This window comes from Muscardinus avellanarius (assembly GCF_963383645.1).
Source record: "Muscardinus avellanarius genome assembly, chromosome: X".
Lineage (NCBI taxonomy): Eukaryota > Metazoa > Chordata > Mammalia > Rodentia > Gliridae > Muscardinus > Muscardinus avellanarius.
The window spans coordinates 116,253,298-116,397,476 of record NC_137792.1 but is presented as its reverse complement, the minus strand read 5'-3'; the positions used below and the strand labels follow the sequence as shown (position 1 = coordinate 116,397,476).

Here is a 144,179-nt window from a genome sequence, read left to right as displayed (position 1 = left end):
TGATACACAGGTCCAGGAAACTTATAGAACTCCCTTTAGACAGGATCGGAGAAGAGGATCCCCACGCCACATAATTGTCAAAATGACCAATGTGGAAGCCAAGCAGAGAATCTTAAAGGCAACAAAAGCAAAGGGCCAAGTGACATTCAGAGGCAAACCAATTAGAATCACTCCAGACTTCCCAAACCAAGTCATGAGAGCCAGAAGGGCTTGGAGTAATATATTCCAAACTCTGAAAGAAAACAACTTCCAGCCAAAAATTTCCTACCCAGCAAAACTTTCTATCAAATTAGATGGAGAAATAAGAAGCTTCCATGACAAACAGAACCTGAAGGAATTTATGTCTTCAAAACCAGCACTAGAGAAAATACTCAAAGAGATTAACTACAAAGAAGAAATAGGTAACACACACCAGAACCAGAGAAACAAGATTTTCCATCCAACAGTCAACTAAGATTGGTTATCTGTGGAGATTCATTACTTATGTTAGTCTTTTACCTATCTCTAAATGGTATTGTTTGCCTTTATTGTTGTTAATTTTTAGGATTTCTAGTTGGAATATTAATATACCTTCAGATATAGCATTTGGAAATATTTTATCCCATTCTATTAGTAACTGTTAACTCTGTTTACATTGTCTTTGGATATACAATATTTTTTTTTACTTTTTAGGGAGTTTGTATACTCTTCTGTTGCCTGTGCCATTGAAATCATATCCAAGAAGTCACTGCCAATTTCAATGTTGTGAGGTTTTATGACCCAGATTTTCTCCTAAAAGTTTATAGTCTTAAGATTTATATTTAGGTCTTTTATATATTTTGAGTTAATATTTGTATATGGGATTAGGTAAGGGTCCAATTTTATTCTTTTCCATGTAATTATTATGTTTCAACAATATTTAGTTAAAAGATTATTATTTCCACCACCAAATGTTCGTGGAAACCCTGTCAAAAATAACTTGACAATATAGGGAAGAATTTAGCTCTAGGCTTTTATTTAACTCCAAGGGTTTATATATCTGCCTTTAGAATAGTACTACACTGTTTCAATTATTGTAGCTTTATATGGTTTGAAATCAGAAAATATATATCTTCTAGCTTTGTTCTTTTTCAAGATCATTCTGGGTATCTAGAATCCATATTCCATATTAGGATAGATTTTTTTCTGAAAAATAAATATATAAATATATGATAGTTTCACCTAAAAAAATAGAAAAAAATATTCTCTGGTAAGAAAGAAAGTAAAAAGAAATATTGAAATGTTATCTTTAAGTCATCAAAAGCTTGGTATCAGACAAATGAAAATGTTATGTGAGATTATCATTTTTAATTGAGGATAAATTGCTATAATACTTGATGTCAACCACTAAGCCAAGCATGGGAGGGAGGGATGGGGAGAGAATGGGGTGGGGATCAGGTGGGGGCTGACTGGGCGATGTGTGCATGTATGTCTACAAAAGTTTGTATCCCACTATGATGTATGAATACAGTGCACCAATAAAAAAAATAAAAATAAAATAAAATAAAAAAATAAAATAAAATAAAACAGGCATTTATGGGTAGGCCCAACAATGCAATTACGTTATCTTTTGTAATTATCTACTATTTTCAGTCAACATTCTTGTTGTTGTGACCCAAAATATTTAATAACCACAACTTAAGACTATGTTAGGCTTGGTCAAGTCTGCAGAGTTCAGGGCATGATGGTGAGAAGCAGAGATAATAAGATTTCCTCTGATCTTAGATCATGGAGGATGGAAGCCAAGAGAGCAAAAGACTAATGGAATTATTTACATGTATATTTACATAGATTTTTATATATTTACATATATATGTAACACAAGGGACATAAATACTAACAATACGGAGATAAAAACGGATTATAAGAAAATGTTATGAACAACTGTATGCCAATGTAAATACATATATATTTAAATATATATATGTAAATAATGAGGGGACCACACCCCAACATAACTGCTTTGTCTATACCATGATGTCTGAGGGGCATTCTAAATCCAAACCATAACACCTACATTATTACTTTTACTAATGTTCTTTTTCTTGGGGGCAGGTATTTGAAATGCAAGCCTAATAGGGTAACTTCTCTCAGTTTTGTTTTTGTGGCAACGTCATTTTGCCTTTACTTTTAATTTTAATACTTTTATTGTGCATAATAATCTCACATCAGAATGTAGTTCACAGTGACAGTGACATACATACACACAGCAAGTGGTGGGCTTTCCCTCGGTTCCCTCCCCATGCCCCCTTTCCCCATACAGGGTATTGAGATTGATACTGGAATTCTCACATGTGTACATAAGGTCAGTGGAAGTGAGTTTTCACTAATTCTCCCTCTCCGCCCACCATTCCCCTAGACCACCTCCCTCTATTCAGTGGACTTTATCCTCTATTTCCTAAAGTTCTCTTATATTCCAATTACTTCCTACCTTCTGTATATGAGTGAAAGCATATGACCCTTCACTTTCTGTGAATGGTTCATTTTACTTCATATAATGTTGTCCAGGTCCTTCTATTTTCTTTCAAATGACATAATTTTGTTTTTCTTTATTGCTGAATAAATTTTCATTCGTTTTTACGAGGTGGTTTTGACAGATATGATATTTTTATCTATTCTTTCCTTCCACATGCTTTTTTAGTTTAATTAGTTTAATAGTAATTATGGTTTACAGTGTTATAATTTAATATTTTATACACTATGTAATGATCAAATCAGGGCTTTTAGCATTTCCATGTTCTTAGCAGTTTTTTAAATTTGTGATTAGCACATAACAATTGTATATATTTATGAGACACAGTGAGATATCACAATACACGTATTAGATGTATACTGATCAAATCATTGGAATGAACATTTCCATCTTTTTATTACTTGATGTTTAGGGCCTTTGAATTCCTTCCTTCTAGTTACCCTTAAAATGTATAATTATTTTTAAATATTGATATTAAATATTAATGATTATTGTTATTATTGTGAGCTATAGTTACTCAATTATACCACAGAACACTAGAATTTATTACTGCTATCTCTGACTTGGTACCTATTATTTAACCTCTCCCTCTTCCAAATTTTGAATGCATCAAGAGAAAGACAACTTATCATGTACAAATAAATACCAATAAGTTATAGAGATTTCTCTTCAAAAACAGTGGAGGCTAGAAAGCAATGACACAACATATGTAAAATTTTGAAAAAAAATTGGAAGTAAAAAGAGAAAAATAGTTTTAAAAATATCTTCCAAGCTACAATCTTATACAGAATTGCTAATATTACATAATCCTTTCAAGGATGAAGTGTCTCAACTAAAATTGTCTCATTTAATTAGCAAACCTGATCTTAAAACATTATAACTTTTTCTTAAAATTTATTTGTGATGCTCTTTCTTGTCACTTTAGAAGAAGATGTGGGATGACCAAGAGCATAGACTTCTTCCTTATTTCCCAGATTTGCTAGCTGATGGCATGATTAGCATATATAGCTTAGCCTCGGCTCCAATTTCTTAGGCTGCACTGTGAGGCTCAAAATATCTCCTGCTTTATAATTTTTGTTTTGATACCACCTGTTTTATATCACTTGTTTTGAAGATCTGTGGAGTTTTAATATACTAAAACGTTTATAAAATACTACGTACCAAACAAATGGAAATAATGGTTGTAATAATCCTAAATTGACTTTTTCATGATAACAAAGCCTGGATATTTTATAAAGCATATGTTTTTCATCAAGATTTTTATGTTTATGTTTTTAACTCTTTGCTTACCTCTTCTCTATTTTTCCCTGTCTCAAATTATGCTTTTAGTTGAACCAGGCCTTAGCTTTAAGTTTCTAAATCTTCTAATCTAGAAATCTGATCTTTAAAGAAACAGATGCCAAAACCTAAAGATACCTTTGTAACTTCAACAAAATGGCATTATCTCTATTCATTTTAAAAGAATAATTCATCAAGATAGGCATTATACTCTCTTAGAAAACATATTATAATTAGGGTCAATGAGTTCTAGCCTCAGAGATTTTGATTTAGTATGTATGGAGTAGGATCCAAAAAAAGTTTTATTTAAAAGAAAAGCTCTTGCAGTTATCTCAATAATTAGTTCAGGTCTGGGAACTCACTCCTTTACCATCATTTTTTTCCACAGAATTTTAGTATCTGTTTTTGTTTATAGTATAATAAATTTCCTTTCATCAATCAACAAGCATATTAAGAGTATATTCTCTATGGTATTGGCTTATATTCATAGGTAATCAGCCATTACAATTATTTGAAATATATTTTAAAAATGATTACCTTTAGAAATAAAACTATGAATGTAGATGCAGAAAGATAACTGACTACTTACTGGGCAACATTTTGTTTTAGATGTAGCAGTCACTGAAAACATGAAGACCATCTTATTACAGTCTTTACCAAATAAAGATTACTCATCTGAATGACAGAAACATTGCTAGATAATCAGTATTACATAGAAAATATTTATGGCAGAAAAATGAAAAGAAACTATAAAAACTACAAAACTCCCCATAGAATACCAAAATCTCCGATGCTTCTGAAATCTACCATAAAGCAAAAAATTACTTAAAGTTATGGTTGCTTATAAATTCAATTAAGTATGAAAATGAGTACAAAATACCTACAATTTCATCCTTTAGGAAATTTAATAGATATAAGTGGAATTTCATTTCCATTTATTCTGCCCAATGACTCAATTGTGAAAAAACACATGAAGTATTGTTTCTAGTAGGTCTTAATGCTATCCCTTTCAAGTTTAAAATAAAAATCACATTGGGATTTTCACGTGTTCAAAAGTTTGTCTAATCACTGTAGAATAGTATGGGTTTTGGGTTATCTGTTGAGAACCTCATCAGAAGTCTCATGGTTACTGTTGTAATCCTTAGAGGCAGCTTTATTATATACTGGGAGTCTTTCTATTGATTCTATCAACAGAGTCTTAATGTGAACATATTATCTGCCCCATAACTCTGTATGGAACATAGCTTTAAGTCCCCTTGGAATTATTGTGCATAGACATGTGATATGGAAACTCCATAACCAAAACCAACCAGGATCACTCTTCAGGAAATCTCAACACCAGGCTGAAACGCAGTTGGATACATGCAGCTGAAGAGCTTGTCAATTTTCCTCAAAGGAACACCATATCCTCAGTCACTCATATTCATAGTCAAATCTTCATTATTCAGTGTGACAGGAACTTGAACAGGAGAGAAAATAGCTTTGTTGAAATGATGTTCTATCCCTGTTCTCAGTGGATTCTTTGAAAATTTCAAACACAAAGTGACAGAAATGGGATGGTACATCCATAACTTAGACTGGCTGTTCTGGTGATTCTTCATTTAGTTTTTTGGGTTCTAATTCAAAATATTTAATATAATAACAAATCACAAAGTCACCTAGCATTTTCATAGTCGTCTTAAATACCTTTGACTACTTTACAGTTTGGATGTACGCTTAAAAATTGTTTTCTAATAGGTGGACCTCCTTTGCCTTTTTCTACAAAACAACAGAGTACTGATAGAGGGACATTCTAATTGAAATGCAATCCATATAGAAGTGATACAAAAAGTACTGAACACTGTGGTTGGTAACAGGATCTACTCTGAAACTCTTCTTTCATTTAATTTCATCCTAGGCCAATGTGCAAATGGCATTTTGTCAGTCCCTGAGCTGTATTAAAATATCTGCAAAGCCATAAACTGTATCTTTTACCACCTCTGTCCTTAAAATTAAGGAACTTCTGAACATTCTGGATATACCACCTTTGTACCAATTGAACTGATGGCATCCTGAAAAGATTATTTGAAAAAGGTTTTTATTTATTTTTGTCAGATTTGTCAGTCCTTCTGTCTTGTCACAGAAGCATAAATGAGATCTTTTTAAAAGCATTCATCAATATGAAATTCAGAAACTGCTCATGGAGAGAACTGCAATATGTATACATACATTTTCACTTGCCCTGGAAGGCTGTGTTCAGATGCTGGGCCAGAGCTAGAGCCAGAGTCAAAGATAAAATTGCCTATCATACTGGTGGGCTGTACAAACCCTGGAACCCAGGCCTTCCAAGGTAGTTATGTGAAACAGACTTATCTTCAGTGTTGTTCTTCATTCTGATTTTTCAAATTTACTATTGAGCTTTATAAAATATTTTTTATTTCGGCTAGTAAAATTTAACCCCAAAATTTACATTTCTAAAATATTATATTTTTCTTAAGATAATATTATCATGCGTTCATTTAAATCTTTAATCATAGTTTATTTTTTTGTTTGCAGTACTGGGGATGGAACCCAGGGGCATTCTACCTCCAAACTATTTTTTATTCTTTATTTTGAAACAGGGTCTCACTGAGTTTCAAAGGGCCTCACTAAGTAGCTGAGGCTGTCCGTGAACCATGATCCTCCTGTCTCAGCCTCCCAAATGCTGGGATTACAAGCATGCACCACCACACCCGGCTTATATAGGTTTTTAAGCACATTCATAATACCTGCTTTGAACCCATTACCTGGTAAATACACTATCTGGACGCCTTCAAAGTCAGTTGCCTGGTTTGTTTTATTATTTATATGATTGGGTTGGTTACACATTTCTGTTCTTTTAACTTTGTTGTTTTTTTATGAAAACGAGACATTTCAGATAATATACTCAGCAACTCTAGATTCTGATTCCAAGCTCAAGAACTGTTCATTTATTTGGTTTTGTGTTTTCTGTACCAATTTCTTGACTGCAATGTAGAGACTGACCTGGCTCATTTGTCCTTTACCTTTCTTTTAATTTGGCTACTTAGATATAACCATTGTGTCAACATAAGCTACTTACTGGCCATTGTTGTGATTAAGTCATCTTGGCCAATTAGATTTTTTACCCATTTATGATTATATAAATAAAATATCATTTTTCATAGAATTTTACAACATACTAAAATACTTATTATCTGCAGTTTAGGAAGTCCACTTTTAGTATATGCTGTCTATCATTTATTTTCTGAGTGCTTCTTAAATTTTAACGTGCACAACTAGAGATTTTGTCGAAATTCTCACGTCCCTTTTTTTTTGGACTAGAGGATGAACCCAAGAGGCACTCTATCTCTAAAATACACCCCTAACCTTATTTCGTTTTTTTTTTTGTTGTTGTTGTTTTTTAAACAGGGTCTAAGTTGCTGAAAGACCTTGCTAAGTTCCCGAGGCTGGAATCAAACATATAATCCTTCTGTCTCAGCCTCCCAAGTACTGGGATTATAGGCCTGCACCACCACACCCAGCAACACTCTGCCTTTTAAACTCTCTACCCAAATTCTTCCAGTCTTTAAGGACTTAATTCAACTTTCATCTCCATCGAGAAGCCATCCCTTAGCTTCATAGTTCTTATTTATTCTTTTCTTTTTTCTGACCTTCTAAAGATTTAATGCTTATACTCATGGTATATAAACTCTACCTGCATATATGCCATTTATATGCATTGACTAAATATTTACCTTTTTATTCTTCCTTTTTCTGAAATATAATTATTATTTCCTGACTCCAACTAGGAAATAACCTGTGGGAGGACCTGTATTCTTTCCAATGACCTCTTCGTTGCTTTCCTAAGTATACTATCATAAATATGTGATATATTTATTAATAAATTCATTAAGTAAATCTACTACCTGATGAGTGTTTAAATGACTGTATTTGTATTGGCATTATGATTATTTTGCTCATTAATTAAAATAAGAGCCTCATAAATTCCCCAGATTATTGGATGAGTAAGAACAAATAGAAATCACCTCTTTTTATACAGATGCTAGCAGGAAACACACATGCCTGAAGAAGTAGTGAACCAGAGTTCTTAACCATACCCTTTATTCATATTGGAATTGTTATGATGTTTATGTAATATTTTAAAAGCCATCACATATTAAAAATAGCTAATTAAATATATATGATGTCTGATCATATTTCAACTCTTTAAATATGGTTGGTTGTTATTAACTTGACATGCAGTTTGATGAAGGGAGAAGAGGAATATCCAGAAAAGAAAAAGTCAGAGACAAAATTTTGTTAACCTCCTTGGAGTTATATATTAATTACTATTGATAAACATATTGGCAGCAATCATGATGAAAATATTAGTGAGAAGAAGTTAAGAAAACCTCCCATAATAATACAGAAAGTAACAAAACTAGGATAAGATTTTTCTCTAGACTGTAAAATTATTCCAGCAGGTAGGTAAAATCCTGGTCAATTTGTAAAAAAAATTAAGATAATTGATCATAGATTAAAGGAATACTGAAAAAATTGTCGGTGTACAATTCTTATTTATTTATTTATTTATTTTATATTTGTTCAATTTTGGTATTGAGGATTGAAGCCAGAGGAATTATATCTCTGAACTATGAGCTATCCCTTTTTATTTTTATAATTTTTCTGGGTTGTTGTAATCATACATCATTATGACATTCAAAGTGACACAAACATACATACACACATCATTTTGTGTATTCTCTTTATTAGTGAGATTGGCAGTGAAACCTTCATAAATAAAAATTAAACTGTTCCTTTCCTGAGGCCTCATTTATTCCTCTTTTTACCTTGTCAGTCTATGTCTCATAACTGAGGATTTTTTGCCAATTTATTGATTTTAATTCTACCTTAGAGTTATGTACAAAGGCATGAGTATCCTCCAAAGACAACTATCTTATCTTGTAAGAAAATGTGGCTGGTCATGGTAGCATACACCTGTAAAACAGTACTGTGGAGGCAGAGACAGGAGGATCAAAGGTTAAAGGGCAGCCTCAGCAACTTAGCAAAGCCCTCAACAACCTAGCAAGACTCTTTCAAATTTAAAAAAAAATTAAAAATGACTGAGGGTATAGTTTGAAGGAAGAATATCACTGTGTTCAATCCCTAGTACCAAGATGGGGAAAAAAGAAAGAAGAACAAAAAAGGAAAGGCAAGGAAAATATAGAGTTTTTGAGTCTGATTATAAAGCAATTATGATCTTTTATATGACTTTAAATATGTAATTAGGACTAGAAGTATAGTTCAGTGGCATAGTGTTTGCTTAGCATTTGTAATGCTCTAGTTACAATGGCCAAGACTGCAAAACAAAACCACAAACAAAGCCAGATAACCAGTCCAAACATGTAAAAAGAGAAAGTGTTGCCTGTCCTTGGGATTTCATCTATACATGTTTCAATTCCTGTACAACAAATTCTTTTTAATCTGAGTCCATACCTTTAAAATAAAGTATAATAACTTTTCATACTCACTGAACCAGTATCTCCAGACTGAAGTTTGTGGATCATCTCCAAAAAACCAACACCGCCAGAAGAAGCCTTCATGATGATATATAACAGATATTTCATCATACTCTCTCACATCTTCGTCATACTGTGAAATAAAATATTGACATTTAAAATTCATGTTCCACAAATAAAGTGTCATTTTTCAAAGAATTTTAGAGCATACTAAAATACTAATTATCTGCAGCTTAGGATGTTCACCTTTAGTATATGCTATCAGTTACTTTCTGAGCGTTCTTAAATTTTAATGTGCACAACTAGAGATTTTGTTGAAATTCACATTTTGATTCATTACTTCTTAACAGTGCCTAAAATTTTGCATTTTAAATAGTTTCTATGTGAGACCATTACTGCAAATTTGTGGACAGCAATTTGAGTAGCAAAATCGATATTGCTCCAAAATAAGAAGTGCAAAAATGTATATTTTTAACTGTGTTGCTGTGTAGACAGGTGATCGTTATTTTTATTATTGTGTTTAAATTTTTATATTAATACATCTTAAATATAAATAAATTAAATGAAAAATAAGAGCAGGATATTTGCCTTACAGTATACCCAATATATGTCTTTGGCCATCTAATTATCAGCAATTTAATTGAAGACATATTTCACATATAAATGAACTTTATTAATATACAAAAGAGCCTATTGACTTTAGGCAAGGTGACTAAAGTATCAATGCTCTAAAATTATATTAGTTAATTCATTGCCTCATGAATATACATGTTAATATACACTAAAACTTTTATTTTTATTAAATGTTATATGTTTTTTCTGCATGTCCCCTAGGGAACATTTATATAGCTATTGGTACAAAAGCCCATAGTATAGTCTTTTTCTGTGATCACAGGTAACTTACTTAAGCTTCATATTTAGATTAGTCAAACTGGAAAAAATGTCTCTGAAAAAAATACATTGAAAAATATGGCAGCCAAGGTATGTCCATTGTTTTTCTATCAAAGTAATGTTATTAGGAAGTTGAGACTTCGATAATTAAGCATTATTTATTGGAAAGGATAAGGCAAGATAGACTAGGAGAAACTAAACTAAAAGACATATTTGAAGAAAATTAATTTTATTATTTATTACTATTATAATTATAAATGATATTTGTACTTGATTATTTATTAGAATTATTTAAAAAGATCAATTGAATGGTTAGGATAATTTTTTTAATGAAAACAAGTGTTTTTAAATATTTTTGGGAGCCGGGCATAATGGAGCATGCTTGTAATCCCAGCATTCAGGAGGCTGAGACCGGAGGATCACGGTTCGCGGACAGCCTCAGCTACTTAGTGAGGCCCTCTGCAACCCAGTGAGACACTTTTCAAAATAAAAAATAAAAAATAGGGCAGGGGGTCTAGCTCAGAGGTTGAATGCCCCTGGGTTCCATCCCCCAGACCTGCAAAAATAAATAAATAAATAAATAAATAAATAAATATTTTTGGGAGAATTAAACAGATATTTTTGTATATTATATAATTATGATTTGTGAGCCTGTATGTAATATTTTAATTGCTAAAGCTATAAAAGAATTATTTCAAATGCTCAAAACTTAAGTTCAGTTCAAAATGATTTATGTTATTGGCAACTGGAAGATTGTGACTATTTTATATAATAATATATTTAATCATTGTAGACCTAGCTCTCAATACTTCTCCAAGTCTTTTGGTTAAATAACAATAACTTCTCCAAATTTCAGTTTCTATAGGTAAATAATTTTTATATAATATAGAGCATGTTTAAGATAAAATACTATAAGTATACATTACTAGGCCCATAATTATTGATTCAAACTTTCTGAGCAGTGAAGGGTAGGAAACTACACTTGCAAAATTATAATTTTTTTCCAGGTAATTAATTCTATAGTATACAGTAGTTCAAGAACCCCTGAGCAAACACCTTTGAATGGCTGTGTAATATGACAGGAGAATGTGGGTGGGACTATCTAAACAACATGACATAAAAAATCTACTGAATATAAATACTACTCTCTCTCTCTCTCTCTCTCTCTCTCTCTCTCTCTCTCTCTCTCTCTCTCTCCTCTACTCTATTTACTCTTTCTTTTCAAAACTGTATTACATGCGGAGTATAAGCAATATCTAATAAGTAAAACATCATGGTCTCATGTTTTTCTTTCTTCCTCAAAATAACTGTAGCATTAACTTCTCGTCTTATGTAATTCTATAATAGAAAACAGATATAAGTGCACTAAGTTCTAATAATTTGAGGTTTTTACTCCTTAATTTTTCATTTATAGGAAATAATATTCTAAGTATTATTCTCAAAATCAAGCAGTACACAAAGGTTCAAGAATAATTATCACCATCATCAATAATGTTTCTTATTCCTTTATCATTCCTTTATCATTTGACAGAAAGATATCCCTTTAGACAATATTTCTCTGCAAGGATTACTGCAGCATTAATTTATATTTTGATCTCTTTAGAAAGTAAATAATCATAGAAGTGGTAACATTTTAAAACTAACCCAACACTGATGTGCGTGTTAGTTTGCCAGAAATTTAGCCTGCAATAGGCGAATGCATTAACTACTTAGGAACTGCAGAAATGGAAGCCCCTCTGAAAGGGAGAACAGCATACAAAAAAAAAAAAAACTGACAGCATGTAAAGAAACTGCAGTCAAACTCTAAATTTCCTGAGAATAAAGACTTCAGCATTTCCATACTCCTCAGAGCAATCCAGAGAATTTTTGTTTAAGCTGTCTCTTCTTCTGTAATATGAACTTTTTCTTAAGAGGAGCAATAGTTATTCTTTAGAGGAGAGTTACTTCAAAGTGTAGATATGTTTGTCTGTATGAAAAAATGCGATAAAAATAAGAATTTTTTGCTAACGGACAAGGAATATTGTTTTGCAACATTATTATGTTGGAGTGTATTGACACTGAAGTGTGAGGAAAGGTTGACATTCAAAAGAGAACTTTTTTCATAAATACCATTCCTTATTGAAATGAAGTTATGACAAAACAAAAGCAAAAGTTATTTTCAGCAGATCTGAAGAAAAGGTTTTTTGTGAGAGTTCATCTATAAAAATGTAACATCTCAAGTTTATTTAATAATTGGATGAAATATTTGCTTTTGTTTTACCCTTCATGTCTCTACATATGCTCAAACATTTTGAAGTATTAAATAACTAAAAATCATATCAAAAACATTTTGCAAACTAATAATACAGGTTAACATATTTTAGTGTGAGAATAACATTCCTGGCTTATAAACCTCCAATCATATTCATTCAAGCTATATGCTTTACTTTCCATTTATATACTAGTTTTTTTGTGATGCTCCACCTTTATTCATATTGACAATCTATAATCTATAAATCAACTTTCAGTACTAAATTTAAAAAGAAACTTTACTAAAATTAAAACCCAAGGAATCATAGAACAACCATATCAATTTTCAAAAACAGCTTTGCTTTTATGAACAATTATTCAAAATTCCATACTTTAAAAAAATACATTTAAATTCTGTTTACCTCTTCTTCAATGTCCAACACTCCACTGTTAGAATCAAAACTCTCACAGGTCTCTGTTGCAAGTAACCAATATTCTGTTCCAAATGCTATCAGAAACAAAATAATACCAATAGCCCCAATAATTCCTGCTATGAGAGCAGCAATTCCAATCTTCATGATAGAACTGGTAGATTAGTTGCTAAAACTGCATGCAAAAGAAGCACTGAAATGACCAGTTGCTAGAGCACAGCCTGTGGGTCTCAACAGAAGACACTATTTTAAGACTAGGATTAACATCTTTTTTGCAACTGGTCTAGGTTTCACTAGGCTGTGGAAGAAGAGCTATTAAAGGCAGATGACCTGGTTCAATTAAGCCATTGGGCTATCTACAACAAACATGCTCCAAACTTCCTTCCTACAAAAAAAGCCCCCTGTTCTAACACTTCTCTCTCTCTTTTACACACACACACACACACACACACACACACACACACACACACGCATACATACACACACACACATTTCAAGAAGTATCTTTAGAAAACAGAAAGAGGAAATGTGGTATTAGTTTTTGTCTTACATGTGAGCATACTTAATGATATGTATGATGTATGTAGCTATCCAGGGTGAAGATCACAGATTATCATGATTATTCTTCAGTAAGATGCAATAACTATTATTTGTAAATAATAATATGGAAAACCATTCATCAAACAGTAGTAAACACAGTATTTATAAACTACTTTGAAGATTCAACAGAGAGGCTGTAAGCATGGCTTTCTACAAATTACATAAAAATTTAAATAGTGGCAATTTAAAAAGAGACCAATAACTATTTCTCCAGTCATAAGAAGTATGCTATAATTTATACAAGAATTAGGCTAGACTGGAACCAATGAAGATATGTATTCTGACAATCATGATTTAGGTTACTTTTTAAGTACATTTAATGAGGTGGAATTTCATAGAAAGCCAATGAGATCAGAGGTTTCTTGTTTTAATGATTGTGGAAAAATGAGTAGTAGTATATTGTTGCATTAAAATATAATAATGTTTATAGTTAGCTTGAGTTTGAATTTCACTTATTCTATTTATTAGTTCGTACCCTTGAACAATTCTCTAAACTTCAGTTGCTATAGCATTAAAATAATAATAGTAGCAATACCTAGCTCATACATTTTTGTCGATAAGATATCATACACATAAAGCATATAATTTCTGGCACATCACAATCAAAAATACATACTTTTGAGCATCTTCTTTGGAAACAGTTTCATGTGAAACTTTTATATGTAAAAAGAACAATACATGACTGTCCTTATGGAAACTATTACTGGTTAAGAAAAAAAAGTTGCACACATGGGTCAAATAAAAATGATATAAGACATAAATTCAGTACTCAAATTATTACTAGGGAGAAAAATAGTTTGTCTCATGTTTTCTATTTATTAAACACTGTGCGCTCCTTTATGGAGAGTGGAATTATTATATAAGACTTAGTAATTCTTAACATTTTCAAGGAGTAGTTTAAAGAAAAAGAAGAGAGATGAGGAAGACAGAATGAGAGAAAGAGAGAAAACAGAGAAATGTGATATATGGTTCAAAGAACATTATAGTGGCTCAGAGAACAAGGTCAGTGAAGGATTTAGACAGGTGGCAGGAATACGGGTGACAGGTGGAAGGACTGGGAGTGGCAGTCCCAGGAATATAGACTTTGTCTAACTGCCTTTAAGATCTTTCTACCCAGCCTGGATCCCTCATATCATATAAAGCAAAGAATGCAAACTTTCTCCCAAAACTTCAGCCTGGTCAGATAGATACTTTGTTCTTTAAATGAATGAAAGACAGCTGAAAAAGCCACATAAAGAAGAGAAACCAAATGTCTTTAATTTGGCAAAATTCCTGATGGTGTCAAGCCAAGAAAACAAGTTGGGATAAGACATTGGTGCTTGTTTTTGAAGGAGGTTATCACTGTCCGCAATAAATAAAAGATTATAATCAACTTTAATGCTGAGATTATCTACAAGGTTTAAGTACCCCTAAATAAGGCTAATATACAGAGGATCATAGATCAACAATGGACTAGAATCATATGTAGGTGCATTTGTGCTTCCAAATAAAAATTACTTCTCAGCTTTTATAAAAATAATATATATCAATGAAAAATAGATGAAAAATAAAAAAGAAATAAATACCAGAACCAAAGAAGGGGGAAGTTCAACTAGATGGGAAAATAAGGAGAATATAATATTATATAAAAGGGAAATATAACACAAAACGACAGAAAAATGATTTTTAATTATAACATTAAATTTCAAATGTCTAAACTCCCCAATTAAAAGGCATACATTGGCAATGTAGATAAAATAACATAATCCAACTATATGCTGCTTGCAAGAAACTCACTTTACAGGTAAAGATATTCACAGAGTAAAGATAAAAGAGTAGAAAATATTTTATGCAAATGTTGAATGAAAACAAGCAGGGTGTGGCAACCCTCACATCAAAAAAAGCAGACTTTCAGCCAAAGCTTATCAAAAAAACAAAATGTGTCACTTCTTACTAATAAAAGAAATAATCCATCAAGAATATGTAATGATAGTAAACATTATAACACAAATGTTGGGTGCACCCACTTTTATAAAACAACTCTTTAGGACATTAGGTCTAAAGTATATCCCCAATAAAACAATATTGTAAAATTTCAACACACTTCTCACAATACTAGATTGATCTTCCAGATGAGATCAGTAAAGACTTTTCAGGCCTAAAAAGCACTATAAGCCAAATAGACCTAATAGATATAAACAGAATATTCAAATCAACACCAAATGAATACCTGTTTTTTGTAGCTTGCTTAGAGAAATTTTACATACTATATCATATTCTGGGACAAAAATCAAGGACAAGCAAGTTATTTTTTTAAAATGTAACTCTGTATCTTTTTCAGATTATAATGGAATGAAAGTAGAAATCAGTAACCATAAGACTGACAGCATCTGAAGACATATTCTCTCTGCCCATGAAAGTTTTTCCAAAATAGGCTGTATTCAAGGCCATAAATTTAATACTAGAAAGTTTAACAAATGCAATAAAATTCTGTGCATCTTTTCTTCAGATCATAATGAATGAAAGAAGAAAGTAACAACAAGAACCCCCAAAAGAATTAAATGAATACATGGAAATCTAATGAAACACTTTTGAATGAACACTGGATAAAAAAATTATATATTACTATAATTAAATAAAAAGAGCCAAAACATACAAAAATTCTGAGACACTTTGAAGGTGGTTTTAAGAGAAAAAATTATAGCACTAGTGTCCATGTAAGAAAAACAAGAAGGCATCAAAACATCTCGAGGCTCTCAAAAAAACAGAAAAAAAAAGACTAATACCAAAGCCAGTAAAAGGCAGAAAATAAAGCAGAAATGAATAAAATAGAGAACAAAAATCAACAAAACAAAACGTGGGTTCTTTGAAAATATAAACAAGATTGATAAACGCTTAGCCAAGTTAACCAAAAGAAAAACAGGATTAATTCAAATTCTAAAAAAAGAAATTAAAAAGGAGAAATCAAAACACACAGTGGCAAAATCCAAAGATCCATCAGAAACTATTTTGAAAGGTTTTACTCCCATAAAATAAAAAACATAGAAGAAATTGGCAGATTTATAGACACATACAACCTACCTAAACTGAACCAAGAGGATATATAGAGACATTGAACCAAAGAATACCAAGCAAAGAGATAGAAACAGAAATAAACCATCCAGCAAGGAAAATTCCAGGTCCAGACAGATTCTAATGTAAATTCTATAGTTAGTGGGATTGCAAATTAGTGCAACCACTTTTGAAAACAGTATGGAGAATCCTCAGAAGAATGGGAATAAATCTACCATATAATCCAGCAATACCACTTCTGGGTATCTACCCAAAAGAAAGGAATCCAAACTACCAAACTAATGCACATATATCTATGCTTATAGCTGTTGTCTAGGTGTAGAACCAGCCAAGATGTCCATCAACAGATAGATTTAAAAACTGTGTGATATGTACATAATGGAATTTTATTGAGCCATAAAGAAAAACACAATTACATCGTTTACAGGGAAATGGATGGAACTGGAGGACATTATTCTAAGTGAGATTATTAGTCAGTCACAAAAAGTAAGGAATAGGATGCTATTCCCAATCTGCAAAAGCTAGGGAGAAATGAGTCATAGGAGGAACTCTAGATGAAGAAGGAGATTCTACAGATGAGCAAATAAGGCGACCTGAGGGGATGAGAGGAGGGAAACACTCTAATGCACATGATGTACTTTAACAAACATATCAAAGTCAATCACTAAGCCAAGAATAAGAAGAAGGGAAGGGGAGGGAATGGGGCGGGAATTGGGTAAGAGCTAATTGGTGATATGTGCATGTCTCCACCATCTTGAATCCAATTAAGATGTATGACTACAATGCACCAATAAAATTTTTTTAAATCTCTCTCTTTTTTTTTTTTTTTTGGTGGTACTGGAAATTGAACCTATGGGTATTCTAACTCCGATCTCTAACCCCAGCCATATTTTTTATTTTTTCTTTTCAAAGAGGGTCTCATTAAGTTCTGGAAGGCTTCACCAAGTAGTTAAGGCTGGCCAAGAACCTGTGATTCTTCTATCTCAGCCTCCCAAGTCCTGGGATTACAAGTGTGCACTAACATGCCCAGCTGTAAATAAAATCTTTATCAAGCAACTAAATTTAATTCCTCAAATTTATTCCATGAAATAGAAAAAAATGAAATTTTTCTAAAATCCTTTTATGAAGCAAGTATCACCTTAATACCACAACCAAATAAAGATATCTCAAGAAAAAAATTACAGATCAATATTCTTGATTACCATGAGTGCAACTATTCTAAACAAAATAGTAGTAATTTTCAGTCAAAATCATATTAAGAAAACTGTACACCATAAACATGTTGGTTTTATTCCAGGGATGTAAGGATGGTTCGATATATGCAAATGAATACATATTAATCACCACACAATTAGAACAAAGGGCAAAAAACATGATCATCTCAATGAATGGTGAAAGAGCATTTGACAAAATCCAACAGTCATTCATAGAAAAAGAAGAAACTTACTTCAACATCATTAAGACAATATACAATAAGCCCAAACCCACCATCATATTGAATGGGGAAAATTGAAATTTTTTTTTTAAATCAGGAACAAAACAAGGATGCCTTTTCCATTTGTGACTCTAGCCAGAACAATAGGGCAAGAAAATGAAAATTTTAAAACACAAATAGGAAAAGAATAACTTAAATTATTTCTATTTGCAGGTGACAAGATCCTATATTGAGAACTCACAGTAAACTCAACCATAAGGCTTCTAGAGCTCATTAACAAATTCAGAAAATTATTAGAATACAAAATCATTCTACAAAAATAAGTTTTTTTGTATTCTATCAATCCACTGAAAAATAATTAGAAAGCAATTCATTTCGCAACAATCTCAAACACAGATACATAGACCAATGGAACAGAATAGAAGACTCAGAAACAAATTTGCACACTTAGAACCAATTGATTTTTGACAAAGAGGCCAAAAACATACAGTGTAAAAAAGATAGGCTCTTCAACAAATGGTGTTGGAAAAATTGGTTAACCATATGTGAAAAATGGAAATAAACCCCACTTTTTCACCTTGTACAAGAGTCAATTCAAGATGAATCAAAGGCTTGAAAATCAGACTAGAGACCTTGCAGCTCCTTGAAGAGGCCATAGGCCCAACACTTTTTGCCAACTATTCCTCTGATAGAGAACTAATATCTAGAATATACAGAGAACTCAAGAAACGCAGTGTTAAGAAAACAAATAACCAAGCCGGGCGTGGTGGCACACACTTGTAATCCAAGCATTCGGGAGGCTGAGACCTGGAAGATCATGGTTCGCAGACAACCTCAGCTACTTAGTGAGGCCCTCTGCAACTCAGTGAGACCCGGTTTCAAAATAAAGAATAAAAAATAGGGCAGGGGGTATAGCTCAGAGGTAGAATGCCCCTGGGTTCCATCCCCAGACCCACAAAAAAAATCATAAAATGAGCAAGTTAACTAGACACTTCATAAAAGAAGAAATGCAAATGCCCAATAAATGTATTAAAAATGCTCAACATCATTAGCAATCAAAGACATGCAAATCAAAAATACCCTGAGATTTCACCTAATTCCAACTAAAATGGCAAAATGTCCTTTGATGAACAGAATTTTTAAGTTAATCCAGTCAGCTGTGTTTTCTTACAATTATATTAAAATTTATGCATTTTGTCAAATAACTAGATCCTCTAAATTTTTCTCTTTTTATTCCCATCTCAATTGCCACCCATCCACATTTTTATTACTCCCCACATTTTAATTTATGTCTCCTTTTCTCCCTACACTCTTTATTACTTCTCCCTATTTTATTTTTCATTTAATCTCCCAATTCAAATTAATCTATAATTATTAATTTATAACCTTTTCAACCTATTTCACAATATTTTAGTCATTTCCCCTTGAAGAGTATAAAGGTAAATATCATGAATAATTATTTTTTATGAAGCTCTTGAAAACTTACTTAATTTTTAAGCCCTAAACACAGGCATACGTTTTCCCTTCCCAGTCCCAGAGATAGCTAATTATTACCTAACAAAACAAGGCAAAAATCAATGAATGCTGTAAAAACGTTCAAAGTTAATAAGAAGTTATTTTTCCCTAGAAACTTTTTATGACTCAACTTCCATTGGATTTGTTCATGCCGTCACTGGATAGGGAGATCTTCAGATCTGAAGGCTCCATGTTCCAGATGTCCCTGGCATATTCCTTGAAAGGTCTGGTCACTGGAGAACTTCCCTGAGGCAGCTATGTTTTTGAGCACCATCGAGTTCCAGGCTTTTGGATTCATGTACAGCTGACTGACTTTTTCTTGATATTTGCCATATGCTTCATAGTCTGCAAAGACTTTAAACCTGTCATGATAAAATAGCATGTTGATGATGTCTTTGAAGAGGTCAGGCTGCTTGTGAGAAAAGAAGCCATTGTCTATCTGATCAGTGACCAGCTTCAGCTCTGGAATGGCCTCATAATATTCTTTTGCCTCATACCCTTTCTTTTCCAGAGCAGCCACATCATCTACCCTCATGCCAAAGTTGAACAGGTTCTCCTCCCCGGCTTCCTCTGCCATTTCCACATTGGCCCCGTCCATGGTCCCGAAGGTCAGGGCCCCATTCAGCATGAACTTCATGTTGCCCGTCCCCGAGGCTTCAGTGCCTGCAGTGGAAATCTACTCTGACAGATCTGTGGCTGGAATGACCTTTTCAGCAAGAGACACTCTGTAGTTCTCAAGGAAGATGACTTTCTACTTGCTGCCAACCACAGGGTCATTGTTCACCTCTGCCACGGAGGTGATCAGCTTGATGATCATTTTGGCCATGTGATATCCCGGGGCAGCTTTACCACCGATTACAACTGTCCTTCTTCTTAGGGTCTTTCTTAATGCGGTTGTACAAGGTGATCACGTGCAGGCAGTTCAAGAGCTGCCGCTTATACTCATGAATCCTCTTAACCTGGACGTCAAACATGGAGGAAGGGTTGATCTTCACCTTGTATTCCTTCTCCAGGTACTGTGAGATCTTCAGCTTATTCTCCTGCTTCACGTTGGCTATCTCCCGGAAGAAGACTTCATCTCCCAGGAAGAGGTACAGCTTCATCAGCTGGCTCAAGTCTTTCACGTAGTCTTCCCCAATTTTCTCTGCTATCAGTTCTGTCAGACCCGGGTTGAAGAGCAAGAGCCAGCGCCTTGGAGTGATCCCATTGGTTTTATTCTGAAACTTGTCTGGTTCTAGATCACTGAAATCCTTAAATACTTTGGTCTTCACGATGTCTGAATGGATCTTAGCCACGCCATTCACAGCATGGCTGCCCACGATGCAGAGATGGGCCATGTTGATCCTTTTGCCTCCATCCTCTTCCACCAGAGACATCCTTCTCAGACGGTCCACATCTTTAGGAAACAAGGCCACAATTCTATCTAAATGCTTCTGATTGATCTCATAAATTATTTCCAAATGTCAAAGAAGCAACTTTCCCACCAGCTCCACCGGCCAGCGCTCCAGGGCTTCTGGGAGCACTGTGTGGTTAGTGTAGGCGGAAGTCTTGCGGGTGATCTCCCACGCCTTGGACCAGGGTAATTTTTCAATATCCACAAAAATCCTCATCAGCTCAGGGATGGAGAATACAGGGTGGGTGTCGTTCAGCTGGATGGCCACCTGGTCTGGAAAGGTGTCAAACACGGTTCCTGTGCGGCCAACAGATCCAGGCTTTGAGGCTTTGAATCGTCGGAGGACATCCTGCAAGGTCGCAGCCACCACAAAGTACTCCTGCTTCAGTCTGAGCTCCTTCCCTTCAAAAAAATTATCATTGGGATAGAGCACCCGAGAGATGTTCTCAGCCAAGTTTCGGTCTAGCACAGCCTGAATGTAGTCTCCAACATTGAAGTCTTGGAGGTTAAAGTCATTCGGTGCCTGTTCAGACCAAAGGCGCATGTTGTTAACGGTGTTGTTCATATATCCAGGCACGGGGGTGTCATACGGCAGGGCCAGGACCACCTGGGTGTCTATCCACTTGGTCCCCGTCTCAGTGTGCTCTATTTTCCCATAGAAGTGCACAGGTAGCATGAATGCCGGGCGGGCACTTCTCCCAAGAGTTCCCGTGCCTCAGCCAGTCATCTGCCTCTTCTACCTACCATCCATCTTGGATCTTCTGATGGAAGATTCCATATTCATACCGGATGCCATATCCATAGGCCGCAAGGCCCAGGGTCGCCATTGAGTCCAAGAAGCAGGCAGCAAGCTTCCCAAGACCAACACTGCCAAGTCTGGCATCTTCTTCAATTTCTTCTAACTCCTCTATATCCAGTCCAAGCTGGTAAATGGCCTCGTCACAGGCATTTTGCAGGCCAAGGTTGATCATGGTGTTCTGCAGCGCCCAGCCCATGTAAAATTCCAGGGAAAGGTAATACACTCTTTTGGGGTTCTTGTCATAGTAGTGCGGATCCAGCACCCCACCAGGTGGTCCCGCACAGTGTGCGCCAGCGCGAAGAAGTAGTCCCGGGGGCTGGCCACGTTGCGGTCCTTGACAAGCGTGAAGTGCAGGTGCCGGTTGAAGCCCTTATTCAGCTCAGACATGTTCTCCACGCCCACGATGCCGCAGATGCTGATCTGCTGCTTCTCATGGTCGGTCAGGGGCTTCGCCATGGCTGCTGCCTGACGGACTGCGGGACGTGGCGGAGGGTGGCAGGCCTGGGGCCATGAATAATTATTTTATAGTGTATGTTTGATCTTACGCTACTATTGTTATTTGAAGGCACAATTTCTTTTAAGAGATGCTGAAGGTTGTAATGAACATCTTGATTGTGCTTTTTTTTTTTTTTACATAACTGGGGATTGAACCCAGGGGCATTCTGTCTCTGAGCTACAACCCCAGGGTGTATTTTTTGTTCTTAATTTTGACACATGGTCTCATTAAGTTGCAGAGTGCCTCTTCCCAAACGCTCTTCCAAGTTTCTTCCCTTGTACATACCTACTCTCTTCTCTCTATCCTTCTCCTTTCATTTTTTTCTCTCTTCTTCTCTCTTCTTGTCTTATATTAATTCCATTTCATACCAAAAATTCTACATTGGTTACTAGAATACTACTATATTTTCACAATCTCTAATCTCTAGCATATACTACCTTACCTAACTCATACTCTCATTCTAGTCAAGCCTATCTGAGGCTTGATCCTCTTCTTCCATTTACAACTTCACTTCCCTCCTCATGCAACCTTCACTGTTGAATATAATACAACTTGCCCTTGGATATACCAGCTGACACCACAAGACAGAGAAATCTATGAAAGCAACAGATATAAACTTCTTAAATCATGAGAAAGAGGAATAACAAGAAAGCAATGAGCTCCCACAACACCACAATAACAGAACCTGACAACATAGAATTGCAGAGATCTCCAGAAGGTCAAATCAGGAATGTAACTATAGAATTAATACAGGACTTTCAAAAATAATGTAGAAAGAGTCTGAAAGAACTAAAGCATGCAATCAATGAAGTGAAGGCATCAATTGACACTATAAACAATTGATTAGACCACATGGAGAATAGAATCTCGCTCCTAGAAGTTGACCACTCCAAAAATGAATTCATAGTATATAACTTAGAAAAGAACACTTTGACAGCATGAATTGGACATTGAAGAAATATGGGCTCATTTTAAAAACAGCTAACCTAAGAATAATTAGCATAGAGAAGGGAAAAGAAGGTGAAACCAAAGGGATCAACATTCTTTTCAAACAAGTAATATCAGAAAATTTTCCAAACATAACCCTAGAGGTCTATTATACACAAGTACAGTAAATTTATAGAACCGTCTTTAGAAAAGATCAGAGAAAAGGTTCACCACACCACATAATAGTCAAACTGACTAATGTAGAAGCCAAAGAGAGAATCTTAAAGGCAACAAAAACAAAAGACTAATGACATTCAGAGGCAAACCAATTAGAATCAAGTTTCTTGATTCTAATTGGGAATCCAGACTTCCCAAACCAAGTCATGAAATACAGAAGGGCCTGGAGTAGGACTTTTCAAACTCTTAAAAAAAACAATTTGCAGCCAAAAATTTCCTACCCAGCAAAACTATCTCTCAAATTAGAAGGGGAAATAAAAATCTTCCACAACAAACAGAAGCTGATGGAATTTATGTCTTCCAAGCCAGCACTAGAAAAAATACTCAAAGAGATTAACTGCAAAGAAGAAATAAGTAATACATGCCAGAACCAGAGAAAGAAAATTTTTCATCCAGCAAACAACTAAGCAAAGAAGAACAAACACTAACTCAAACAGAATTTAAATCACAATATGTTAGGAGTTAAAAGTCATTTCTCAATAATCACACTGAAAGTAAATGGCCTAAACTCCCCAATAAAAAGAAAGAAAGTGAAAAAAAATGGATTAAAAACCAGAATCCATCTATCTGCTGCCTCTAAGAAACACACCTTACAAGTAAAGATAGTAACAAACTTAAGGTAAAGGGCAGGAGCAAGGTAATCCATGCCAACAGAGCTCAAAGACAAATAGGAGTAGCAACTATTATATGAGACAAGTTAGACTTCAAACCTACGCTTATGAGAAGAGACAAAGCAAGTTAATTTTTACTGGTGAAAAGAATAATTCAGAAAGAGGAAACAATGATAGTCAACATTTATGGCCCAAACATAGGTGCAACGACTTTCATAAAACAAACTGAATAGGACAGAAAACTTTTAAATTCATATTTTCAAACAGTATCATATATATTTCAAAGTCTCTAACCAGAGCTTTTTCTAATACTTTGTTTTATATTTCTCTGTGTGTGTTGTGTGTGTTCTAACCTATCCTTCTTAATTTCTTATTGCTATATCTCCCTATTTATGTTACCACATCAGCATTATCAGCATTAGAAGAGAATGAGGTGTTAAATGGTGAAGAGCTAAATAAGTGATGTGTGCGTGTATTCCTCTACTATCTTTCCCTCATTCAGATGTATGACTACAATGCACCAATTAAAATAAAAGTAGGATATCACTGGAACTAAAGGGTTGAACATACTGAATTTCCAAACTTCCATGAAGACGGATTTGATCAGTAAGCATTCTACCCTATTTTACCTCAATTCCTTCTTTAAAATAATAAAAGCTTCCTATAAATGTTTCTTTTTTTCCTTTTTTCTTGCATCACTATTGCAAAAGTGCCCTGGGAAGGCAGTGCACATACTCCAGCAATGGAAAATGTTTTGTCTTGTTTCTCCCAGCTTTTTCTAATCACATGGTGGGATGGTTTGCACATGGCTCCTCACAAATAAATCTTTACAAGGTGGAGGCCAGAAGTTATTAGGAGGCTCCAGATTTAATACTGCAGAATGAACAGTTATTTATTAGCTTTTTGGAAGATTTAGAATCAGCCACAGTAAAAAAAATATGTTCTTTATCTGACAACTACTACATTTAAAAAATATTAAAGTTGCTTTATGAGAAAGAATTTCTCCAATTTGCACATTATCAGAATTATTTTTGCCAGTGAAATAAATTTTAGTATCCTGTTTAAGATTCTTTAGTATAGGCTGTGTTACATGAGAGAAGGGGGTACTATATGATGTATCACATTCATAAGCTGAAAACTGCACTTTAAAAGAATGAGTACCCTGTCACCCTTCTCTGTTGTCAGTTCATACTCAGATATACTGGATTTCTATTAGTTTTATACACTGTCTCTTTTCCAATACTTTACAATAAATTTATTTTCTGTATTTTTATGTAAACATTTATCCTTACTTATAATAAAAATTAACATTCACTCAAAATAATTCACCTGGTGCAAACCTACATTTATATACCAGTGTTACAATTACTAGATAAAAGTTTTCCTGGCTCTTTACTGATTCTCTTAATTATTTTTAATTTCAAAATCTTTACTTATGATTCTTTCTACATTTTTCTGTATTTTCATTATATCGTTTCTTTATAATTATTGGATTCTATATAAAGAACAACTTTGAAGGCTTTATATTGAAAACTGTAACAGAATTTTGCAATGCATATGTGTGTGTTTTTGTGTGTGTGTGTGTGTGTGTGTGTGTGTGTGTGTGTGTGTGTGTGTGTGTGTTACTGGGGATTAAACACAGGTCATTATACCTCTGAGCTACACCCCCTGCTTATTTAAATTTTTTGGTTTGAAACAGGGCAACAGATTTTTAATTGTTTACAATTCACAACCAGTGAATCTAGTTGTGATCTTCTCCCCTAAGAGAAGGCTTAAATGTGCAAAGGAAAATGAGAAAAAATAAAAACAAAGAGGAGAAAAGAAAAAAAAGGAAAGAAATAATAAGTAAAAGCAAGGAAAAGAAAAAATGTCCATAGGGTAATCTTTTTGAACTGCTTACCAGAATAAAACTATTAAAATGTATTTCCATGAAACCATGCAATGTACAATGACAGCATGAAACTATGTTTTAAACATTTTAAAGGAATAAAACTCTGCAAAGAATTCATTATCCACGCTCAAGCCCAAGTATTTAATAGTTTTCCATTCAACCATAGAGTTTCAAGACCACCAACAATGGGATTTTAACAAAAACAAACGAAGGAACAGAGTTGAATCTGTTATTTGGAATTGTATTGAAGCCAAAAAGCAACTAGAAAATGCTTCATGAAGTTGTTATCCTGATCATAGTATTTTGAAATAAATTATCGGTTTTCCTATCCACCATAATTTTTGGAAGGTTAAGTGTGAGACCAAATATAACATTTGAACACTATGTCTAGAAAAAAAAATATGTTTTGGAGATTCCACAGTAGTACATTTTAGATACCCAGGAAACATGTATATAATTGTGTGTTTGTGCATGAAAATGCAGGTAATCTTTTTATGAAAAAGAACTCAAGCATTTTGAAATAAAAAGTATATAGAGAAATTTGGTAGAGCCATTGATATATTGAAAACCTTAAATTGGCAAAAAAAATAATACCAAAGATCATTGTAAGGAAAGATTATAAACTTTAGTTGATGACCAACATATATTAGTTCATATTTAATTGTGAAAAAAATCAGATAGTTTTAATGGTAACTTATTAATTGAGATGTATCTCAAAATTAAAATGCCAGAAATGTCCTTTTAAGTCTTATTTTATGTGAATATATAATTTGTCTTATATTTAAGTGTATTTTCATTTATTTAAAAAAAATCTATTTAAATTCCTAAGAGTTTAACAGGCAAAAATTGTGGTTCAGGAAGATAATATGACTTAGTCAATGTAAGATAACAAGCAATTACAAATTTTTATTTAAGATTCACTTCTTGCCTGGCATTCCTTCCATCATTCCTGAGTCTCTCTAATTAATATGAGGAAACAGAACACTTGTGATTTCCATGTAAGAATAGTTGTTATGCAATAATATATTTAATCAATATTATCTACTCACATAATAACTACATGCTGAATGCCATAAGTGGTTTAAATTGGTAGATGCCAATTTAGGTATTGAAAACAGAATTAAGTACAATGCTGAAAGAAAACACACCATCTAATCCAATCTTGTTTTCTTGCTTTGCCATTATCCTGAAGTTGAATCTATTGTTTCTGCTCCTCTGAGCTTTTGTTTAACCATATCCCATGCAAAAATATTAAATGACTTGATATCTGCCTTATTACATCCATTCCCTTAAAGTAAAACTAGAAGTCATTTTTTTCTGGTGATATTTTTCTTCTAAATAATATATCTATCATTTCTCACATCCCTGGCTGTTTGGACTATATCCCTCTTATGGCATTTATATTTTGCACTGAAAAAAATCTCCATATAGCTTTATATATTAATGAACTACAATCTATAAGAGAGTTTGTAAATCATTCAGATAACCCTAGCAGTTACTACAATCCCTGATATAGTATGTACTCAGTGGTATCTTTTATTTATTTATTTATTTATTTATTTATTTTATTTTTTTGGTGGTACTGGAGGTGGAACCCAGAGGCTTTCTACCTCCGAGCTATACTTCCAGACCCATTTTATATTTTATTTGGAAACAGGGTCTCACTGTGTTGCTGAGAGCCTCACTAAGTAGCTGAGGCTGGCTTTGAACCTACGTGATCCTCCTGTCTCAGCCTCCCAAGTGCGGGGATTAGAAGCGTGCACCATCATGCCCGGCTTCAATGGTATCTTTTTCTAATCTCATAATTATTTCCCTTAAAGTGCATTTTTAAATAATTATTTTAAATTTTTATCTTTAACTGGGCATGGTGGCACATACTTGTAATTCCAGTACATTGGGGGGCTGAGACAGGAGGATCACATAGGTTCGAACCAGCCTCAGCTACTGAGTGAGGGTCTCAGCAACACAGTGAGACACTGTTTCCAAATAAAGTATAAAAGTTCTGGGAGTGTATCCTAGAGGTAGAAAGCCCCTGGGTTCCATCCCAGTACCACACAAAAAATATTTGGATGTATATCCTTCTTCTTTGCCTTAGAAGTATTTTAAGTAATGGAAGACATTCACCATATACCCTCATAACATATATAAATCATCTATGAAAACTCAGAAAATAATTTTGACAAGCAGAAAGCCATACTACGCTATTTGGGTCATAAGGGGCACTACATGACAAAGTAATTTTTTATTTTGCAATTATTTTTCTTGATTTTCTTTCAAATGTCATGAAAATACATAGATAGATGATAGATAGATGATAGATAGATAGATAGATAGATAGATAGATAGATAGATAGATAGATAGATGATAGATATAGAGTTGTGGAAATATCTATAGATAGATATATAGATAGATGATAGATAGATGATAGATATCTACAGGTACTGTTTTCATGTTTGCTCATTGACTTCTTTCTGCTCAGTCAACCAAATATTTTTGTATTCAAAACACACCTTTAAAAGTGGAAAATTGAAATTAAATGTATGAGATGTAAAACATATTATTCCGATGAGGGAAAGTTTTTCATGTAATTTGAAATATGTGATAAGCACCCAGATAAAAGTATTTCTGAGATACATAAAATTTTAATTTCTAATAATCAGTGTTGTATACCTGAGCACATGGAAAGAAAAGAAAAACACCATAAAATCCATTAAGTTTATCATTTTGTGCCTATTGAATCCAACAGTTTTTGTACTGAGAATTAAACCCAGGGTTATCTTACCTGTAAGCTACTTTATTTTTGTTTTGAAACAGAGTCTCACTAGGTTGCTGAAAGTCTATGTTTCTGAGGCTGATCTGTAAACAGCAATGTCCTGTCTCAGCCACTCAAGTACTGGGGTTACAGGCATATGCCACCACACCTAACTTCAACTTCTTTTTTGATAATTTTATTGGGCCCCCCAAAACAGTTAAAGTAATACTATGTTCATATATAAAGTCATTAATACCAATCTCAATAATAGGTATGGGGAGGGGATGGAGCAGTGTGACATACAAAGAGAAACACACCAAGTGATGTATGCATGTATTTTTCTACTCTGAACTTCATTATGATGTATAATTACAATAAACCAATAAATTATATTGGAATAATAATAATTTGATTACCACATTGTAATCGTACATGACAGTGAGATTCATAGTACGTGACAGTGAGATTCATATATGCACGTAACATTTGGTCCCTTTCCTTCCCCCATACAATTCCTTTCTCTTCCCTCCTTCTTCCGCTGAACCCTTTCCAATACTCTCGTTATCTCTCCTTATTTTTATGAGATTGTGTTTCCTTTTTTCTTCTCTCTAGCTTCCACATATGAGAGAAAACATGCAGCCCTTGATTTTTTTTACTCTGGCTGATCTTTTTTACCATGATGCTCTCCAGTTTCATCCATTTCCTGAAGATTACATTTTTTCTTATTTATGGCTGAGTAAAACTCCATTGGGTATATATGCCACATTGTATTTGTCCATTCTTCTGTTAATAGACAACTAGGTTGGTTCTATAACTTAACCATTGTTATTGTTTCTATGACCATGAGTATACATGTATCACTGTAGTATTCTGACTTTGATTCTCTTTTTGTGTGTGTAGTACTGGGGATCAAACCCAGGGGCATTCTATCTCTGAGCTACATCCTCCCACTATCTTTTATTTTAATTTTGAAACAGGATCTTTGTAAGTTATTGAGGGCATCACAATGTTGCTAAGGATAACCTTAAATCTGAAAATGTTGTTTTAACCTTTGGAGTACTGAGAGTATTGGCATGCTCCACCATGCCCAGCAACTTTCATTTTATTGAAAAGATACTGATGAGTGGCAGAGCTGTGTCAAGTAGTGGTCCCATTCCTAAGCTTTTGAGTAACCTTTGTACTGCTCTCATATTGGTTGTATTATTTTACAATCCTAGTAACAGTGTATAACAGTTTCTTTTCACTCACACTCTTTCCAGAATGTATTATTGTTTATATTCTTAGTGATTGCCATTCTAACTGGAGTGAAATGGAATCTCAGTGTAGTTTTTATTTGTATTTTCCTGATTGCTAAAGGACGTTAAACACTTTTGTAATTTATTTGCTGGTTATTTGTATTATTTTCTTTGCCATCCCATTGATTGATTCTTGTCTCTATTTCCTGAGCTTTGTGGGTTATATTGAGTAAGTCTCTGCTGTTGTATGCTTTCTTCTAAAAATTACAAAGTTCTGGTCTAACTTCTAGGTATTTGATACATTTTTATTTTACTATTGTGTAGTATGAGAGACTGGTATTCAGTTTCACTGAGAGGTGTAGTTTTAGTAAATTCTCATAGAAATAAAAGGTAATAAAATAATTCAAATGTGAATAGGCTGGGTGAGTTTTAAGAATTTGGATAATTTACCAAAAATATACTAAAGATAACTCAAATGTGAATGGGCTGGGTGAGTTTTAAGAATTTGGATAATCTACCAAAAATATGCATCTTCTTAAACCTCACCAAACCTCTGTACTTTTTGCTTACCTTTCAAGTCTATGAGAATTTTCTAACACTACATATCTTAATCATGTCCTCAAACATTGGCATAATAAAGGTGAGTTCTTTATCACATCAAAACCTGAGATTTAAACATCAAGCAAAAATAAAACAAAAAGATGCATATACTTTTGAGCATTGGCACAAGGTTTATATTGTAAAAGTACAGTAACATTACATCCAACCAATTAATACAAATGTGTACTTTAACTTAAAAACTGTTCACAAAGAGCAGCACAGTGTAATATTATTACGTGGAAACTAGATTTAATAGACACTATTGTAGAATGTAGGCTCACTTGAAAATAAAATAGAGAAAGGATCTTATCAAAGTAGTGTAGTTACTTCTTGATTATACACAAAGAAACATTTAAATGAGTGAAAATTGCAGTTGTAGTGTGCTCTTTCAAAATATTTTGTGTCAACTAATTTTTCTATACATTAATGTGGCACTGATAATAGCAGCATGCTACTGATGATAATAAATATATAAATTATAACATCACAGCAAGATCAGAAATATGTCTATCATGTTACTGTATAAGCCAATCTAAAATCTTCACTCCCTAGGGTCAATCAGAAACGTTCTGCATTCCAGTATTAAACATCAATCTCTTAATGCTAAAACAAATTTTACATTTCAACGGGATTTTTTCAGTCTTTTATTTTTTTAATTTGTGCATAATTGAAAGTTGTACTAGAAAATGCAGTGAAGCCACAAAACCATCATGTTTACCTCCCCTTTGTATCTATTTATTCTTTTTCAAGACCATAAATGTATGTCAAGCATGTTTTCCAGTGCCTGACATTAACCAAGGACTGGATGCACAATCAGGTAATTAGTACTATTTTAATATTTTTTATATACAGCAAGCAAAACATTTTGTTATACTGACTCTCCAGCATACTTTACAGCAAGTGATTCTAGGATCCATCAATAAAATGAAGCCATACACAAATATACAATGTAGTAAAAAAAAAAAAGACTAACTTGCATTTGTTTCTCTGCTTTAATGTTAGTGACTGAATTCACCCATTTACTCTTCTTCAGTAAAACCACTACAATATGTATTTTTTTTACAAAAGTAATCAACTAACAATGAATAAGTGAAAATATTTCCATTAAAAATATAATCGGTTAAGTGAAAAGTTCTCCATCCTCTTTATTCCTTCTATACTTTTATTGGCAGCTCATAATGATAGTGGCATACATGCACACAGCGCTTTATGAGTTTTCCCACAGCTCCTTCCTCACTCCATCCATTCCCCATACAAGGTAAAGTTATTGGTATTAATATTTTCACACATGTACATAACGTCACTGGAAGTGTTTCCTTCATTGATTTTCCCTTTCCCCCTCCTTATTTCCCCAAAACCTCCTTTTCTTCACTGAAGTTTCTTCTCTATTATCTGAAGTCCCTCTTATATCCCAATTACTCCTTAGCTTCATATATGACAGAAAACTCTGTGACTGGCTAATCTCAATTAATATAATGTTCTCCAGGTCCATCCATTTTTCTGTAAATGACATAATTTGTAGTCTGTATGACATGGAATATAGTGATTTCTTATGGATTAGAAAGATTTAAATATAAAGCATTAGGGAAAGAACGACATGGATCCAGACTAGATGGGGGGGAAAGGTTATTAGAATACAATACTACTTTATACAGAGGCTTCATGTGTTTCCTAATTTTAATAATAAGGAAAATACCTCTTGTTATACTTAATATTAAAGGCAATTAATGTGTATATTTTAGTGTATGCAATTTTTAAATTTTGTAATTATTAAATTTAAGATATATTTTCTCTACATGCCCTTTAAACACTGACATAGCTTTTGTAATATGTATCTATGGCGATAGCAACAGTAATGTGACTAGTGAAGATAAAATGGAGCTGGAAAAAATATGAAGTGTTCCAGTGCTGGAGAGGATGTGTGGAAATAGGAAGCCTTATACACTGTTGGTGAGACTGTAAATTAGTACAACCACTGTGGAAATTAGCATGAAGGTTCCTCAAAACACTAGAAATGGAACCACCATATGAGTCCTCAGTATTTTTCCAAAAGAACTGAAGTTAGGATATTATAGTGATAACATGTATACCATGTTCATGGCAGCACAATTCACAATAGCAAAATTATAAAACCAATCCAGGTGTCCATCGACAGATAAATGGATGAAGAAAATGTGGCATATATACACAATAGAATTCTACTCAGCCATCAAAAACACACTTATGTATTTTGCAGAAAAATGAATGAAACTAGAAATATGATGCCAAATGACATCAGCCAGTCTTAGGAAGCAAACAATTGTATGTTTTCTTTCATATGTGGAAACTAGGGAAAAAACAGGAAATATAAAGAACTTTAAACAGTTTGGAGAGACCCTGGGAGAACCTATTGGATTGATAATAAAACAGAGATGTTTTAATGAATATTGTAATATATATAACACAGAAAAATAAAATGGCCAAAAGTCAGGTTGAAAATTAGACTTGAGACATTCCAAAAATGTACCTACCATTTTCAAGGTAAATATTCAGAGACAATTAAATTTACTATATCCATTCGTGTACAGATTAAGCCATAATTTTTACTTCTCTCATTGTTTTTGGAGTTCTAAAATTTCTCTTCGTTTATAAGTCAAATATTTTCATTGTTTTCTTTGCTGTCATAGAATAAGAATTCTATGTTTATATCATAATGCTTATAACTTCTGCAAATTATTTTTCCTTCAATTCTGTCATCATTTTCTCTTGTGCTTAATTTACAAGCTTTTGTTTTTTGTTTGTTTTCTTTCTTCTGGGTTGCCACTCTTTGATTATATGTTTTAACTGTGAATATTTAAAATTACTTTAGAAGTACAATGATGAGCAAAATAAAGTTCTTAAACTGGTATGTAAGCAAGATGTCTTTATCTTTGGCACCTTCCTATTTTGTGTGGAAACTTTATTCAGCACTTTTCAAACAATAAAATTTAACTTATTTGGTATTAATTTTAGCTTATTTCACAAACAAGCATAACTTATTTTGTTAGTACATTATTGTTATATAGAAAATATCTAGCAGAGTGTCCAGTACATAGATTCAGCAAATATTTACTGTAACAGTAACTGGTTGTTACTCATGGTACTGGTAGTTCCATGAGATAACAAACACCAGGTTTGGCCTTTATAATCTTTGATCTTGATATTTCTCATCTTCATTGATGAATTCCACACTGCTCTGCTTCAGAGAAGTAATATAACATTCTGACTTTGAGCGACTGCATTTCACACCAGAAGAAGCTATGAAATCACCTGCTAGAAAGTGGAGAAATTTAAGTAGTAAAGACTACCAGAATTATTTATACTATATAGCCGGGCGTGACAGCGCATGCTTGTAGTCCACGCGTTTGGAGGCTGAGACAGGAGGATCACACTGGTTCGAAACCAGCCTCTACTACTTAGTGAGGCTCTCAGCAACTTAGTGAGATCCTGTTTCCAAATAAAATATAAACTAGGTCTGGGAGTATAGCCCAGAGGTAGAAAGCCCCTGGGTCCTACCCCCAGTACCACCAAAAAATATATTAATACTAAGACTATAACTGAAATAAAATAAAGAAGGAAAATGTTGAGTTTTATTTGATTATCCATATATCTGCTGTCTTGTTCTATACACATGTACTCATGAACTGGGGCAAGGAAATAAAAAATGAAAAATAATTTTCTTAAAAATTATAAATTCAAAGAAACTTCGTAATTAACCAGTATGTCAATAAACTTTCCTCTTCCATTCCAATGTACACTTCTTATATTTCTACCTGTACATCTTCCTGTTTTCTAGAAGGTTCTGGTAGATACATTTTTTAGAATGCAATTTGAGTTCAAGATAACAATCACATTTGTCATGAAATAAAATTACAAATAGTTTTCAAAGGAGCTATTTAAAAAGCCAGGCAGTCACAATCCAGAAAAAAATAATTTTGATGTTTATGGAATTTACATGTCAGTGTTTTTTGTAAAACTGAAATACATTATTCCTCAGGAATTGTTAATTGTAGTACTAATAGTCCATGGCAACTAATAAAGTCTGTATTTTAGAAAACCATACTGTAAATACTCATTTATTCTTTCTTTGAAAACATAATATAGATAATAAGCTATTATAGAAAGGAAATCTTGACTACCTGAATAAGATTATAACTTCTTCCCTTTTAAGGATATAAATGAAGCAAATGATATGCCTTTTACTTGTCATATATTATATGTCCATTTATTTCTGTAGGGAATAAAATGTATTATAGACTAAAAATTCAAATGGAAATGATGTCAATACATAAAACTCCCCAAAATTATCCTTTGAATGTTGAAGATGAGAAAATCCTGCAGAGCAGTATAATACCTTATCCTATATCTTTTGCTCTGCGGGTGTCCTCTTCAATCTTAACATAATCAAAAGTATAGAATTTTCTTCCAATAATATGTCAAGAAGCACAAATGCAAAAAAAAAAAACTGTCAAGAAGGTAAAACTTTCTAAGCCTTCTTATAAAGAGTGTGAAAAAGCCAACTTGATGGGTCACCATTTGCTTTTTGTTCCCTCTTATTTAATTGTTTAGAAAGAAAATAGATAGTGGTGAATATTATAAGGCATTTATTTTAAAATTCCCCGTGTGTGTGAAATTTCTAATGTGAAAATAACAGATGTACAGCAGTTAAAGAAACACAGAAAGATTTTTTGTGTGTGTGTGGTACTGGGGTTCCTGGAAGCCCTTCTACCTCCGGGCTACACTTCCAACCTATTTTTTATATTTTTATTTGCAAGCAGGGTCTCTTAAGCCTGCACGCCTGGCTTCGAACCTGCGCGATCCTCCTGTCTCCGCCTCCCAAGCGCGGGGATTACAAGCGTGCGCCACCACGCCCGGCCAGAAAGAATATTTTAAAGATAAAAGTGGCCAGCTATGGTGGCCCACACTTGTAATCCCAGCACTTGGGAGGCTGAGACATGAGGACTGTGCAGGTTCAAAGCCAGCCTCAGCTACTTATTGAGGCCCTCAGCAATTTAGTGAGACCCTGTTTTCAAATAAAATATAAAAAAATAGGTATGGGAGTATAGCCCAAAGGTCGAAGGCCCCTAGGTTCCATCCCCAGTACAAAAAAAATTTTTTTAATAAAATTGTGATGGTGCCTTAACTGTAATCCTATTACTTGCAAGGGTGAGACAGTTCAAAGCGAGAGCATGGTTTCGTAGGAAGACATGTTTTGAAATAAAAAAATAGGGATGGGGATGTAGTTCAGAGGTAATATGCCCTTGGTTTAATCCCCAGTACCACAAAAATAAACAATTAAATAAAGATAGAAGGCGCCTGGCGTGGTGACGCACATTTATAATCCCCGCGCTTGGGAGGTGGAGACAGGAGGATGGCACAGGTTCGAAGCCAGCCGCGCTGGTTTAAGAGACCCTGTTTCCAAATAAAAAAGTATAAAACAGATGTCTGGCAGTGTAGCCCAGAGGTAGTAGAAGGCCTTCCAGGAACCCCAGTACCACCACCAGAAAAAAAGATAAAAGGCAACTCAAAGAAAGAAACAATCACTTGACTAACCAATCTACAATATTCATGCCTTGTCACTTTAAGAAGAAACAATGTAGGTATAAACAAAAAGCGAATAAAGGGGAAAAATTATTTTAGTATTGAAGATAAACCATTACAATATCAGTGAACACAAATCCAACTTATGCCTCAGACTTTTTCCAAATATAAAGGAAATGGCAATCCCTGGCATTTGAATAAGTGATTAACATTACAGAGGACAGGGAAGAATTTCAAACTTATTCTCAAATCCTGTTAATTAATGAAAGCCAGGTCACATAATATTTAAGCTGTTATTTTGATGAGTTATATTTTGTTAACTATGTTGACCACACTGTAAAAAACAAATACAAAACAAAGACTCTTTTAACTCTTAAAGGAGAAAAAAATGGTAGTTTGTGTGAGCACATTTAGTGTTAAGAAATGAATATTAATGGTAAGGAACTTTTCTTCCATTCATCAGTGTGTCACGCACATGTAGATTCCATCATCTTCTTTACAAAGTCACTGTGATGAAACTGCCTCAGTAGTAATGGTTTTGCATGACATTCAAAATTTTCTACCCAATTAATTACCCTTATGAAAAAAGCCTTACAACAGTACTCATAGTTATAGGAATTAAAACCCACCAATTAGATAAAGGCATGTTTTACCTGCTATTGTGGAGTAACTATGAACTGAGAAAGCAAAGAATGAATAAGACTAAAAGATCTATACTGGACAAAGTGTATGATTATAAATTCAATTAACTTAGCTGCTTGAACTAACATAAGGAGATAAGTCAGTAAAACATGTGTATAATTCTCAGCCAAATTGGAATGAGCACACAAAAATAGGACAACAGTAGAATAAGTTAAGCATAAAAAGAGCCAGCATAAAGTCACCATGGGCAGGACCAATGTTCGTTTATCATCACAAAGGTTATAGAAATGTAATGAATTTGATTATCTTAGTCAAAGAATTTTGGGAGGAAACACCTTGAAGTTGCTAATGTTTTAATAAAAACATGATTGAGAACTGCTAAATAGTTTTAGAATCTTCTTCAGGGACAAAAATTAAAATCATCAACAAAATATATCTTCTAGCTTACCTATAATACTACTATGTATACTTATTAATTTACACAGCTGAAATATATTATTGAAAATTGACTTTTAATTTATATGTATAGTACCTTTAATACTCATAATTTTTTAAAAAATCATTTAATATTTTCACCAACTAATCTGATAGTTTTTGAGAGTATTAAATATTTAAATAAATGCTCAAGCCAGGCGTGGTAAAGCACACTTATGATCCCAGTACCTGGGAGGCTAACACAGGAGGATTGCAGGTTCAAGAACAGCCTCAGCAAAGTATCAATGCTCTCATCAACCAAGCTTGACCCTATTTTGAAACAAAACAAAGGGCCAGGAGTGTACTTCAAAGGTAGAATTCTCTTGGGTGGAATCCTTAGTCCCAAACAAAAAATAGGTCATTTGTTGAAGTAAATGACAAGAAGTAAAAATGTGCACCTGAACATACTACACATTAATGTGATGGGGATATGCAGATATCGTTGCTATAGAGATAATTTGGGGGGAAAATGTCTGTAGTTATACTATGGGAACTTACTAGTTAATGACTGACATCTTTTAGCCTTTTTCTCAGAATCACCATGTGATGAAGAAAAAATATATCTCTAGAAAGAAAAGAAACAGTGAATTATTTTACTCAAAAACAGATAACACAATTGTTAATAATGCTTAAAATTTATTAGAACAAGTTTGTGTTTCACTAGCATTTTCATTACTTATTTATAAATTATCATGCCAATGCAAATTGAAAATATTATATATTGAAATTACCAAAATTGTATTATAAATGTCCAGAAATAAGCTCTAAATAGTTTATTTTTTATTCTGTGAAAGCATTTCTGAATTTCATACAAATGAATTAGTAATTTTGATGTATGGGAAGTTCAAAATGAAAATATTATTTTACTAAACTAAATGTATTTAGTTTAATTCTAAGCAAAACAAGAGGTAGAAAAACACATTTTACTCGAATGAACTTTTGCTGGAAGCATTCACTCAGTTTCATATTTCATGATCCTTGTAACACATATGTTTTTAGAAGCAAACTAATCATTAGCAATAATATGTTATAATTTTAAAAGCACTTTCATATCAAATTTTAATATTTTCTCTTCTTTGCAGTACTGGAGACAGAACCCAGGGGCATTCTACCTCTGAGCTACACCCCCAGCCCTATATTTATTCTTTATTTTGAAACAGGGTCTCACTGAGTTACAAAGGGCCTCACTAAGTAACTGAGGCTGTCCAAGAACCATGATCCTTCGGTCTGGTTCGAAGCCAGCCGCACTGGCTTAAGAGACCCTATTTCCAAATAAAAAATATATAAAAATAGGTCTGTGAGTGTAACCTGGAGGTAGAAGGGTTTCCAGGAACCCCAGTACCACCAAATATATATATATATATATATATATATATATATATACTTTATTATATTTTTTATTTCTTCTTTTGCACTGTCACCACTACTTTGCATTCTGTTTTCATAGTTATCTGCTCTTTAACTGTTTAAACAGTTTGTAATCTGAAAGTGCATTATGAAGCCAATCATCATGCTAAATAATTGCCCATGAGGTTCTTTATAACTGTATTGGTATTTAGAAAGCACCAATTTCTTCTTCTTTTCCAGGTTAACTAAACCTGAATTTGACACGAGTAAATAGGAACTTCTTAAAAGCTATAAAAGTACTTCAATAGATTAGTAAGAAAAAAATTGCATAAATCATAACTAAATATTGAAAAATGTATTATAATTTCCCTGTAAGGTATTTTAATAAGGAAAACCTAAGGAAAAATGAAAAAATAAGAATGGAAAGAGGTAGTGAGAGAAAAATAAGTAAAGAAAAAGAAAGGGAGAGAGAGATACAGATCCACTGCAGCATTTTGTACAATCATCAAAAAGAGTGTTTGATATAAAACTGAAATAGTTATTTTCTATATATCACTAAAAATAGTAATATATAATCTACTAAGAGCCAAGTGTGTTTGTTACTTATTCTTGCCTGGACTAGTTACAGTAAAATGGCCACCAACTGAGAACTTTAGAATCTAACATAATTTACATTCATTATTTCACTACAGAGTTGCATGGTAAATCATTTATATTATTTTCTTTGTAACCACTATGACCACGGAGTCATTGGATATCTACACAAATAGTTAGAAAGAAGATATATTGGAAATTGTTATAGCTACTGTAAAACATGCCAAAGATCGATAGTAGTTTATGAGTACTATATAGGTTGCTATCATCAGCATCATACATTTTTCCTAAGATAAACAGTATTTATTGGGTCTGAGTAAGAGTAAAGAAGAAAGATTTGCAGGAATTAAGCAAATAACACTTGAGAATGGTGAAGGTACTACAAATGGAATAATATAAAATTCTAGTATGTTTCAGAGCAATATCTGATTTAGAATACTAGAAAAGAAAATGACATAAAACACTATTGTGATATCAGAACAAAGAAGTAAATTAGTGTAACTTTGTAATCATAAGACTTTCTTTTGTTTTATTGGGTAAAAGGGCTGAATATAAGAGTTACTTGAACTTCAGATTAATAAGTAGCCTAAAACAAAAAAGTAGGAATCTAAAATACTCCAGCGAGACATAGTGGCATGTGTCTAAAATCACACTGTTTGGGAGTCTGAGATAGAAGAATTTCAAGTTTGAAGCTAGTCTCTGTAACTTAGCAAGTTCTATTTAAAAATAAAAATGCCTGGGATGCAATACAGTGGTAGAGGGACCTTGGGGTCCATCCCCATTATCAACAATAATAATAATTTAAAAATAAAGAAATATTCTAGAATGATGCCAATATCAAATATAATAAGTAAATAAATGTGCTCATTGTTGTAAATATAAAATTAATGACAGGAAACACATGAATCCAAAATGTCAATAACCTTTAATTTTTTTCAAGTAACCATGGAAAATGTCTTAAGTAAGAGAATAATTCATAGCATATGGTTAATTGCTTGAATATGCAGTTTGCCTCTTTTCAGATCAGAGTTCAGACAGTTACTTGCTACTTCCTCTCCCACATCCAGCTGGTGTTGGCTTTTGCCCAGTGGTGTCATAGAGGGAAGTTGCAAACATTAGTTCAGGAATAAATTCTTGAGCCAATGAAATATTGAATCAGAGATCATTTTCAGACTAATGGGAATCAATGTTTTAAAAGTACCCAAAATTTTATTACTGTAGTAGAAATAATATTATGCAAATAATGCAATATCATGTGTATGAGTGTAGTGTGTGTGTGTGCAGGGGTGTGGATGTAGATGTGGGGATAAAAGAGAGAGAAAACATATTGAGGACAAAGGTTTTAAGATTACAGTATATTACATTATCTTAAGGTTGTGGATTATTCAATAACTACAAAATTTTCTAAATATATTATTATAAAACTATGCTCATGTTAAGACAACCCGTAAAAAATGAAAATAAATTAGAACATTGAAATAAACTATATAAAATAATTTAAATCATTTGTGATCAGTTGGTTAACATGAATAATTTTATCTTCATACTTTTTGTTATCTAAATTACTCAAGTATACATTCTTTGCAATAATAAAATATACTTTATTAGGCAGTATTAGCATCTATGATAATATGGACATAAAGGAGAGCAATGAAGATGGATATGCTGGGTATATATAAAGATGCAATGATGATATTTGTATTGAAAGGTTAACCTGGAAAGGGCCAAAAAGAACTTTATCTGGGTATGTTAGTGTGTAGAAAAGTGTCCTTTATTTGGCATTCTTAAAAGGAGTTAAACTTCAAATCATACCTCTTTCAACTCTTCAAAGAAAACCCATAACTGGTAGATGCCACAATTACATGGGACTCCCATATTCCAGGTTTATTCCCAACTCACACGCGACATTCCTTTGGCTTTTGACTCCTCACTTATGTTGCATACTTATTAATTCATTGAATATCTTATATGTGTTAATCACAGAATAAGACAACAAGGATGAGTTAGAAACTTACACATTCTTTGCCTTGAAATTGCTTATAAAATTATTTAAAGAATCTGTAATCAGTTGGTTAAACTTGGATAATTTTACACTTTTTATCTATTGTCTACATTTTATTCAATCATGAATTATCCTTGCAATAATAAAACACATTTTATTGGTCAGCATTAGCATCTACTAAGACATGGACATAGAGAATCTAATATAACACACACACACACACACACACACACACACACAGAAACACATAATTCCAGCATAATTATATATACATACATAGTTGAATTATAAATCTGATAAGTATTGCAAAGGAAAATAATAAGATGATTTCACAAAAAAAGAAGTATTTAACTTAGTCTTTGAATTAGTGAAGAGTTCACTGAGGAAGACAGTTTTAGCTTATCAGAAGATTTTAATAAGTTGATTAGCCAGTTGTAGTGGTGCATGCTTGTAAGCCAGTACTTGGGAGGCTAAGACAGTATCACAGGTTCGTGGTCAGCCTCAACTATTTGTGAGGCTCACAACTTAGTGAGACTCTGTTTCAAAATAAATAATAAAATATAGGGCTGGGAGTGCATCTCAGAGGTAGAATGTCCCTATGTTCGATCTCCAGTACCACAAAATAAAAAAAAATTAAATTGATTAGACTCAGGTAAGAAGATGTTGCCAGGCCATGGTAATAGCAAGTACAAATATTTGAGTAATGGCAAAGCAAAGTACAAAGCAGGGTATGTGTTAAAAGCAGAAAAAGGAGAATATGGTTGGACCTCAGCAGGTAAATGTGAGAGTAATGCAAAATAGTGTATACGATGTGGTAGGTAGGAATCAAATCATGTTAACCTTGTTTAAAGACTGTTGTCCTGGAGGCAGATAAAGATGGTAGCTGAGCAACTTCCTCCATCAAAAACTCGCCACAGAAGCATAAAGAAATCAAACAACAACAAATGCTGGCGAGGATGTGGGGAAAGAGGAACTCTTTTACACTGTTGGTGGGAATGCAAACTAGTTCAGCCACTATGGAGATCTGTGTGGAGATTCCTAAGAAAGGTGGGAATAGATCCACCATATGATCCAGCTTTACCACTCCTGGGTATCTTTCCAAAGGGGTTGAATTCAGAGAAATGCAGCAACATATGCATACCTATGTTCATAGCAGCACAATTTGTAATAGCCAACATATGGAACCAACCCAGACCTCCATCAACAGATGAATGGATAGCAAAACTCTGGGAAATACACACAATGGAATTCTATTCAGCCATAAAGAAGAACAAAATTATATCATTTGCAAGAAGATGGAAAGCCCTGGAGAACATTATGTTAAGTGAGATCAGCCAAGCACAGAAGGAGAAGGTACATATGTTTCCTCTAATATGCCCAAACTAGGAAACACAGAGGATACCAGTGGGACACCAGATAATGGAGGGGAAATATCAGCAAAGTTTGAATGGAAAGATAGGAGAGGAGGAAGGCTGATCTTGATTAATGAGGGTCTACATCTGAACATGTGTAAAATTATGAATATGACGTGGTTAACCTGGACAACCATTGGTGGGAGGGGGGAAGGGAAAACGGGGGTGGGGGGGAGAGGGCACCAAATATAGTGTAAATGTATACTATTTGTGTTCAATAAAAAATTGTTAAAAGAAAAAATAATAAAAGAATCAGAAGTGGTAAAAAAAAATACTCACCACAGACACACCAACTTGAAGCTATTCTCAGAACAAACGACCATCACGGGATCTAAGGAAATCAGGTGAAAGACTGTCTGCTTGTAGTATAGCAATATGCAAAGAAACACTGAAGAAGGCAGGCAGGAAGGAGTTTCCTGCATCACCACTCACCCAACACTGACCCAATGTCAAGCAGAGCAGCACTAAGAGAGATGCCTCCCATGTGGAGAAGAGAATATTAAGTACAAAATTTAGACTTGAAACCCAGTTCAGGCCAACCATGGTGAAACACAGAGTTGGACAAAGACCCATAACAACAAATGCTGGTGAGGATGTAGGGAAAGAGGAACTCTTTTACACTGTTGGTGGGAGGGTAAAATAGTTCAGCTGCTATGAAGATCAGTGTGGAGATTTTTTTGAAAGCGGAGAATGGATCCACCATATGATCCAGCTCTACCACTTCTGGGTATCGTTCCAAAGAGGTTGAAATCAGAGAACTACAGTAACATCTGAATACCCATGTTCATAGCAGCACAATTCATTCATAATAGCCAAAATATGGAACCAGCCTAGTTCTACATCAACAGATGAATAGATTGAAAAATTATGGAACAGACATAACTGGAATAAGACTGCACCACACACATCTCTGTGATTCAAATTAAATGATACAGTGAGACAAAGGAGAAAGAGAGAAGGCGAGCAGGAACAATGGTTAAGTTGGATTTTTTACTCATTCTTCCATGCAGTGGGTTTATACTTCTACCTAAGGAAGAGATGGGAGAAGGAATTTGACATTCTATCTTGGGAAGAAATTATATTATTGCAATATGCCAAAGTCCTCCCACCACTCCATGCCTTTCATTGCATTTACCAGAAATAATCCTGTGTCATGTTTATTTGTCAAGCATTAATGCAGCATCTATGATATTCACACCCTGCTCTTAAGGTTTTATTATTGTTAATGACTTTAGACTTCAAACCACCCTGTGAAGTAAGTGCAATGTTTTCATCCCAACCCAAGACAATTTCTTTGCTCTAAATTTCTGAGCATTTGAAAGAGATTTGGTTCCTGTGGGTTGTATTAATATTTAACATAATAAAGATACAAACTATACAATTAAAAAAGAAAAATTATGGGAAATACACACAAAGGAATTCTACTGAGCAATACAGAAGAAAAAAATCATGTCATTCCCAAAAAAGATGGAAAGACCTGGAGAACATTATGTTAAGTGAGATCAGCCAAGCACAGAAAGAGAAGGGATATATGTTTTCTCTAATATGCCCAAACTAGGGAGTATTAGGACCAGATCATGGAAGGTAAACCTCAGCAAAGCTAGAAAGGAAGAATAGGAGAGGAAAAAAGTTGAGTTTGATTAAGTGGAGAAGGCTACATTCAAATATATGTAAAAGTGTGAATGTAGCATGGTCAACCTGGACACTCATTGTTGGGGGAGAGAGGAAGCAGGGGGAGGGCACCAAGCACTGTGTGAATGTATGCCATTTTCAATATAATCCACATAAAATAATATAATATAAAATTAAATAAATAAAAATAAAAACTAGAAAAACAACCTAATGGTACCTCTCAAGGTCCTAGAAAAACAGGAACAAATCAACCCCAAGTCCAATAGAAGGCACAAAATAATAAAAACTAGAACAAAAATAATTAAGATACATAATAAAAACTATAAAAATCAATCAAACAAAAAGTGAGTTACTTGAGAAAATAAGCAAGATTCACAAACCCTTTGCTAACTTAACCCAAATAAAGGGAAAAACAATCCAAATAAATGGAATAAGAGACAAAAAAGGGGGTTATTACCATGGAGACTGCAAAATTCTAAGTGAAATTGAGGAAATACTTTGAAAATTTATACTCCAGAAATTGGAAAACCTAGATGAAATGGACAAATTTCTAAATCCATACAACATTCCTAAATTTAACTAAGAGGACATAGAAATCCTTAACAGACCAATGTGAAACAATATTGAAGCAGCGATAAAAAGCATCTCAACAAAGAAAATCCACTTACTGATGATTCTCAGATGAATTCTACAAAACCTTCAACCATAAATGATATGCCACAAAAATAATTATTAATTAGTAAAATAATCACAGCTTAATAAATTAAATAAGACAACCCAGGATGTAAAAGAACATTTTAATAAATAAATTCTAAATATAATTCTTAAAAAAGAAACAGAGCTCAAAAGACTCTACACTAGCAAAACAAACAGCCCAACCAAGAAATGGGCAAATGAACTAAATAGACACTTCCCAAAAGAAGAGATACAAAGGGCTAATAGATACATGAAAAGATGTTCTACATCATTGGCCATCAGGGAGATGCAAATCAAAACTACACTGAGATTCCATCTAACCCCAGTCAGAGTGGCAAGCATAAAGAAATCAAATAACAACAAATGCTGGCAAGGATATGGGAAAAAGGAACTCTTTTACACTGTTGATGGGAGTGCAAACTAGTTCAGCCACTATGGAGATCTGTGTGGAGATTCCTAAGAAAGCTAGGAATAGATCCAACCATATGATCCAGCTCTACCACTCCTGGGTATCTTTCCAAAAGGGTTGAATTCAGAGAACTATAGCAACATATGCATATCTATGTTCGTAGCAGCACAATTCGTAATAGCCAAAATATGGAACCAACCCAGGTCCCCATCAACAAATGAATGGATTGCAAAACTCTGGGAAATACACACAATGGAATTCTACTCAGCCATAAAGAAGAACAAAATCATATCATTTGCAAGAAGATGGAAAGCCCTGGAGAACATTATGTTAAGTGAGATCAGCCAAGCACAGAAGGAGAAGGTACATATGTTTCCTATAATATGCCTAAACTAGGGAACCTAGAGGATACCAGTGGGACTCCAGATAATGGAGGGGAAATATCAGCAAAGCTAGAATGGAAATATAGAGGAGGAGGAAGGCTGAACTTGATTAACGAAGGTCCACATCCAAATATGTATAAAATTATGAATATGGCATGGTTACCCTGGACAATCATTGTTGGGAGGGGGGAAGGGAAAACAGGGGCGAGAGGGGGAAGCAGGCATCAAGTATAGTTTAAATGTATACCATTTATGTTCAATAAAAAATTTAAATAAATAAATAAATAAATATTCTGACTAAAAAAAAAAAAGAAAGAAAGAAAGAAACAGAAATCCAGGCCTGGTGGCACATGTTTGTAATCCCCGCACTTGGGAGGCTGAGACAGGAGGATTGCATGGGTTCAAAGCCAGCCTCAGCTACTTAGTGAGGTTCTCAGCAATTTAGTGAGACCCTGTTTCCAAATAAAATTTAAAATAGGTCTGGGAGTATAGCCCAGAAGTAGAAAGCCCCTTAATTTCATCCCCAGTACCACAAAAAAAGAAACAGAAATATTAGAAATGAAAAATCTATAAATGTCAAGTAAAAATCTCTGTAGACAGCCTTAGCAAAACATTATATCAAGAGTAATAATGAATATTAGAGTTTAAAGATATGGTAATTGAACTAGCACATTCAGACAGCAATAAAAATCAAGAGTGAAGAAAACATTCAGGATTTATGAAATAGAGTTGAGAACAAATTTATAAACTACATGTGCAAATGAAGAAACATAGGTATAGGCTAAAGGCATAGAAATTCTAATCAGTAAAATAACAGCAGTGAATTTTCAGAATCTTTATAATAATATAGACATACAGGTACTGGAGACATTTAAAAAAAACAAATATAGCCGGGCGTGGTGGCGCATGCTTATAATCCCCGCGCTTGGGAGGCTGAGACAGGAGGATCGCACAGGTTCAAAGCCAGCCTCAGCTACTTAGTGAGGCTCTCAGCAACTTAGTGACAACCTGTTTCCAAATAAAGTATAAAATAGGTCTGGGAGTATAGCACAGAGGTAGAAAAGTCCCTGCGTTCCACCCCCAGTACCACAAAAAAATTAAAAAATATATAAAAAATATAAAAAACCAAATAGACATGACAAGAAAAATAACCTCTCCATGACATATTATAAACTGCTAAATATATAGAACAAAAGATATTAAAGTTGCAAAAAAACAACAGAAAATCACTTAGAAAGGCAATCACATCAGAATAATAATGAACTTAAGGGAGAGATAGATTCTACTACAAATATAGATGGTGACTTTAATACTTGATTCACACCAATATATAGAGAAAATTACAACAAATAAATATCAGGCCAGGTATGGTGGCACAGCTGGATATGGTAGCCCATGCCTGTAATTTCAGGACCTGGGAGATGGGACAGGTGAATTTCATGTTAAAAGACAGCCTCAGCATTTTATTGAGACCCTCAGAAACATGGCAAAGACCTGTCTCAAGTTTTTAAAAAATTAAAAATATGTCTGGGAGTGTATCTCAGAGGTAGAATGCTCCTGAGTGTAATCCCTAGTACCAAATAAAATAAAATAAAATAAAATATAAATAAATAAATATATCAGAATAAAATTATACTAGAAACCAAATGTGCTTAATAGTCTTTTACAGAATATTACATCCAACAGCTGCACAAAATCATTATTTAAATTGTTAAAAAAAATGCCTGCACTTGAAATTTTATGTTCTTGTTTGCTTCAGCAGTATATATGTTCTTGATTATATAGTCAACCACATTATTTACATATGAGCTATATGTTCCTTAATTTATTCTTCATCTGATTAAAATATTTTGTAATTCAGTTTAAAAAGCAAATAAATAAAATTGGTTATATAAATGATTAATTCTATTTATTTAAAAATGAACTCAGGGAAATTTTTGATACTTTATTTGAATAATTGTATTAATTTCCTAATAAAGATGCTATTTAACTAAGAAAAAAATTATTTTCTTGATCAAATGAAACTTTCTCTAAAATAGGTCATATTTTAGGCCAGAAAGGAAATTTTAACACATGTAAGTAAATTAAAATAAATTCTTACATTTTCATAGATTGTAATGGGTTGAAATTAGAAACCAACTGCAAGAAAAACTGTAGAAATTATATAAGCAAATTAACAAACAGAATTATTATAATAACAAAATTGTTTTATATATTTTTTCTTAGATTTAACTATTTTACTTCTTTTTTAAATATAATTTTATTGGTACATTGTAGTCTTACATCATATTATACTTCAGAGTAATAGGAACATATAAAATAAAATACACTCTTAGATAAATAGGTCATTGAAGAAATCAGGTAAAATTTAAAATTTCCTGAATCAAAAAAATTAAAATACAAACCAGCAAAACCTAAGGAACATAGAGAAAGCAGCTATAAGAAAAAAGTTTGTAGCAACAAATAGTTACATTAGAAAATCAAAGAAATCTCAAACAACCTAACATTGCAGCACAAGCTCTTAGGAAAACAAAATCAAACCTAAGTCACAATCAGTAGAAGGAAAGTAATAAAGATAAGAATGAAAACAAATAAAATAGAGAATAAAAGAACTATAAAAAGAATCAAGGAAGTCAGGCTTGGTGACACATGCTTGTAATCTCAGTACTTGATAGGCTGAGACAGGAGGATTCCAGGATCACAGGGAACCTCAGCAACTTGTTGAGGCCCTCAGCAATTTAGTGAGACTTTGTTGCAAAATAAAGACTAAATTAGAGCTGGGATATAGCTCAGAGGTAGAATGCCTCTGGGTTCAATCCTCAGTAACACACACACACACACACACACACACACACACACACACAGAGTCAATGAGACATAGAGTTGCTTCATTGAAAACACAAGCAAAATTAAGATACCCTTACCAAGACAGAAAAAGGACAGACCAAATAAATAAATTTATATATTAAAATGAGTATATTAAAACAGATACCATTTAGAGATGATTACAAGGGAATATTTTGATTATGGTAATACATTAAAATTTTAGAAGAAATGGGCAAATCTTTGGACAAATATGATATACACATAGTGAACCAAGAGAATATAAACTCTGAAATATATAGAAATCAGTGAGATTCGAGCAGTAATAACTCTCACAACAAAGAAAAACCAAGGACTGGATAGATTCACAGCTGTATCTTTCAGACTTTTAAAGAAGAACTATCTGGGTGTGGTGGTGCACACTTGTAATCTCAGTATTTGAGGGCCGGAGACAGAAGGATCACAGGTTTACTGCTAGCCTTAGCAATCTACTGATACTCTTCACAAGTTAGTAAAAGACCTGTTTCTAACCATATACAAAAAAAATGAAAATAAACCCCATATTAGAGAGAAAAATAGGAGGGAAACCACCCTACACAAGAGTCAATTCAGAGTAGATCAAAGACTTGGAGATCAGACCAGAGACCTTGCAGCTCCTTGAAAGAGGGCATGGGTCCAACACTTCAGCCCATAGACACAGGTTAAAACTTTCTCAATGAGACACCAAAGGCACAAGAATCTGAAAGGAGGATTTATGTGGGAGTGCATTAGACTGAAGAGCTTCTGTTCAGCAAAGGAAATTGTCAAGAACCTCAATCGAGAGCCAACAGAATGGGAGAAGATTTTTGCCATCTACACCTCCGATAGAGGACTAATATCTAGAATATACAGAGAACTCAAGAAACTCAACACTAAGAAAACAAAGCATCCAATAACAAAATGGGCAAGTGAACTACATAGACACTTCACAAAAGAAGAAATTCAAATGGCCAATAAATGCATGAAAAAATGCTCAACATCACTGGCAATCAGAGAGATGCAAATCAAAACTACCCTGAGATTTCACCTAACTCCAACTAGAATGGCAATCATTCAAAACACAACAACAGATACTGGCGAGGATGTGGAGAAGTGGGAACTCTAAGACATTGTTGATGGGATGGCAAATTAGTGCAACCTCTTTGGAAAACAGTATGGAGAATCCTCAGAAGAATGGGAACAAATCTTCCATTTGATCCAGCAATACCACTGTTGGGTATCTACCCAAAAGAAAAGAAACCAAACTACCAAACTAATGCATGTGTATCTATGTTCATAGCTGCACAACTCACCACAGCCAAACTATGGAACCAGCCAAGATGTCCATCAACAGATGAATGGATTACAAAACTGTGGGATATGTACACAATGGAATTTTACTCAGCCATTAAAAAAAACTCAATTACATCATTTTCAGAGAAATGGATGGAACTGGAGGACATTATGCTAAGCGAGATTAGTCAGTTAAAAAAAGTAAAAAGTAAATGGTTTCCCTAATATGCAGAAGGTAGGGAGAAAAAGAGTCATCATCAGAGGAACTCTAGACAAAGAAGGAGAAAACACAGATGAGCAAATAAGGCAATCTAACTAAGAGGGATGCAAGGGGGAAGAGGAAAATTTCCTAATGTACATGATGTACATTCACAAATATATCAAAGCTAATCACTAAGCCAAACATAAGAGGGAAGGGTGAGAGAATGGGGTGGGAATTGGGGAAGAGCTAAATGAGTGATGTGTGCATGTATGCCTCTACCATTTTATAACCCATTAACATGTACGAATACAAGCTGGATGTGGTGGCTACGCTTGGAATCCTAGTACATGGGAGTCTGAGAAAGGAGAATTGCACAGGTTCGAAGCCAGACTCAGCTACTTAGTGAGACTCTCAGCAGTTTAATGAGACCCTGTTATCAAATAAAATGTAAAATAGGTTTGGGAGTGTAACCCAGAGGTGGAAAGGCTCTTGGTTTCATCCCAACAGTAACACACAAAAAAAGTGTGTGAATACATTGTACCAATAAAAAATTTAAAAATAAAAATAAATAAAAAATTATAAAAATAGGGCTGGGGATGTAGTTCAGAAGTAAAATGCCCCTGAATTAATCTTCAGTGCCACTAAAATAAAAATAAAGAATAACTAATCACAATGTTTTTCAAAATATTTTATAATTTACAAAGGGATCAAGTGTGGTTGCATGTGCCTATAATCCCAGTATTTGGAAGAATGATACAGGAGGATTATAAATTTAAAGGCCCGCCTCAGCAATTTATCATGACCCTGTATCAAGGTTTTAAAAGTTAAAAGGTGTGGAGTTTGGCACAGTGGTAGAGTACCCCTTTGTTTAATTTCCAGTACCACAAAATATATAAATAAATAAATTACAAAAGAAAGTAATTTTTAAACTCATTCCATGAAGCAGTGTTACCCTTCTACTTACATATTACAAGAACACAACAAAAATAAGACTATAGACTGATATTCTTGAGGAACATAAGTAAAAAAATCCTCAATAAAATACTTGCAAATCAAATAAATGCAGCATCACTTTTAAAAGATCATATAGCATGACTGAGGTGGTTTTATTCCAGAGATGCACAGTCATTTAACACTTTCACAAATCAATAAATATAGTACAGTATATGAATGGAATCATGGATTTAAAAAAAATACATGATCTTCTCAATAGATGTATGAAAAGCTTTTGACAAAAGTTAACGTAATTTTATAATAAAAAGCCCTAAAAAACAGATATAAAAGGATCATAACATAGCACAATGGAGGCAAAATATGACAAACCCCATGTCTATATTATTCTGAACACACAGAAAATTTGATAGAACAAGATGAAGATGTCAACTCTCACGATGTTATTCAACGTATTACCTAAAAATTTAGCCAGAGCAACCAGGCAACAGAAATAACCAAAAGGGATATAAATAGGAAAGGTGAAGGTAAAATTATTAGAAAAGGATATATTATCACTATTTGTAGATATGATTATATACCCAGTGAAATCTAAAGTATCCAGCAAAAATGTCTTACTGCTAAGACAACTAAGCAAAGTAGCAGAATACAAAGTCAAATTACAAAAATCAATAGATCTCCTATATAATCATAATAAACTCCTGAGAAAGAAATCAGAAAAACAACAAGCCCATTGACAATAGTCTAAAGATCAAAAGCTAAGGAATAAACCTAACCAAAGAAGTTAAAGAATACTAAAATGGAACTATAAAATAGTGAATAAAGATTATAGAAGACTTAGAAGATTTTAGAACATCCTGTATTCATGAACTGGGAAAAGTAATATTTTCAAAATGGCCATTCTACCAAAAGCACCCTACAGATTTAATATGATCCCCATCAAAATACCAATCATATTCTCTAAAGAACTGGAAAAACCATAACATTCATATAAAAAAATCATTTAACACTCCAAATTTTCAAATCAACCCTAAGAAGAAAGAACAATCCCAGAGATACCACAACACCTGATTTTTAAATACATTACAAAACCACCGTAACAAAAAATGTTTTGAGCATGAAAACAGAGACGTAAATCAATACAATAGAATAAAGGACCCAAGAATAAACTAATGCATCTTTAGCTATGTGAGCCTCAACAAAGGAACCAAAAACTCATATTGGAAAAAGACAAAAACCTATTCATCAATTGGCAATAGGAAAACTGAACTTGTAGTTATAGAAGATTAAAATTCTATTTCCACTCACCTGTGCAAAAATCAACTCAAAATGTATCAAAGACCTTAATATGAGAAACTTTAAAACTATTAGAAAAAAATTAGAGAGAACAGTCCAAGATATATCTATAGGTAATGATTTTATAAGAAGGGCTATAATATCTTAGGAAAGATAAAAAATAGACATCAAATTTTAAAAAGTTCAGTACAGCCAAGGAAACAATAAACAAAGTGAAGAAATAGCCTACAGAATGGAATAAAATTTTGCCAGCTATTCAGGATTAGTATCTCAAAAAATTATAAAGAATTCAAAAACTTTAATAGAAACAAAAATCTAATATATGTAGACAAAAATACTGAGCAGACCAGTAGTTCATGATTCAACTCCTTTGTGGAATCTAAGAATTATTATTTCTAAGAGAAGTTGAAAGTAGAAGGGTGGTTACCAGAAACATGATAGGGTAGATAGGAAGGAGACAGGGAAAAAGGTTGCTTAATGGATACTTGTTTGAGTTGCAGAGTGATAAAAAAAAAACTTCTTGTGAGCTCTTGCATAGGAGGGCGAGTATAAATAACTAAAAATACTGTATAGCAATGAATATTTCACAAAGCTATAATAAGATACTCAATGTTTTACCACCAAAAGTAAGTAGTTGATGAGATAGAGATGTTTGTTTTCATTAGATCACTGCATAATATATGTGTGTGTACCAGAATATTACATATCCATAAATATATAAGACATGATTTTATGAATCATTTACAAGTAAATGTAACTTAATTTTTTTTCCGGTTTGGGGATGGAACCCAGAAACATTTGACCTCCAAGCTACTCTCCATGCCCAATTTTTTATTCTTTATTTTGAAACAGGGTCTCACTAAGTTGCAGAGGGCCTAACTAAGTAGCTGAGGCTGTTCAAAAACCACAATCCTCCGGTCTCAGTCTCCCAAATGCTGGGATTACAAGAGTGTGCCACCACGACCGGCTTTAAAATTTTTAATAAGTAAGCATATTTCTAAATAATAAGTGGTAAGCGTGTATTATGAGGAGTGGAGTGTAAGCTTATTACTTTGTGCCTTTTATAATTGGTAAATGATACTTTTTTTTTTTTTTTTTTTTTTGCGGTACCAGGGATGGAACCCAGGGGCATTGTACCTCTGAGCTACATGTCCAGCCCTATTTTTTTATCTTTTTATTTTTTGAAACAAGGTCTCACTGAGTTGCGAAGGGCTTCACTAAATAGCTGAGGCTGGCAGTTCTCTGGTCTCTGCCTCCCGAATGCTGGGATTACACGCATGTGCCACCATGCCTGGATGTCAATACATATTTTACATGATAACAGAAAAAAGAATAAAGCAACAATAAATATATTTTTACTAATTTAATAATATTTTAGTGAAATAATAGAAAATTTGTCATTTCCCAAACATTTGGAAAAGAAATATTATTAGCTTTCTTTCCTGGATTCTCTTATGCTAACAAAATTGCTGAGAACTAATAAGGTTCCATTTATAAGCAAGTTTTAAGGCTTTTATTTTAAATGTCAGAGTAATTACAAAAACATAAATCACCAGCTACAAAACCCCTCTTATGTGACTGGCTATAAATGTGTTCCATATTTTGAAATGTAGTGAATATTTGTTTTTTAATCACATCAATCTTGTGGGAAAAAAATCCCCAAAATACTTATGGTCACATTTTAGGATATGGACCTATGCCAAGAATATTTAAAGTCTAAATCTCTTCTATTCCAAGCAATGTATGATAAATTTTAGTCAATATTTTCTTAATTGAGTATAATTGAAAATTTTATCAATTCTCATAGCCCTTGCTTCAAGTTTTGTTTTCAGGTTTTTTTTTTCTTTTTTATAATTCAAATTCTAATGGTTCCATCTTGTGGTGATAATTAGAATAGGTTCTGTGTATTCCATGTTTTACTTTGTTCCATTTTTGTCTAGAAAAATATATAAAGTAAAACTCACTGTAGAAAAGCAAAAATTTATAGATTTTGTTATTCCATAATATTTGAATGTATTTTCCTTGTCCTCAAGAAATCCATAGCTAGTAAGAAAGCTATGATATGTCAATATGGTGTGATTGATATGAATAGAGATTTGCACAAGGGGCAGTAGTGGTAAAAATGAACTATCTGATCCTTTTCAACTCTTGTGAAAGTCAGGTGAAAGAGTTATTATTTGTTTAATCTTTCAAGGTTTTTGTTAGATGCTGAACCATGGTTATATGATAAAAGAAGCCAAATGTCAGAATATATTTGGAAGCGGAATGACAAAGATCCGAGAAAATAGACTGATATAAATATCAGTAGTCAAATTTGACCACTAAACAGGAATGGATAACTAGCATAGATTCTATAAACGAGCAAAAGGCAAAAGGGAAGTAGTCTGGAAAATTTCTAAAGACAATAGTGCTGGTGAAATGAGTATTAAAAGGAAATTAAAAGGGCTTACAATTCCAATCCAAATGTTATAAATTCTTTGAAGCACTACTCTAAAATACTCGGGTGAGATAAAATATACATAATGAAAATAAAAGTAATTCAGGTCACAAGGAAAAATATACATGCAACTTATATGGAGTACTAAGGATTGAACTCAGGGGCATTCGTCTTTGAACTACAGTACCAGCTCTATCTTTTATTCCTTTATTATTATTATTATTTTTTGGTGGTAATGGGGTTTCTGGAAACCCTTCTACCTCCGGGCTATACTCCCAGACCTATTTTATGTTTTTATTTGGAAACAGGGTCTCTTAAGCCAGAGAGGCTGGCTTCGAACCAGTGCGATCCTCCTGTCTCCACCTTCCAAGTGCGGGGATTACAAGTGACCGCCACCACGCCCGGCATTTTGTTCTTTATTTTAAAACAGAGTCTCACTAAGTTGCAGAGAGGTCCTCTAAGTTGTGAAAGCTGGCTTCAAATCTGAGCTCCTTCTAGCTCAGCCTCCCAAGTACTGGTATTACAAGTGTGCACCACCATGCCCAGCCTAAGAGAAAAAGACAAGTAGAGGCTGAAACTTAAAGCCCTCTGTAACTTAGTGAGATCATAATTCAAAATAAAAATAAAATAAAATAAAATAAAATAAAAATAGGTCTGGGGTATAGCTTAGAGGTTTAACACCCCTGGATTCAATTCCAGTTGCACAAAATAAAGAAGATAAAGCAGTGAGTAAAATCAAAGCGATGACCAGAGGTACTCATTAAATCAGAGCATGATGTACATTCACAAATTTATCAATCACTAAGCTGAACTCGAGGAGGGAGGGGTGAAAGAATAGGGCTGTGAATTGGAGAAGGGCTAAATGTGTGATGTGTGCATGTATGGTACTACCATTCTGTGTGTACCTTATGAAGATGTAGGATTGCAGTGTGCCAATCAATAAAAAATTTAAAAAATCAGGCAGTGGCTGTAGGACATTCTTTCTCAGGGTCCTGGAAACTGAAAGTACTTTATATGCATTTGAAAACTAGGACCAGGCTTTCTGATTAAACCCAAAATCTGAGCAAGTATTCCTATACTCATAAAGAAGATTGGGGGAAAAAAGTTTGCTAACAATCTTCGCCTAAGGCAGATTTTTTAAAGTGACATACCTTAGGAGACTCAAGAACACAGACCACAGAATTCTGAGCAGAAACCAAGGCAAGCACCTGTCATTATGTGAATCTAAGATAACTGTAAGGTAGTCAACCTAAACCATTACTATATTTTATACAGAAAACACAAGTTCTGCCCTACACTATATATAGAAAACATAATTTTTGCCCTACATTGACCTGACTTCCAAATTTCTAAGCTATATTTCTTTCCCTGCAGGTTTTCTCTACATTTTAAGCCCTATTTTGCAACCCATCCAAAAAGCCAACACTTCTATGAAATTAATGTCACCCAGAGTAGTCCTCAACCAATTATGGACAGAAATGGGTGAGTAAATTGCCCAGCTCTTATGATCATTTTTATTTTTTCTCTAGTAATAAAGGCTCACAGAAATTATAAAAGAGATATTCTATGATGACTTGTTTTTCAGGGTATGACTTTGGAATGATTATTTACACAAAAGTTTTAAAGAAAAACTTTACTATGAGTAAGCTTCGTTTACTCATAGTACCCTAGGTATTTTACTGGTTTTAAATTTATTGTATGGATCAGTCCACCGTGTAGCCAGGCCACTACTGGGGCTGTCAAGAGTGAGATCGGTACTTGCAGTGCGGCATGCACAGAGAAATATCGCACAGAGAAATATCGCACAGAGAAATATCGCACAGAGAAATATCGCAGAAAATAAAAACCAGATGCTTCCCCTAATCAGAAATAACTAGGAGGGAAGGGGCAACAGGAAGAGGTCGATCTATAGAAAGGGCCCTATAGTGAAGCAATTACGGTGACCAATCAGAGGGTATGGAATAGGGGAGGATGGAGCCTCTTTAAAACACAGGAGGTACATAAACAAATGTATCAAAGTTAATCACCAAACAAGCATGGGATCGAGGGAGGGGGAGGGAATGGGATGGGGGCTGGATGAGGGCTGATTGGATAATGTGTGCTTGTATATCCTCTCAAGTCTTATATTCCAATGTGATGTATGATTACAATGCACCAATAAAAATAAATTAAAAATAAATTTATTGTAAATGGATTTTCTGTATTTCTTTTTCTGTGGATTCATGGTTGGAAAATAGAGAAGTTAGTGATTTTTAGGTTTATTTTGTATCCTACCATTTTACTGAATTGGTTAGTCAGTTCTAGTAGTCTTTCAATTGAGATTCTTTGAGTCTTCTAGGTATAAAATCATGTCATTTCTAAACAAGAATAATTTTAATTCTTCTTTTCCTGTTTGAATTCCTTTGATGTTCTCCTCATTTTATTTCTCTGGCAAAAGTTGTGAGGATTATACTGAAAAGAAGTAGTGATAGTGGGCATTCTTGTTACTGTTTTAGAGGAAATTCCTGCAGTTTTTCCCATTCAATATTATGTTAGCATTGGGTTTATTGTATATTATCTTAATTATACACAAACATATGGAACATTATTATGATTAACTTTATGCATCTGGATGTGTGTGTGTGAAAGAGAGAGAGAGAAAGAGAGAAATTGAGAGAAAGAGTTAGTTTCTGGAGGAAATTAATATATGAGCTATTGGACTCAGTAGGGAAGCTCTGGCCTCAATGTAGGTATGTACCATCTAATCAGTTGGGGGCCCAGATATGCAAAATAGCAGAGATTGTGTGATTCATTCGTATTCTCTCTCTCTCTCCCTCTCTCTTTTTAAAGTAGTGCACTCTCCTTTTTCTGTCTTCATATGTAAGAACTGCTTACTTTCGCAACCCTGACTATTACAAACACTATTCATCTTTTAGAAGGAAATTATTTCATATGCTACAGCATGTCTGGTCCTTAAAATCATACTACATAAAATAATCTAATCATACTAGAACAAATTTTGCATGCATGGTTTCTCCTAGATGAGGTATCTAAAAACAGTCAAGTTCATAGAAATTATATTGTAGTGTATACTTAAAACTTTGTTGAGAGAGCATATTTCATGTTAAATGTTGTTAAGCAATAAAACAACAAACATAAAACTTTATATGCAGAATATACAGTGTCTTCAAGTGACCATGGAACAATTATAAAAACAACCTCATGCTCTCTCAAAAATTAATAATAAATTTCAATTTATAGAAATCATAAGGAATATGTTCTTTGATCAAGGTAGAAATAAACTTGACATCAATAAAGAAAAGATTAGAAAAATATTAAATGTGCAGAAATTAGGTAGATATTCCTCAAATCCTATTTTTCATAGAAAAATTAACAATAATTATATTGATTGATACTGAAGTTGTTACACATTGAAACTTGTGAAATAAAGATAAACATGTGACTAGAGGAAAATTTATAGTACCAAATAAATATATTAGAAAATAATGAAAGCTAAAAAATGTATCTACCTCAAAAAATTAGAAAAATAGCCATTTAATTATACAGGAAGTAGAGAAAAATATCATAGAAGCATAAATTAAAGAAACAAAAGCATTTATGTGTGATGGTAAATACCTGTAATTCCAAGACTTGTGAGGCTAAGAGGGTGGCATGAACAAGGCCAGCCTCAGTAACATAATAAGACTCTCAGTAACCTAGTGACATCCTGTTTCAAAATAAAAAATAGGCCAGGCACAATGGCGCTCACCTGTAATCCCTGTTCTCAAGAAGCTGAGACAGGAGGATTGCAGGTTCGAGGACATATAAAATAACAGAGCAGCTAATATGGAGAACAGGATCTGAGAATTAACTTCCAAATTCCTTCTTTATGCTCCCTCACCATTTTATTAAATTACTAAATAACATTGTTGATTAGCTATACAAAGGATGGGATCATTTAAGTAAATAATCCAACATTAAGGAAAGTCAAGATAAGGTTAGAATTTTTTTGGTTTTGGCCAGATCTTTAAAGTGAGTTACTAGCTGGGGCATGATAGCTCATACCTCTAATTTCAGTACTTGGGAAACTGAGACAGGAGGATTGCAGGTTCAAGGACAGTCTCAGCAAGTAGTGAGACTCTCATAAACTTAATGAGACTCCTGTTTCAAAATAAGAAATAAAATCAGGCTGGGGGAGTGGATCTCAAAGTTAGAATGCCTCTGGGTTCGATTTCCAGTACCATTAATAAATAAATAAATAAATAAATAAATAAGGCTGGGGGTAGCTCAGAGGTAGAATGCCCTATAGTTCAATCCGTAATACCACAAATAAAAGAAAGGCAACAAAAATAAAAGGAAGAAAAACCTACAGAGTTCCAGAAAAGACTAATAAAACACATTTTCAGCTGTGGTGAAAACAAAGACAATGCTCTGCATTTTTTATTTAGCTATTATACTACAAATAAGTATTTTTACATGGTACATAGTGCTATTTTTATGCTTATTGTTGTTGAGTGTTCCTCTAAAACGACCCAAAAATGTAGCGCCAAGGTATGGTTTAGTGTTCATAAATTCAAGAAACTTTTCATGTGCCTTCAAAAATATACATGTGTTAGATAAACATTGCTTAGGCTTTGGTCATAATATCATTTACCATGTGTCAAATGTCAATGAATAAACAATATATATTAAATAGAGTGTCTTTAATCAAATATATACTCATATTTAATGTGTTATATATTACATACATGTAATCAAGAGAGAGAGAAGGATGTTATACCCTAATAATATTATGAAAATATTGTGAATAGAAGTTTACAGAAAATTAAACCTGTGTTTATTCTAGGCTGATGATGCATTGTTGATTGATGTTCGCAGGATAAATCATATAATCATCTCAATATATATTTAAAAATCATTTGATAACATTAACAACTGGAAAATGATTTTTAAAAAATATTAGCAAACCCAAAATAGAGGAAAACTCTATTCTCATAAAGAATACCTACAAAATTCTCATAAAGAATATCTACAAAATTCTTCTCTCTCCCCCTATTCATGGCATTTACTTAAAAAATTCAAATCTTGAACTTCACCTCCAGGTTTTTTCTGTGTGTGTATGTGGTCCTGAGGATTGAGCCCAGGGGTGCTCCACCACTGAGCTACACCCTGACTCAGTTTTTGAAACAGGGATTACTCAGTTACTGTGTGCTGACCTCAGACCTGCAATCTTGTCTCAGCCTCCCAAGTACTGGGGTTATAGGCATGCACCATGAAGCCTGGCTTTCACCTATAGGGTTTTGCCACTATCATTTGTTAAGGGATGACCATACTCCCTTTCTACCTATCTTCCTCACCATGTCCATCTGAAATCAGTATAGCAGCGAACAGGTAGTATTTAGTTACAATACAAATTTGTGCCTAAAATGCATTAGGCCTTCCACTTCCCTTGGGAAGACCTGCCTACTAACAAGTTGTTTATTAAAAAGTTCAGGTAATTTTATTTGTCTTTCACCAGAATTCTAGTTATAGTACATGGGTGGGAAGCTGTCAAATAAGAGGGAATACAAACAGTAGAATGAGTAGAAAGAATACGCAACTTTAAATAAAAAAATATACCTCCTTTTGAGACTGATCAGAGTCACTTTGAGAAAGACTTAGTCGCAAACTCTTGTGTCGGCGAATGAGAATTTCCTTTGCTTGTTCTGCTGCTCCCATTTCCCCTGGAAGAGTGTACCTGTTATATGATGGTGCCTGGTAAAAATGCACAACACAGTGATTTCAGAATTAAAATGTAACTAATGTCAGAAGTTTAAATAATTATTCACTGTCAATGTATAAAACGTATTAGAGTTTTTCAGAGATTCCAAAATGTATAGATCACTTTTATCCTTTATACATCTCTACTGGGTTGAGTAATAAGGCATATTTCTTAAGACAAAATCTCTGGTTTGAGGAATCCATAAATTTTGACAGAAAAAGAACTATCACAGAAATAAACTCATTTTATAATGCATTGCATATTTAGAAGGTTGATAATGACACTTTTGAAACCTTGTATTCAACCAAATTGTCATGACAACTGGATTAGATTACTGTTAAAACTAGCCATTATTTTATTATATTTTGAAAATGAAAGTATGAACCAGAAATTAATGAAAAAAATCATTACATTTTAAGGGAAGGAAAGCACAGGATGGAAGACATATATGGGAGCTATGCTCATCTGAACTATCTCATGCTTTAAATTCAACTCTAGAACTAAATCAATTTTATAAAATAAAACCAGATCTAAAGGGAAAAATGAAAACAAACTGAGTTTCAGTAAAGATTGAGTGACAAAGATTAGATCAAACTTTGCTCCTGAAGCAACCAAAATATAGGAAAGAACAGTTTGTAAGACAATGTAAGTCAAACAACACAGGAAAGTGAACAGAGGAAAATGGGAACAAAGGAGTTGAGCCCTGCTATTAAGGCTTCTGAATATTGCTCATACTATGGTACAGGGAATAAAAGTCAGGGATAAAATTCATTATTTTAGAATGATAAGCAGTTACCTTCATTATGAGATCCAAATAATATTTTATTTTTTTAATTAAAAATTTTATTGGTGCATTGTAGCCATACATCTTAATGGGATAAAAGACTTGTGAAGACATACATGCACACATCATCCCTTAACCCTTACCCAATCCCCACCACATTCCCTCCCCATCCCTCCTTCCCATGCTTGGCTTAGTGATTGACTTTGATATGTTTGTTTAAGTACATCCTGTGCTTTAGAGTTTCCCTTTTCCCCCCTCCCATCCCCTCTTGTTTGAAAACACAAAATTTCAAAATATATGAAACAAAACTTGAAATAATTGTAAGGAATAATAAACAATTCTAAAATACAGTCAGAGATTGCAATACTTTCTCTCAGTATCTGATAATCTGGCTAAACGGAAAATTATCAATAAAGAAACTTGAATAGCATTTTCAGTGAAATTAACCAAACTGACATACGCAGACCACCCCATCCAACAAAAACTGAATATATTTTCATTAATTGGTATATAGAACGTTAACAAAGATGTATTATATTCTAAGCCATAAGCCGATATTCAATATATCCAAAGTATTCAAGTAACACAAAATAGATTCTCAGATGGTGATGAAATTGAATTACAAATTAAAAACATAAAGATACCTAAAATATTACCATATATTTAGAAACATAACACTTCATAATTAACAATTCAAATAATATAGCAAAAGAAAAATTATAAATTATTTCAACTTACTTAAAATTAAGCCATAACATATCAAAATTTGTGGGATACCATTAGATCTATATTTCAGGATAAATTTTTGGCACTACGCACCTACAACTGAAAAACTATCTAAAATTGACCAATACAGTTTCTGAATTAAGAAACTAGGAAATAGTTTCCAAATAGTTCCCAAACCCATACTCCCATTCTATTTGATTCTGTGTCTCAATTAAAATCAAAGTATTTTTATTCATTTTTCTACAAATAATATAGTTTTGTTTTTCTCTATGGCTGAGGAAAGCTTTGTGTGTACATATCACATTTTCCTTATCCATTCATCTGTTTATAGACACTTATGTGGGTTCCATAACTTACCTATTATGAATCATACTGCTATAAACAGGTATACATGTTTCATTATAATATTATGAATTTAATTGTTTTAGAAAGATATTGAATAATAGTACAACTAAGTCACATGGTGGTGCCATTCCTAGCCTCCTGAAGACCCTTCACACTGTTCTCTATAATAATTGTTTAAGTTTACAATCCCACCAGCAATGTGTGTTTTTCCCTGTATCCTCACCGACAATTTTTTGTTTTATTGATGATAGACATTCTAACCAGAGTGATAGAAAACTAAGTGTAGTTTGATTTGCATTTTATTTCCTTGTTGGCCATTTGCATTTCTTTTCTTTTTGAGAAATGTCAGTTGAGTTCATATGTTTGTTTATTGACTAAATTATATGTTTTGCTGGTGTTAAGTTTGAGTACTTTATATTTTCTGGATATTAGTCTTCTGCCATAAGTGAGCTTGTAGAAATTTCCTCCAAATCTGTGGGCTCTCTCTTCACACTATTATTAACTTTGCTATGCAGAAGCTTTATAATTTTGTGCCATTTCATTGTTTTTTTCTTCGTTGTATTTCCTAAGCTTTAAGGATTTTAATGAAGAGGTTTCGAGTTGTGTCTACATATTGGAGAGTTGGTATTATGTTTTCTTCTAGTTCTATTTTCCTGTTCTAAGCTCTAGGACTTTAACTCATTTGGTGTTGACTTTTGTGCAAATTGAAAGATAGGAATTTCTTTTCAGTCTTTTACATATACATGGCCACTTTAGAAGAACCATTTGTTGAAAAGGCTGTTTGATTCAACATATATTTTGGCATCAAGGATCAATCGGTTGAAATCATATGGATTTGTCTCTGTATCTTCTATTCTGTTGGTGTATGAATCTGCTTCATGGTAATATCATGTGGTTTTGTGACTATAAATCCTTAGTATAATTTGAAATTGGGTATTGTGACACCTCCATCATTGTTCTTGTGGCTCAGAATTGCCTTGTCTAAGAGTCTGGATCTTTGTTTCTTCCCTATTAATTTTAGCTTTGATATTCGTATTCTCTGAAGAATTTCATTGGTATTATGAGAATGATTAAGTTGAATCTGTGAGTAGCTTTTTGCAATATGGACATTTTGTAATATTTTTTTGCATGGGCATTTTTTCCATTTTCAAATGTCTTCTGAAATTCATTTCTTCAGTGTTTCACAATTTTCAGTGTTATGTAGAGTTCTTTTTACCTCCATGGTTAGTGTTAGTATTTAGATATAAAATGTCTACTGGAAGAGTTCATGCACTGACAATACAAAAATGTTGAGAAATTAAATGGTTGTATCATGAAGGTTCTGGAATCATCAGCAGATAAATCCATTAATGGATTATTGAATTTATTGTGTGGTAAAATAGGCAGATAGAATGTGGCTAAGGACAGTAGATCCTTGGGCATGTGGCCTTGGGAATATATATATATATATATATATATATATATATATATATATATGATAATCACTCATATCATCCCCTTGCTTTCTTTTTGCTTACTCTAACCATGTCCTGAACTCCATGTAATGCTGCCTAACATGGACTTAAACCTCTGAAACCGATATAACTGTGAACAAATAAAATTGGCTTCTTCTAAGTTGTGGTTGTCAGGGGGTTTTTGGGTCACAGCAGTGAGAAGCTGACTGAAACAGAATTATAGAAGCAAATTTGACAAAGGAGCTAAAAGACTTGTACAGTGAAATCTATAAAATATTGCTAAAATAAAGACCTGGATAAAAAAAAGGTTACCCCACGTTTATATATGAAAAGACTTAAAGTTGCTAAGATGGCAATATTATATAATGCCATTTACAATTTCAATTTAATCTCTGTCAAAATTCAACAACCCTTTTTTGCAAAAGTGGAAAGGCTGATTCTCAGTGTCATATGGAATTGCAAGGTGCCCCAGAGAACCATATAAAAATAATGAAAATACAAGTTGGAACACTCAACTTCCTCATTTGAAACTTATTACAATGCTTCAAAAATCAAATCAATGTGGTATAAGGATAGATAAATAGAACAGTGATGTCGAATTCAGTGTTGAAAAATAATCCAAACCATCTATGGTCAATTGAATTTACAAAAGAGCACTACGATCTTTTAGTGGATGAAATAACATTCTTTTCAACAATCAATGCAGCTACAATTGACTAACCACATGAAGAGAAATGAATTTGGATTGTTACTTCACTGAACCATAGAGGTAAATGCTCATGACCTAGAATTTGGCAATATATTTCTATATCTGACATGAGAACCATGAACAAATAGAGAAAAAAATTCCTAAGTCAGACTTCATAAAATTGAAGATATTTGTATGTTAAAGGATAGTATAAATAAAGTGAAAAGGCAATCTATTAAATAGGATAAAGCCTTTGAAAATCATACAGAGGTTGGCCCTGACTTTTAATGGTGGACTTTAACATGGTTTGAACAAATGATGGTATGAAGGTGATCTACAGAAATCACATGGTACCTTTGGAGAGTTTGAAGTCTAAACCAGAAAGATTGACTATTCATCTGGGAACAGAAACTATAAAGATGTCATAGGCTCTATATTCCCTCACTTAAATAAGTTGTTTCTATGTTTTTCCCTCCAGACCCTGACTTTTTCTCCTCACCCATTATTTAAATTTAAAAAATAAAACTATGCACAATTTGTTTTAAAAAATCTGAAAAGTAATAGAATATATTTCTTCACAATACCTGAATATTTTAATTACTTTAAACTCTAATATAAGTAGCATTTATAATTATAAATTTAAGAAATAAGAATATTATATTTTATAACAATTTGAGAAGATAATTTGACTTATGTATGAAATGACAATAAAATTATATTCATTTATTGTTATTAGTTGTTTATATTCTATCTTTTCCCTCAAAAGTTCAAGGTGATTTTCACCTTCATTGTGGTCTATTCTCTTAGATTTTCTATCATGGAATCACTCCATTATATGGCATACTATCAGAACAAATTTTATGTTTATATTAACCAGCACTTTCATTACATTAACTTGTAATTAATGCTACAAAGTGAATATGAGCAAAAATTATCTTAACAGGAATGACCTAAAAGCTACAAGTTTAAATCAAGCTTTATCTTAGGTAAATGCAAACTTTTTCTTTCCAAATGAGAGCATACTTTACCCACTGGTAGACAATTGTATTTTCAGTGAAGAGCGGGGAAAGACAGGATTCTGATGTGCTATAAGATTTTCCACATTTTTAATTATTAAAGAAATATCATCTAATGTTCAATCCCAGACTTATGCATATTTTCAAGGACCATGTCTTTAAATACTTGGAATTCAGTTAATCTCTAGTAACAAAAGCTACTTTAATACTAATATGCCCAATTTTTATAATGCGCTAAATATAACCGAGTTTAGTATAGAAAATGTCATTTAGTATAGAAAATGTCATCATCTTTCAGACCCTTGTCCATCATGTTTTGCAATGTACTGGGAATTAAATCGAAATTGTGACCATGAGTCACAAGTCTGAATGAGACTTAAACACTGACTTGCCATTTGATTTACCACACCAATATTCCTGTGACATATAAAGGAATCAAAATTCATTTGGGAGTTATAGAAAAGTAACTAGAATTATTCTAAGCAACTAATGAAGTGATATGCACTAAAAAATTCTTACCACTCTCCTAATTTTATAAAGGTTGCTGGTCAATATTTCTTGAATATTAGCTACAAGGTCTTGATTTGGAAGAGCTGCCGATGAGATTGGCATGGTTCTTTCACGGTTACGGCTAGAAAGAAATTATCTGGTTATAGTTGGAAATAAATTATCTTATTTGTTATAAGCATTAAATATACAAATATAACAAATAAAAAAGTTAAAATATCAATAAATAGATGCTTTCAAAGGCTAATTGAGAATGCTTTGGAACATGAATAGTATAGAATAGCTACTTTAAAACAGAAATCTGAGATGCAATCACAAAAATTTAGACACTGAAGAAATTTCTACTTGTAAGCCCATTTGCCAGTAGATAAATGAACAACAATATTTCAAAGGGTAGTTCGATAGATGCTAAATATTTATAATATAAATGACTGCAAACTCAACATACAATCAAATATACACACATATAAAACAACTAGACATATGTTAAAATTTAAAGAACTTACCCATCATTCAAAAAATAGCAAATAAAGTAATTATAAAATTTGAGACCAGACAAATTTATCCTGTTTTATACTAGTATTTCACACATTTTATTTTTTTACATATGCTACCATAATAGCTGAATTGAATTTCCTCTACTACTGCTACTTACTTTATACAAATATTTTGTGGTAATCATGAAATTAATATTTTACTATCACTTAAAATTGTGAAAGATATTAATATTGATAAAGAGATCTCATTCAGGTATGGTGAGACAGGAGGATTGCAGATTCATGGATAGCCCCAGCTACTTAACAAGGCCCTCAGCAATTTAGAGAGACTGTTTCAAAATAAAATAAAAAATAATAAAATTGGGCTAGGGTACACCCTCAGAGGTAGAATGTCCCTGGAATCAATCCCTACTAGCAAAAAATAAAATGAAAGAAATCTCAAATTCCAAATATTTACTATATTACTTATCTGAATATTAGTGCCAGATTTACATTATTAAGTCAAAAGAATATTTAAATAATTTGATGGTCACTTCAGGTAATGATGAGAGCTACTTTAGATAAAATGAAATTCATATTTTGAGTCCTAAACTAATGAGACTGCCTACATACATTTCTTAAATGTATCAAATTTATATTGAGCCCCAATTGTAATAAATAAATAATATTAGCAATTATACTCTTCCAAAATACAACAGAAGTCTAATGTATTCAAAGATTTTAGCAGAGTATACAATCATTACACTTATCTTTCCTTCTCTATAGCTCATTGACCCTTTCCCACACAGCCAGCTGAGATGATATATATAGCAAAAAAAGATTTTAGTAATTCATCTGATGCAGCTCACATGAAAAATGCTAGTCAAAATTCCAAAGAAAATTTGTTATCTCCTAGCCAGGCATGGTGGCGCACACTTGTAATCCCAGCATTCGGGAGGCTGAGACCAGAGGATCACAGTTTGTGAACAGCCTCAGCTACTTAGTGAGGACCTCTGCAACTCAGTGAGACCTGGTTTCAAAATAAAGAATAAAAAATAGGGCAGGGGATGTAGCTCGGTGGGTGAATGCCCCTGGGTTCCATCCCCAGACCCGCAAAAAAAAAATGTTATCTCTTAACTAAAACTCTATTAAGACAAAAAAATGTAATACATGTTGATATCCTAATCCAGCACTTATTTGCTACCATTCTCTTGAAAAGACATCCCTTAACTTCAGCCAATTTTTAGAATTCCCAAACTAGGGAACCTAGAGGATACCAGTGGTACTCCAGGTAATGGAGGGAAAATACCAGCAAAGCTTGAATGGAAGGATAGGGGAGGAGGAAGACTGAACTTGATTAATGAGGGTCTACATCCAAATATGTGTAAAATTATGAATATGGCATGGTTACCCTGGACAATCATTGGTGGGAGGGGGGAAGGGAAAACAGGGGCGGGGGGAGAGGGCACCAAGTATAGTTTAAATGTATACCATTTATGTTCAATAAAAAATTAAAAATAAATAAATAAATAAAAATAAATATTCCATCCCAATAAAAAATTAAAAATAAATAAATATAAATAAATATTCTATCCCAATATAAAAAAAGAATTTCCAAAAGCTTCCCAATTCTCAATTTAGGATGTTTTTGTTCATTTTTTATCTTACATTCTATTTACTTTTGACTCTTACAATTTCCTCTCCTAAATGCTTGTATAACTTTTCTGATTACAAAATTAGTATATGTGAACTACCAAAAGTACAAAAAGTATAAAGAATAATATAAAAATAAAACAATATCACTATCTAGAGAACATATGGTTACATTTGCTATATAACATTTTTAAAATTTAAAATTTTGGTATATGAATTTTCATTAATTTCTAAATTACTGACATATAAACTATATTTTCTACAGAAATAATGCCCACCTAAGAAGAACAGATAATCACCAAATAAATAATAACCTAATTACATACCTCAAAGCCCTTGAAAAGCAGGAACAGTCTAACCCCAAAGCCAGTAGAAGGCAGGAAATTACTAGAATCGGAGCAAAAAATCAACGAAGTAGAAGATTAAAAAAATACAGAAAATCAACAAACCAGAAGCTGGTTTCTTGAAAAAATTAACAAGATAGATAAACCACTAGCTAACTTAACAAAAAAAAGAATCAACCCAAATTATGAATACAAGAGTTTTTTTAAAAAAGGAGATATTACCAATGGCATTGTAAGAAATCAAAAGAATCATCAGAAACTACTTTAAAAAACTATACTCCAACAAAATGGAAAATCTGGAAGAAATTAACAACTTTCTAGATAAATACAACCTTCCTAAACTGAGTCAGGAAAGTATAGAAAATATAAACAAACCAATAACAATCAAAGATATTGTAATAGCTATAAAGAGCCTACTATCAAAGAAAAGCCCAGGACCAGATGGTTTCCCAAGTGAGTTTTATAATCCCTTTATAGAAGAGCTAATCTCAATACTCCTCAATGTATTTCATGAAATAGAAAGAAACGGGCCTCTCTCGGCTATATTCTATAAAGCCAACATCACATTAATACCAAAACCAAAGAAAGAAGGCTCAAGGAAGGAAAACTATAGCCTTATATCATTGATGAACTTTGATTCAACCTGCTAAACAAGATACTAGCAACACACATTCAAAACCACATCTAGAAAATCATACACCATGACCAAGTAGGGTTCATCCCAGGGATGCAAGGCTGGTTCAACATACAAAAATCAGTCCATGTAATTCACCATATAAACAGAACCAAAGACAAAAATCGCATGATCATTTCAATAGATGCTACGAAAGCATTTGACAAAATTCAACACTCATTTATGCTAAAAGCACTACAGAGAATCAGAATAGAAAGAACATACCTCAACATCATAAAGACAATCTAAAATAGGCCCACAGCTAACATCATATTTAATGGGAAAAACTATGAGAATTCCCCCTAAAAACAGGAACAAGCAAGGATTCCCATTATCACCACTTCTTTTCAAGAATGCTATACTTTCTAATTTTCAAAGATATTATTACATTAGACCATATACCCCAGACTTAGGCGCACATCAATATTTACTCCATATCTGCATCAAATTAAGGGTTTTATAATGTTCTAGCAATGTAATAACTATTAAACAAGAGCTAAGTTTTCAACACTTAATTTCTGGATATGTAATCATCAAATGTAGTATCCATCGGTTAAATGCATTTGTATTAATTTAAGTATTGACCAGTTGAGAATGATGAGCATAATGATAAGTTATTTACCTCTTTTTTTCTGGACTAAATGAGCAACTAAACTACCTTATACCAATTAAAATAAATTGCACTGAAGAAATAAAAACACTATGTATGTGATTGAACCCAGCGGTATTCTAACTCAGTTACACTCCCAGACTTTTTATTTCGAAACAATGTCTACCAAAGTTGCCAATGATCTAGCTAAATGGATGACACTGTCCTTAAACCTGACGTCATTCTCTCTCAGCCTCCCAAGTACATGAATTACAGGAGTGCACCACTGCACTGGCTTTAAAATTTAATCAGAAGAATGCCTCCATCCCCAAATTTCATGACACAGAAAAACATCAAACCCCTACTAAAGCATCATATGCATTGAGTAATTTAAATAATTTTTTCTCATATTACTTCTGTTTCATTACGTATTTACCGTTCAATGTTTCTCCTTTCTCTTAACAATTGCTTCAGATCTACAGCCAGAAAACCCCAATCTATAAATATTTCTTTATTTTCTCCATAAAAACAAACTAAACACATTGAACGCTCACTCCAGTTAGTGTGTGTGTGTCTATGTGCATGTGTATAACTAGGAATTTAATCCAGGCATGCACTACCACTGAGCTACATCCTCAGCCCTATCTTTTTGCTATTTTGAAACAGTATATGTATACATTTCCTGTGTATATTTGATCATCCTGTTTCAGCATCCCAAGTACTAGAATAATACCTGTGACACAGCATGCCTGGCTTCAATTCAGCTCTTAATCGACAAAAATCAGTAATAAAAATTTTACTTAAACATGAAACTTTGATGAAATAAAAATGCAAAGATGTATTTTTTCTTTGTGACAGATAACATTTTAGACTTTTAAAAGCTAGAAGTTTCATATACATTATTTCTTTAAGTTCGACTTACCATTTCAGTTTAAACAATGAAAACTATGGTACTCAAACAAGCATTCCAAATTTATTTATGATACAAATAAAAGCAAATTATATTTCAAAAAGAAGACACTTTGAAAAACTATTTTTCTGTGATACCTAATTAAACCTATTTTTTGATGCACTGGAAATAAAACCCAGAGGCATTCTATCTCCAAGCTACATTCCCAGCCCTATTTGTATTTTTATTTTGAAACAGTGTCTCATTGAGTTGTGGAGGGCCTCACTAAGTAGCTGAGGCTGGCCACAGATTTGCAATACTCCTGTCTCAGCCTCCCAAATACTGGGAATACAAGCATGAGCCACCACGCCTGGCTCTAAATAAAGCAATTAACACACATACACATTAACACACTTACACAAAACTTACAACAAAGATGTACTAGATGCTGTGTGCATTAACTGGCCTGCTTCTGCCAGCTCAATGGCATGTTTCCTTTCAAGCTTTTCATAAAGAAGCACAATGCTTGATTTGGACTGGTCATATTCTCTGAGTAAAACCTTCTGCAGATATCTGCTGTTGAAATACTCCAATCTGTTTAGGAAGAAAATCAAATGTAAATTCTAGGACTTGAATGCTACTTTTTTCAGGACTTTTATACTGTAGTCAAAAGGTCTCAGACTTGGATTACCAATTGCCTATTCTAAATTTACATCATTAAGTAGAAATGTAATGTATGGTAGAGGGAAGGGAAACTCACGAGAAATTAAATTAATTTCAAATATTTGATTATACAGAAGTTAATGCTTTAGATTTAATTAAATATAGTCAATGAGGCCAAAAGAAAGTTGACCACGAAGAAAGTTGACTTCTTGCATCAAAGAGAGATACATTAGCTAAGCAGAGAAATATATAAAAAGAGAGTACTTGGTTCACTTTATTTTCAAAAAATGAGAAAAGAACTAGAACAGCTTTGTAAAATGTTTGCTTAAGTAATTTGAAACTAAACTTAGACGACTTGCAAAATGAAACTCATGTTAGTTTTCAGCTTTGTAATACTGAGTAAAAAAGTTCAATGAAATATGGATTTATGTCCAATAAAGTCATATATATTTTAGATGAACTATAATATGAAATAATTTCTTGAGATACACCTCTTCTACAAATTTTAACATATTAAAAGGCATATTCTGATGATTTAGATATCTGAGGTCTCCTTGACTTTATGCTGAAGCTCTCAACCTGAAATGTGCTTAGAAAGACAACAGGTGGCAGTATTAGTTTTGGAAAAAAACTGTGAAATGTTACAAATAGCATTTTTTTCTTGATTTAAAAAAAATAAACATAGACGTATGAGGTTTATAGGATGTGATTTTTAGGAGAGGTAGATATTTGTGCATAAAGGATGAAATCAAGGAGATATAATAAGAAAGATGACCCAAATTTGTGCAACAAAGAAGTTATCAAATGTTTCATAGCTCCTCAGAGACAAAAGATTCACTGTATCAAACCATATGTAACCAACTCAAAAACAAAGCTAAGTAATTAGCCCAAAGTTTTCATTATAAAAATATTTGGGGCTTGAGATGGAGTTCACTGCTACAGGGATTGCCTAGCATGTACAAGGCCCCCGGTTTGATCCCCAGCAATGGAGAAAAATGTTTTTCTGCTTCACTTATCAGGGAAGGAAAAGTAATTACACTAAATTCCCCAAATAATGGTTCATACATTGTCCATGTAATCAAAAATAAGCATTCAAATAGAGCACGTGGATTTTTGTTGGATGCTTCACATTTAGATATATGGCAAAGAAAAAATTTTGTCAGAGTTTAATATGAAGTTTTGGGGGGAAATTGGTGTCGTAATATTTCTTTGTTCTCTTACTCTGGAGTCATGTTATAAGATACCTCTCTTAGAAGATGACATAAAAGGATACCTACAAATTATCAGGCATAGCACTTGTACCAGATGTTTTCTGCTAGAACAAGATCTGGTAGTTTACATAGTTCCAGTTGGGAATTCATATCAAAACAGAAGCTTTTATTTAATATGTATAAATTTTGTAGTGCTTAGGAAGAGTTCATAATTTAATTGAACTATTTATATTAAAATGTAGTTTTAATCAACTTAAGATGGATTAAAAACCTGGAAGTTAGATCAGTCTATGAAGTTGTTAGAGGAGGGTATAGGTTCAACACTCCAATACATAGGCACAGTTAAAACTTTCTCAATAAGACTCCCAAAGCTCAGAAAATTAAAACAGAAATTAATAAGTGGGATGGCATCAAACTAAAAAGTTTCTATTCATCAAAGGAAATCATCAAGGGTCTAAAGAGAAAACCTACAAAATGAGAGAAGATCTTTACTAGTTATCCCTCTGACAGAAGTCTAATATCTAGAATACAGAAATAACTTAAAAACAGCCTGGCATGGTGGCGCACGCTTGTAATCCAAGTGCTTGGGAGGCTGAGACAGGAGGATTGCACAAGTTCAAAGCCAGCCTCGGCTACTTAGTGAGGCTTTCAGCAATTTAGTGAGACCCTGTTTCCAAAATAAAGTATAAAATAGGACTGGGAATATAGCCCGGAGGTAGAAAAAACCCTGGATTCTACCCCCAGTACCACCAAAAAAAAATACAACCTTACACTAGAAAAATAAATAACCCAATCAAGAAATGGGCAAGTGAATTTAATAGACACTTCACAAATGAAGAGATAGATACAATGGCCAATAGATACATAAAACTACTCAACATAATTAGCCATCAGGGAGTCATAAATCAAAACTACACTGGGATTACATCTAACCCCAATTAGAATGTCAATTATAAAGAAATCAAATAATAATTGTTGGTGAGGTTGTGGGAAAATAGGAACTCTTCTACACTGTTGGTAGGATTGCAAACTAGTTCAGCTGCTATGGATATCAGTGTGCATATTCCTTAGAAAATTGGGAATGGATCCACCATATGATCCAGCTATACCTGGATATATATACCTGGGTACCTTTCCAAAAGGATTGAAACCAGAGAACTACAGGAATATATGTATATCCATGTTCATAGCAGCACAATTCACAATAGCCAAATTATAGAACTAAGCAAGGTGTCTATCAGCAGATGAATTGATTACAAAACTATTCTACTCAGCAATGAAGAAAAATATATCATGACCTAGAGCACATTATATTAAGTGAGATTAGCCAATCACAGAACAAAGGGCCATAAGTTTTCTTGAGTATGTGCAGGATAGGTAGTAATTGGGATACAAGAAAGACTATAGATAATAGAGTAAGAAACTCCATAGAGCCAGGGAGGAGATATAAGGGTAGGGGAGGAGGAAGACTGAGGTTCATTAATGGAAATACTAGCATAGATTATGTGTATACATGTGAATATCTAACAATGTCAATCTGAATACTCTGAATTGGGAGGAAGGAAAATGGGGAGAAGGGGGGCACCAAGAACCATGTGCATTTATGTTATTGTCAATATGATTTACATTATGATGCGAGACTCTAATGCACCAATAAAGAGCATGCAAAAATAAAAAATAAATACAATGTAGATTTAGATTCAGTATCAGCATAAAATAACCCTTTATAACCCGCTTGTACTCAACTCCTTCAAAATTATTTATTTATAATACATTTTATGAAAGGAACTCTTCTAAGTGCTCTAGTTACAGAATTTAACAAGGCAGACATGAATTATACTCTCACACATTTTACATGTTAATGGCAGAGGGACATACAATAAAATACTGATATATTTTATATAATGTTTTAAAATAAATTTAGAAAAGATTTAGTAAACATGATAAAACATTAAAATATCAGAGAGTTATATATTAAGAGAGTTAACAGTACACTGATACAATAGAAAAACTATTAATTAGTAGAGGAAGAAGTCTCTGAGGACATGAAATTTAAGATAAAACTTGAATGGCAAGAAAATACTGGGCATGAAAGTATCAAGCAGGAGAGCATTTCAGCCAGAGAGAATATAATGCACTGAGTTTAAGGTAGAAATGTGCTTAATTTAATCGGTTGACTAAAGAGAAGGAATATATGGCTGCAATGTAGTAAATGAGAGACAACACTTTTGAAAAGGTGTGAGAAAATTTGGCAGTGACCACTTGATGCAGGCCTTTGTAAACCCAGAAGAAAAATATTGATTTTTTTAAGAGGCAAGATATTAAAATGTTTAATTATAATAGTAATTTTATTTGATATAAAATTCATTTCTCTGAAACTATATTAAATATTCTCAAGAAAAAAGGATGGCCTGAGGTTTTTATGACACACCGTTTGGTTTTGAAGTTTCAATTTGGCATCAGCCATATTTCTTATGGAAAGGAAAAGAAGAGAAAATATGTCTGTCTCTACTTTTACTTGCTGCCTTTTTAAATTACATGCAGATGAAATAAAAATCAATAATTTTCAATAGAAAACTAGATAAAGAGAAATCCACTCATTTGTTTCTATTTTCTACACAAATACAAAGGAAACTTTTTGCGAATCCTCACTTGTCTTTCCAGTAATATTGTCCCCAGTGTCCTGATATATCTTCTATGCCAGCCAACAAATGATCAAAGAACTGAAACAGAATAAAATATGTATCTAAATTTATAGCAAATATGAAGAACTAGGTTAATTGCTACCAAATAAAGATGTCCATCAAAAGCATCTTCAAAACTGATTTCTTCTGACTTGCTTATTTCTTTGTCCTGAACTGTTTTCACAGTAAACATAAAAAGAAGCATCGACACTTGTATAAGACAAAACTTGTAGTAACTGTAGTGTAAGCATTGGAAATGCACCATTTGAAGTGGAAAAAGTTCTTATGGATCAGGATCACAAGACAGATTAATTAATCTACTAAGTATCTGGGCATAGTACCATTAGGAAACAAATGAAGTAAAAGGCAAGTTCCCTGCCTTAAAGGACCTAAAACCAAATGGGAGAGGAATGACTTAGATACAGATTAAATTCAAACTTAGCCTATGTATGTGTACGTGTACGTGTACAAGTACATGTATATGTATATGTATATATGCCAGAAAAGGCAAATTAAGGTAAAAACTTAACAAATGTAGAGTAGAGCAGGATTATGTAAAAACATTTATTGTGAGACTGACCCTGATGAAATAGGGATATGTGTGGGGGGAAAAGAAATCATTCTATGCAATTTAAACAGAATAAGAAAATGTGTGAGAGAAAATAAAGGAAGTTTATAAGAAAATTAGAGAAAAAGGGCCAAATAGAAATGGTCCAAGGGCAGAGAAAAGAGAACAGTATATTAAGGACTTTGAATATTAATGTTAAAAGTTTAATTAGGTATAACATCATAAAAATGTATAGCCTATACTTATTATGAGGAAACAACCAATAATCTAACTTGAGTGACAGTATACAAATATAAAATATATGCCAGTGTCATGAAATATAGTGAAAAGTGAGAAACAATTTTATATTAAATATGATTAAAATATGACAACTAGATGCAATGAATGATACTGGATCAGGAGAAAATGAGAAGAAAACTGGGATATTTGAAACAATTTTTGAATGTAAAATTGTATAACACTATTATATAATTTTGACCTCTCTGAATTTGATAAGTTGATTGTGATACTAAAATGTCCTTTTTGTTATATACTGGGAATGGAATTCAGGGGCATTGTAACTCTAAACTATCATCCTTTTTCATTTTTTATCTTGAAAGAGGGTCTCACTAGGCTTCAAAGGGTCTCACTAAATTGCTCAGGCTGGTATTGAACCTATCTATGATTTTCCTGTTTCAGCCTCCAATATACTGAGATTATGGGCATGTTCCACCACACCTGACTTAGAATGTTCTTTTTCTTAGAAAATATTAATTCATACTGACATATATATGTATATATGTATATATTGAATTATGTTATATATATATAATGAATACATAATGAATTGTAATGTCTGCAGCTTAGACTCACTTCAGCAAAGTACAATAATAGTATGCACATATATAAGCAGAAAAGAATAAATCTAGTTAGAAAAGACATTAATGAATTCTCTTCATGGAAATATCTTTAAAATTCTGTAGACTTGACACTTTTAAAAATATATGATAAAAATGTTTGACTTAGTTCTGTAAATTGGTTAAATAAATCATGTCTTATCAATATAAAATATATTATATAGTCATTGAGATCATTCTTTCTTATGGGATGTATAGGATAATAACAGTATAAATTTAACCTAAAATGTCATGCAATTACAATAAAAAGTCCACCAGGTTTGCTTTACAGCTTGAGCAATCAAGTATTAAAGTTTGAAGAGAAGATAATGAGTTGAATTTGTCTTGCTTATGCATTCTTAGACACATGATTATTAATAAAACTTATATGTTTTATAACTAGAAAGTCATTATTTTCTGAAAATGTGTCTTACAATATTAGGGACTGAGGCAAGTTGATGTTAGAAACAATAGTCACTAATTTGCTCTTCTTTTGTATTAAAATGTCAGTTTTCTTTCAATATTAATCAATCTAAGCATATCTTGAAATCACTCTTCATATCCTCTTTATTTACATATTTTATATTAACCAACATATTGTAACCAATATTTCTAATTTTATTTCTATAATAATATAAAAGAAACTTATATATTGTTTAAATTTCTCTGGCCTTCTTTTATTTCTTATGTACACATGAGAAATTTTGCTTTCAACTCTTTATAATTTTTTTTTTTTGTGGTACTGGGGGTGGAACCCAGAAGCTTTCTACCTCCGGGCTATACTTCCAGATTTATTTTATATTTTATTTGGAAACAAGGTCTCACTAGGTTGCCGAGAGCCTCACTAGGTAGCTGATGCTGTCTTTGAACCTCTGCGATCCTCCTGTCTCAACCTCTCAAACTCGGGGATTACAAGCGTGCGCGCCACCACGCCCGGCTAGATTTTAATAGTTATTTAGCCAAAAATATACTCTTGGAAACAGGGTTTTAAAGCACGGGGATTACAAGCATGCGCCACCACACCCAGCTTCCACACTGTATACTTTTAAAACCCTGTTTCCAAGGGTATATTTTTGGCTAAATAACTATTAAAATCTTGTGCTGGGCATGGTGGCGCAGGCTTGTAATCCCCGCACTTGGGAGGCAGAGATAGGAGGATCGCACTGGTTCGAAGCCAGCCTCCAAATAATAATATAAAATAGGTCTGGGAGTGTAGCCCGGAGGTAGAAGGGTTTCTAGGAACCCCAGTACAACAAAAATAAAACTATTAAAATCTGTAATTTTCTCAATCCTTAATAGTATTAAACACACCATTAAAGAATAAAATATGCCAAGAAAATTTTTCAATAGCATATGACTTACACAGTTCAGTTTTGCTCCATAATGTTGAGTAGAAAATAAACTAAGTTACTGAAATAATTTTGTCTGGCATTAAGTATTATTATAATAATATGAGTGTGGTGATCCATGCCTATAATCCCTTTACTCGGGAGGCTTAGACAAGAGAATCACAAGTTCAAAGCCAGGCTAAGCAACTTATCAAACCCTCAACAACCTACTGAGAACCTGTTTTAAAATAAAAATTTAATTGGGCTGAAACTATAGCACAGAAGTGAAATGTCCCTGTACACACACACACACACACACACACACACACACACACACACACACTAAATATGCTAAGTCATATAAGTCAGAAAAGAACATTTTATTTTGTTAGGAGGAAAATCCAAGAATAAATATACCTTCCTATAAGGATTATTCACAACCAACAAGATCACCAAGATAATATATAGATAGCTTACCCTAATAAGAATTTGTTCACTCACTGTTGGAGAAGTCTCTCTTCTTCTTGTCACATCTAATAAGTCAACAAGAGGACGGATGGTCATCCCCTATAAAAGGATAAAACAAAATACCACATTGTTCATATCAAGTTAGTGCTTAAATATGTGTGTATGTGTGTGTTTATGTGTATGTGTGTGTTTGGGTCTATGTGTACTTTAACCTGTCCATAATTAGAATGGTAGGAACCATTGGGCATAAAATAATGCCCAATGTTAAGGCTGTCACTAATTTTTACACAGGTCAATTGAAAATATAAACTATATACAAAAATCTGAGTCACAAAAAATTCTAACACTATACTTCAAAATGGAAGTGGTAAAATCACAGAACAAAGTTTGGCAATTGATTTTCATTTCATTGTCAGTTACATCAGACACATTGTTCTGTCATAATTTTGCATTACTCATCAAAAATGAGATTACACTTCTGTAAACATGTTACTTTAAGGAGAGATGATTAAAGGAGCAAACATTCTATATTAACAACAACCATTCGTTAAAGTGTGCCATAGTATTTATTGTGTATTATCTGATAGATTCATGCTTGACACTGGGGTACCAGTGGGAAAGTAAAGTTGAATAGGCTCATAGTGTTATGAAGTTTTTTATGTAGTTTAATATCTTGGAGAGAGAGCAGTTAATCAGTGATTACATTAAGGAAAAATTAAAAAGTGAATGAAGGAAATGAAGCCTTCATTTTTTTGAAGATAAAAATACATTTTAAATTTAAGGGTAACTAAGACCTGAAGGATGAATGTCATTAACTACACGAATAAGGAACAATTCCAGTTTGAGGGAATGACATTGGTAAGCCACAGTGGTATGAGAAGGAACAGCACATTATAGAATCTAGCTAAATCTTCCCTGTGTAGCTGGGTTGTGGAATGCAAGAGATCTATTAATAACAGGACTGGAGACATAACTGGTTAGGCAATTCAAAGTTTTTCAGGCCATGTCATTTTTTAAAATTTTCTCTCTTTATTTTTCTGTTTGTTTTTGGTGGTACTGGGGGTAGAACCCAGAGGCTTTCTATTTCTGGGCTATACTCCCAGACCTATTTTTTATATTTTATTTTGAAACAGGGTCTCAGTAAGTTGCTGAGAGCCCCACTAAGTAGCTGAGGCTGGCTTCGAACCTGTGTGATCCTCCTGTCTCAGCCTCCCAAGTGCGGGGATTACAAGTGTGTACCACCACGCCTGGCCTATCTTTACTTTTTACTAAGTCAAATGAACAGTTGAAAGAGATTGACCAGTTTTATGTTTTTAAGAGATTACTCAAGCTATACTATGAATGAAAAGTGTTTTTAAGTGAGTCATAATTGTTACGAGGAAAGTATTAGGACGTGATTTTGGTATTTGGGAAACTATGGTGATAGTTTAGACCAGGGAGATAACAGAAGAGATATAGAAAAGTAGACTTATTGATGAAACTGATGTGGGGAGAGACAATATGATAGACATTGAGATATAAAAATTAATGTTGTTTTCATACTTGAGCATATTGGCAGAGAATGGTAAAAAAAACTAATCAAGATGATGAAGACTAAAATCAGGAACTAGGTTGGCAAAGAAAATGAAGTTTCATTTTAAGCATAAAATGCTTATAGGATACACAAGTTCCTATGTAAAAAGAGTCATTATATATGCTAAGAATCAAAGAAATGTTTGGACTGGAGATACACATTGCTGTCATATGTGCACAGTCAGTAAATGAAATCTAGTGTGAGTATGGATGAGATCATCAGGGAAAGAGGAAAGAGTTTAAAAAAGGTAAGAATCTAGAGCGAATTCTTGATGAACTCTAACTTTTAATGTAGCCAGGCATGGTGAGGCACAGCTATAATCTTAGTACTTGGGAGGCTAAGACAAGAGGATAGCAAGTTGAAGGCTAGACTCAGTGACTTACCGAGGCCCTGTTTCAAAATAAAAATTTTAAAAATGCTAGTAAAAATGACATATCTCAGATGTCAACTTCCCCTGGGCTCGATTCCCAATAACAAACAAATTAGTCAATATAATTTAACAGCGAATTCATGCCTGCAAATGAGATAGCAAAAGAGGAACCAAGAAGATTGGAAAATAAAGGGGATTGTAACAGAAGATGAAAAAAGAGCATGGTTCAAGTAGATAGCAGATTGACGCATGTTGAATGCTGTTGAGAGCTCAAGTGAAATGAGGGGGAAAACACTCATTAGTGATCTCAATAAAAGATGAGATATAAATAAAGGTCAACAAAATATATTGTAGTTCAGTTTTGTTGTGCTATATTGCGTTTTATTTTTCTTGTTGTTGTTGTTGTTGTTGTTGTTGTTGTTGTTTTGTGGTACTGGGGTTCCTGGAAGCCCTTCTACCTCTTATATTTTTATTTGGAAACAGGGTATCTTAAGCCAGAGAAGCAGACTTCTGACCTACACGATCCTCCTGTCTCCACCTCCCATGCACGGTGATTACAAGCCACCACGCCCGGTTTATATTGTGTTTTAAATAGGAGTGACTTAAGCCTGTTTAAATCTTCTGAAAAGGATCCAGTTGAGGAGTGGTAATACACATCAGAGAAAAATGATAGAATATGCAAAATGAGAGAGGAATCCTTTACAGAGCATAGCTTGAGATAGCAGAGAAAATTCCATTCCTATTATAACAGAAAAGAAGAGGATGGGAGCAGATTCTGATAAATTGAGAAATTTAAGAAATGTCCATGGATAGCTACTCAAAGCCATGTTATTCTTTGGATGTTTTATTCTCTTATGTTTTAGAAATTTTAGGACTATATTGAATATAGTATGATAAGATGTTTCTCAAATATTCTGAGAACCTCCCTTCAAAGGATATTCGAAAATATTGTGGTGGAGGCATTTTAGTGGTCAAAATGGCACTTAATACTGGCATTTAGGGGGTAGAAGGTAAGACCTGCATAACAATAGAGAATTGTCCTGCCTCAATATCAAACAGTGGTCTCATTAAGAAACCCCTAATTTTGAAGATAAGAAAGCTAAAAACATGTTAAGAGATTACGTACTGTCAATAAAGTAAGTTTTATAGAACTATGACTCAAGTTCCAGTTGTCTTATTCTAACTCCAGACTTCTTAATATAAAATAACATCAAATAAAAAATTAAAGATAATATTTGAAGTTCAAAAACATTCTTAAATCTGGGCATACTGGTGTAAGCCTGTAATCCCAGTACTTGGGTGGCTGAGATAGGAGGGTCACAGGTACGCAGCCAGTCTCAGCAACTCAATGAGGCTTGCATCAACTTAGTGAGATCTTGTTTCCAAACAAAAATATTAAAAAATAGGGCTGGAGGTGTAGCCTCTGGGTTCAATCTACAACACAAAAGAAAAAAAGAAAAACAACATTCTTAGGTTAGACAGAGGTTAAAATAATATAAATAAAACATCTTGCCAGCTGGGCATGGTGGCGCACGCTTGTAATCCCAGCATTTGGGAGACTGAGACCAGAGGATCGCAGTTCGCAGACAGTCTCAGCTACTCAGTGAGGCCCTCTGCAACTCAGTGAGACCCTGTTTCAAAATAAAGAATAAAAAATAGGGCAGGGGGTGTAGTTTGGAGGTCGAATGCCCCTTGGTTCCATCCCCAGACCCGCAAGAAAAAAAATCTTGCCAGATATAGTGATGTGTATTTGTAATTCACTTATTTGAAAGATTTAGACAGGAATATTGTAGATTTGAGAGCAGCTAATAGTATCTAAGTCTAGTTTCTCCTATGACCCATTTACTCCCTAGTTTCCGCATAATAGGGAGAGACAAAAAAAAAAAAAAGGAGAAACTTATGATGAGCAAGTAAGGCGACCTAACTGAAGGGAACTGGTGGGGAGGAAGAGGGAAATTCCCTAATGTTCATGATGTACATTCACAAACATATCACTAAGCCAAACATAAGAAGGAGGGAGGGGTAGGGAATGGGGTGGGGATTGGGTAAGGGCTTAATTGGGTGATGTGTGCATGTATGTCTCTACCATCTTGTACTCCTTTAAGATGTAAGACTCCAATTCACCAATAAAAAATTTAAAGAAAATAGTATATAAGTTAGACCCTGTTTCAAAATAATAAGGACTGGGGATGTGGTTTAGTGGTAGATTGCCCCTGGGTTCAATCCTATGTACCACAAAGAATAAATAAAATAAAAATAAAATGAAACATCTTAACATAGGTATAAGCTTTAAATTTTCAAATATTATCTGGGGATCAGAATAGTTAATACTTTATCTTCTCAGATATTTGTGCTAAGAGAATTCTGTTTTTAATGTTATTATTCCATTGTTTGATCATCCATACTAATTAATATTTTGTATTTCATTGGTCTGTTTCTATTTTTATGCCAGCACTAGGCTCTTTTTATTAATATAGCTTTAGAGTATATTTGAGTTCAGGTAGTGTGATACCTTCAGATTTATTCTTTTTGCTCAAGATTACTTTATTTGGAGTCTTCTGTAAATTCATATGAGATTTAGGTTTGTTTTTTCTAGTTCTGTAAAGAATGGCATTTGCAGCACAATAATCATGATATTAACTCAATCTAAATGTCCATCAATATATGAATGAATAAAGAAAAGGTGGTATACATACACAATAGAATATTATTCACTGTAAAAAAGATGAGACTTTCTCATTTGTGACAACATGGATGAATCAGGAGGGTAGTATTTTAAGTGAAATAAACCAAGCACAGACAGACAAACGCTATATAATCTTACTTACATGTGGAATCTAAAAAAAGTCTGTCTTTCAAAAGTTGAAAATAAAAGAGGCTTACTAAAGGCTGAGGAATTTAGCAGGGAGGAAGAACAAAGAGATGTTGGTCAATAGGCTCAATATTACATTTAAATAAGAGGAAAACATTTTGGTTGTATATATCACAATACAATGAATACAGTTAATAGTAATTTGTTATTAATCTTAAAATACCCAGAAGAGAGGATTTTTAATGTATTCTATGTTGAACATAATGACATAATAAACGTTTAAGGTGATGAATACACTATCTTAATTCAGTCATCACCCACTGTATACATGAATCAAAACATCACATTGCCTCCCATAAACATGTACACATATTTATTATGTGTCAATCAAAAATTCTTAAAAATGAACATATTGCTAATTCTGCCACTAATAATGAAGAGATTGAGTCAATTTTCAAAGGTGTTATATGTGACATTTTTGGCATTTTAAAATTTACTGATCATATCATAAGCTTTGAGAAGTTAAACTCAGTGTTTACTCTTTACTGCTATACTCCGCTCTACATACTAACCAGAAAATAATATTTATCCAGTAAATATTTATGGAATACATCAATCATATTAAGCAACATGAATAATAAAGTAAAATAGATGTTAAAGCAATTTGTACTGTGTCAAGCAACTGTGTGGTCTAGTTAAATCTAGAAATTATACTATGGTGAGCAATGATTGGCCACTACTTCTGATAAAAAATCATTATGAATCTTTTCATCTGGATTTTAGATAAAAGCAAGAAAGGTTTATTTGAATGACACTTATCCTAATATGAGCAGAGGAGGAAGCGGAAAAAAGTTACACTAACAGCTCCTTCCTAACAAATGACTGCTATTTCTACTGTACCAGATTGACAGGATCTGACTAATCCTTTGGAAAAAGCCTTCATTAAAAGGAAAGGCTAAGGATTGAGGTGATGAATTGTTACATATCACATAATTAGCTATTAAAGGAATCTGACTGCCATTGTATGTTATTTTGAGAGTATCAATGTAAACAATTAATATTGATTCTTAAATCTTGAATTTTATAGCTAACCTACTACATAGTTTAAATTCACTAAAAATCTCATTTTAGTGGCATGTCGGTGCCTTAAGTAGAACTATATTAGATGGAAAAGTAATTTTGTAGACCTTGACTGCATATTTTACAATATTGTTAAATGACTTACGTTTGCTTCTTCACCTTCTATATACATAGCAAAAATTAGTTTAAGAAAGATAAAAAGAGAATGTTAGAATATGTCCAAAGTACTGAGTATTCTTTTGATTTTTTAAATCAAAATACAATTGAATTAAAAGTAAGAGGAGTTGACATTTGCTCTAGAATTTACAGGTAGGAACAAGATTTTTTTAAAAGGAAGTTATAAATCAAAGTCAAAAACCTGGGATGAAATATAGGGAAAATGGATGGAAATAGACAACAAAACCTATTGCTTTCAAATGAGCTTCTGCATTAGTCATTTTCAAAGCACTCGAAAAATGCATCACCATAAAGTTGCTATTTTCACCTTATTCCAGAAATGTGGAAAGAAGCATGTAATAATTTCCATTAATGTTAAGGTTGAAACTTAAAAGAAACTCAAGGTATCCTAGCCTTTTATCAGCAATACATTCTCTTTAAATGACAGAAATGCCCTACTGTGCCCCTGGTTTCTTCAACACACGAAAAGAATGAGTTGCCCCAAGAGCTTCCTTTCCAATTTTGAACTATGCAATTTTTTGTAAATGCATCTGAATTACCCAAAGTCAGGGGATCATCCTATTCACATGGCTTCCATAAGTAATTTACTATAATTCTTGCTTTTTAGGTGACATTTGAGTTGTGGCATTCCACTAAATTCATTCTGACATTTGAAAAAGTATCACACAGTGCTTTCATGGGATAGAACCACATCCTTTTAATCATGCTTATCACAGGCAAAAAGCTTCCCAATGTAAGAAGGTCTGCCTAATGACCTGGCATTTTAAATAGCTGACTTTATATTTGCATTTTTAAACTCACACACACACTACTCTCCACCTTCACTTATCTTAATACCTTCCACTCAGTCTACCAAGGCAAGATCAAAATTAATGTTGCTAAATATAAAGATGTCAAACAACAAGACACAGTGACATCTCCTTATGCAACCCACTGTATGCATTTGATACTCTTATATTCTGTCCATTTAAAGTTGTGAAATACGGCTGAGAAACTAAATTGTATTCTATATGATTGACTATCTCTAGTAACTAGCAAATCTTATTAAATGAAGTATATATGAAATCGAGGCCATAATTACACACACATATATATACACACACTATCCCATAGTTCTCTTGTGATATTTCTTAATAATCTGTTTCTTTACTTCACACTAAGCATATTAGCTTAATTCACAGACATTCCTTGCACAGTTCATTGTATCCAGGAATTACAGTAGATGCTGGCTTGCATTCATGGAACTTACAACCTAATATAGAAGACAGACAAGCAGAGAAATATCAGGTAAATAATAGAAGATGCTATGAAAGAAAAGCACCATCCAGGGTAAAGTGACAAAGAAAAACAGGGGGGTGGGAATCCACTTACATAGACGGTCCAGGAAGGCTTCTCTAAGGAATTACTTATTAGCTGAGGCTTAAAGGATAAGAGGTAACCATACACAACAGGAAATAAAAGAAGCTCTTCTGGTGGGGGGAACGATACGTTTTAAAGGTTCAAGCTAGTTTCTCATGTTTGAGGAAATGAAAGAAAGCTATAAAGCATAGCAGAAAAGGAGAGTTGTCCAAAAACATGAGGTTTCAAAGGTAGAAATGAGACATATTAGTTCAAGCTCATAACTGCTATGATTTTTTACTTTGTCAAAAGCCCCATGAGAAGCAATATAAATACTTTTAGAAGGTAAGCAATAAAATTTGTTTTGATCCTGTGAGAATTGAAGTAGTAAAGGCAACAGAAAAATCTTTAAAGGAGTTCGAAAAAGATACAATGGCAGTGAGAATGAAAGGAATCATGTGAGTGTGGATTAAACAAGGTTACACATATGAGAACAAGTAGGGATGAACCATTTGTAAGATCAAAAACGAAAGAAGAGAAATCTTATATACCAACTGAAAGGACAATAGATAAATGTTATATAATCACAAAATGCAAAGTTATAGAGCATAAAAAATGAATGTACTATAATGTCTTAGAAAAATTTAAAGATGTTAGTAATATAATGTTAATCTAAAAATTTCAAATGGTTATACATAACACACACAGTTTTATGAAGTTAGATTTAAACAAATCAATGTATTATTCAAATGTATGTGTCTATGGACAATATGTGGCTTCAGAAGCTATGTTTTACAAGGCAGTGAATGATAAATGATACATTCAGGATATTGGTTTTTTGTGATAGGAAGAGGCAAGGCAATAGAATAGGAGAAAATTACATAAGTTACTGCTCTATTCCATTTTGAAGGTTGAGTCATGAGTTCACATTTAAATAAAATAAAAGTGATGAAAAAATATGACATAATAGGAAAGCCAAACCCTCATTTTACCATAGAAAAACCAATTAATAATAATGTAAGGATACCTTGTAAAATACCTTGTAAGTTTATAATCCTGTTACAAAGTTAGAGTATTACAAACAGGCATAAAACTGAGAATTGCCACATGGAAATGTGTACAAAAAATCAATTTTACTTCACTTGTGTCTTCTCCCCTATAAAAACTGGCACAGCTCAACAAAAGATAATTTGGGCTTTAAGGAGAAAAAGAGAGTTGAGTAGTAATAAGAAACAGGTATGACTACACCAATTTGAAAGATTCTATACAGCAAAGGACACAACAGAGTAAGAAGGCAACCTATTTGTTAGAGTAAAATATTTGCAAACAAAATATCTAGTAAGGTATTAGTATGAAAAGTACATATGGAATTCCTACAGCTCAGTAAGAAAAAACAAAAGGCCCACTTGAAAAAAATGGATGAAACTTGAATAAACATTTCTCCAAAGAAAACATACAAATTGCCAACAGATGTATGAAGATATAATCAAGACCATTAATTATCAGGAGAGTATGAGCTAAAATCATAATGAGATATCACTTAAGTACCTGTAAAAATGGCTATTTTTAAAGCAAAGATATAATATGTGCTAGTAAGGATGTGGAGAAATTTGAACCCTTGTGTGCACACCATTGATGAGAATTTAAATGGCTCATCAGCTGTGGAAAACAGAAGGTAGTTTCCTCATAAAATTAAATTTAAAAGTTCTGTAAAATCCAGAATTCTAAATTCTAGGTACATATTCAAAAGAATTTAAATCAGGATGTCACAAAGATAGGCTGCATTCCCATCTTCATTACATCATTAGCAATAGCCAGGATATATAAAAAAAACTAAAAACTCCATCAATAGATGAATTGATACAGAACATAAAGTACTATAAATTCATATATTGGAATATTATTCAGTCTTAAAAATCACAGAAATCCTTACATATATGAAACTGAAGAAAAGCCTGGAGGACAGTAGGCTCAAGAAAATGAGTATACTTACAGAGGGATCAGAACTATATAACTATATAACTATTTATTGAGGATTCTATAATAGAAAAACTCAAAGAAAAAAAATAAAAGTGGTAGTTTTCAGGGGCTGAGTTGGTAAATAAAATAAATAAGGTTCAAGAAAAATAATTTTATGTAACTAGAGAATATTACAGTAAGTTAAATCTTCCAGTCTCAGAAAGTCAAGGGTCATATGTTTTCTCTCATTTGTAGAAGCTACAGAGAAAGTAGAAAACAAAAGAGATTCCAGATAATTGAGGAAAGACATCAGTAGAACAGTAGAAAGGGACTAGAGGAGGGAGATGTGGAGGGAAAAATGGAAGATTGAGAAAGAAAGCATGTCAAATAATGTTATGTCCATATATAAAAGTATGGCTACCAATATCACTATCATGTATGAGGACGGTAAAGAGAGGAGTGAAGTGGGATGTAGAAGAAAAAATACAGTAAGTGATGTGTGCATGTATGTCAATTCTGAGAAGATATATTTTGTGTAAACAACCAAAACATGGTCTCAATCATTTCAAGAATATTTATTGCAAACATGACTAAGTCAGCTTCTTCATTATTTAATATATCACATAAGCATGATTGCTAAAACTAATTGCTATGACTAATGGCTAAGACTAATTAGTATGGCTGAGAGAGGGGAAAATAATAATAAAGCATTGCAAAGTTGGTATTAGTACAGTCTGATTAGCAGGTCCTCCTGACAGTCCATTCACTGCTGGATAGATGGACAGTCCAGTTCCTGGATGGATGTTGTGCTTCCAGATTGTGGACTGTGTAAGAAAGGAAAATCATATTTTCTATAAAAGTTACAAGATTGCATAGAAACCAGAAGGCTTCCATTTTGTAATTGTAGCTGAAGTATTCATTTTGTAACATGTCTAGATATTTCACTCCCAGATATAATGGTTTAATGTTTCTGCTTTTGCCTAATCTGTCCAGTGAAAACTAGTCAATCTGATTAGATTGTAAGATCCATGCTCCAGAACCAGTATAATGGCCTGTAGGGTAAGGTACAAAAGACTGATCAAAATGCCTGTCCCATGTGCTTGCACCCTTCTGTGCAGAAGTAAATTACAATGCCAAGTTATTTTTGGTTTCATGAGGTTTTTTTTTTTCTTCCCTCAAATCTGTTTTTAACAACTGGGGTCACATCCCTGATTCCTACTATCCAAGTGAGAGATATGGACTCTCCACTTGGGGGGGGGGGGATACAATTACATCAAGAGGAAGCACCTTGGGAATCCTTAACTGGACTGCAAGAGAAGAATTGCCCAAAGACTACCAGCAAGGCTAGCTGAGTCAGCATTAACTCTGTAATGGTAAGGCTCAGGGAGTAGGAAACTGAGGTGGGCAGGATGCCAAAAAGGCCTAAGCCAAAAGTAGCCTTCACCAGTGAAAGATTACCACACTGAGAGGATTGGTAGGTGGCCTTGACCAGAACAAAGTAAAGAATTGCCCAACAGTTACCAGCCACACTGGCTGAATCAGTGTTCAGCCTTGATAGTGGGGTCAGAATGTCGAGGCACCAGAGTAATCAAAGCTGCACCATTCAATCTTCAGGACTTATACCCATCAAGTTGTTAGGTGATAACATTAGTTGTCAAGACCTAGCCCATTTATGCCTGGGTGTTTTGTGGCATTCTTGAGCATTGCAAATTATGCTTACACATAGTATGTTTCACTCAGGTACAGACTCAGTTCACATTTTGGGAGCCAAGTCCTTCTTAGACATTAGTGGAGCCATTTTATATGTTTTCCATTATAGTATCACTTTGAACCTCAAATAATGTATAATCACAATGCACCAATAAAATATTTTAAAAGAACCATGGGAAAAAATAACGGTGTATGTTTACAAAATATTTTCCATACATCAGAAACAAAAAATCAAAAAGTATATTCTACTAATGGTAGACTTGGTACTAACTGCCTGAAGCACATTATGATAATTCATCAATCACCAATATATAGAATATAACACTGAAGAATTTTCTCCCATTGGGTCTTAATTTGAAAATTTAACATTCTTCAAAATATTGTAACCACTAGATGGTGGTGGTGTAATGACATGAGAGAATCTCCATTGTACAATCTGTCTTTGGTTTCAATCACCTACTCAAAACAGCTAAGCCCCACCAAAACTCCCAGCTCAAAGCCTTAAAAAGGGTAAGCATTATTTAAAATAACAGGAGAATTGTAAATACAAAATTATAAAGTATTTGAAAGTGGGATACATTTGAAAACACGGAGGAAATGTAAAGTTAGAGGAGAATATGAATGCTGTGAAATAATTATACAATTTTTTAAAAGATGAGAAAATGAAAACTAATTCATTACCCTGACTTTGTACTTTGAAGTGACATTTTACTACTTGACTCATACAACAAATTGAAGGCCAGTTAAAGTTCTGAGAAAGAAAAATTGTGGGGACTGGTTAAATACAATTAATTACTTTTAAAGTTAGTGGAAAATGAATGTTGGACTTTAGAGTCATTTACATAAAAATCCAATACCTAATAAATCACCAAAGTTAGAGAATAATTATTTTTGTTTAAAGGAAAGTTGAAGATTTAAGGAATCAAGATGGTGGAATAGAGGAAGGCAGCACATTTTGATTGCTCTGAGACTTGGAACTCAACAAGTGAAAATATTACTTTTTGGCAAAAGAAGAACTTAACAAAGAAAGGTAACTTGAAACCTTTTGAATTGGAGGCATCACAGAGAACAGGGGACTGAAAAGAGCTCTAGGCATCTCTTCTGGTGAATATAGCAGTTCTTGGAGATAAACTCCAGCAAAGAAAAACCTAAGCCCTGTTGAGCCAGTGACTGCAGAAAACTAATAGGAAGCCGGGTGTAGCGGCACACGCTTGTAATCCCAGCATTCGGGAGGCTGAGACCGACCAGAGGATCGCGGTTCGCAGACAGCCTCAGCTACTTAGTGAGGCCCTCTGCAGTTCTTGGAGATAAACTCCAGCAAAGAAAAAACCTAAGCCCTGTTGAGCCAAACTCAAGTTTGTCTTCTGAAACAGCTCTAGGTTTTGTTGTAGCACTCTGGGGCCACAAGTTCATCTCAGCAATAGACAGCTAATAGAAACATAGGCTTTGGCCCTTCTCCAGGGCCGTGTTCATCATAGGTTCTATGATATCAGGATGTGATCAGTTATATTGGTGGCAAGAAATGGGCATAGCAGCTTGAGGCTAATACATAATGATTCTGCCAAACAAAATCCCACAGTGACTGACCACAGAATGACAACTTTAGTCTAGGCCTATTTTAGTTCTAATAAGAGGTTTCGAAATGGGAAAGGGATATACTTTCTAGGATTTTCCCCAGGTTCTTCCAGAACAAAATACAAACTGTGGATTAAAGAGAAACCTGGGGTTGGATCACCCTCTAGTGATGAAAAAGTGACAACACACCAACAGATGACCTCAGGGAAACCCAGGTCTGCTAACCAGCCAGTTCTCAAAGATTGGAAGTGAATGGAGTCTCAGAGAAAAATAAAAAGCCTGCTTAAGATTTCCAAGAGAAAAAGCACAAACAAAGACATTTTATGAATGCTGGAATTAAAAATTCTTCAAAGCCCAGAGGAAGTCATGCATCAACAAACGTCAATAGTTTCATCAAGAGTTTTCAGGAAGCCAGGGACCATTGTATTGTCTGTAATCCCAAAACTTGGGAGGCAGAAATAAGACAATTTCAGATTTGAGGTTATCCTGCAATAGTTTAGCAAGACCCTGTTTTAAAATAAAAAAATAAATTAGGGCTACAGGTGTAGCTAAAAGGTAAAACACCCCTACTTTCCATCCAAGTACCACAAAAAAAGCAGCTTTCAAGAAACTATAACTTAGCCAGGTGTGGTGGTACATGCTTATAATACCAATGCTTGGGAGGCTGACACAGGAGAATCACAGAGTAGCTTCCAGCCTCAGCAACTTACAGAGGCCTTTAACAACTTAGCAAGACCTTGCTTCCAAACCCCCCCCCAAAAAAAAAAAATCAAATAGGGCTGGCGATATAGTTCAAAGGTAGAATGTCTTGGGTTCAATCCCCAGTCTTACAAAAAAAAAAAACAAATGTATAGTTAATTTTAAAAAGAGAAACAATGACCTTACCTAATAATCAAAATAAAATAACAGAAACTGACCAGAAAATATTCACTATGGGAAAATTCTCAGAGAGTGAACTTAAAGGAACTATTTTAAGAAAGTCAGTGAAGTTGAAGAAAACAGAAAGGGTTTCAGTGCTTTAACAAAGAAGCTTAAGAGAGCAAATCAATTAAAAAAAATAAAATTGAAATTCTTGAACTGAAAAATACACAAGGTAAAATGAAAAACATGGTAGAATACAGCCGTGTTGGCACAAGCCTATAATCTCAGGTTTGAGGCCAGCCTTAGCAACTTAGCAAGGACCTCAGCAAATTAGTGAGACCCTATTTCAAAATAAAGAAGAAACTAGGGCTGAGGCTGTAACTCAATTCTCCTTGGTTCAAGCCCTAGTACCACACACACACATACAAAAAATTATAGAAGGCATCAATAGCAGGATAAATAAGACAGAAGAATTAGTGAGCTTGAAGACAAAGTATATATAATTCACTTTCAGAGGAGAAAATAAAAGAGAAAAAGCTTTTAGAAACTTTAGGATAATATTAAAAATATTTGTGTCATTGGGGTTCCAGAAGAACTTCAGAATTGCAAAGGTGTGAAAAATCATATTAAAAGAAATAAAACCAGAAAATTTCCCAAACCTAGAGAAGGATATAAAGATTTATAGTTGAGAAGGTTAATGGTTATCAGTCAAGTTTAACTCTACCAAGTCTACCCACGACATCTTATCAAATTCTAAATAAATGATTCTTAAAGCTACAAGAGAAAATATATATAACATCAAGATATCATGATTTGCCAGAGTGCAATCTTGCCACAGAAACCTTACAGGACAAAATAGTGGAATGAGATTGTAATAATGCTTAAGGATAAAATTAGCCAAAAATGAGCACTAAACCCAGAATATCCATCCTTTTAAAATTATTGATATATGTGGTGCATGTCATTGTGGTACATGTCTGTAATCCCCTTTATAACAGCTATAAAAATGAAATACTTGGAAATGAATTCAAAGAAGTGAAAGATCTTTTTAATGAAAATGATAAAACACTGATGAAAGAAATACAAAAAGTGGACACAAAAAAATGGAAAGACATTTGTATTCTTAGATTGGTAGAATTAATAATATTATGTGCAAAAGTCAGCTACAGATTCAATGCAGTCCCTATCAAAACACCAATGGCATTCTTTACAAAACTTGAAAAAATCCTATATGGTTCTACAAAAAATAATAAGCTATTTGAAGCTGGGACTTGACCAAAAAAATGAACAATGAAGGGCACATTATACTACCTTACCTCAAAATATATTGTTTTAGGTAAATAGGAGTAAAATTTTCTGGTGTGGCGTTGCACAACAGGGTGACTACAAATAACTCTAATGTACTATACACTTCAAAAAGTTATAGGAAAAGATTTTGAAAGTATTTTCCATAGAGAAATGATAAATGTTTAAGGAAATAGATATATTTAGCCTGATTTAAACATGATATAATGAATATATGTATTGAAACCTCACTTATTACTCATTTAATATGCCTAAACACTGTTTTTATGTATCAAACTATAACTTTAATTAAAGAAAAAATAAAAATAAAGGAAAGTCTGTCAAATTATCCTCTAGCATATATACATATACAGAGTAAAAGAAATATTCACTATCATTGTTCTAGTACACAAAATTATTAAAGTTTAATAAAATTTTTATTTAAAAATTTATTTATATACTGTCTCATTTAATGAATGAAGATGTTTTAGACATTATTCCAAGATTTTTTACTTTACATTTTCAAAACTAAAGGAAATGCGAATTTGAGAGAAGTGGTTATGTATACAGGCCAAAGGAACAATTCAAGAGAAAATGTGTCTTAGAATTAAAATCCTAAAGTATCTTATTTATATCATTTTCTGCCTTCAACCTTACCTTTTAGTAGCTAAAATGGAGTGTAGGTTCTAAAGCTATTGGTGTCTGCCACTTGAATAAAGTGTACATACTCCTATTCCTCTATTGATTTGAAAATAAATCTTATCTTCTGTAAATGTTCAGTTTGAGTTATTGAAAAAGCTATCTCACATACTATAACTGTCTCTCTTAAACCAAACACTTCATTTTAAGTTACTAAAAGAGAATGGTGAGTCTGATATAGCTTGGGAGGCTTAGAAAGAAAGATCCTAGGTCAAGGCCAGTATCAGCAATTTAGCAAGACCCTCAGCAATCCAGTGAAACCCTATTTCAAAATAAAAAATAAAAATAGTTTTGGAGATTAAGCTCAGAGGTTAGAGCACTCCTGGATTCAATCCTCCCTACCGAAGAGAGAGACAGACAGAGAGAGACAGATGAGAGAGAGAGAGAGAGAGAGAGAGAGAGAGAGAGAGAGAGAGAGAGAGAGAGAGAGAGGAGAGAGAGAGAGAGAATGTTGTTTCTTTTTTTAATCTAAGTTGAAGATTTCAATTTACACTACTAAAATAGTTTGTTTACCTGCACAAAAACGGTAAAAAGGATAACAACTGTGGTTGCTGCAATGAGGAGCTTTTTTCTGGGAAACTCTGGAAGCAGAAAAACAAGAGAGAAGCAGATCGCTCCTCTCAGTCCCCCATAGGCTATAATAAACTGGTCCTTTCTTGTGACTGTATTCATATGACATTTGCTCACGAAGAAAGTCAACACAAGCACTCCTAAATTTTCCAATAAAAAGAGGAGAAAAGCTAATTAATCAACAGAAAGAAAATATTTATAAATGTGTTGTTATAAATTAGCACTGAACTAGATTAGAATTCTAAGGATTTCTGATGAATAATTTAAAAGCCTAAGATAATTAAACCACTGAAAGGTTTATTTCATACAATTACTTTCAGGAAGTTTATTTAAATAGTGGTGTTTTGTTTTGGTTGTGTTTTGGCTTTTGCTTCTTATATTTCTCAGTTTTTTTTAAGTAAAAGAAATACAATTCCCTTTCTTAGGCCCATGAGGATTCTCTGCAAAAGCAATCTCTACAAACAAAATATAACATATCTCTTCAGTGTTATAAATACCGCTGAGCTGATCCAAGTTAATGAACTAAGTGCTAAAAATGTGCAAGACTCGTGGAAGACTTTCAACTAGCTCAAGACATTGAAGAAAAGTCGTTTTTCTCCACCCACCCAGGGCCAGTGTTATGAGACCTTCAGTATAGCTTTTCGTTACTCACACATGACTACAATCTCAAAATCTAATGTTGCCATGATATCAGTACTATGTCATGTACTGATAGAGTTTGAAAGACATTAAATCTTTCTTCCAGAAATCTCACCTCTATGTTATATGTTACATATTACTATATTTGAGTTATACACTACTTTCTTTCCATCTCATTTCTTTTTAATTTTTATTTACTTATTTATTTTTATGTTTTATTTTTATGGTACTAGAAATTGAATCCAGGGCTGTTCTACCTCTGAGATACAACCCCAGGTCTATTTATTTTATTTATTTATTTACTATTTTGAAACAGGGTCTCATTAAGTTGATGAGGACCTTCCTATAGTGTTGATACTAACCTTGAACCTGTAATCCTCCTTGTTCTCAGCCTCCCAAGATACTGGGATTACAGGCTTGCACTATCACACCCAGCTCATCTTACATATTTTAAGGTGAAGAGGGTTAGAAAAGATTTACTTCACAATCATAAAGAGAATATAAAACACCTTGACAGTTATCAAGTAGGGATTCTTACCCAAAACTTGAACTGAAATTAACTGTCCAGCAAACAGTTTAGACAAAATTGAAATTTGAAACAAATTCCATATTCTCTGCATTTGTGTATATGGTGATTTGAGGTAACACAGTGAACTTGATGCCCTTTGTGGATGACTAAGAATTGTTTCTATTTTCTATTGTTTAAAACATTTTAATTCACTTTAAATAGTTTACAGGGCAAAATAAAAGTATAGTCAAGCTACTGGAATAGGCATAATTAATTTAAAACAAAAAACTAAAAAGTCTAGATCTTTACATTAAAAATTTAGTTTTCTTTAACTGTTAAAATTCTTTTTGGCTAAAAAGTAGAAACTCATAGAGAAAAATACAAATATGCAAAGGAAGCACATATACTGATAATTTTACCATTCAGAGAAAACTCTTGTTAATGCTTTGTAATCAGAATTTCCAAGTCCACATATAATTATATTTATATTACTATTTCTCCAAAATTTTGTTTTATCTACTCCCGTACTCCCCTAGTATTGAACATTTTGGTTGTTCCAATAAATTCCTAAGCATGTATAATAACATTGCCAACCATCCTTATGCCATATTAAAATTACCAGAACTCAAACTAGCGACACTATAATCATTATTTATTTAATTATAATTTTAGTTAACAGGACAAGTAATCTAGCAAATGTATTAAGTTAAACTGCATTAAGTCAACGTAGGTGTATTACTTCAACTAATCAAATATTGACATAAACCTGACTTTTAAGCTTGCTTTTTATTGATCCTACATAGCCCCCCCAAAGAAAAAGGAACACAGTCTTATGTGCCAACTACTAAAACCTTTTAAATAAATAGATTTGCAAAAGAATGCCACTTACTAGAGCTAATGTACACAGAAAAAAATACCATGGCTTCCATGGTCTATACTCAGTAGCTCATCTCTTCCCTTCATTTCTAGGCACAGCATTGAGTCAAATTGTGATGTCATTCTTATGGAATTGCATATATCCCATTGACTGTATTATAATAGGAATTTCTTTTCTTCTGTCCTTATACCATAGGCATTAATTTTCTAAACCTTATAGTTTAGAAAAAATAATATTGGAAAGATCATTTTATTCTCCTGAATTTTCACAGAAAATTACATATAAAAATTTATAGAGAGCCTGACCTTCATCTTAATGCTTGCTTTTGCTAGATGTTAACATTTTATAGAAAAACATCCTCAATTATCCTTGACATTTTTCTTGTGTGTCACCTTTTTACATAGCATATGGACTCAAAATAGATTTTTTTATTCAAATTATTTTTTAAAATGTTTAGATAAAAAGAATATTTTACAATCCTAGTAAAATCTTCCAGTGGGCTCAGAATAAGCTCAAAATAGCCCTCTATGAACTTGTATGACATTCAGGGGATGGTTTCACTGTTAATGGCAACCTAAACACATTTTAATGGATAATAAAACACACTCTGGCCTGCCTTATTATTCATGCTTGAAACCCTAAGCAATTTTCCTAATGTGCCTTTTAGTATTATGAGAGTAAGTTTAATAGCCTCCGATGGAAAGTCTGCAACGATTCTGTTCATTTGTGCAGGTAGGGATATTCATGTCAAGGAAAGATGATAAACTATAAACTGAAAACCTATGCATAGTATAAAATGTAAGATTAAAGAGAAAGCTCAATTTAACAATAAAAGTGTGATGTTTCCAGGGTGAAAATACACTATACATGTGTATTTCACTTCATTACAAATGAAGGTATTTTTAATATAAGAGTTGTTGAATGCGAGGGTAATCTGACTACATTTGCCACCCAGTTGATCACCAAGGCTGATTTGGCTGATCTCTAGAAGACTAAGCAGTATCTTCATCACTACTCTATGTGTATCCTCCCAAAGAGCCACTCTATAGTGAAAAAGTATAATTTTTCCTGACAAAGGAGGACCATTCCTAAGACAAAAGTATACAAATAGCTGTGCTCTCCCTTTCTATAACCTCCAAACAAGCTCTTAATGGTTGTACCAAGAAGAGCTTAGCTATAGCCAAACTCTAGCAGGTATGGCTTGGGGACAATAGGTGTCGCTCAGCAGCCTCAAAAGCACACTACTCACATTTTACTGTTGAAAAGGCAAAGGCCTAGCGTGATTATATAATTTTGCCAAAGCAACAAGACTAAGGAATAAAGCTAGAATTTTATTTCAGGTCATCTATCTCAAGAGCCCTTTTCTCCCTTCCCTTTTTGTGTTTCTTTCTTTGTTTTGTTTTGTCTTGCTGGGGATTGAACACAGAAGTATCCTACCTCTGAACTATACCCCCAGCCCTACTTTGTTTTTTTATTTTGAAACAGAGTCTAAATCGTGGAGGTCCTTGCTAAATTGCCAAGGCTGGCCATGAGCCTTTCTCAGCCTCCTAAGTATTGGGATTATAGATACGTGCTATGGAAATATTCCATTTCTTAATCTTTCTATGATATACTTTCAACGTAAGTGATGATATATGAGAAGTATAGAAAGAATAGCATATTTAACATCTCAAATTTCTTGCTTCTAATAAGATCTCCATTTCACTTGGCACAGTTTCCTATGGTCAATAGTTTTCACCTTACCTAACACTCTCCATATAAGACAAAAAATAACAGTGAAGCAAATGTAAGGCAAATTCCATTCATGGTTATTTCCAATGGTAGAAACACCGAGGAAAATGAAGATAAGTGTGTCACTAACACTGCTCCACATCTTCATAAAGTACTTGATAGTAGTATGAGACTTCTGAGAAATGTTAGCTTCCACGTAGCGTTTCATGCTCATAGCACAAGTAATAATTCTAAAGAAAACAAAATGCGTGAGTAATATTTACATTTAACTTTAAGAGAAAGTGATCACATGAACATTCTTGAAGACTAAATCAAGATTACTGTTACTCAAGATGCCTTAGTTTTTTTTCTAGTTTTTCTAGAATATGAAAAAACATATCATTTCCCCAGAAGTTATACAATAACATTTCTATGACTACCAAATGCTTAGCTTTCCAAATAAATTATAGTTTCCATGCCCATCTGTGTGCTGAAAAGTACCTGCCTGCTTTATCATCTTTAACATTGTCTAATCTGTCCTCCTTATATAACTTTGCACTGACAGGTTCTAATCACTAGTTGGCAGCAAGTCACTAAGAGGTAGCTGTTAGCAATAAGAAATTTATGCTTGTAGCCTTTAAAGCAGTATAGTGTTGGGAATAAAAGTAGTATTCAATGCCCAAAGAAGCCATAACCATTTTAGTCTACTCACCATGCTATCAAAATTATGGTTTTATCCTCCTGTTTAGTAATCCTTCCTAAGTGTTCTTCAAGAGCATTTTGTCTATTTCCATACACAAAAAATAGTTTCTGACCTGCGAGATTTTCTTCCTATTCTTATTCATGGAAGAGTAAGTTGTTATCTAAATATCAAGTATTAACCTGGGGACTGTTAGCAAGGTACAAGGGTAAAAAGAGCCTTGTACATGCAATGAGCAACAATCTGTCAGCTCCCCATACTCAATCATTTTTAAGTGTGTATGCACGCACATGCACACACATGTGTGTATGTGTGTTTCTGTGTGTGTGATACTGGGGATTTAACCCAGGGCTATTCTACCCCTTCACCTCCGAAGAATTTTTATTTTCACTTGTTTTTGTTTTAAAATCAAGTCTCACTAGGTTGCTAGAATCTCACTATGTTGTTCAGGCTGTCCTCACATCTGTGATAGGCCTCTTTAAACTTCACAAATACTGAGATTACAGGCATGTGCCACCACGCCCAGCTTTACATTACTCTCGACTGAAGTTGTGAGGAATAGTAATAGTCATTCACATATTTGCACTGATGTCAAAGCTAATGTAAAAACAGACATTCGTTCATCTATCTCTATTATAACCATTTTTAAATCCCCCCAAATGGCCCACATTAAAAACCAGAGAGGGTATAAATGCCAAAATGAGAAATATAGAGTACAGACTTATAATGCAGGTAAATCTTACCTAGGACCGGATAAGAAACAACTCTAAATCTATATTATAATGTTATATTCTAAGGCATAGATTCCCAAATTCATGGATGTAGTCATGGAGAGGGGGACTCTGGAAGATGCAAGAGGCAGAAGAGAAGCCTCAGGTGCAACTGGGGATAGGTAATAAACATAAGGGGGCAGAGGTGGAGGCAGTCTAGAAAACGCTGAGTATCTTTTTCTGAAAGGGTACAGGGTAAGCTAATAAATTTGGGAATTCATGCCTGGGACATACAAAATATAGATTGCAGCCCCACATGTTGGCATATCCTTGTAATCCCAATTCTTGGGAGGCTGAGACACCCGGATCACACGCTTATCGCTAGGCTTAGCATAGCAACTCAGTGAGACTCTGTTTCAAAAACTAAAAAAAATAATAAAATGAATAAATTAAGGGTAAGGGTATATCTCAGAGATACAATGCCTCTGGAATTAATGCCTCTGAAATCAATCCCTAACAACACACACACATGCACGTGCGCACACACACACACACATGCACACACACACACACACACACACACACACACACAGAGTAGGCTGCTAATCTTTCATTTGAACTAAACTACTCTGGAAATTGCCAGATTGTCATATATAAAAATCCAAAGTAGGTGAAGCAATGATGAACAACAAAGTAGGTTCACATTTCAGCCCTGGTTAAACTTAGACTCACAAAGGGACTCTCAATAAGTAATCCCTGCTTAAAATGCACAAGGATCTATCCCCAAAAGAAAAAAAAACAACAACAAAACAAACAAAAAAATAAAACAAAACAAAAAGTCCTCCTCGGCTTCTTTAATATCAGTAATAATTTACTGTGAACATTCTTTAAAATTACTTCAAGTTCTTGCATATTGATCTACTCCAATTAAACCCATGAGATTTAATTAAAGACAAATTGACTTAAGATAGTTATTGATGTCAAAACACCATTTGACAAGTTTAATCCCCATTTTTCCGCATTTACATATTTATATACAATTATAACTAGCATTTCTTCAATGCTTATTTTGTGATGAGTATGTATACTGTGTTTTATCTATTTTATTTCAATTAACTCTCAGATCCATCTTTATGAAATAACCATATTTAATGACTACATGTTGCATAAGAGCAAGGCATGAAGATTAAATAATTTATTCAAGATATCCTGAGAAGTAGTAGAGTTGTATCCATAGCTGCCTGAAGATTCCATGCTCTTAACTACCTCTATAAAATTTTCAAATACACACAAGGTGTTTCATTTGTGTGAATTATGATTTAATGTTTTACAAGTATTGATAATATTTCGCTTTCATTTTTCTTTTTTTTTTTTGTGGTACTGGAGATGGAACCCAGCCCTATTTTTCATTCTTTCTTTTTGGTGGTACTAGGGTTCCTGGAAGCCCTTCTACCTCTGGGCTAGACTCCCAGATCTATTTTTTTATATTTTTATATGGAAACAGGGTCTCTTATGCCAGCGCAGCTGGCTTTGAACCTGCACTATCCTCCTATCTCTGCTTCCCAAGCGCAGGGATTGCAAGCATGCCACCACGCCTGGCTTCATTCTTTTTTTGAAACCGGGTCTCACTGAGTTGCAAAGGGCCTCACTAAATAACTGAGGCTGTCCACGAACCACAATCCTCCTGTCTCAGGCTACCAAATGCTGGCATTACAAGTGTGCACCACCATTCCCAGCTTGCTTTCATTTTTTCTAAAGTGTCAACATTCTCACATAATTATAATTAAAAAAAAAGACTTGACTTCACAACTTAAAAGAAGGAAGATTTATTTTCTCACAGTTTTTTGGTGAGTCTCTTTTGCAAGGAAGATATTCATGTACTTATCAGAAACAAAAGATTAATTCTTATAGGCTGTGCCAAAAATGCCTCTTTTAGCTTCATTTTAGTATATCAAAAATAAAAGAGATAATTGTCTTCAATAAATCTGGCTGCAGTTCCTACAACAGTATATCTTTTGACTTTTAAGAGCAATTTCACATCAGTATTTGTTAGGATTTGATATTTGAATAACAGTAACAAATTTACCAACTGTCTTTCCAAGTGTATAAAAAGGCAACTGAATCTTTTATTAGAATGGTGTGGCAATTAAGGTGATTTGATCAAGAAAGTATGGCTGAGCCAGGTGTGGTGACCCATGCCTGTAATTCTAGTACATAGGAATCTGAGAGTAGGATTTTAGATTCAAGGCCAGCTTGAGTAACTTAGCAAGACTCTCAGCAACTTAATGAAATACTGGTTCAAAACAAAATATTAAAAAATAGGTATGGGGTAGCCAGGCATGGTGGCACACGCTCGTATCCCCAGCCTTCGGGAGGCTGAGACAGGAGGATCGTGGTTTGAGCACAGCCTCAGCTACTTAGTGGGGCCCTTTACAACTCAGCGAGACCCTGTTTCAAAATAAAGAATAAAAAAATAGAGCTAGGGATATAGCTCGGAGGTAGAATGCCCTTGGGTTCCATCCCTACTACCACAAAAAAAAAAAAAAATAGGGGTGAGGTATAGCTTAGAGGTGGATCAACCCTTGATTCAATCCCCAGTACCACATAAAGAAAGGATTGGCTGAATGTGAATATATGTGCCTTTACTGAATTGTACAATTAAAAATGGTTAAGATGATATACCTTATGTTATATATTTTTGCAAAGCTATCGTACATGATGTACATTCATACACAAATAAAAGTCAACCAATAAGCCAAACATGAGAATGAGGGAGGAAGGAAGGAATAGGGTAGGAATAAGAGGGCTGGCTAAACGAGTGATGTTTGTATGCATGTATGTCTTTATGCTCTTGTACTCCATTAAGATGTATGACTAAAATGCAACAATAGAAAACTAAAAAAATTAATAAGAAAAAATATAAATTTTGTCTGCAATGGTTATTTCATTTATAGGAATGTATTCTGCAACTCTATCACTCTAACATTTCCAGATCTTATCCATCTTGTCATCTTGTCTAAGTTTTATGGAACCTGATCATAAGAATATATATATATATATATATATATATATATGTTTAAATAATGCACAAACCAGTAGAATAAAAAGAAAATTAGCAATTAATTATCATTCATTTGTAAGACAAAATTGTGTGTGTGTGTGTGTGTGTGTGTGTGTGTGTGTGTGTTACTGAGGGCGGAACCCAGGGGCTTTTCTACCTCTGCACTACACTTCCAGACCTATTTTTATACTTTATTTGGAAACAGGGTCTCACTAAGTTGCTGAGAGCCCCACTAAGTAGCTGAGGCTGGCTTCGAACCTGTGTGATCCTCCTGTCTCAGCCTCCCAAGCACAGGGATTACAGTCGTGTGCCACCATATCCGGCATACAAAATTGTGATTGGTCTTCAGGCACATTTCATATTTCTAAAGAATTAGATAAAAATTATATATTTATATAATTTATTATTAAAGTATATAAATATATAATATTTATACAATATGAATGAATATTGTATATTATTTATAAATATATAATATTCATAATTATAAATATAATACTTATAATTTGATTTATAATTTATAATCTGAAGATATCAATATTATGAACTGTGATTGTTCTCCCAGACACAAAGCCTATTTAATCCAGAACATAGCTAATAAGTAATGCCAGGCTAAACTATACATCCTGGTAACTAGAAGTCTTATAGTGCTATAAGTAGAGGTTTTTTTAATTAAATAAAAGACTAGACTGGAGAAAAACTGCCAATTCTGATACTTTAATTCATCAACCAACTGCACCTCCATTCGCTGTATTATTTTTTCTCCTTATATCACAGAAACCCAGGGTCAATTTAGAAATGCAAGATAACAATTAAACATTTGCCCTCAGATATTTTAATTCATCAACCAACTGCACCTCCATTCGTTGTATTATTTTGTCTCCTTATATCACAGAAATGCAAGGTCGATTTAGAAATACAAGATAGCAATTAAACATTTGCCCTCTGATTACACTTGAATAATTGATTCTTTAAACTTAAAGATACATGTACTTAGTCTAATAGATTCACTTTTAAAGATGTTTGTAGTCCCTATCAATAAAAAATGGTTGAGAAATTCTTTTCTTGGTTGTAAGGATTGAACCAGGGCACTCTACTTCTAAGCTACACTTTTAGCTCTTTTATTTTGTATTTGTATTTTTAATTTTTTGTCGTGCTGGGGACTGAACTCAAGGGCATTCTACTTGAAGCTAAACCTTCAGCCTTATTTTATTTCTAAATTGAAACAAGGTCTCACTGAGTTGCTAAGGGCCTGGCTAAGTTTCTGAGGCTGCTCCCAATCCAGCAATCTCCTTCATCAACCTCTGAAGTATTGGGATTACAGGCATGAGCCACCAAGATCAGCTTACATTTTACTTTTGAAGCAGAGTCTTGCTGCTTTTATATGTGGCTTCCCTTGTGACAAAACCCTTTTTGTAAAAGGTAAAATCACCTTGCTGAGCCATTTTTGGACACATCTTTTTATGCAGAACCATGAAAATTTATTTCTATCACTGAAACAGGAGGTTAACAGGTTTGAGACCAGCCTCAGAAATTGAGCAAGACCTTCAACAACTGAGCAAGATGCTGTGTCAAAATAAAAAATAAGGTGCCATCTTGGCAGGCCTGCATAGGAACTGGTGATTGTTGAAACCCAGTGGCTCTCGGAAACCAACTCCAGAAAAGAAGCTAAATCTTGTCAAGCTACTGATTTCAGAGAACCAACACCCAAAACAAGTGCATTCTTCTCTCCATTCAGTTCAAGACTGCAACTCTTCAGCCTACTCAGCCAAATCATCCAGTGAATTACTGGGGCTGCAGCTAAACTTCTCAGAATCAAGAAAGTACCAATCCTTCCTACAGGGACCCAAGCAGCTAAATTCCACCTCATAAGGACTACTGTGAATCTTCAGACCAACCATGCAAACCACACAGAGAGGCCGGGCATGGTGGCATACACTTGTAATCCCCGCGCTTGGGAGGCAGAGACAGGAGGATCGCGCAGGTTCGAAGCCAGCCACGCTGGCTTAAGAGACCCTGTTTCCAAAAATAAAAAAAGTATAAAATAGGTCTGGGAGTGTAGCCCGGAGGTAGAAGGGCTTCCAGGAACCCCAGTACCACCAAAACACACACACACACACACACACACACACACACACACACACACACTGAACCCTAGTGGCACCAGCTGAAATCCTCAAGACTGAAAAGTTACAGATCCTTCCTAAACAAACCTAAGAGGTTACAACTGAGCTCACCAAGACCAGGAATTTGCAAAACATCCCAGTAGGAGCTTGCATGGATGCAGGGATTTTCCTGCCAAGTCCAACCCTGTGAGGTCTGTGAGTTTGCAGACTATTGCTGAGGAGGTAGGGATGGGGGCTACAGTTAGACACAGCACAAATATGAACTAGCAGACAGTCTCTAGAATCACTCATGCAGGGACCTAGAGTCAGCAGCATTCTGGCCCTTGTGAGGTCTCCAGTGATAACCTCAAGATTATTCTCAGGGGTGTCTGTGAGGCAAAATAATTCAGACAACTCTGCTGCAGGCTCAGAAGGCTATAAAACCTTGCCTCATGTTGTCTGGGTACCACATGTACTGAAGGTAAATGACAAGGTCAAATCAGCCACCCAGAGTAGTAGTATTGTCCCTAGAGCTAAATAACTCAGCCACCTGTGCCCCAGTCTCAGAACAGTACAATCTCTCCCCAGGCAGAATTTGGTCACTGAAAGCAGGGAGGCCAGGAGCAACAAGGTATCACACGATCAGAGCTGGCAGAACAACAATTGTGCTACTAAGTCAATTTGACTCAGATAGCCATACTACAGATTTGAAATGCTACAGTATCTCTGCTGGTATGGTTTGGGTCTGATAGTAAGCACAGAGAGGAGAGACTGACAGGGTTTCATGTGATTGCAACCAGCAAAATAGTGCTGGAGTCGATAGGGCATCAATATTCAGTCAGCTGGGCTATAGTCTCCAAAAAACATAATTTCTGTCCCTGCTGAGATCACGTCCTATGAACCAATCAGTGGATGCCAGTGGTGGGTAGGGTTTTCTTGTGATTGCAAACCATGTTATTATGGTAGTGTGGCTGGGGCACTATATCTCAGCCACCTGGGCTGAAGGCTCTGAAAATTATAGTCTCTTGCCCTGCTGAGTTTGGGTCCAAAAAGCATGAAGGCCTGCGGCCAATTAGAGAACATTGCTTGTCTGCACTGACTCAGAACTATATTCTATTAAAGTGGTTCTGCAGGACTAAGGCAAAAGTCTGATTATATGAGACAGAGTCACGGAGGCAAATATATATCCCCAGGATAATACTTACCTTTAAGGAACAAAAAATACACATAGAATTCCCATGCAAAATGGAAGAAGATGCTAAAATAACAGACACAAACATGATAATCCTGAAAACATGAGAATAAAGACTAATAAGGAAACAATCAACTTTCACAACTCAACAACATTGAAGACCACCAACATAAAGCTGCAGAAAATGCTGGAACAAGAAGTCAGAATTCTAATTTTCAGCACAATTAAAGACTTTAGAAATAAAAATCAGAGAAAGAGTACAGGATATAAAAGAACATATCAGTAAAGAAATTGAGATCCTTAAGAACCAAAAAATGACCCGCTGCAAAATGTAGCAAACAGTAAGTGAAATGAATATGTCAAAAGAAACAAGCTCTGGAAGACTAGATGATATAGAAAATTGAGACACATTCTTAGAAGACATCTCATTAAAACTGGCAACACAGTCAAGAATATAGAGAACACCATAAGACAACACAAAATATTCAAGATATATGCAATAATTTGAAACAATCTAATTTACAGATAATAGGTATTGAAGAAGAAATAGAAGCATAAACTAAGGGCATTAGAAACCTCTTCAGAGAAATAATATCAGAGAATTGCCCAAATATTTGGAAATGAAATTTTACATCCATATATAGGACACAGGCAGAACCCAAATAAGAAGAAATCAGAGAAGAACTTCGTACCACGTAATATTCAAACAGAGGTCAAAAAGATAATCATAAATGCATCAAGAGCAAAAGGATGGGTGGCATTCAGAGCTAAAACAATAACAATCACTCTGGACTTCTCAACTTATATCATGAAGGCCAGAAGGGCCTGGTATGATGTACTCCAGACCATGAAAAAATAATTTCCAACCAAGACTGCTATATCCAGGAAAGATATCTTTCAAAATGGTTGGAGAAATAAAAAATTTTTCAAGACAAGAGAAAACTAAAATAATTCATGACTACTATGCTGGCACTAGAGAAAAAAACACAAAGAAACACAGGAAAAATGTTATTCACAGAAACCAAAAAACAGTAAAATACCCAGGAATTAATCAAATCAAGGATATCAAAGACCTTTATAATGATAATTACAAAACACTAAAGAAAGAAATTCAAGATAATCTTAGAAGATGGAAGGATTTCCCATGCTCTTGGATAGGCAGAATAAATATTATCAAAATGACCATTCTACCATTCTATATACATAGCTAAAGCAGTCTCTATGAAAATATCAATGTCATTATTTCACAGACCTAGAAAATCAGTCCCAAGTTTTTATGGAGAAATAAAAGACAGAGAATGCCAAAGCAGTTCTCAAAAATAAGAGCCATCTTAGTCGCATCACAATACTTGACTTCAAAGTATAGTACAGAGCCATGCTAACAAAAACAGCATAGTATTTGCACAAAAAGACCAATGAAACAGAATAGAAGATACAGAAGCAAATCCACACACTTATAGCCAATTGATATTTAATTAAATTGCAAAAAACCTACCTTAGAGAAAAGACAGCCTTGTCAACAAATTGTGTTGGGAAAACTGGTTATTCATTTGCAGACAAATAGAATTAAATCCCAATCTCTTACCCTATGCAAGACTCAACATGAGATAGATCAAAGACCTGAAGATTAGATCAGATACTTTGACATTACTAGAAAAAGGCGTATGTCCAACACTCTAATATGTAAGCACAGGTAGAAATTTCCTCAATAAGACCCCCCAATGCTCAGTAAATTAAGACAAGAATTAATAAATGGGATGACATTAAACTAAAAATTTTCTTCTCATCAAAGGAAAACAAAAGTCTAAAAATAGAGCCTCATAATTGGAGATCTTTGTCAGCTATTCTTCTGATAGAGGACTAATATCTAAAAGACAATACTAGAAAAAAATAACCCAATCAGGAAATGGGCATTCCAACTAAATAGAAACTGCACAAAAGAGATAAAAATGACCAATAAATACATGTAAAAAAGTTCAACATCCTTAACAATTAGGAAGATGCAAATCAAAACTATGCTGAGATTCCATACAACCCCAATTAGAATGACAATCATCAAGAAGACAAACAACAAAAAATACTGGCAAGAATATAGGGAAACAGACACTCTTCTTCACCTTTGGTGGGACTGCAAATTAGTGTACCCACTGTGGAAATTCCTCAGAAAATTTGGAATGAATCAACCATATGATCCAGCTATTCCACTTCTAGATATCTTTCCAAAGTGACTGACATCATAATACTATAGTGATACGTGCATATCCATGTATATAGCAGCACTATTCACAATAGCCAAATTATGTAACCAACTTAGGTGTCCATCAACAGATGAATGAATTGTAGGATAGATGCACAATTTCTACACAGCAAGAAAAATTCTACTCAGCAATAAAGAAGAACAAAATTATGTCATTTGCAGGAAAATGGATGGACCTGGAGAGCATAATGATAAGTGAGATTAGCCAGTCATAAAAAGTTAAGAGTCATATGTTTTCTTTCATAGATAGAAGTTAAGGAATAATCAGGATACAGGAGGGAATTTATATAATGGAGGAAAAAATCCAGTGGAGCCAGAGACTTGGCTCATGGGTGATGCTGTTGGGGGGGGAGAATTAACATATGAGACACTTTCATTGATGTTTTGTATATATGTAATAATACAAATACTAAGCTCATCATGTTTGGGGAAGGGGAGGATATGGGATGGAGCACACGGAAAGCTCACTAAATACTGTGTGCATGCGTGTCACTATCACTCAAACTACATTATGATGTGAAGTTATAATACACTAATAATATATATATATATGTGTGTGTGTACACACACACACACACACACACATATATATATATATATATATATATATATATATATATATATATAGTGTCACTAAGTTGTCAAGGGTCTAATTAAGCTGATGAGTTTGGCCTTGAACTTGAAATCCCCCTGTCTCTTCTTCCCAAGTGCTAGCATAATAGGTGTGTGCCATCAAGACCATAAAATATTTTATTAATTAATTTAATTGAATTTTTCCTCTATGGTATTTCAGTAATAGATTTCAAGAAAACTGAAGAGTCAACCACCTAATTCAAGATTAATAAGAGTTATAAAATTGCAGATTCTTTTTGAGTGCCAATTTTTATAAAAATATTTTCCAAGTAATAACATTTCATAATCAACTGAATTCTTTTAGAAAGTTATAACACTGAGATGATTTTACAAAATCAAGCATTATTTTAAGTAGCCTCTTTCATTATTCACTATTTGTTCCAATTATATTCATTCTTCAACCAGCTAAAATGTTTCCTTGTTTGTGAAGCCCTTATCAAACATAAAATTTCTTTGTAGGTACTACATTTTCAATTCTGACCTATTCTATAGCTACTCATGTAGATATTTATTCCCCAAAACAATAATTGCTAGTATTTATTTAGTATATCCTGAATGTCAGGCACTATTCATATCACTTTATAGGCACTAGGTTTGAGTCCTCAAAACAAAGGCATCAGTCCAGCCTTATTTATTAGGTCCATTTTACAGATAAGAGAAAATAAGTAACCTGCAGTGGTTCATACACCTAGAAACAATCATAGCAGAGATTTGCACAAGTATCAATCTGACTACAGAACTCAGTGGTTTAAAAACTGCAGTGTATTATAGCCAGCTATGGTGGTGCATGCCTGTAATCCCAGTACTTGTGAGTCTGAAGCAGGCAGAACACAGATTTGAAACCAGTCTCAGCAACTTACCAAGACTCTCAGCAACCTAGTGAGACACTGTTTCAAAACCAAAAATGAAAAGGACTACAGGTGTAGCTCAGAGGTAGAATGATCCTGAATTCACACACACACACACACACACACACACACACACACACACACTGCACTATAATCAACTACCTACTACCCATTCTGCCCCCTCTGTATTCATAGGGGACTCAGTCTTACTCACTTTTGTATGAACAGCTTCTGAAATTGTGCCTCATACATTTTTAAATGCTTAATATGTGTTGACTATTTTCCAAACTTACTTTGGCCTAGATAAGAATTTTTCAGACTCTAGTGAAAAATCTGTTTCTGTTAATAAGAATGAACTACTAGAAAATGGGATAAAAATAAGTTCTATAAAATATAAGCCCATCCTTATTATTATATTTAGCAGAATGCTGATCACTATAAAAATTTCCAGTCTCTGTATTAATCAGCAGTTTATTTACCAGCACAGATGGGCCACAACTTAAGTATCACTGACCAAGATAACTATGAAGCATTTCACACTGTCAAAACATGATATATTAGGATATTATAGATCTTTTGTGCAGAAGGCACAGCAATGTATGAACTCTTTAGACAATTTATTGGAGAAAACTTAACATCCAAATAATATTTTAAAATAAAATCATAAACATCTTTCTCTGTTAATAACCTTGATTTTGATGTACTATCTCTTTTTTATTTTTGCTTCTTGATGAAAGATTCTCAGTCTTTAAGACTACATCCTAAATTTTAATTAAAGTTTCAAGTATTGATTTGCCATAGGAGTAAAAGAGTTTCTTAGTAATTAAATTCTAAAAATAAAAGGTCAGGTCTGTCATTGACTCATTACAGATCTTTAAGAAACTCACTTTATCTTTCTACTTAAGTATAGGATATTTAAGTATGTCATCTACTCACTTCCTAGATTTATTTCTCTATAGGACAGGCTGTGTATGAGTCACAGAAACATGATTAATGCAAGTAATTTCTTTTACCCAAGTAGCTTCATGATGTTATAGCTAAAATTCCCCTAGTTATTCATGCATTCATTATTACATTCATTCAAAAAGCCACACTTGAACTCCCACTATGTGCAAGTCTTGCTACATATCTTGATTCTTTCCTGAGAATAGCATCGATATTGCAATTCCACAACTAAGCCATCCAGCAGAATCTTGGAAATTTCTTGGAAATTTTTAATTAAATGTAGCATCGGTGAGCAGGGGCTGCTTTAGGATTAACTGTTTTCTCCAATATCAGTAGTTAAATGGACAAGTATCCCTTCAGCTACTCCAAAAGACTGTGAAACCAATAGTTATCATCAATTTCAAAATAAGTAAAAAGAAAATATTTTATTATATTCTATGCTTCCATTTGTTAACTTTAAGAAATGCTCTCTAGGGCTGGGCTGTAGCTCTGTGGTAGAGTGCTTGCCTGGCATATATGAAGCTCTAGATTCAATTCCCATGTCTACAAAGGAAAAAAAAATGATATATCAAACTAGAGTGTCTAGAATTAAAATGAAATGTGTGCTACAAATATATCTGATTTTTATTATTTTGATCTAAGATTCCATTTTAATTTTTTATTTTTTAGGATTTCATTTTAAATAGAAATGTAGTGTTTAAGGTGTGTGAGTAGGCTAGAAAGTAAACAGAATACTTACCTGGAAGCTGTAGATATTGCCAGATAAAGGTATGTTTTTATTAGTGATATAAAAGACAAGTTCCTTTAAAAAGTGAAAGATCTCTTAGCTCCACAGATGCATAGCTAGCCATCTACTATTTGAACTAACAAAAGGGATTATCCAATAGATTCCCACAGTTAAAAAGCTAAGAAACATCATAATATGGTACAGAAATGGCATAATAAAAGGGCATTTTGTGCCCCTTAATTTTACTTTTTTGGATTAAGGATTATCATATCTAATGCACATGAATTATGAAATTTATCAACCAATGTAATTGAAACTCATCATGGACTTAGGCTAGAATATTCTTAAATTCTAATGACTTGATTTTTTTAGTTCACTTCAAATACACAAAATAGCTTTAGAGCATATTTTTGGTATCACAACAATATCATTTATCTATACAGAACATCTTTCTGAACCTAGATATTCTACACAGATTTCCTTCTTCCACAATTTAGATGTTTTTTGGTTTTGTTTTTTAGTGTGTGTGTGTGTGTGTGTGTGTGTGTGTGTGTGTGTGTGTGTGTGTTTTGGTGGTAGGAGAAATGAGTATATAAACAGAATATGTTTGGGGGCTAGTGGTGTAGCTCAGTGGTATAGCACATGCTTGTCACATATGAGGCCCTGGGTTCATACCCTTGCATTACATAAAAATAATACCTTTTAATTATAGTTTTAGAAATTAATTTTCATTTGAATATAAAAAATGTTTTCCTGAACAGGAATCATATACAAGCTTAGTGCAAAAATAATTTTCTTGAAAAAGCATAATCATTTCTTTAAGATAGCTTATACTAGGAAGGTAGGATATGAGAAATATATTGGCCTGCTGATTTCTGCACTGTAACTTTGGTTTAATATTATCTGCAGTGCCAGAGAATGATGCACCTCTCTAATTGCATATAGAAATGATTCCAGACAAGAATAGTTGTTCCTCTGTCTCTTCTGCCATAAGGTGGTGTCAACTTGACATTTAATAACAATGCCTACTATTTTCTGATAGTCTCAGAAACAATGTTACACAGTCCCAGCTGTCTGACCCAACCACAGTTAATTAACAAACATTGTTCTATCTATGCTGTTAGACAACAATAGAAAAATAGCAAGCAGTGTTTTGAATGAAATAGAAACCAATTTGAAACCTGGGGAAGAAATTCATATTTACCAAGCTTTAAAAAAGGTAACAAAATATAATAGAAATAAAAAGCATATTTTCAAGTTTCTAAATAGAAATGTAACCTTGCATGCTTATCTCAAAAAGTACTAATAGCTATTGACATATGCTATGATGACATATGTATATATACTGCAATAAAATTTATCATTATAACAAAAATGTAACATTTCATACATAACTTTTTATATATCAATTATTGGTGTGGATGGGAGGTGTTTTATTAAAAAAATGTCCAAAGAAGAAGTCCATTAAATATAATAAAAATCTATCTTTGAAATATCAGTAAATGTGGACTTATGGACTTTAGAAATAATACATTATTGAAAAGGAGCAAAATTACTTCTATAATGGATTCAATATACCACTGATAAAAGCAACAATCATTAAGACTGGATACTTTATAGTCTTAGGCTATAAATAGTGTACAGTCTCACAGTTCTCCTAATAGAGTCTTAATTACTTTTCACATCATATGATTGCTTTTTATCTGTGCCCACACATGCACATGAGCACGTGCACACACACATACACACACACTCACACAAATCAATGATGATATTGACCATTCTGAGGACCAATAATCTTTCAAGTATAAACTGATTCATGTGCAATTCATTTCTCAGTGATAAATGCTCAAATGAGTGCAGATGTTTCAGGCCTCATCTTTCAAATAATTGGACAATGGAATAAAATGAATGAAATAGAAATCTTCCCATAAGTAACATTCTAGCCATGACTGCTTTAAGCTTAACATAATGGTGCAATCAGTGAATAAATGCACAATGACTAAAAATTATTTTTGATATTTAAATATTAGTAGGTGGGCGTAATGGTACATGATTCATATTCCAGTATTTGTGAAACCAAGACAGGAAGATTGCGGATTTGAGGCCTAACTTAGCAATTTAGTAAGACCCTGTTTCAAAATAAACAATAAAAAGGGCTGGGAGCATAGCTCAGAGGTAGAAAGACCCTAGATTCAATCCTCAATACCAAAGATAGCACTTAGTTAATGTGTTGTTTTATTACTATCATAATATAAAATAGACATTATTCTCCACACTTAACAGGTGAAGGAACTAAAGCTGAGAAAGTTTGGAGCTTCACCAAAAAGATAAAATTTTAATGTTTCAAACTTATTTTTATTTAGTTAGTTTTTGCAGTACTGGGGATGGAACCCAGGGGCATTCTACCTACAAGCCACAGCTCTAATTTTATTCTTTATTTAGAAACAGGGTCTCACTGAGTTGCAAAAGGCCTCACTGAGTAGTAGCTGAGGCTGTCCGCAAACCTTGATCTTCCTGTCTCAGCCTCCCAAATGCTGGGATTACAAGCGTGTGCCACTACACCTGATTCAAACTTATTTTTAAATCTATGAGTTGAATGTTACTTCAATTATTTTATCTATTTTAATTATGTGTTCAAATATCTCCATTATCTTTCTGCTTCAGTCCTTAGGTGACCCAAATATTAGTGCTCAATTTCTTAATAGAGTATTTTTATCCTAAGTAATTTTCAAATTAATACAAGTAGAAAATATTTTAAGTAGTGTATATGCTCTTCTATTACAACTACATTCAAAATAATTATACTTCCAGTAATAGAAATTTTAACACATAAACATCGGATTTATATATTTTAAAGAATATTATTGCAAATTTTAAATGGTAAAATGCACCTAAAGTCCTATGCTAAAATAATCTAAATGAAGAATAAATTATTTAGTGAGTATTGGTAACCTATCTCCATACAAAATAGAGGTAGTTCTTTTTTCATTACCTTTTGCAGTTCAAAAGAAATAAGATTATCACATCATAGCCACCAGTGGATACTTGTAATCCCAACCCAAAAGAAAAGATCCTACATTTAAAGAAAGTTAAGCTTTAGGAGATTTTCAAAGGAAGCAAATAGATGTGACAACACTGTTTTCACTGTGTTTTATTCTTTCAGGACTCAACACAGACCTGCCACCAATCTATACTGAGAAGTCTCCAAAGATTCAAGTGCTCAAAGAAAAGAAGCCACTTGAAATATATTTTTAAAGGGCTCTGGACAATGCCTTGAATTAGAAGAATTAACTATAAATTGTTTCATTCAATTCCATACATTTCTTAACTTTTTTTTACCTGTCTTTCATAAAGGTTAATGACAATAAACCTAAGACAATTTAAAGCAAAAAAATACATCTTTCACAAATTAAGGTACAATTATCCAGTCCCAAGATAGAATTTTTGCTTTCAACCTAGAACATTTTCATCTATAAATACTAATCCCAGCCACTGTACAATGACATTTATTATTCATAGCAAATTCTTTTAGAACTTAGAGTAAGCTAAAAGCATCAGTTTTTTGGAAATTAAATCGATTTTTTCTTCTTTATAAGCTTCTGGAAAGCCTACAACACTTTTTTAAAGTATTTCATTACTTTTTTCTAATATACAATATACAATAGGGGATGGCTTGTCTAAACCTTAATGCAAAAGCATTTAGAAGTTAATACTATTCATTTTAAGGTGTGAGCTCACTCATGCTTACGAGTTGAATATTAAACAAACAGAATTGTCATCACTGGGTAATTTCATTGATAGATAACAAAAACATAGCACAGCATATTTTATATGGTTTACTAAAGAAGTAATAAATCTTTTTTTTAGCAGAAAGTTCATCAATACAAGAATAGTTAATGTTAAACTTATTTATATGGTGTGCCATCTAATTACTTAGCACAGGAATGCTACTGTGTTTAGACACACTAATTTGTCAGAATGATTCACTCCTGCAAAGAGAATTGACTCAGGTAGCCCCATGATAAATTCTCAGAATTTTCATTATAAAATGAGGGATCCATATTGACTCTGCGCCCCCCTCTTCCCCAATATAGGCAAGGTAATTGAGATGTAGCAATTTAACCTCAACAGGGAGCCCATAAACTTGGTGACAAATTGACACTTGCAGTATTGCGACTAAGTGACTAACTCTATTAGAAGTAGCAAGAAATACGAGAAAAGCATAAAGTGATATCCTTCTAGGAGATGCAATTTCCTAGATTTCCAGTGGAAAATGAGATTCAATCTCTAAAAGAAATGACTAGATCAAAGACGTATCCAGATACTTACGCCACAATCCCTGAGAGATCGAACATTTCCGCTGTTAGATAGGAGAGATAACTATACAAAAAAACGAAGAGGGGCTCAATGACCCGGATGGTCTTGGTAAACCGAGTGGTAAAAGCAGCAAACATGCCAAACAGGAATCCAATGAAAACTCCTCCTACTCCAACTAAAAAGAACTTTCCTATTGCAGCCAAAATGTCCAAGAGTGTGATAGATGGCATTTCATTGAAAGACTTGAACAGCTTATAGAGTACCTGCATAAGAAAGGTTATAGCAACTGTATTAATCAGAAAAAATTCCAAATTGTGTCCCATCTACTCTTAACTGTGTGGGTTCCTCAACACTGAAGTTCTCTAACTCCTTCCCCCCCTCAACATAAGTCCTTAGCAAGCTTCCCCATATCAATAGATATTTCTACAAGTCATCATCAAACTATGCATGACTGTATTGGAAAATTTTCTAATATTCTAGGAAGGAAAGTATTATGGTTAAGATATTCTTATTTGGCGTGATTAGAAAGATCAGGCCTCCATAAGGTTTATCTCAGTTTTCAATTAGTAAACAGATAGATGAGTAACACAGTAGCATGAAAGTGTCATTTCCTAGGATATATTAGTAACTGTTAGATCATACCTCATCAATTCATAAACTTACTTCTGATTTTGCTCATTTGTGACCTAAATTAGAATTTATCTCCTAATCTAAATTCCAGGATTGAGTTTAAAGTAACCTAGAAAGTCCACCCATGAGATACTTACGACAGTAACAGCATCATTAAGAAGAGATTCTCCAAATACCAAAATATGAAGCTTCTCATTCACATGTATTTCTTCAAAGACAGAGAGTACAGCCACGGGATCTACAGCAGCAATCAAACTACCAAACCAAAGATTGTGAAGCAGTGACACGTCTTGAAGGTTGAAGTACTTCACCTGACATAGTCCATAGAGAGAAAGACCTATTCCAAATGCATTCCACATGGTACCGACTACAGCATACAAGAGAATCGTCCCTATGTTCTCAAAAAAGGGCCGACTGGGCATAAAATATCCTGCTTCAAGAACTATAGGTGGAAGTAAGTACAGGAAAAATATGTCACTGTTCATTACGGGTGGGGATTTGTCATTTAAACTGTAAATTAATCCTCCCATAATGAGACCTATAAATATCAAGAGGCAGCTTTCAGGTACAACTGCAGGCATCTTATTGTAGAGGTGAAATCCTGCAAGAGAGACAAACACGAAAACATTACAACATCTTCATTATCAGTCTTCTCCATATATCATCATTCTTATCAAGCCTCATGATTTCAGGAAAATGGCTTCTCAGTCACTTCACATTTCCCATTTTATTTATATATTTTGTGAGTCTGGGGATCCCCTGCCCTATTTTTTAGTTTTTATTTTGAAACAGGGTCTCACTAAGTTGCGGAGGGCCTCACACGGTAGCTGAGGCTGTCCGCGAACCTCGATCCTCCAGTCTTAGCCTCCCAAGCGCGGGGATTACAAGCGTGAGCCATCACGCCCGGCTACGTTTTCCATTTTAATAATGACTTAAAATGCAGAAGCACAAATGGAGGTATTTGTCTCTATATAAGAAAAATACTTATTAATAGAAGTATCCACAGTTAAAAAAAAGATGTTTCATGTGCCCACTGAATCACTTTCAACTGTGGGTGTATATTTTAAAATGAAAGCAATGTATTTATCAGCTGAAAATATTCCTATGTTCCCACAATTACAGTGATATACATCAGTTGCCTAAAGAGTCCATAGCTTAATGTGAATGAGACATAACTCAAACAGACATAATTCAAATGTTGTCAATGAGTAATAAGAGCTGAAATGACCTTTAGTAATCATAACTAATTTTCATTGATAAATAATCATAATTAATTGTTTTTAAGGACATTCAGGCCAAAGGAGAAAGATGACTTTTCATGGTTACACAATAAGTATGTGACATAAATGGAATGAAAACCCAGCCAGGTTGCCTTCTAGCCCAATGGTCTCTTGGACAATTTGAGAGATCTATGTTTATGTTCATTCATGCTACTGGATCATCAAAATGCAATTTCAAGTATAAAATTTGTTTTCTTTCTATGAATAACATGAGTCTTTTCTCTCACATGAGAAATACAGCCACATCTAGCAGCCTACATGGCAGATATTCTGGGTTTCATCCTGTATTCTTTTATCTTTTACTTAGGTAATATTGCCATAACCAAATATATAAAGTTTCCAATTATCATAACATTTCTGTGCTGTAGAAATGATCTTAAAGTTCATCTGAGTAATCCATCCCCTTATTTGTTACTCTCGTCCCTACCTGAAATCTCTTTCTGATATACCAGTGAATTTGACTACAAATTTCTCATGATAGAAGCTAATTTTTACATTTATCCCTTAGCACAATGCTGATAAATAAAAATAGGTAAACATATACTTTCTGAATAAATAATAAATACATTTTAGAAAATAAAGTCAGCTGCTTCTGAGCAATATGTTATTTCTCAATGTTTACAAGAGTACTTTTATGTGTGTTCTCCCATTTGATTTCCTCATCTCACCAACACAGCAAGGTAAATTCTATTATTTCCATTTAAAACCAGCAAAATGAAGCACAAGGAAGTATTTCACCCATTCAATGCACACTCATTGTCTACCATACAGTATGCAGTTGTTCCCAAATTTACAAAAATATTAAATAGCACAAAGTAATCTATTTTTTCTACTATGCTATACTTCTTTCCCCTTTATACTCCACAGAACCATTTCTTTCCTCTAGTTATTCAAATAACTTGAAAATGAAGATGAAGTCTTAGTTCCATAGCCCTTGGGCCCAACAACATAATACTCCACACATAAAATATGCTCAGGAAAGATTTGCTAGATTAATGCATTAGTGGGATAAAGTTTGACATCTCTGACTTCATTTTGTTTCTGTCTTCAAATTCATGCTTAGCTCTGCTCACAAGCATGTTAATCATTTGAGGAGTGTTTATCAGGGACATTCTACTGTCAGTTTTCCAGAACCCTCGAGTGGTGCCTAGAAGTTTCCAGTTATTGCCCTACCCTTTCCAGGAATGGCGGAGCCTTGCAGATAGACCACCCATTGCTGAGACTGCCCAAAAGTAGGAGAGATCATGTCATGGGAACTAAATTGTCCCCTTATAGAATCAGAGGTTGATAGAGCAACAAGTAGAAATTTCCCCCTCAAGTGATAAGGACTTATCCACAGCTGCCTTGTAGAACCACAACTGAAATAATGATCAACCAAAGGACAGTTTCACTGAGACTGATGAATTATTCATACCATTTGCCTCTGCCCCAATTCTTCCTTAATTTAAACTAATGTTCCTATCAATATTCCAAAGACAGGGTTGAGTCACTTCATCTCACCTTGCCTTCCCACTACTGACATATTGATTACCCTTCCTTTCCTGATTTCCACCATTACTTCTTTCATTTAATTTTTGAGGTGAGTGGCTAGGCCTGATTTTTGTGGGCCCTCAGAATCAAGCCTCTGCCCTAGGACCCTGGTAACACTGTTAGGTAGTCTCATTTTCCCAGTGCTACTGACACTAACATTTAATTAGACTATTTATTGCAATCAGTATATCTAGTACTGAAAGATATATAAAAGATCCTTAACTATTCACACATAACTATTCTCACCTAAGACAACATATATTTCTGATCAATGAGACAGAAGGCCAACATTATAGTTCAAATATTTGAATGCTACAAAGTATCTTCTCTTCCTAGACCAAAGATAAATGGAAATGGATGAGAATTAGGGGGTTGGGTAAGAGTTATCTTTAAGGCATTTCCTAACTCTGACAATCTATCATGATGTGAATCTATGGAGTTTGCATATGCCATAATTAATATATTTTGTTAATGCTAAAACCATGATATGCATAAAGTTGCCTAAAATTTGGAATGCAAAACATGATTTGTTTTAATACTAAAACATTCACTTTGAAATAATTAAATTCTGCAGAGTTTGTTGCCATATTTTTCCAGCATTGTTTTTGGTTCTGGGCCTACAAAAATAATGGTCACTCGATAATGACAACTTTGAACTTTTAAAAGACTCTTGTAATTTTATTATCATCAAGGTAAAAACCAAATAAATTATAAATGAATATAAATAAAATTATTAATTCTCCTCAGGAGATCTATAAAACTAGTAATTGAGGACATTTATGTAAGCTAAATAGGTAAATAGCCTTTCTGATCTGCTTGCTGTGTTTACTCTTATCTTTGTCATTAAATGTTGAATGGGGCAAAAAGGAATTTCTATTTTAAAGGGAGAATAGACTAACTGGCAAGTATTACAGGCTTCCTGTGAAGTAAATAGGCTACCTAAAGGATAAGGTAAATCAGTATCTAGAATCAATCTAGTTACATTTACCTAGTCTACCTTTTAATGTTAAGCCTTCTCCTCCCCATCTCTTGAACAACTGCAACCCCTTGCATTCTGAATCGTATTGGGCCTGTTCCCACTTTCTGCTGGGAAACCACTGGTATCTGAATATAATCACAGGCAAGCGATTATTGAGCTATAAAGAAAAAGTGTTTCTGGAAGACAGCAGGAGGCAAATGTCCCAGTTTCCTTTTCTCTAATATCTTAAACAAACAAGTGCCTTTCTTAACATCTAGAAAATGCTAAGATTCCCCTTTAGATGACTCTGTAGAAGATAACTGAGAAACCCTCACTTACCTATCTTTGCCAGAGAGGCCAACATAATCCAGAGGGTGATCTCAAAAGGGACCTGCACGTGCTGGTAATCCAAAGAAAAGAGGAGTGTTTGAGCAGACATCACCGAGCCATTATGCAGCGTTCCTTCTGGTCCACATCTGCCATTGTCTGTCCGCAGATCCTGGTGGAGCTGCATAGTATCCCCAGAAGTTCCCAGGAACTGGGAGCAGAGGTTCCCCAGCAGCAGAGGCAACAGAATCCCTAGCTCGTAAGCCATCACCAATTCTGCAAGCTTTGTTGTTGAGACAGTTTAATATCCTCCCCAGACTCAGCAGCTCTCAAACGCGGTTTGCTGTCTGTAACCTTCAGACTTGCTGGCTAGCACTTAGTAGATCAGTGAACACTCCCTCTGCTCCCTGGAGTCTCTTCAGAGAAGTGAATAGAGTTTTATACCCTGGAATGAGATTGGAGCCAGGAGCCAGCAAAGGGAGGGAGCTGGGAGAAATTATTGATTGACATGGAAAAATATTTTAGCCCTAGTCCTAACTTTCAATCAAGGAAAACCACTGATAACTGGATTCTGGCCACCAAGCAATCTATTCTGACACTGTGGGAATTACTCATTCCCTATAGATATGGGTAAAAGTGTTCAAGAAGAATTTCTAAAACTCTCAAAGACAGTCAAGGCCTCTGTGCACAAGAACCCTAACTATGATGCATTTGGCAGAGAAGATTCAGAAGTGAAGTTCCTTGTTTTCACGGATAGTAAAGGTTGAAAAACATAAATCAGTTGCCACTGAAAATTCTAGGAAGAAAATTTTTCCTTTATTCTGAATATAAGGCATAGTAGTTAGGAGCAGAGCAATGATATTAGTTAACCATAATTTTTTATCATCCATGAGATGTCCTTTGATAGTTTATTTTAAAGAGTTCAAGAAAGTTTTATGCCTGTATTTCAAATCCATGAACATTATACTTATTTTATTTTTGTATCAAGTTGCTCAGGTTTCACAATTATAGACATAAACTGATTTGATGAATAGAAAGCCTAATGAGATTTTTCCAGTAAGACTGAAATCTAGAATAGTTGCAACTCCTTCTGTGTCATCATGACCTTTTCATTTTCCCTGATTTATTGAGATATAACTGACAAATAAAATTATTCGTATTCATAGTGTACTATGTGGCATTTTCATACTTCTATATGTTGGTAAGTGACTCCCACAATAAGCTAATTAACATATGCATACATGTAAATTATATGGCATGCTGACAGAGCTAGTAGATTTTGCTGGATACTCATATATTAACACTAGAGCTGTGTATTTATCATGTAATTTATGAAGTAGTCTATTAATACAATATCTTCTTTTAATCTTCTAAAATTAAATAGATCAAAATGTCTCAAGGTAAAGACATTTAAAATAAAGCAATGCTTGCAGGAGATACTCAGTGAAAGAAAAAAATCATAGTTGGTGATGAGTATACTTAGAAAGCAAAATGTGCTTTGAGCATTATAGTAAATGTAAATATTTGTGATACCAGGAAAACTATACTTTTTTGTTTTCTGTGTGATCGGAATACTGCCAAATTATTCAGTAAACATGAGGAAATGTTTTCTTCATAATCTCTTGATATTTAATAAGGTACACCCTTTCTAATAATAGAAAAAATAGAGAAACAAAGACAAACAGAGGAAGAGAGGGAGAGAGGGAAAGAGAAGGGAAGGGAGAGAGAGACGTAAAAAGGACCAAAATAAGTATTTCATCACAAAACAGAATAGTCAATATGGTTGCCTATTCACAGAGAACATGAGTAATTAAAACATTGGAGCCTTAGGCTATTACATAAATCAATGACCTATTTTTTTTCTTAGCTGCCTAAACACCATCCAACCTAACAGCTAATGATAAATCAATGACCCACTTTTCATCAAAAAGAGAAAATTTGGAGACACAGACCTACCAATGCATGTGGTTTTGATTTGTCAACAAGAAGTCTTTCTTTAAGAAATCTGTAGTTTTTAATTGAGGTGCTTTTGAAAACTTGAGAACCTAAAACTTAATTTCCATAGAAAATTCTCCATTTGTAATTTCACTTACCATCAACCTCTACCAAACATTTAGCTCTTCTTTTTGCTTTTAAAACAGAGACTGCTAATTTGACACTAATCACTATATTCTTAGTAATTATACTACAAGTTTCCATTACACAAAAATTTTGAGTAATCATTACAATAGGTATGAAATATACAAAATTGATGTACTTCATTATCTAGGTCTAATGTATGTCCAAGTCATATAATATTACTTAGGGTCATTGAAAAGTCACCCATGAACAGAAAAATACTTCACCATTCTTTTCTTTTTATTAATTTATAGCTCATATTCAATAAAATGTAAAATTTTAAGTATGCAGGTTGATGCATTTTTGGCAATTTATATACACCTTTGTAATTATCACCCAAAAGAACACATGGTACCTTTCTTTCACACTACTTTTTTGAGGATCAACACAGGTAACCAGTGATCTTTATGGTTGAATAAAACTCCATTTTGTATATGCACTATATTCATATATTTATATTATCTTTATCCATTCATTGTTGATGAATATAAAAATTGATTTCATAATTTGACTATTGTAAATTGTACTGCTATAAGCATGAGTATGCATGTCTTTCTATAATTTACTGACTTTAATTCTTTGATGGAAATTAGAGAAGTATAGCTAGATCATGTGGTGGTTCCATTTTGACACTTTTGAAGAATCTTCAAGCCCATTTTCATAGTAGTTGTATTATTAATTTATATTTTTAAAAATAGTGTATATGTGTTCATTTTCTCTGCTTCCTCACCACCATTTATTATTTGTATTTTTAATCTTTTTTTATTGGTTCATTGTAGTCATACAACTTAATAGTCACAAGATAGTAGAGGCATACATGCACACATCACCCAATTCCCACCCCATTACCTCCCTCTCCCTCCTTCTCATGTTTGGCTTAGTGATTGACTTTGATATGTTTGTGAATGTACATTAGAGAATTTTTCTCTTTCCCCTCCCATCCCCTCATTTAGATCACCTTATTTGCTCATCTATGGTTTCTCCTTTGTCTAGAGTTCCTCCTATAACCCTTTTCCCTCCTAGCTTCTGCATATTAGGGAGAGCATCCAATTTCTTACTTTTTGTGACTGAATAATTTCACTTAGCATAATGTTCTCCAGTTCCATCTATTTCCCTGTAAATCATGTAATTTTGTTCTTTATGACTGAGTAAAATTCCATTGTGTACATATCCCATAATTTTGTAATATATTATTCAATTCATGGACATCTGGTTTGATGATTGCCATTCTGACTGGGACAAAATGGAATCTCAGTGTAATAATGATTTCTGATCTTGAGCATTTTTTCATATATCTGTTCGTTTGTATTTTTCTTTTGAGAAATATCTTTTTAGTTCATTTGTCCTTTTAGTTTTGAATCATTGTTTTATGGTGTTAAATTTTTGATAGTTCTTTATATATTCTGAATATTCTCTGTCAGAAGAAACTTTTCTGCCCTTTTATAGGCTCACCTTCTTAACTATTCCCTTTGCTCTACAGAAACACTTTAATACAATGCCATCCATTTATTAATTATTGGTATTATTTCATGAGCTTTAGGAGTCCTACTGAGGAAGTCATGGACTATGCCCACATGTTGAAGTGTTCCTTATATGTTTTTTTCTATAGTTACAAACTATAGTTTCAAATTTTGGTACATTTTGAGTTGACTTTATGAAGGATGAGAGATAGGGATCTGATTCCTTTCTTCTTCATATGACTATCATTTTTAGCACCATTTTTTACAAAGGCTCTATCTTCTCTAAAGTACATTTTTGTAACCTTGGTCAAGAATCAGAAGACTGTATTAGTGTGTATTTGTCTGTCTTCTATTCTATTCCATTGGTCTATTTTACTATTTTATGTAAGAACCATGGTATTTTTTCATGACACTGGAGAATGAGCTCAGGGGTTTTCTACTATTGAACTACACCTCCACCTCTATTTTATTTTTATAAATAGAGTTAAGTTCATTTGAAGTATAGTATAGTTTAATTCTATAGTTACTTTGTTAATTTTTTTGACTGAATGAGCTATCTACAAGTGAGACTGGCATAATAAGGTCACCCACTATTTTTTAGTGAGTCCTCTCTATCCTTTTATGTGAAGTAGTGTTGGTTTTATAAAGTGGGTGCACCAGCCCAGCCAAGTGTGGTTGCGCATTCCGTTAATCTCATTGCATGGGAAGCTGAGGTGGAAGGATTGTAGGTTCAAGCCTGTCTCAAAAACTAAGCAAGACCCTGTTTCAAAACAAAAAATAAAATGGGGCTAAGTATATAGTTTAGAGGTAGAAAACCCATGAGTTCACTACCCAGTACCACAAAAAATAAAAATAAAAAATAAAGTTGGGTGCACAGACATTGAGGGTAAATATAGTGTAGCGGTAGATTAGAGGTAGAATACCCCTTGCGTTCAATCCCCAGTATCACAAAAAATAAAAGTAAAAATAAAGTTGGGTGCACAGACATTGAGGGTAAATAGAGATGTATAGATATATATTTGTTGCTTTTTTTATGAAGTATACTCAACTTCTTTGTGTCTCTAGACTAGTTTTAAACCAAAGTCTACTTTTTTAGATCAGAGCATAACTACAGAGAGAGAAGGGAATTTTTCTGCTAATATTTTATTGGATAAGTTTCCTGGGCCATTAACCTTTTTCTCTACTACTTCCTTTAAGGCCTGTGAGTCTTAAATTTGGTATTTTAGTGTTGCTCTAGAGCTCTTGTATAGTTTTTTGTCTCACTTTTTTAATTGTTTCTGTCTACAAGTTCTAGTTTATTCGCCTTGTCTTTATGTCCTGATATTCTTTCTTCCATTTGATCTACTCTACTGGTGGGACTCTCCACTAAAATTATATGTCTTATTAAAATTTTCATTTCCAAGATGTTACTTTGGTTCTTTGTCAAAATATCTCTCTTTATTGAAATTTTATATCCTATATATTTCTCCTAAGTTCTTTCCTTATTCTTCAAATTTATCAGTCATTAAAAAATAATTTTTGAATTATTCAACCAGCATTTTTTCTACTAAGATAACTATAGACTTACTTATTGAGGAGTTATGAATTGTTGTAGGTTTGTTATTATGTTATTTTCTTGTGTATCTAGAATGAGATTTCTGAATCTTTTGGAATTGGTACCTCTTTCAATGTTATGAGAAAGTATTTTATATTAGCTGCCTTTTTTCTTAAAATGTGACCTGACTTAAGAATATATCTCTGCATCAAAGCACCCACCAATGTGTTTAGATGCTATGTTTAATAACCAGTGATGCTTTAAGTGTAGCAGGGATTACTTGAAACTATACTTTTTACTAATACATAATAAATTATATTAAAAATATTCTTAGCCAGGCGTGGTGGTGCACATTTGTAATCCCTGAGCTTGGGAGACGGAGAAAGGAGGATCACGCAAGTTGGAAGCCAGCCTTGCTGGCTTAAGAGACACTGTTTCCAAATAAAAATATAAAAATAGGTCTGGGAGTGTAGCCCGGAGGTAGAAGGGCTTTCAGGAACTCCAGTACCACCAAAAAATATATATTCTTAAACTACACTAACCAAAGAAAAGGAGTCAAAATGTAGAATAGGTGAAAAGTTAGGACTATGAAATGTAAATTTAATATTAAACCATATAGAACATAAGAGGGCAAGGATAACTAGAAAAAGCAGAAAGAAAAAAAGAAGAAAAGAAAGAAAATAAAAAGTGAAGGAAGGCAATCTGAGGAAAAATAAAAAGAGAAAGAAAGGCAAAATAAAAGGGGAGTATGAAATGAGAAAGAAAAGAAAAGGTAGATTGACCAAATTCATTAAATAAATAAGTAAATAAAATGATTAAAACACACACAATTATATAAAGTCTGCAATAACAAATAATGACATGAATTGAAACAAACCAATACTGAAGATAATACCTGTGAATCAGAAACTACCATTAACAATCCTAAGTTCCTACTTGGTGAGCTTTATAAGGTAGAGGGACATTTTCAGGGACTTTCAAATTTAGAATATGCCAGATATTGTGGGCATGGGAAATGTTCAAGTGTCAGCAGCAGCAGCATCTGTTTCTGAATGTCTCCAAACATGAAGGTGGTAACAGTGTCAACTGCGGCTGTTCTGGGGTGCAGTGCTATATTTTATTTTTCTCAAATCTTTATCCAATTTCTTTTTTTTAATTTATTTTTATTGGTGCATTGTAATCATATATCATATTGGAATACAAGACTTGAAAGGATATACAAGCACACATCATCCAATTAGCCCTCATCTAACCCCCATCCCATTCCTTCCCCCTCCCTCGATCCCATGCTTGTTTGGTGATTAATTTTGATACATTTATTTATGTACCTCCTGAGTTTTAAAGAGACCCTATCCTCCCCTATTCCATACCCTCTGATTGGTCACCTTAATTGCTTTGCTATAGAGCCCTTTCTATAACTCGACCTCTTCCTGTTGCCCCTTTCCTCCTAGTTATTGCTGATTAGGGGAAGCATCTGATTTTTATTTTCTGCAATATTTCTCTGTGCATGCCGCATTGCAAGTACCGATCCCACTCTTGATGGCCCCAGTAGTGGCCTGGCTACCCGGTGGACTGATCCAGACCTTGCTGGGTCAAGCCGCAGCCTTGCCTCATGGGAGGCCCTGATTCTGGCCTCGCTGGCCTTGCTGGCCCTGACACCGGCCTAACCCCTCGGCTGGCTCCAATCCCTGCCTCGGTGGCCCCAGCACCGGCCTTGCCTCACGGCAGGCTCCGTCTTTATCCAATTTCTACTTCAAAATCCTACATGGAATTCAGGCTCTGGAGCTTATGCTTTCAGCCTTCACCCTATCCACCTCTGGCTCACACCTATATAAATGTCTTAGTACAATATCTTCAGGGCCTAAAGTCAGTGTGTTTTATGATGATGCAGAAAAGATGTCTCTGTTGTGTCTATGGGTCAGTAACTGAATTCCTCTCTGATGCGAGTGGCTGCTTAATATGCTCACAAGAAAAGATCCATGTGTTTGTGGCTATTAACAGAGGTCTTATTCCACTGCCTTTGGGGCTATAAAAGTGGCCTTGTGAGTACCACTGTGGGCACTGGTCCTGAAGAAGTCCTTCCTTTTTTTTTCTTTCTTTCCTTTGCTTTTTCTTATTAGTCTCTTTTCCACAACCACCTCCCACCTTTGGTTTCTAATCATGATTTAGGCCCAACTACAGCAATTGAGAGATATTTAAAATGATAATAGACTAAGCTGGGGGTTTTTTTTGTACCTAACATAAGATTATTTGCTAATCCCTAAAAGTAACCATGAGAATGATGATATCTGTCTAGAGATATAACTTTATGTGAGAGCACATTGTAATATTTTAAAGTCCCTGGGAGCCAGGCGTGGCACGCTTGTAATCCCCGCACTTCGGAGGTGCAGACAGGAGGATTGCGCTGGTTCGGAGCCAGCCTCACTGGCTTAAGAGACCCTGTTTCCGAATAAAAAAATATAAAATAGGTCTGGGAGTGTAACCCGGAGGTAGAAGGGCTTCCAGGAACCCCAGTACCACCAAAACAAAAACAAAAGTCCCTGGGAAAGACACTCTCAGCTTGAGGAAGGCAAAGGGGATTATAATCCAATCCTAAAACTGGAAACCCAGTATGTATCCCTCCACAGGGAAACCCAGTGCTAGGAAAGAACCACGACCTCTGCATCCAAGTCAAACCTATAGATTGGGCTGTTGGAAATGTTGGGTCAGGCAGCTAAGTGCCCCTTCCCCACTTACTCCAAACTCATGTGGCAGAGCAGGCAGCATGATTCTACCCACTGTAAAGTATGCCACAAAAGATGGTCATGTGTTTGAGAGCTTAGTACCAGGCCCTCTATGCTAAGAGTCAGTACTGAACAGAAACCAATGACCTCATTCATAAATCAGAGTTCATAGATGGTGCCTCCAGACCTGACCTGGCATTAGGCATAGACCTGCTTGCCAATGGGACAAACTCAAATTTTGGTTTGCATCGTTACAAGTTTTGGATTGAGATGGGAACATAGACCCCAGGACCCTTAAACTTCAAAGGTCCCTGCAGCTGTTAATTCAAATGCAATATAGCTTAATACTTACTTTGTTAACCCAGGACTCCCTTCCCAACCCATGCCCAACCTTGGTCATCAGAGCTATCATCAGGTTAGTGCTCACAGATGGAGCTTGAGAACTTATCTGGCACCAGGAAGAAACCACACTGGTGAGACTATCTTCTCTTTCAACCTGCACCACTACAAACTGTGGAGTGTGTCTAGGTGTACCCTTGAGATATGCAAGTCCTGGGGGCTGTTAAATTCAGGTATGAGCCAGTTGAATGACTGCTTATGGGAACTATGGACTTTCTTCACAAACACTACACCAAAGTCAGGCAGCAAGACCCCACTCATAAGAGATGAAGAATTTATTTCTTTATAATTTCATGTTGGAAGTTAGTGCTTAGCTGCTATAACTTAACACTGGAAAAATCCTGATAGCCTCCATCCCAAGGCCTGCCTGAAGATGGAGTCTCTGAAACAGCTTCCTTGCCATAGGAAGACAGGTGGCTCATGAAGGTGGCTCATGTCCATTGGACTTATATTCTTCTCAGCATCACCTGTGGAAGAGTACACTCATATTGGTCCATACTACTTCAGCAGTAGGCAGGCCATAGAAAAGTGGGTTTTGATCTTCTCCCAGTGCTCTACTATTCTCAAAAGGCTGTGGGCTCAGGGTACAACAGACTGGCAGAACAGGTGGCCACAGGTATGACTAGTGGCCTGGGGCTGGCCCATCTATGTTTAATTCTCAGGGTTTAAAAAATATCTTTTAGTGTCTGACTACAGTTGAGGTGTCTGGCCCTATTCTTGTCCCAGGGAGAGATCTGTGAGTCAGATTGCAGATTCTAGGTACTCTCCTGGTTGATTCTGTAACCGGCACCAACTACAGACGTAGGACAAAACTGTGCCTAGATTGCCCTCTAGTGATAAAAGAGTGACAAAACATCAATAGCTAACTCCTAGTAAATTTGGACCTAGGCACCGTCCATTGTGAAAAGAGTAGAACTGACTACAGACTTAGAAAAAAAGCGTACCCTGCTTAAAATTTCTGGAAAGACAGACATGAACAAAACCTGGTTTTGGTGACTAGAATTAATACCTGATCCTTCAATGTACAAATAATGTTATATGCCAACAAGCATCAAGAGCTTTCAGGAAACCAAGACCTCATTGAAAATTCAAAATAAGATGCCAGAAACTGGTCAGAAAGTAATGAGCTTGGGAGAACTCTTCACTGAAGAATTTAAGATATCAGTGTTAGGGGAAAATGCATGGGCTTAAAGAAAACAGAGCAAGGATTCAATACACTACTAAAATTAACAAAAAGATGGGAATAATTTTTTAAATTGAAGCAACTAATGAAATTCTTAGGCTGAAAAAGCACATTCAGTGTAATTAAAATGTGAGAGAATATATCAGTAGTAGGATATACTAGACAGAAGAAAGATAAATGAACTCAAAGATAGGCCATTGGAATACACAATGTCAGATAAAAAAGGAAAATAAATAAAGAGGAACAAAAAAGCTCACAGAAACTTTGACAACATATGAAAAAAGAAAATATTCAAGTCATTGGGTTTTGAAAGGGCCTTAAGAATGACAACAGGGCATAAATTTATTCAAATAAATAACAAATAAAAACTTCCATATCCTAGAAAAGAATGTAAATAATCAGGCGCAGAAAGATCAAAATATCAAGTCATGGTCAGATTTACTTCAACCAAGTCGAACACAGCACATATTATAAGAAGAGAATAAATAGATAAAGAGAAGATCCACAAGGCTACAAGAGAAAAAGAAACAAAACATAGGGTCATCCATCCTTTCCAACCACAACTCAATAAAACTAAAAATCAATAATAAAAACTTTGAAAACCATACAAATACATTACAATCACACAACATACTCCTAAAACACACAACAGATCAGAAAGGAAATAAAAAGAATTTTTTTAAAAATTTGACACCAATAAAACTGTAGACACAACATAACAAAAAGAGACAACTTATCAAAATTTTGTTAAGATGTATCAAAAGTAGATAAATTTAAAGAGGGTATTTGTAGCAGTTCACACCTACCCCCAATAGCAAAATTAGTAAAAAGAAATAACAATGATCAAAACTGAATTAAAGAACAAAAACCACTAAGAAGATTAGTGAAAGGAAGATTAGACTTTTTGAAATGATAAGCAAGTAATACATTTAAGCCATGCATGATAGTGCATGCCTGTTGTCCCAGTACTTGGGAGGGTGAGACAGAAGGATTGCAGGTTCAAGGCAAGCCTCAACAACTTAAAAAGACCTCAGCAATTTAGTAAGACCCTGTTTCAAAATTAAAAAAAAAGAAAAATGGCTGGGGGTAAAGCTCAGGGGTAGAACACCTCTGGGTTCAATCCCCAGTATTACCCCCCAAAAAAAAAATAGAAAGAAAGGGAGGAAGGAAAGAAGAAAGGATAGACGGAAAAAAGGATGGAAGGAAGATAAATGGATAAATAAACTTTGTCATATATTCACAATGGAGTTTTACGTAGCCATAAAGAAGAGAAAAATTATGTCATCCATTGTGTAAATGGGTGGAACTGGAGAGCATCCAGCTGAGTGAAATAAGCCAGACTCAGAAAATCAAGGGTTGTTTGTTTTTTTCTCCTATATGGAAACTATAGAGAATGAAGGAATAAAAAGAGAGACCCTGCCGGGCGTGGTGGCGCACCCTTGTAATCCCCGCGCTTGGGAGGCGGAGACAGGAGGATTGTGCTAGTTCGAAGCCAGCCGCGCTGGTGTAAGAGACCCTGTTTCCAATTTAAAAATATAAAATAGGTCTGGGAGTGTAGCCCAGAGGGAGAAGGGCTTCCAGGAACCCCAGTACCGCTAAAAAAAAAAAGAGAGAGACCCTATGAAAATAGAATGGAGACCAGTGATAGAAGAATTGAATGAGGGAGTAAATATGAAGCGCAGGAAAGGAAAATGAAACTGACCAAATTATATTGCATGTATGTATAAATATGTCGCAGTTATTTTCATATTTACATATAATTATAATACCCCAACAAGTAATTTGAAAGTATGGACCTTGAACCAGTTGCAACTGCAAGGACAATGGCATGCTCATGCTTTTCCTCACTCATTGTCTTTTTTGCATGTGTGTAGTAATGGGGATTAAACCTGTAGTGATGGGGGTTCTACCTCTGAACTACAACCCTAGCTCTATTTTTTTTCTTTTGAAACAGGGTCTGATGGCCAAGGTTGGACCTTGAAATAGGTTGCTGAGAGCTTAGCTAATTTGATGAGATTGGCTTCTAACCTGCAAACCTCCTGTCTCAACCTCCCAAGAACTGGGATTATAGGTATGCACCGCCATTCCTGGCTGGTGAAATCCATTTCTTAAAATGTTTATATACCCATCCTCTGAATAAACCTTTTCAGAATTGGAATTATTTTTTATTTTCTCCCACTAAGCCTGATCTTCTTCTAGTATTTACCATTTCAGACAAAAGCACCCCCATATTGTTCATAATAAAAACCTGGGAATTATTATTAATATTTCTCCCTTACCTTCCACATCTAATCTATCATTAAATCCTGACAATTTCATCTCCTTTACCTTTCTCTTATTCATCTACTCTTCTCTATTTCACTGTGTCATTTCATAGCCTCAACATCTCTCCCTGGGACCAGTGCAGTAGCCTCCTGATTGTGCTTTCTCTGTGTGTTCCTGTATCTAATTTCATCATCCTCCAAATCATGAAATATATCCCTTGCCAGCATTATTCTTGTAAAATATCAAATTGATAATGTCAATCTCTGATTAGACACTTCATTAATTCCCAATCTCAAATACGTCAACTCAAACATGTCAACAATGTTGTTCATTGCATCAGTCCTACCTCCCTCTCCATTCTCATTTCCTACCATTTCTTTATTCTAATCTTGTGCTTTTTGTATATCAAAATGGTCATGATCCCTTTCATACACAATGTTATGTCTCACCTCTTTGCTTGTGGCTCCATAGTTATTCTTTTTCAAAATATCAAGCCAGGCGTGGTGGCACACGCTTGTAACCCCCACACTTGGGAGGCTGAGACAGGAGGATCGCATGGTTCGAAGCCAGCCTCAGCTACTTAGTGAGGCTTTCAGCAACTTAGTGAGACTCTGTTTGCAAATAAAATATAAAAAAGGTCTGGGAGTATAGCCCGGAGGTAGAAAGTCTCTGGGTTCCACCCCCGGTACCACCAAAAAAAAAAAAAATTATATATATATATATATTCCCTACCTTCATTATATAGATATATATAATATATCTATATATAGATATATAGATATATAGATATAGATATTATATTATCCCTACCTTCATTCCCCTGAATAAATTTTCTTATTTGTTCTTCAAAATCAGTTCAGCTGTCATTTTCTCTGGGAAATTTAAATGGATTAAATACTTCCTCTTTGTGCCCCATATCAGAGTGTAGGCTTCTATTACTGAAATTTATTTGCTATCTTATCTGTTTTCTTGACTGTCTGCCACCCTACATTGTGAGCACCTACAGAGCATTACTGTTATTCATTTACATATCTCCAGCTCCTAGCAGAGTGCACAGTATATAGCAAAAATTTATAAATATTTATTTAACTGAATTGATAATTACTTACCTCTGTGGAATTAATTTTACTCAAAATTTTTTCGACTTAAAATCAGGATACAACCCCATTGTAACTCAAGGATTATCTTCAAGCGCACAAAGATTATCTACAGAAGAGTTTGGAAAACAAGGTTCAATACATGTAAAAGGATTTAAATCATAAAAATATATTATTTATGAACAATCAAATAACATTGGAAAAAATAATAGGAAGAAATTTTGGAAATTCACAAATATGTAGAAATTAAACGATACACTCTAATTGAGTAGCCAGTGAGTCAGAGGAAAAATCACAAAGTAAATTAGAAAATGCTTATAGAAAGCCGGGTGTGGTAGTGCACGCTTGTAATCCCAGAATTCGGGAGGCTAAGACAGGAGGATTGTAGTTCAAGGCCAGCCTCAGCTACTTAGTGAGGCCCTTTGCAACTCAGTGAGATCCTGTTTCAAAATAAAGAATAAAAAATAGGGCTGGGGTTGTAGCTCAGATATAGAATGCCCCTGGGTTCCATCCCCAGTACCACAAAAAAAAAAGAAAGAAAGAAAGAAAAATGTTTATAGATTGGTAGTTTGGTTTCTATTCTTTTGGGTAGATACCCAGAAGTGGTACTGCTGGATCAAATGGTAGATTACTTCCCATTCTTCTGAGGATTCTCCATACTGTTTTCCAAAGTGGTTGCACTAATTTGCAATCCCACCAGTAATGTATTAGAGTTCCCACTTCTCCACATCCTCACCAGCATTTGTTTTTGTTTGTGTTTTGAATGATTGCCATTCTAGTTAGAATTAGGTGAAATCTCAGGGTAGTTTTGATTTGCATCTCTCTGATTGCTAATGATGTTGAGCATTTTTTCACACATTTATTGGTCATTCAAATTTCTTCTTTCATAAAGTTTCATGAAGTTCACTTGCCCATTTTTTGATTGGGTTATTTGTTTTCTTAGTCCTGAGGTTCTTGAGTTCTCTGTATAGTCTAGGTATTAGTCTTCTATCAGAGGAGTAGGTGGCAAAAATCTTCTCCCATTCTGTTGGCTCTCAGTTGAGGTTCTTGATGGTTTCCTTTGCTGTACAGAAGCTCTTCAGTTTCATGCAGTCCCACATATTGATCTGTCTTTTAGTTTCTTGAGCCTTTGGGGTCTTGTTGAAAAAGTTTTTACCTGTGCCTTGTGCAGTGTTGGCCCTATGCCCTCTTCAAGGAGCCTCAAGTTCTTTGGTCTAATTTCCAAGCTTCACAATTCAAAATTGTGAAAGTATGGAACCAGCCAAGATGTTCATCCATCAACAGATGAATAGATTAAAAAACTATGGGATATGTATGCAACTGAATTTTACTCAGCCATAAAAAAACAATTACATCATTTATAGGGAAATGGATGGAACTGGAGGACACTATGCTAAGTGAGATTACTCAGTCATAAAAAATAAGAAGTCGGGTTAAAGACAGGTGTGGTGGCGCACGCTTGTAATCCCTGCGCTTGGAAGGCTGAGACAGGAGGGTTGCACAGGTTTGAAGCCAGCCTCAGCTACTGAGTGAGGCTCTCAGCAACTTAGTGAGACCCTGTTTCCAAATAAAAAATATAAAATAGGTCTGGGAGTATAGCCTGGAGGTAGAAAGACCCTGGGTTCCACCCTCAGTACCACACACAAAAAAAAAAAGAAAGAAAGAAATTGGATGGCCTTCTTAATATGCAAAAGCTAGAGAGAAAATGAGCCACAGGAGAAACTCTAGACAAAGAAGGAGATGCTATAGATGAGCAAATAGGGTGACCTAACTGAGGGGATGGGAGGGGGGAAGAGGGAAATTCTCTAATGCACATGATGTCCTTTAACAAACATATCAAAGTCAATCACTAAGCCAAACATGAGTAGGAGGGAGGGGAGAGAATGGGGTGGGAATTAGGGAAGGGCTAATTGGGTGATGTGTACATGTATGCCTCCACCTTTTTGTACTCCATTAAGATGTAAGACTATAGCAGGGCGTGGTGGCGCACGCTTGTAATCCCAGCACTTGGGAGGCAGAGACAGGAGGATCCCGCAGGTTCGAAGCCAGCCGCGCTGGTTTAAGAGACCCTGTTTCCAAATAAAAAAGATATAAAAATAGGTCTGGGAGTGTATCCTGGAGGTAGAAGGGTTTCCAGAAACCCCAGTACCACCAAAAAAATGTAGGATTATAATGCACCAATTAAAAATTTTTAAAAAAGAAAATACTTGTAGAAGCCATACACAGTAGAATATGCTTAGAATTCCAGTACTTGGGAGGCTGAGAAAAGAGGATTACAGGTTTGAGACTCTGTTTTAAAAAAAAAAAAAGAACAAAAGGGAGAGGGTGTGTATCTCAGAGTTAGAATACCCCTGAGTTCAATACCCAGTATCAAGGAAGGAATGAAGGAGGGAAGAAAAAAGGAAGGAAGGAAGGAAGGAAGGAAGGAAGGAAGGAAGGAAGGAAGGAAGGAAGAAAGGAAGGAAGGAAAGTTGGTTCTCCATCCTGTAGGTTCTTTTCTTTTCTTTTTTTTTTTTTTTTTTTTTTTTTGCTAAAAGAGCTGTTAAGTTTGATGTAATACCATTCGTGCATTTTTGCTTTTTGCTTTTATTTTTTGTGTTTTGGGGTCATGTCTAAAATATCCGTGCCATTCCAATGTTCTAAAGCATTTTTCTATGGTCTCTTCAGGTAGGTTAAAGCTTCCTTTGTTACATTTAAGTCTTTAATCCATTTTAAGTTTATATTAGTAACTGGTAAGAGATAGTAATCTAGTTTCATTCTTTTACACGTGGCTATCTAGTTTTGCCTGAAACATTGATTGAAGATTATCCTTTCTATAATGTTCATTCTTAGGTCCTTTGGGGAAAATCAGTTGGCTCTAGGTATATGGATATATTTCTGGGCTCTCTATCCTGTTCCATTGGTCTTTGTACCTGTTTTTATGTATTTTATGTAACATATTGTATTGATTACTGCAGCATTGTAGTGTATTTTGAAATGAAGTATTGTAATGCCTCCTGCTTTGTTCTTTTTCCTCAAGGTAGCTTTGGCTATTTAGGGTTTTATTGTGGTTCCATATTAATTTTAAGATTTTTTATTTTCCTAAGTCTGCGGAAATGTCATTTTTACATACTTTTATTGGTGCATTACAGTCTCACATTATAATGTAGTTCTGAGTGATACAGACGTTCCTGTACACGGTACTTGGTGAGCTTCCCCCCTCAGATTCCTCCTCCCCGTACATGATGTTGATATTGGTACTGGCAGTTTCACATATTTACATAACATCAGTGGAAGTCCTTTCTTCATTAATTATCCCACTAACCCACTCCCCACCTGAAGCCCTCTCCATTGCTCCACTGGGCCTTCTCCTCCATTTTCAGAAGTCTCTCTTGTATCCCAATTACTCCCTAGCTTCTGCATATGAGAGAAAATATATGACCCTTCACTCTCTGTGACTGCCTAATCTCACTTAACATAATATTCTCCGGGTCCATCCATTTTCCTGAAAATGACATAATTTTGTTCCTCCTTATTGCTGAATAGAATTACATTGTGCCTATATCATATAATTTTGTAAACCACTCATCTGTTGATGGACACCTAGTTGAGTTCCATAATTTTGCTATTGTGAATTGTGTTGCTATCAACATGAATATTTATGTATCGCTATAATGTCCTGATTCAGTCCCTTTGGAAAGATACTTAGGAGTGAATAGTTTTATTCTGTTTTCTATAATACTGGTGATTGAACCCAGGGGCATTCTACCTCTCATATTAAATTTACCAAAGACCTTTTGTAAGCATCTATTTAAATAATCAAAAGATTTTTGTAATTTATTCTATTTTCGTGGGCATCCCTTTTTTGGTTTGTGTCTGTTCATGCTTGCGTGCTTGGATGATTCACACTTGATCATGGTGAATAATCTTCTTAATGTGAAAAGACCTTACCTATTAATAATTATCTTGAAGGTAAAATTAATTAAATTCTACAATGAAAAGACAATCTGACTGCATGTATTTTGTTTGGTGATATATTTTTATTTTGTTACTGTGGACTGAAAGCAGGGGCATTCTACTTCTACAGCCAAGCTATACTCCCAGCCTATTTATTTATTTATTTATTTATTCATTCATTCATTCATTTGAAATGGCCTTATGTTACTATGGTAGTCTGGTTTCAGTTCTTTTATGGGTAGATGTCCAAGAGTGGTATAGCTGGATCATCTGATAGAATCATTCCCATTTTTCTGAGGATCCTCCACACTGTTTTCCAAAGTGGTTGCACTAATTTGCATCTCACCAACAATGTGTGAGAACTCCTACTTCTCTACATCCTCGCCAGCATTTATTATTGTTTGGCTTCTTAATGACTGCCATTCTAATTACGCTTAGGTGAAATCTCAGGGTAGTTTTAATTTGCATCTCTTTGCTTTCTTTTTTGTTTGTTTGTTTTTCTTTTCTTTCTTTTTTTTTTTTTTTTTTTTTTTTTTGGTGGTACTGGGGTTCCTGGAAACCCTTCTACCTTTGGGCTTCACTCCCAGACCTATTTTATACTTTTTTAAATTTGGAAACAGGGTGGCTGGCTTCGAAGCAGCGCGATCCTCCTGTCTCTGCCTCCCAAGCGCGGGGATTACAAGCGTGCGCCACCATGCCGGGCTACTTGATTTCTAATGATGTTGAAGATTACTTCACATAGTGATTAGTCAATTGTATGTCTTCTTTTGTGAAGTGTCTATTTAGTTCATTTGTCCACTTCTCGACTGGGTTATTTGTAATGTATGTGTTAGCTTTTGGCGCAGTAAAAAGGCAAGAGAGACTGGGTGCACCGAAAAGAGTTTAAATGTGGTCTTTTCTTGGGGATAGGGGCTGGATGGCTCCTGGAGACCTCCGAGCCCCTCTGCCGCTGGAGAGGAAATGCCCTTCCTTTTCAGGTTTGCGTCTTGTGGGTGGGGCTACGCATGGAAACTCCGCCCCTCTCGTGACATTGCCTGCCTCATGATATCCCCCTGCAGATTCTCCTCCTTTTCTAAGGTCCCGCCCCTGCAGGGAGGGACCCAACCTGTCAGTATGCATCTATTTTGATAGCAGCACGGGTCATAATTGCCAAACTAAGTAACCAGATAAAATGACCATCAACAAATGAATGGATTACAAAACCGTGGGATACGTATACAATGGAATTTTACTCAGCCATAAAGAAAAACACAATTACATCGTTTATAGGGATATGGATGGAACTGGAGGACATTATGCTAAGTGAGATTAGTCAGTCACCAAATGTGAAAGTGCAGATGTTCTCCCTCATAGGCAGAAGCTAAGGAGAAATTGGGAGACGGGAGGGGCTCAAGACAAAGGAGAAGAAACCTTAGTGCAGTGAGGGGAGAACCCTTAGTGGAGAAAGGCAGAAAGGGAGAGAAACTCTATGAGGGAAACACTTCAATGGCACGCTGTACATACAAAGCTGCATCAATTCCAACCACAGTGCTGTACCTGGGTTTGGGAAGGCGTGCAGTGGGAGCTGGGGGAGGGCTCACCGAGTGCCGTGTGCATGTATGCTTCTATCACTTTAAATTTTATCATGCTGTATAATCACAATGTACCAATTTAAAATAGGAGGCCCTTGCTAAGTTTCTGAGGCTGGCCTCAATCCTGCAATCCCCCTGTCTCAGCCTCCCCAAAACTAGGATTATAGACATGTATCGCCACTCTTGCCTTTTATTTTTTGTAATTGTTTCCATCTCTTTGTTAAATGTATCTATTAGAATATTGAATCATTTCTCTGGATTTACTTCAGGCTCTTTGAGGTTCCTTAACAGAGCTGTTTTAAATTCACTATCTGGAGCTGGGCGTGGTGGCGCACGCTTGTAATCCCCGCACTTGGGAGGCTGAGACTGGAGGATCGCACAGGTTCGAAGCCAGCCTCAGCTACTTAGTGAGGCTCTCAGCAACTTAGTGAGACCCTGTTTCCAATAAAATATAAAATAGGTCTGGGAGTATAGCCCTGAGGTAGAAAGCCTCTGGGTTCCACCCCCAGTGCCACAAAATAAATAAATAAATAAATAAATAAATAAATAAATAAATTCACTATCTGGGAGTTCTCCCATACTGATTATTGCTGGGTTCACTTCTGGCGTCTTATTTGGTGTAGTAGTTAGAGCTCATGGCTTCCTGAATATTCTTTTTTTTTTTTTTGTGGGTCTGGGGATGGAACCCAGGGGCTTTTTATCTCCAAGCTCCACCCCCTGCCCTATTTTTTATTCTTTATTTTGAAACCGGGTCTCACTGAGTTGCAGAGGGCCTCACTAAGTAGCTGAGGCTGTCCACAAACCGCGATCCCCCTGGTCTCAGCCTCCCAAATGCTGGGATTACAAGCATGGGTCACCACGCCCGGCTCCTGAATATTCTTGATTCTTGCTGGCATCCAGTATTGTGTGGGTAGTGAATGATTAGGCACTGATTAATCTCCCAATATGGCTTTGTTTATACCTGTCTTTCCAGAAATTCTAAACAGTCTGATTATTTTCTCTGATTCTGTAGTTCCTTTTACTGTTTCAACACCGTATGGCACACAGATTTAGGTTTACTAGGAGTTTTCTAGCAGTATGTTGACTGTTTCAGAACTCGAGGGCAATAGAAGCCTGATTTTTTTCCTATTGCACTGTATTGTTAAGAATTAATCAGTATAAAGCTGGTCGTGGTGGCGCATGCTTGTAATCCCTGCGCTTGGGAGGCTGAGACAGGAGGATCACACAGGTTCGAAGCCAGCCTCAGCTACTCAGTGAGGCTCTCAGCAACTTAGTGAGACCCTGTTTCCAAATAAAATATAAAATAGGTCTGGGAGTATAGCCCAGATGTAGAAGGCCTCTGGGTTCCATCCCCAGTACCACCAAAAAAAAAAAAAAAAAAGAATTAATCAGTATAGTACCTAGAAAAAGTGGTATATTCACATAAGGCTCTTTCTGATACATGATCCAGTCATCACCTGTGTTCAGGCACTGTGAGATTCTGCTCATCTCTGAGCAGACTCTCCATGGATGGATCAGCTCCAGACTCCTATGCCGCATTAGTGGCCAACAACATCCACAAGCTGCGTCATACCCTGAGCCCACAGCCTCCCAAGGCAAGCACAGAATTGGGGTAGAAATAAGATTCACACTCCTATGGGATGTCAGTTGTTTAGATGGATGTATGGCCCGTAAACACTGCATAGGGCCCCAGTTGATGCTAGGTGGAATAGAAACTAACAAACTGGGACAATGTCTCTTCCTTTGCACCAGAACCATTCCAGATTGTTTCATCCAAGGCAGGCCTGATGGTGGGGGTTTGGGATTTTTCCCAGTGTGAGGTTTAACCAGTCCAGCGCTAAGTTCCAGTAGCAAGTCATGTGTTTACTACCTTGTCTTAACTCCATTGAATAGGCTCTTGCACCACTCAATGAACTTCAACGTTAGGATAGTGTAGGTGAAGGCAGTCCTTTCTCGGCTACCTAGTCTGATGCTAAGCTGAGTCACATCTGATTCTCACAGATGCAAGGACCTACAAAATCTCAGGAATGCATGAAGTCCATACTGTAGCTGGTGGTTAGGGCGGCCAGACACCAAGTCTTTCTTGTCACAGTACTGTGCTACAGTGTCATCATCAAGCACTGCCCCGTCACGGTGATGTGTGAGGCTGGGGGATGGGTGATAAAGACATTTCCTTTGGCCATCAAGGCTTGCACCAAGCTATTTTCGCCGCCACAGATACTGTGCAGGGAGAAAGCTTGTCCCAGCCCCCATACAGTACTGAAAATGGTGCAGGCAAAAGCTTGAATCTGCCTTACCAGCACACAAGTCTCTACCAGTCACCAGAGCTGTTCCAGAGTTCCTGTCTCTGAACCGTGGCCTGTATATGAGACCTCTGGTTTCTTTCCTTCTTGTTATTTATTTCTGTCTTCCTGTCTTTTGGGTAGTGGAATTTGCAGCCAGGGGCATTCTACCTTTGAGCTACACTTCTAGAGCTATTTTTTTTTATTTTGAAACAGTCTCATTGAATTGCTGAGTGCCTCCCCAAGTTGCTGAGGATGGCCTAGAAGTTGTGATACTCTTGTCTCATCCTCCCAAGTATGGGTATTACAGGTGTGTGTCATCACGCCAGGCTTGGGGCCTTTGGTTTCTTTTGAGCGCTGAGTTTCACTACAGTGATGCTGGCAGCTGGCATTTAGCTCCAAGAAAATATTTTGTGCTTCCTTTCATGTTCTGCTTCCCAGAAACTGGGGTCCTACTACATGCTCAAGTGCTTGTGGTCAGAAGAGAGAGGCAGATGATCATCTGCCTAGCCACATGCATTCCCAGAGTTTCAGTCCATGGCCATTGACTGTCCTGGGTGTAGAGGCTGAAGGGCTTTGCCCAGTACTATGTTTCACCATGGTGGAATCGGGACTGAGTTTTAAATCTACAACCTGGCCTTAACTCTTTCTCCTTCCCCCAAGTGGGAAGCATCTCTCTCTACTTTCTGGGCTGCTTGGATACAGAAGTTGGGATGGGAAGGTGGGGGATACTGGCATCTCTTTCCTTTCTGCCATTTTCAATGTCTTTTTATTTTCTTGTATGAAAAGCAAAAACTATCATCTCTACCCTGATTATTTTAAGTCTTGTGAAAGTACATTTGTACATGAGGAATTGTTCAGCCTGGCATGGTAGCACACACTTGTAATCCCAGCATTTGGGAGGCTGAGACCAGAGGATTACAGTTCACGGACAGCCTCAGCTACTTAGTGAGGCCTTCTGCAACTTAGTGAGACCCTGTTTCAAAAATAAAGACTAAAAAATAGGGCTGAGAGCTGGCGTGGTGGCACACACTTGTAATCCCAGCATTTGGGAGGCTGAGACAGGAGGATCACAGTTCGCGGACAGCCTCAGCTACTTAGTGAGGCCCTCTGCAACTCAGTGAGACCTGGTTTCAAAATAAAGAATAAAAAATTGGGCAGGGGGTGTAGCTTGGAGTTCAAATGCCTCTGGGTTCCATCCCCAGACCCGCAAAAAAAAAAAAAAAAAATAGGGCTGAGGGTGTAGCTTGGAGGTAGAATGTCCCTGGACTCTATCCTCAGTACAGCAAAAAAAAAAAAAAAAAAAAAAATTTTTTTGTTCAAATTGGTGTGTCTATAGAGAGGCAATCAATTACTCAACCACTATTTTGCTCTCTAACTCCATGAATATTTGTATGTGTGTGTGGTACTGGGGGTTGAATCCAGGGATGTTCTACTTTTGAGCTATACCACAAGCCCTTTTTAATTTTTCTTTTGAAACAGGGTCTCACCAAGTTCTAAGGGACTTGATAAGTTGCTAAGTTGCTAAGGCTGGTCTCAAACCTGTGATCCTCCTGCCTTAGCCTATCAAATACTGATATTGCAGGTATGTACCACCATGTCCAACTCTGGATTTTTTCCAAAGTACTGGGGATTGAACCCAGGGGAAATTTACCTCCAAACTACACCCTCAGGTCTATTTTATTTTATTTTGAAACTAGCTCTCATTGAGTTGCTGAAGTCCTTGCTAAGCTGCTAAACTTAGCCTCATGCCTGTCTCAGCCTCCCAAGTACTGGGATTACAGGGATGTGGATCTGTGCCCAGCTGGAATATTTTAATGAACCCCAAATCCCTCAAACTTGTCTTAATTCTGGTCTCACTAATTTATTCGATAAATATATGATGAACAACATACTGGGTACAGAAGTTGCAAAAAGAAGAATGTCACGGTACAGTGGGAAAGACAGAAACTCAACATGGACAACACACTCCGATCTTTCCCTGGCTTCTATGAAGCCCTTGGATTATAAAAGAATTTAGGAAAAAAAGTAAATACAACAAGCCACCTTTCCACCAGTAGTCATTATTCATCAAGGTAGTTACTGAAATAACAGTTCATGAAATTTAAGATAGCTTTGGAGGAAACTGAAAACAAGAGGAAGCTCCTGAATAGGAGTAAGTCAGAGGAGTCAATGGACTAGCAGTAAAAGAACCTAGCATGGTGAAAGTGTTTGAGTGAGAACTCTAGAAAGCTAAGAGACTAGCATGAGAAAATAGGATGTTTTCTAGGTGCAGTGGAGACACCTGTAATCCCAATACTTGGGAAACTGAGATAGGAGGAGTGCAGGAATTTAGCAAGGAATTCAGGAATTTAGCAAGCCTCGGTTTCCAAATTAAAAGGGCTGGGAGTTTAACTTTGAGGCAGAATGCACCTGATTCAAATTCCCAATTCCCAGTACAAAAAAAAGATAGAAAACAATATGCTTTATAAGACAAGGAGAGTATTTTGAGAGTCATCATAGTAATGTCATTTAGAGAGTGACTATTGCAGCTTGATCTGACATCTCCACTTACAACTATTGTTATTGAATACTGTGTCTTCCCCAGAGCTACAGCCCCGGCCCTATTTTATTATTTTTATTTTGAAGCCAGGTCTTGCTGAGTCACTGAAGCTAGCCTCAGACCTGTAATTCTCCTGACCCAGTTTTCTAGTACTGGGATTACAAGTGTACCACCCAACCTGGCTTAGACCTACTTTTAAAAATTAATTCTAGCTGGGCGTGGTGGCGCACCCTTGTAATCCCAGCATTCTAGAGGCTGAGAAGGGGATTGTGGTTTCCTACAGCCTCAGCTATTTAGTGAGGCTCTCTGCAACTCAGTGCGACCCTGTTTCAAAATAAAGAATAAAAAATAGGGCAGGGGGTGTAGCTCAGAGGTGGAATACCCCTGGGTTCCATCCCCAGACCTGCTAAACAAAAATTAATTCTACAGCTAAGTATGAAGGCATATGCCAGTAATTCCAGTATTTGGCAGACTGAGCCAGAAAAATTGCAGGTTCGAGCACTGCCTCAGCAAGTAATGCAACTCTCCAGTTTCATCCATTTTCTCACAAATGACATAATTTTGTTCTTCATTATGGCTGAGTAAAATTCCACTGTGTAGGCCGGGCGTGGTGGCACACGCTTGTAATCCCCGCACTTGGGAGGCAGAGACAGGAGGATTGCGCAGGTTCGAAGCCAGCCACGCGCGCTGGTTTAGGAGACCCTGTTTCCAAATAAAAATGTAAAAAATAGGTCTGGGAGTGTAGCCCGGAGGTAGAAGGGCTTCCAGGAACCCCAGTATCACCAAAAAAAAATTCCATTGTGTACATACCCCATAGTCTTGTAATGCTGAGATTAGTTAGTTACAAAAAGTAAAAAAAAATCGATGTTCTCCCTAGTATTTGGAAGCTAGG

The 144,179-nt window shown here is 34.6% G+C and overlaps 1 protein-coding gene and 1 pseudogene across 2 annotated transcripts; both read right to left on the bottom strand.

The window, feature by feature from the left end:
- Positions 1-19,545: 19,545 nt before the first annotated feature.
- LOC308279057 (glycogen phosphorylase, liver form-like) lies at positions 19,546-22,067 on the bottom strand (annotated as a pseudogene). Its single transcript has one exon. The product of its transcript is annotated as a glycogen phosphorylase, liver form-like (transcript).
- An 11,454-nt stretch (positions 22,068-33,521) lies between these two features.
- Positions 33,522-120,445, bottom strand: LOC308279056 (sodium/hydrogen exchanger 2-like; the record flags this gene model as incomplete). Its single annotated transcript, XM_080719019.1, has 10 exons — positions 33,522-33,649; positions 37,535-37,601; positions 60,130-60,264; positions 78,222-78,311; positions 88,253-88,345; positions 94,164-94,231; positions 97,988-98,205; positions 115,465-115,715; positions 116,220-116,683; positions 120,190-120,445. 10 exons carry the CDS (start codon positions 120,443-120,445, stop codon positions 33,522-33,524), a joined length of 1,770 nt encoding a protein of 589 aa, XP_080575145.1.
- Between the last annotated feature and the right edge of the window lie 23,734 nt (positions 120,446-144,179).